Source organism: Podarcis muralis, chromosome 18, assembly GCF_964188315.1.
Source record: "Podarcis muralis chromosome 18, rPodMur119.hap1.1, whole genome shotgun sequence".
NCBI classification, from domain to species: domain Eukaryota; kingdom Metazoa; phylum Chordata; class Lepidosauria; order Squamata; family Lacertidae; genus Podarcis; species Podarcis muralis.
Window position 1 is genome coordinate 4,419,334 of NC_135672.1, and position 104,887 is coordinate 4,524,220.

Sequence of the window (104,887 nt, forward strand, 5' to 3'; positions counted from 1 at the left end):
CCACTGATGGCTACTAGCTGTAAGGCTACATGGTTGGGGCAGTTGCTGGCATCTGTCTGTCTTGAGAAACAATGGAGTGCACCTCAGGGGGTGCAGAATCACAGCTCCCACTGTGGTTGCAGAAATGTATCCCTCTCTCTGGGTGCTCTGTCTCCTCCTCAATTCATATATGGATGTTCTTTATACTTAACGTTATAAAAATATGAGATAAAAGCCACCTAGCAGATGAAAAACCTCAAGAATCAGGAAGGTGGTAAAGCCACTCTGTGACATCACAGCAGCTCAACAAACGAGGAGAGGACTGCTTGGTGTCTAGCCAATCATAACACGTAAAATTTCCAGGTGGGTAGACTCATATTTCACCTCAAGAGGGTGCTGTTTTCTAATCCTGAAACAAAGATGAAACTCCTTAAGAGATTTAAGGAGGAATCCTGAATAAAAATAAAAATACAGTTTTTGCTGCCTTTTTGAAAATGCAGGTGTGAAGATTGCAAGACTTGCAAGGGGAAGATTTTGTCCTGCTCATTGCAGTGACAGAACAAAAGCAAGGATCAAGACCATAATTCTGAGGGTTTTTTTCATTCTAGTAGGATGCAGCGTCAGGAAAAGGGAATAAGAACCTGTTTATTTAGGCAAAGCTTTCAAATTTCCTTCTGCTGCCTTTGAGAAAACACCTTCACAGAAACCCACGTGAGATTTGAAACACCAGGGAAATCCATTTGCAAACCTCCCAGTGTCCCTATTTTCCAGGGACAGGCCTGGGTCTACAGAATCTGTCCTGGTTTCTGATTTGATCCCAAAATGTCCTGCTTTTCCTTAGGATGTTCCTATTTTCATCGGAGAAATGTTGGAGGGTGTGGAGTTATGCAACCCCCAAGCCCAGGAGATAAGTAATTAAACAACCTTTAGAAGACATCTGGAGGCAGACCTGGATAGGGAAGTTTTAAGATGTTTAATATATTGTTATGCTGGAAGTGAAATAAAAAAATTAAGGTCATATATATATATATATATTGCTCATAAATGTACCAAGCAAGCGCATACATAGATGTGTGGACCACATGTCTGGAGCAGCACAGGAGGACCGCCCTGAAACCCTTTTCACTCCCAAACTGACCAAATGTTTTCTCTGCAAGGTCAAAGGAAAATGGAAAAGCCTCCCCAGTGTATTTTCCTTCACAAATCCTGTCTTAAGGGCACATTTAGATATGAATAGGGTGTGAGCCTGTGACCTGGCTCAGGAACTAAGTACTGTATTTATCATTACAAAAGACTGGCCAGGCTCCCCAGGGTATCCAATCAAGTGAGCATTAACAGTTAACCTGCCAGACAAGAGGTAAACCACGCACTCAGATTTCTGTTGTAGACCGCCTTTTCTGTGATGTAGGTATGATGTATCTTGGGGTAGTCTTGGACTCCAGGGCAGGCAATTTAAAATGTCTATAAAAGGGTGGACACACCTTGGTTCAGGGTCCTCCTCCTTTCCTGTGTGTGAAGGGGAGCACCCTGTTGCAACAGATCAGTAAAGATCAGGCTTAAGAGCTGCTTTGCTTCTCAATATTCTCTGGTTGGCCTCTGTTATTTTCTCCTACCAATAGGGAACCTATGTAAGGACTCTGTATGGGCTCTTGTGTCCCCCATAAGGAAAGAAGGGCAGATTTGTTTATTACAGAAGCCTCCCAGAGTGGCTGGGGCAACCCAGTCAGATCGGCAGGGTAATTATTGTTATTGTTGTTGTTGAATAGGACGTCCCTATTTTCATAGGGAGAAATGTTGGAGGGTATGCATTTGTCTCGGTCATGCCAGGTGACTAGGCTGGCAGGGAGAAAGGAGCCCCGAGTCCGTGGGCAGGATCCGGCTTCCTCATCCACACATGAACACGCACAGCCTGTCCAGCAATGAAGTTCAAACTCTGTAGTCACTGGATTCTTTGAGGGTGGGGGGCTGCAGGGCAAGGGGGGAGTTAACAGCTGGGGAGGGAAAGGTGGTGCCAACTTGAATGAAAAGTGATGCCAACTTGAACAAAATAATGGGAGTGTGCCAAGTAAGCCCTGCGCTGCATAATCGATCGCATGGCACAGTGCACTCACACCATTTGAATGGCAATTCCCGTCAACTTGGGGGGGGGGTGTTGTGTCCTCCTCAAGACCCCTTGTCCCCTAGGAGTTGGCTCTTATGATGGTGAATACCCCCTCCTGCCACCCCCTCCAGAAAACCTCTCACACCGATGCAGCAATGAAGACTTGACAGCTAATCAATCAATCAATCTTTATTGGCAGAAAAAGAAAACAGGCACATGTTGGTCAAAACCATCTGTTTGCAAAACAATACGTGCGTCGGTGTGTGTATACCTCACTTCTGTCCTGGGTCCCACTCTCAGCCTTCCCAAGGAATGTTCCTATTTTTGACAGCCGTGTGCTATTTTGGGGGGAGATGGGCTGCTGGACGCAGGCCCCAGAGTCTTGTTACGGGACTATCCGAGCGGCTGACCCCTTGGTGTGGGTTACCTTGACCTGGGTGACAGGAGAGAAAGCCCCCACCCACACCCTCTGTCCCCATCTCTACGTGGGGCTTATTCCCATGTAAGGGCTCTGACCCGGGTTACTGGCACCGTTTCATGTGAACTCCGCGCCGTGTTTCGCCCTGGGACCGGGCTTCCTAGAACCAGGGGGGCAGGCCTCCCTTCTCGGAAGAAACAGGAGCCTTGCATGTGCGGTTTGTTGTCGTTGGCCGGACCAGTGGCTTGGCACTTGGACAGAGGCCTTGCAAGTGGCTTGTTATGTCTGGTGGCTTCACTCTTGAGACGAAGGAGACAGTGGTCAAATGCAGGGATTCAGATTCAGACTGCAGTTAAGAGCAGATCTGGCTGACTTGCGGGACGCAGGTGGCGCTGTGGGTTAAACCACAGAGCCTAGGACTTGCCAATCAGAAGGTCGGTGGTTCGAATCCCCGTGATTACGGGGTGAGCTCCCGTCGCTCGGACCCAGCTCCTGCCAACCTAGCAGTTTGAAGGCACGTCAAAGTGCAAGTAGATAAATAGGTACCGCTCCGGCGGGAAGGTAAATGGTGTTTCCGTGCGCTGCTCTGGTTTCACCAGAAGCGGCTTAGTCCTGCTGGCCACATGACCCGGAAGCTGTATGCCGGCTCCCTTGGCCAATAAAGCGAGATGAGTGCCGCAACCCTAGGGTCAGACACGACTGGACCTAATGGTCAGGGGTCTCTTTACCTTTTTAGCTGACTTGCACATTCCCATAGCTGACTTGCACATTGGGGTGTGTGGGGTCTTACAGGAGGGTGTAATAAATGAAAATCTGCCCTTCTTCCCTTATAGGAAACACAAGAGCCCTTGTAGAGTCCTTTGCAGGTTCTCCATCGGTTGGAGAAAAGAACAGAGGCCAACCAGAGAATATTGAGAAGCAAAGCAGCCAGTAAGCCTGATCTTTATTGATCTGTTGCAAGAGGGTGCCCACTTCACACGCAGGAAAGGAGGAGGACCCCGAACCAAGGTGTGCCCGCCCTTATATAGACATTTTAAATTGCCTGCCCTGGAGTCCAAGACCACCCCCAGAAACCTCATACTTACATCACAGAAAGGGTGGTCTACAACAGAAATCTGAGTGCGTTGTTTACCTCCTGTCTGGCAGGTTACCTGTTAATGCTCACTTGATTGGATACCCTGGGGAGCCTGGCCAGTCTTTTGTAATGATAAATACTTTGTTCCTGAGCCAGGTCACAGGCTCACCCTATTCATACACAGACATACCCTTAAGACAGGATTTGTGAAGGAAAAGACAATGGGAAGATTTTTCCATTTTCCTTGACCTTGCAGAGAAATCATTTGGTCAGTTTGGGAGTCAAAATGGTTCCAGGGCTGTTTTCCTGTGCTGCTTCAGACATGTGGTTTATATATTTATGTACGTGTTTGCTTGGTACATTTATGAACATTTATTATATATATATATATATATATATATATATATATATATAAGACCTTAATTTTTTTTTCAAAGGGGAGGACCCTTGGTGGGGAACATGGTGCTCTTGGGAATCAAAGAATCACAATTCCACATATTTCGAATTCCTTGTTTTAGCTGGGCTTTCCAGCGTTTCTGAGTACTCCCAATTGTGCCCATTTTCCAGGTTTACAGAACCCCAGATTTACAGAAGCTGTCCCGGTTTCTGATTTGATCCCTGAATGTCCTGCTTTTCCTTAGGACGTCCCTATTTTCACTGGAGAAATGTTGGAGGGTATGTCCATTCCTCCTTTGTTGGGATTTCTGGTGTTTTCCATTTTTGTGAGTACAAAAACCATTTCAACAACTTTTTTGGAGACGTCTTTTTCAATCTCTATAAGAACGCAACGCAGCCAAATTTCAAACGTGTTTTGACTTACGAGCAACGGGGGGGGGGGGGGGGGACAGAGGAGATTGCAATATAGGTTTTAGGTAAACAGATAAGGTTAAGGGATTGGACAGGCCGCAGGGAGGAGAAAGAATTAGACCATCACGGATGGTCTAACGATGGGAAGTAGCCAAGATAAATAAATAGATTTTGGTGAAAATTGTACGTTATGTAATCTTAATGTAAATACCAGCGTAAAATAATAAACGTATTTTCAGAAAGACTCTATACAATGCTTTGAGAGAGAAATGTATGGGATTATAGGGAGAGAGCTGGGGTGAGGCTGCTATTTACTCGCTGAGTAGACATGGAATCATAGAACTGGAGAGTTGGAGGGGACCCCAGGGGTCATCTAGTCCAACCCGCTGCAAGGCAGGAATCAAGATGGGAGCTGCCCCAGGTGGGAACTGGGAAGACGTGGATCTCTGTTTGTGAATTGAAGATTACGACAGAAGGTTGATAAAATATACAAAATATACGTCATAGTTGTGGTGCCCTTGGCGCCCAGGGTGGGGGAAGTGGTCACGCCGCCCTGATCCCACCTCTCTTCTAGGAAACCCTGGAACACAGAAGGGAAGTTCTCCCTCTGCCAACTTCATGACCCAGGCAGCAGAAGATCGCCTGTGTTGCAAAACAGCAGACTTCACAATGCCGATGTCCGAATCGCGTTTGCCTGCCAGTTCGCCTGTGCTGTTCTTATTACATCAGGACCCATGAGGACTAGGAGCCTAGGAGGACCATACTACTGTGGCCGGGCACCTGCTCTGCACGCAGAAGGTGCCAGCTTTGACCCTTAATCATCTCTAGGTAGCCCTGGGGGTGTCCCCTGTCTGGAAACCCACTGCCAGTTGGCGCTTCCCAAACTTCAGACTCCAGCTGTTGTTGGACTACAACTCCCATGATCCCTAGCTAGCAGGACCCAGTGCTCAGGGATGATGGGAATTGTAGTCCATAAGCAGCTGGAAGTTTGGAAAACCCCAGTGCAGATAGTTTCTGAGCTGGCTGGGCCATCTGACTCCCTTTAAAGCTGTTTTTCATGCTCCTGTTTAAACCAGACTTCTAATCAGAAACATGAGGACTGGATCCTTGAGTTTATTTTGAAGGAAAGGAAACATAGCTCAGCTACAGGACACCTGCTCTATAAGCAGAAGGTTCCAAGTTCAATGTCTGGCGTCTCCATAAAGGCCAGGAAAGACCCCTTGCCTAAATAATGATGATGATGATAGTAGTAGTAGTAGTAGTAATAATAATAATAATAATAATAATAATGTCATTATTGGGACGCGGGTGGCGCTGTGGGTAAAAGCCTCAGCGCCTAGGGCTTGCCGATCGAAAGGTTGGCGGTTCGAATCCCCGCGGTGGGGTGCGCTCCCGTTGCTCGGTCCCAGCGCCTGCCAACCTAGCAGTTCGAAAGCACCCCCGGGTGCAAGTAGATAAATAGGGACCGCTTACCAGCGGGAAGGTAAACGGCGTTTCCGTGTGCGGCTCTGGCTCGCCAGATGAAGCTTTGTCATGCTGGCCACGTGACCCGGAAGTGTCTCCGGACAGCGCTGGCCCCCGGCCTCTTGAGTGAGATGGGCGCACAACCCCAGAGTCTGTCAAGACTGGCCCGTACGGGCAGGGGTACCTTTACCTTTACCTTTAATGTCATTATTTGTACCCTGTCCATCTGACTGGCTTGCCCCAGCTACTCTGGGAGGCTTCCAGTATATTCAAAAACATAAAACAGGAAGCTCAGTCAGTAGAGCATGGGACTCAAGGACATGGGTTTGAGCCCCACAAGTTTCCTGCATGGCGGGGGTTGGACTATAATTCTGTGATTCTATTATTCCATGTACAGGGCTGCCTTCAGATGTCTTCTAAGTGTCAGGTAGTTATTTATCTCCTTGACATCTGCTGGGAGGGCATACCACAGGGCGGGTGCCACCACCGAGAAGGCCCTCTGCCTGGTTCTCCGTAACCTCACTTCTCGCAGGGAGGGAACCGCCAGAAGGCCCTCAGCGCTGGACCTCGGTGTCTGGGCAGAACGATGGGGGTGGAGACGCTCCTTCAGGTATACTGGGCCGTTTAGGGCTTTCAAGGTCAGCACCAACACTTTGAATTGTGCTCAGAAACATACTGGGAGCCAATGTAGGTCTTTCAGGACTGGTGTTATATGGTCCTGGCGGCCACTCCCAGTCACCAGTCTAGCTGCTGCATCCTGGGTTAGTTGTAGTTTCCAGGTCACCTTCAAAGGAAGCCCCACATAGAGCACATTGCAGAAGTCCATGTGGCAGATAACCAGAGCATAGGCCACTCTGGCGAGACAGGGCACAGGCAGGCAGGGTCTCAGATGGATCTGGTAGGCAGCCTCCTTGCACGCAGAATTGACTTGCGCCTCCATGGACAGTGGTGAGCCCCAAATGGACCCTGGAGAGCCATTGCCAGCCAGTGAGACTAATACAGAGCCAGCAAGACCCGCGGCCTGGCTCGCTGGCCGGTTGCTTCCTCTTTAAGCCAGCTCTTTGGACCCCATGAGGACTAGTACCATGCAGAGCCCAGTGTTCTGACTCAGGATAAGACAGCTTCATGTGCAGGAGAGTCTCTAGCGATGCGCAAGAGCAGCCTAGGCGGAGACTACCCTGGATACGAGGATATGGGTGGCGTTAGGAGCCCTCCTCTTTTTACTCCTGTGTAAAGTATTGCACTTGGGCAAAAAAAATGAGAGGCACAAATACAAGATGGGGGACACCTGGCTTGAGAGCAGTACATGTGAAAAGGATCTAGGAGTCTTGGTTGACCACAAACTTGACATGAGCCAACAGTGTGACGCAGCAGCTAAAAAAGCCAATGCAATTCTGGGCTGCATCAATAGGAGTATAGCATCTAGATCAAGGGAAGTAATAGTGCCACTGTATTCTGCTCTGGTTAGACCTCACCTGGAGTACTGTGTCCAGTTCTGGGCACCACAGTTCAAGAAGGACACTGACAAACTGGAACGTGTCCAGAGGAGAGCAACCAAAATGGTCAAAGGCCTGGAAACGATGCCTTATGAGGAACGGCTAAGGGAGCTGGGCATGTTTAGCCTGGAGAAGAGGAGGTTAAGGGGTGATATGATAGCCATGTTCAAATATATAAAAGGATGTCACATAGAGGAGGGAGAAAGGTTGTTTTCTGCTGCTCCAGAGAAGCGGACACGGAGCAATGGATCCAAACTACAAGAAAGAAGATTCCACCTAAACATTAGGAAGAACTTCCTGACCGTAAGAGCTGTTTGACAGTGGAATTTGCTGCCAAGGTGTGTGGTGGAGTCTCCTTCTTTGGAGGTCTTTAAGCAGAGGCTTGACAACCATATGTCAGGAGTGCTCTGATGGTGTTTCCTGCTTGGCAGGGGGTTGGACTCGATGGCCCTTGTGGTCTCTTCCAACTCTATGATTCTATGATTCTACCTGCGATGTGCTGCGTCCTCCCCACTCTCACAGTGAACATCTGCCATGGAGATGACTCACCCCGTCTCCCTTTCGCCTCCCTTGTTGATGTGCCCCGTGCACCATCCTTGTCTCCTGTCCAAACCCCAGCCATGTCCGACAGCTGTCCCTTGGTCACCGGACACCAGGAACAGCGTGTGGCCGGTCAGGATTTGGCCGGAGCCTGAGCCGGGAAGGGGGGGGGAGAGGAAAGGCCAGGGAGTGCAGGAGTCCCCATTTCGCAACCCTTTCCCGGTTCTTAGAATTGTAGGGTTGGGAGGGACCCCATCAAGTCCAGCCCTGTGCAAGGCCTGAAAAGGAAAATAAAGAATTTATTTATGTACGCGACAACGGCGGCAAGAGTCTTAATAGCACAAGGATGGAAGAACGAGGAAATCCGGACAAAAGAACAGTGGCAAGAGAAACTGATGGACTATGCAGAATTGGCGAAACTGACGTACAAACTGCGAGACAAGGACAACTGGGACTTCAAAGAATCATAGAATCCTAGAGTTGGAATAGACCACAAGGGCCATTGAGTCCAACCCCCTGCCAAGCAGGAAACACCATCAGAGCACTCCTGACATATGGTTGTCAAGCCTCTGCTTAAAGACCTCCAAAGAAGGAGACTCCACCACACTCCTTGGCAGCAAATTCCACTGTCGAACAGCTCTTACTGTCAGGAAGTTCTTCCGAATGTTTAGGTGGAATCTTCTTTCTTGTAGTTTGGATCCATTGCTCCGTGTCCGCTTCTCTGGAGCAGCAGAAAACAACCTTTCTCCCTCCTCTATGTGACATCCTTTTATATATTTGAACATGGCTATCATATCACCCCTTAACCTCCTCTTCTCCAGGCTAAACATGCCCAGCTCCCTTAGCCGTTCCTCATAAGGCATCGTTTCCAGGCCTTTGACCATTTTGGTTGCCCTCCTCTGGACACGTTCCAGTTTGTCAGTGTCCTTCTTGAACTGTGGTGCCCAGAACTGGACACAGTACTCCAGGTGAGGTCTGACCAGAGCAGAATACAGTGGCACTATTACTTCCCTTGATCTAGATGCTATACTCCTATTGAATGGGAACTTTTTACAAACTACTTAAAATGAATTAAAATTAAGTTATAATGAATTAAAACAAAAACAACAAAATGAATTGGACTCCTGGGCAGGTTTTGAATGAACATACACAAATTTATTTATTGTTAACATAATAGACAGATACTTTAAGGATCTTTACAAGTTTACAATATGCAGAGAACAACATGTGTTGAAAAAACCAGAGAGAGGAGCTGAGGGAAGTCTTTGGGGGGGGTTCTTCGGGGGGGGGGAGGAAAATGGGGGGGGTGAATACGATATGTTTTGGTAATTTGTTATGTTGAAATTCTTAATAAAAATTATTTTATTTAGAAGTCCAATGCTGTGCAATTTAGGGATCCCAACTGAAGCATCCCTGCCAGGTGGCAATTAGGTTTATAACTCTTTTACAACCTCACATTCCTGTAGCTTAGTTAGATGAACTTTTGCCTAAAAGCAAAATCTTTTGCAAAAAACAAAGTCACCGCAAAAACAATAAATCAAATTTTGTCTATGTAACTGTATAACATATTACATCATGTGCATAACATGTATTATGACGCAGGAAAAATTGAGATTGCAAACTTTGCACACTTCTTATTGCTTAGAATAAATTGAGGTTGCAATTGGTCTTGGGTTTCTGCTGCAAGCACCAAAATGTTCCCGCATCACTTTGGTTGCGCGTTCTGCGCATGGAGCACATCCTGGGACCTGGAGTTCAGAGGGCTCATGCTCAGTGCTGGATTTGCGTATAAGCTAAACAAGCTATAGCTTAGGGCCCCACTCTCTTGGGGGCCCCCCAAAAAAATTAAAGGGGAAAAAACTGGATGTCCATTTCCAAAATATAAGATAAAAAGCAAATTAAATAAAACCTACATACAGCAACTGTGGCAAATGGCTTTAGATACCTATTAGGTCCATAAATTACCATGTAGCATATATTCAACACAAAAAAACAACGACAATTTGTTGTTGACAAAGGACAGCTGGACATAGAAAGGGCCCCATTACCTTCAGTAGCTTAGGGCCTTATCAAACCTAAATCCAGCCCTGCTCCTACTTCCAGATGTTAAGAGAGATTCTCCAATGCTTTTGAAAGTTCTCCTACGGCTGTAAAAGTTGTAAACAGTTCCATCAAGTTTTCAAAAATGCTCATACTTTATGTGACATATATGGTGATTCCAATTTTTCATTTCAGGGTGACCTTGTTTCACAACTGAGAAGAACCAGTCCCTGTTTGAGTGCATCTCAGCAAAAGTTTATCCCCTTAGGATACAGGAAACCAGTTTTTTGGGAAAAGGAAAAAAAGTTCTAACCCTAATCCCTACTCGTTCAACGTGGCTGTTTTATAGTTTTGTTTCTGTTTATTTTTTCGCCTGCTGTTAGGTCTTCTCTGTTTTATACATGCAACAAAATGAGTTTAAAAATCTTCACCCCCCCAAAAAAAAACCCCAAGCAAAAACAAACGTGATAATTATTCTGTTGACAAATATGCTTAACTCTGACCCTGAAGAGGAAGAAGAGAACTTCTTCTTCCTATTGGTGCAAAGCGGTGGGACGAGATGACAAATCGCTTCCCATAATTGGTGCCAGTTTGCTCCCGCCCACAATGCTTGAAAAACAAAATAATGCACCACTTTGGAGCACTGCCTTGTCTCTGGGCGTCTTTTCTCCCTGCTCCACCCCCAACCCACCCCCTTTGGCAGGCCTGCCAGGGGTGTGGGGTGGGGCGTGCGCCTCGCGCATACCAGCAAGCAAACGCCAGCAATTTCTGCTCCTCTAATCCGAGTGACTTTCGCCCTGCTGAAATTCCCACAAAGGTCACCGCGAAGTCAGGGGACTTTTTTCCCCTCGCATGGCGCATGGCTGCGCATGTCGGCGCATGGTGCGCGTGTGGAAAAAGCACAGAGGAGGCCTGGGGGGCGGCCTAGGGAGCTTAGCGTCCCTCTCCTCCTCCCCTCGCAAGCTGTGGTGTTTCCCTCCAGGACGTTCTGTTTTCCTCCTCGGATCATGTGCTCAGAGCTGCCAGGTTCTTCGCGATTGATGGCTTGTTTGGCCTGGTTCTGGGAGCCGGGCCAAGTCTTGAGGACAGGATCCCTCCCGCGTCTTTGAAAGCTCTGGCTCTCCAACAGTGTGACCTTGGCATGGGAGCCTGGGGGCCTGGCCAAAGACGCAGAAGGCCCCCGCCTCACCCCACCTGCGCACCTGGCCAGTGGTTGTGTGGCTGTCCCCTCAGATTTCCTCTGTCTTTTCCCTCTCTTTTTTACTTATGGGGTAGGTCAGAGCGCTTCTCTTCCACCGCCAAGCGGTGCCCTCAGGCCGGCAGCTGCCCCTTTCGGTTCTGCTCAGTTTCTCATTCCCTCACGCCCCCCCCCATCTTAAAAGTGCAGTTTGCCCATTTCCGCACCAGATTGCAATGGTTTTTAATTGCAAGAAGCATCTCCCGCCACATTTCTGCCATTATCTCGCCTATAGAAACACAAACGTAATGCTGTCGTCACGCAGCTCCCATAGGAGGATTTGTAGGGCCTCATCACAGTTCTGAATGGGGGGGGGGCAAGTCCTGGGGTTAGTGAGAAGAGGTGAAGACTCTAGGATGTGTGCATGTGTCTATGAGCTGTGTGTGTTTGCTTATAAAGAGTAAGGGGTTCTTTTCTTGTGATTCCTGTATTGTGGGGGGGGGTTAGATTAGATGACCTTTGGAGTTCCTTCCAACTTTATGCTTTCATGACTCATCTCTCTCTCTCTCTCTTTCTCTCCTGCACTTAAATCTTGCATTTTAAAATGTGTATACAACATATACATCTGGATTTGAATTAATTTTATAATGAATGATTTTAGAGGTGTTGTGTTGTGTTGTACTGTTGTACTGTTTTATTGTTGTTAGCCGCCCTGAGCCCGGCTTCGGCTGGGGAGGGCAGGATATAAATAAATTTTATTATTATTATTATTATTATTATAGCTAATGCAATACATAATCACATTATATACACATTTTTAAAAGGGCAGTTCCTATGTAAAACACACACATTTTTTAGAAGACACTTTCCCAAAATAGGATGCATTATAAAAAACAACAACAAGCAGTCTTGTATGTTCCTTTCATTAACTATGCATTTCTGTTCACTTTTCGGGGGGTTGGGGTTGGAGACCTCCTTTGCAAAATTCAGCAGCAGCACGGATTTTGAAGGCTAGCCTGTGTGTTTCAGTTCTCACGCTATTTGGGGAAATTGGGAACAAGGTCAGTTTGTTTCTAAACGCAAACTGCGCCCAAATTTATCCGCCTTCCCTGGAACCCCACACAGCTGACCCAAAGGGGAATTCTGCGCCTCCACGGTGGAAAAGCTTGTGTCAAAATTGCCCGACAACGGCAGAAAACCTTAGAAACAAAACTTGGGGTTTTCTTCGTGGCTAGTAGTCGTCAAAAGCCTTTTGCTCCTCCGTGTGTTTGTCCGATCCGTTTTTGAAGCTGTCCAAGTTGATGGCCCTGACTGCCTGCAGTGGGAGGGAGTTCCACAGTTTAACTCTGTTGAGAAGAAGTGAATCTCTCAATGTTCAGCTTCACTGCATGCCTACGGTTTAGCTTTATGAGAGAGGGTGGGTGGGAATCTTTTAGGAACGCTGGAAGAATTATTGGGTTAACTCCAGGGGAATAGGCACACACGCACACACAGAGAGAGAAACGTGGTTTGCAACACATATTTGTTTACCCTGAGAGGCCAGTACAGCTGCAGATAAGCAGGGTGGAGCCAGTGTGGATATATGCAGATAATCCAGCCTTGCAATTTGCCCGCTCGCCTCGGGTGAACCGAGGAGGCTGCAGGCCAGGGCTGGAGTCCCAAAAACTTCCCTCCAGGGTTTTCCTGTTTGGGGACGCTGGGACCTTTTTGCATGCAAAAACAGACACACTCCAGCACAGACCGGCAGCTGCCCTCCCCTTAAAGCCAGATTCTAGTCCTCAACAGTTCAAAAGCGGTTTAAATAAGAGCAAAGGATGGGTTGTGGGTTCGAGCCCCACGTGGGGCAAAAGAGTGCTGCCTTGCAGGGGGGTGGACGAGATGACCTCAGGGTCCCTTCCAGCTCCTACAATTCTAGGCTCCTACAGAGACACAGAAGGCAGATTTCTTTGGCATTCTCTTGAAGGCCAGCCTGCCTAGCTAGCTAGCAAGCGAGGGTCTCATTTTTTCAGGCGATCTTCCAGCGGTTTTTAAGAAGGTCAGACCCATTCCAGGCCTCCAGAGTTTTCTCGGAAACCTGGGACGGTCTCCCGGCCTGCGTAGCAGACAGATTCCGGAGGAAAACATGTTTTGCTGGGCTGGAAGGGGATTGTCCAGTGGGCTGGGAGGGGAGGGAACCAATGAGGGAGAGAGGGAGGGAGGCGTCAGCAATTTGCTTGGGCTCATAAACGCTGGGGGTCCCTCCCCTGGAAACTCACCCCTGGGAGAGGACATTTGGAGGAGAAACCTCTCCAGATTTGCATCCTGCTCCATTTCTGGATATTGCACAACCGGCGTCTTGTGCAACCAGGCCTGCAAGTGTGCGTAGTTGCCAACTGCTTCTCCCTGGCAGGGCTCTTCTGCCTTTAAGAGCCCCAGGCGAGACTTTCCGCCAGGTGCCTTTCCTTGCCTCTGATCCAGTCCGCGACCGGCTGGATCCCGAAGCTGTTATGGGTGCAGCAACCATAATATTGGGTGGGTGCAGAATTTGTGCATTCTGTTTGCAGGCCCTGCCAGTATCCCTATTTTCCTGGGTTGTCAGAAGCCCGGTCCCGGTTTCTGATTTGATCCCAGAATGTTGCACTTTTTGTTAAGGTAAAGGTAAAAGGACCCCTGACCATGAGGTCCAGTCGTGGCCGACTCTGGGGTTGTGGCACTCATCTTGCTTTATTGGCCAAGGGAGCCGGCATACAGCTTCCGGGTCATGTGGCCAGCATGACTAAGCCGCTTCTGGCGAACCAGAGCAGCGCATGGAAACGCCGTTTACCTTCCCGCCAGAGTGGTACCTATTTATCTACTTGAACTTTGAGGTGCTTTCGAACTGCTAGGTTGGCAGGAGCAGGGACCGAGCAACGGGAGCTCACCCGGTCGTGGGGATTCAAACCACCAACCTTCTGATCGGCAAGCCCTAGGCTCTGTGGTTTAACCCACAGTGCCACCCGCGTCCCTATTTCCACCGGAGAAATATTGGAGGGCATGTGTTTGGAGGCTGGAGACACTCTGCGCCTGCCTCGTGATGGGCTTTTGAGCTGGTTCCTATTTTTAAAAAATGGATAGGGTCTCACAAGAAGCAGAAAATTTGCAAGTGAAACTGCCTCTCCCCTCTTTGAAGGAACAAAGGAGATTTGCAAGGCAGACCTGGACTGCAAGAAAACAACAGCCGCCTGCCCCTTGGGGAGCAACAGAGCCCATTGCAACCAAGAGTGCACCTGCCCATGTGCAGAAAGCCTAGGGCTACACGTAAGGGGTCTATCTTGGCCCTAACTGGAGGTCTTGGGGATTGGCCCCAGAGCCTCCTGCCTCCAAAGCAGCTGCTCTACTGTTGAGTTACGGTATATTATCGTTTCCCTAAAGGCGACGCAAGGTTGTAGTCCTCATGACTGCGAACAAAGCTCTGATTTCCTTAGGAACCTACGAAGCTGAGACCTTATCTGCACCGTCGAGGGCATTTTGGGAGATGATATATGAGGAGATAAAAAATACATTTAAGATTACTATACCAAAAAAACAACAATCCCTGGAGCTTTGCTTTTAGGGATTATAGGGACAGAAATTACCCCAAAAAGACAATTAAGACAATTAAGTTGTTTACAACTGCAGCTAAGATTCTCTACACACAAAAAAATGGGAAGAAGCAGAAATGCTCACCATTTCTGGATAAGGAAGGTGGTGGATTATGCCAAATGGGCAAATTTAGCAGCTAAAATAAGGTTTTTGTGGAAGAGGGGAAACCCTTTTTCGAATTATTTAAAGAAATATTATTACATGACAAACAGGAGCAGGATTCGAACCCTGAGCAACAGGTGGGTTTAAAGATTACAGTCGTTTTGTCAAGGTTTGAGAGACAGAAAATAGGGAGCAGCGGAACGAGAGAAACAGGAACTTCGTGGGAAAGGAGGTGGGAAGTTGATTAAAAAGAGCTTTTATTGTGTATTGAAATGTATGTGTGATTTTATCATATGTGGTGGGAATGTAAGAAAACAAAGAACTTCTGGGAAATGATATATAATGAGATGAAAAGCTGTTGAAATATACATTCTTAAAAAAACCAGAGGCATTTCTACTTGGTATTATAGGTTAGGATATTAATAGGCAAGATGTTAAATTGTTTTTATATGCAACAACAGTGGCAAGAGTATTGTTAGCCCAGAAATGGAAGCAAGAAGAAATTCCGACGAAAGAAGAATGGCAGACGAAATTAATGGACTACGCAGAATTGGACAAAATGACAGGAAGGATTCGAAACTTGCGGGAACAGAGATTTACAGAAGATTGGAAGAAGTATATGAATTATTTGAAGAGCAACTGTAATCAACAAATTACGCTAGTAGGACTACAATAAGTTTTGTAGGTGGAAATATATGAAGTGCTACAAAGTAGAAAAAGAATAGAGATATTGGTTATGAGTTTGAAATTTAACAGGGAAAATAAAAAATGTATACTAAGAGATTAGATTGGAAAATTTTAAGACTGGACTGATGGAAGTCAAAATATTGAATAAGATGTGAAAATGTGTTCAATTACTGTTGAAAATGGTATGTTAAAAAAAACCTAATAAAAATTTATATATACCTATAAGAAATGTACGTGTGAAATTTCGGGAAACTTAATAGAAGAAACTTGGGGGGGGAGGGGGAGGGCTGCCTGCATTGATTGACAAGAGGCTCTTGTCAATCAATCAAGGAGCCAGCTCCTTCTGCAAGCCAAGCAGCTGTTCTGCTTATCGGGGTTATTAGGGAGTCAGGCACACCTCGTCTCGTGGTAACCTTGCGGTTATGTAATCCCTGGCAGGAGCTCTGCAACTGTTTTTCTGTGCTGATATAACGCCCTTCCCCTTCGCTCCGCAGAGTCCAGGGACCTGCCTTACCCTTCAGGGGAGGAGGAGCGACCTGCTCTGGCGGCAGCAAAGGGGGACTCCGGTTTCTAGTCCTCTCTGTTTCTCGCTTTCTCGCCCGGCTGCCTCTTTAAACTGCAGCTTAATGCAGGAAAGTAGGGTCCCTAATGCACTAGGGAGTGGCTGTGGGGTTAGGGTCCAGGGTTCGGCACCCGGGGAAAGACTGGCTGTCCAAAACCCCACAAAGCTGCTGCCGGCCTGTGCACGCAAAACTATTACTACTACTATTACTACTACTAATAATAATAATAATTTATTGTTTATACCATGTCCATCTGGCTGGGCTTCCCCAGCCACTCTGGGCGGCTTCCCACAAAATATTAAAATACAGTAATGCATCAAACATTAAAAGCTTCCCTAAACAGGGCTGCCTTCAGATGTCGTCTAAAAGTCTGGTTCAGTGGTACCTCTGGATGCGAACGGGATCCGTTCCCGAGCCCTGTTCGTATCCTGAGTAGAACGTAGCACATGACTGCACATCTGTGCATGCCGCGTTTCACCGCTTCCGCGCATCCACATGACATCATTTTGAGCATTGCGCATGCGGCGAAACCTGGAAGTAACACGTTTCGTTACTTCCGGGTCGCCGTGGAACGTAACCTGAAAATGCTCAACCTGAAGCATACTTAACCCGAGTTATGACTGTAGTTGTTCTCTTTTACATCTGGTGGGAGGGTGTTGTACAGGGCGGGTGCCACCACCGAGAAGGCCCTCTGCCTGGTTCCCTGTAACTTGGCTTCTCGCAGTGAGGGAATGGCCAGAAGGCCCTCGGAGCTGGACCTCAGTGTCCAGGCAGAACGCTGGGGGTGGAGATGCTCCTTCAGGTATACTGGACCAAGGCAGTTTAGGGCTTTAAAGGTCAGCACCAACACTTTGAATTGTGCTCGGAAGCGTACTGGGAGCCAATGCCAGTCTTTCAAGACTGGTGTTATGTGGCCTTGGTGGCCGCCCCCAGTAGAAGTATGAATGGTCTCCCTTGGGAGGCAGCGGACTCTCCTCCTTGGAGGTTTTGAAGCAGAGGTTGGGTGGCATTATCTGTCCCAGATGCTTTAGCTGAAATTCCTGCCTTGCAGGGGGTTGGGCTGGATGACCTTTGAGGGTCCCTTCCAATGCTACGATTCTGTTATTGTATGAAAAATTATATCTATCTATATGTAATAAAGATAAGGTCTGCAAGAACACCTGGGAATGTTATTTAGGTCACTCTGCCAAGCAGAGGGCAATTTAGGCAGCAATAAAACTCAAGAGAGCTACGGGGAGTCAGCCTGCTCTGCCACACCTCAGCCTGGGTGCTGCTGCCAAGGCGGCCCCGTTCACCTCCGTTCTGCAACCGCACTCTACATTAACAATCGCCGAACCTTGGAGCAAGAGAAGGAGGCAGGGAGCAGGGCAGCCAATTAGAGAGGAGCTGGGGCTGGGGCAGCGAAAGAAGAGGCCTCCCGTTGCTTCCCTGCACGATGCCCAGTTCTGGGCGCTCAGCAAGATGATGCTGAGAGAGACAGCCTACTCAGCCCTTTGCAGCCTCATCTTCTTACTTAGGTTTGCATCCCCATCATGGAATGATGCCTAACTATTTTTATAATTTAAAATTTAAATTATAATTAAATATATAATTTAATTATAATTTAAAATTTAAAATTTAAAAATATTTGGAATGAGTTTCTACAAAATTTAGTAGGTTATTAATATTTACATACATATTAGGATAATAATAGGGATGTGGGTGGCGCTGTGGGTTAAACCACAGAGCCTAGGGCTTGCCATTCAGAAGGTCGGCGGTTCGAATCCCCGCGATGGGGTGAGCTCCCATCGCTTGGTCCCTGCTCCTGCCAACCTAGCAGTTTGAAAGCATGTCAAGTGCAAGTAGATAAATAGGTACGGCTCCGGTGGGAAGGTAAACGGCGTTTCCATGCGCTGCTCTGGTTCGCCAGAAGTGGCTTAGTCATGCTGGCCACATACCCGGAAGCTGCACGCCGGCTCCCTTGGCCAGTAAAGCGAGATGAGCGCCACAACCCCAGAGTCGGTCACAACTGGACCTAATGGTCAGGGGTCCCTTTACCTTTACCTAAATTAAAATATATCTAATTGCTGTAGACTTCTCTTTGCTGTATATAAATACAACACAATTAGAAATTTTATATTAAAAATTTTATATTATAAATAATATTATAAATTCCCCTATACTCCCCACTCCCCTTCACCCATATATGATATCAGTTTTTTGTTTAACTTCTTCCGTCTTGTTGTGTTTTTCTCGCAGGTAAACTTCTTAAGGGGTTCATATACTAATAGGAACACTGCAAACTTGACCCGGTAGCAAATCGGCAACTGATTACGGCTCCTGAAGGCGAGGTGAAATTCCTTACCAAAACCCCGCTTTTAACAAAGCTCCCTGTCTGCGGAATTATACGACGGTGGTGCCGTTCAGAGTCCGTGCTTCTGAACGGACTTGGGGACCCAGGGGTCATCTAGTCCAACCCGCTGCAAGGCAGGAATTTCAACTAAAGCATCTGTGACAGATGGCCGTCCAACTTCTGCTTAGAAACCTCCCAGGAAGGAGCGTCCACCACCTTCCATCCCACGATCAAATAGCTCTCACTGTCAGAAAGTTTTTCTTGACGTTGAGTCGGAATCTCCTTTCTCGTTGCTTGAAGCCTTGGGTTCGAGTCCTACCCTCCAGAGGAGGAGAAAGCAAGCTTCTCTCTTTACTTTCTTTTTCTTTCTCTATCCCCCTCCCCTTTTTTTGTTCTTTTAAAGTCTTTGTTTGGTTAAAAACGCGGGAGAAAGATATAAGAGCTTTGTATTTTCCCTTATAAACCTCAAGGATATTTATTTATTTTTAAACCAAGCGTGTCTCTTTAAGAATCTCTTTGGGGTGAGGGGGTGGCCTTTAAGAACAGAAACCTTTCTGGTCTTACAAAGCCAAGCCCTGCTCTCCCCAGGAAAGGATTTGGAGAGTCACCTGATGGCAGAAGGGACAGACAATGATTTGCCACACGAGACACAGGAATGAGTCTGTACGTGATTACAGACAGGGAGCGAAATTTCACTGGAGGGGAGGCAAATTGCTTGCACAATCTTAGCAGGCCTTGCAGCAGGTCGGAGCTGCTTGGAACTGCTTCGGGTGTCCATGACGCGCTGTTTGTCGCTTTCCAAGCTTTTGCTTGTGTGTTGAAACTGGAAGGAGTTGCACGAAGAACAGGGACTCGAGCAGGGGGGCAACAGGGAGGCATCTCCCTGGGGATACGACTTAGCTCCCTGTTGGGACCGGCTGACTCAATCCAAATATGTAGTCTGGTGGGCAAACTATTGTGTGTGCATGTGTGCTGAATCATATAATGGCAGAGTTGGAAGGAACCCTCAGGGTCATCCAGTCCAGCCCCTGCGATGCAGGAAGTGGGGGGGGGGGAGTTTAATGAAGTTATAAGCCCCACCTTCCAATCTCCCTGCCCAGTGACCCCACTCCACCTAGCCTGCTAAAGTTGCTTGCTAAGAGAGTTACCCCAAAAATAAGCAAGAGAGTTACCCCCAAGTTTAGGCAAGACCAGAGCAGTGACTCACGCAGAGAGAGAACGGGCTGCCTCATCCGTCCTGCACATCTCTGCATTTGGAGCAGTTTGGAACATTCAATTGCGCCCGGTGCAAAAGCGTGGCCAAACCGGTTCTCCCACTCCGACGAATGATTCCAAGGATGCACACGAGCGCATCGTGCAGAGAAGCAACAGGCAAATTCACTTTCCAGAGACAGAGAAGCGCATGTGAAGACGCTTTGCATACCTATAGGGAGAAGAATGGGACGCGGGTGGCGCTGTGGGTTAAACCACAGAGCCTAGGACTTGCCGATCAGAAGGTCGGCGGTTCGAATCCCCGCGACGGGGTGAGCTCCTATTGCTCGGTCCTTGCTCCTGACCACCTAGCAGTTTGAAAGCATGAAGTGCAAGTAGATAAATAGGTACCACTCTGGTGGGAAGGTAAACGGCGTTTCCGTGCGCTGCTCTGGTTCGCCAGAAGCGACTAAGTCCTGCTGGCCACATGACCCAGAAGCTGTACGCCGGCTCCCTCGGCCAATAAAGCGAGATGAGTGCCGCAACCCCAGAGTCGGTCATGACTGGACCTCATGGTCAGGGGTCCTTTTACCTTTACCTTAACAAAAAGTGCAACATTCTGGGGTCAAATCAAATGGTCAGGGGTCCCTTTACCTTTACCTAGGGAGAAGAATCAGGCTATGGATGCACAAGCAGCTTTTGAGTCCAGCCCCTCATTATCGACCCTTGGACTGCTAACTTTCATTTTGTTACCAGCAGTGGGCTTAACCTCTGAGAATACACAGAGCTCCATACCCTCCAACATTTCTCTGATGATAATAGGGATGTCCTGTTTATTATTATTATTATTATTATTATTATTATTATTATTATTATTATTATTAATGTTCCAGCCACTCTGACAAGCAAAACATAACATAACATTACTTCCCTATGCAGGGCTGCCTTCTGAGGACATCTTCTAAATGGGTGTATATTCCTCCAATGAAAATAGGATCGTCCTAAGGAAAATCAGAAACTGGGACGGCTTCTGAAAACCCGGGACTGTCCCTGGAAAATAGGGACACTTTGCGGGCCTGTCAACCCCTTCTTGATAGGTGTCGGCCTTTTAAAATGACAACAATGTGAAGTTTAAGGGGAAATAATAGTCTCTGAGCATGCACAGAGTGATGCCCATTTGCAGAAAGACACTGGTTTTTAGAAGCTGTCTTTACTGATCACGGAGGAACGGCTGGTGGGGCTTGACAGAGCCTTTTCTGTGGTGGCTCCCATATTGCGGATTCCCTCTCCGGAGAGGTTAAACTGGCTCCTTCTTCGTTCTCCTTCCAGCGACAGGCCAAGACCTTGCTTGGAGAGGCCTTTGGACAATGGCGATTACTGGGCTGCCTGGCAGGGCAAACGGGATTTTAATTTCTGGTTTCAGATGCGCTGCGATGCGCTTTAATTATTGTTTTTCATTAACCTGCCCTTGTCACTTTGCATTTCCGAACGTTGCTTTTCAAACGCTGCAAGCCTCCTCGAATCCCAAGGTGGGAGAGAGAGGGAGGCGTTACAGATCCCGGGAAGGGGCCCCAGGGGTCATCTAGACCAACCCGCCACAATTCAGGAATGCCGTGGGATAAGGATTGGAGTCGCATCTGTCTTTGGCGAATGTGGTAGACGAATTGTGGCGTATTTCGCACCCTCTACACTCCTGGGTTGTTTTGGAGGCTGGATTGGGTGGTCTGGTCATGCAATAAATTATTATTATTATTATTATTATTATTATTATTATTATTATTATTATTATTAACAATGGGCATGTGAAATTGCACATACGCATTTGTCTGCTTGCATGCCCACTGTCACAACTGGCAGTGTGGAAAAGTGAAGGAAGCCAGGATGGGGTTGGGCAGGGGGACGGATCCTGCAACGTGGGCTCTGGTCTCCAGGAGGAAAAAAAGGGGTTAGGCTTTGCAGAGGTCACCCATAAAAGAAGGAGGTTTGCAGGTTGTGGATTTGTGCATGTTTAGAAATACCCACTGAAAAGATGGTCAAAGTTGGGGGTGGGGAAGGCAGCAGGGAGTCGGTCGCAGGAGGTGAGGGAGTAATCCAGGCACTCCCTTCCTGGAGGAGACGGCAGGAGCAGAAAACACTCTGCACATGTTTAGAAGTGCACTCTGCCCTCTCTCTCCTGCCGCAGAGGCACTCTGCACATGCCCAGAGGCACTCCCTTCCTAGGGGAGACGACAGGAGCAGAAAACACTCTGCACATGCTTTCAGGTACTCTTTACCCTCTCTTGCCACAGAGGCACTCTGCCCATGCCTAGAGGCGACAGCAGGGGCAGAAAACACTCTGCACATGTTTAGAGGCACACTCTGCCTTCTCTCTCCTGCCGCAGAGGCACTCTGTCCATGCCCAGAGGCACTCCCTAGGTGAGATGGCAGGAGCAGAAAACACTCTGCACATGCTTTCAGGTCTCTTTACCCTCTTTCTCCTGCTGCAGAAGCACTCTGCCCGTGCCTAGAGGCGACAGCAGGGGCAGAAAACTCTTTGCCCATGTTGAGAGGCACGTACTGTCTTCTCTCTCCTGCCACAGAGGCACTCTGTCCATGCCCAGAGGCACTCCCTTCCTGGAGGAGATGGCAGGAGCAGAAAACACTCTGTACATGTTTTCAGGTACTCTTTATCCTCTCTCCTGCCACAGAGGCGCTCTGCACATCCCTAGAGACACCGCTTTCCCAGAGTAGACGGCAGGAGCAGAAAACACTCTGCATATGTTTAGAGGCACGCACTGTCTTCTCTCTCCTGCCGCAGAGGCACTCTGCACATGCCCAGAGGTACTCCCTTCCTAGGGGAGACGGCAGGAGCAGAAAACACTCTGCACATGTTTAGAGGTGCACTCTGCCTTGTCTCTCCTGCCGCAGAGGCACTCTGCACATGCCTAGAGACACCCCTTTCCCAGAGGAGACGGCAGGAGCAGAAAACTCTCTGCCCATGTCGAGAGGCGCGCACTGTCTTCTCTCTCCTGTCGCAGAGGCACTCTGCCCATGCCCAGAGGCAGCAGGAGGAGAAAACTCTCTGCCCATGCGCAGAGGCATGCATTGCCTTCTCTCTCCTGTCACAGGGGCACTCTGCCCATGCCCAGAGGCAGCAGGAGCAGAAAACTCTCTGCACATGCTTTCAGGTACCCTTTACCCTCTCTCTCCTGCCGCAGAGGCACTCTGCACATGCCCAGAGGCACCCCTTTCTTAGAGGAGACGGCAGCAGCAGAAAACACTCTGCACATGTTTTCAGGTACTCTTTACCCTCTCTCTCTTGCCGCAGAGGCACTCTGCCCATGCCCAGAGGCAGCAGGAGCAGCAAACTCTCTGCCCATGTGCAGAGGCCCTCTCTGCCTCTCCCCGCTGGCCTCTGCCGGCTGCTGCTGCCCTCCCCTTCCCGGCCCGGCAGGCGGAGGCGGAGGCCGGGGCGGGCCGGTGGTGCTCAGCTGATGCAAGCGGGGGCCGCCGCCGCCTATATAAGTCTCCGCGCGGCGCCTGCTCGCAACCTCCCTTCCCGAGCCCGGCTGTGCCTTTTCCATCTACAGTGGCGCCAGCACTGCGGAGCCCGAGCCTCGGTAAGGGGGACCGGCCGCGGGCCGCGGGGAGGGCTGCCGAGGGCCGGGTCAGATCCCCGGGCGCTTTTGCAAAGCCGCGTCCCTTGCATTTGCAAAAGGCGATTTGCAAAAACCAGAGGCGACCGGATCTCCGTAGTTCTGCAATGGAAATGGGGGGGGGGGGGGAGAGAGAGAATGGTTGGGAAGAAGACTTAAGATGGGGGTGTTTGAATGCCCCCCCCCAGCAAATAAATAAAGCAGGCCGGGAGTATTGCATTTCCCCCCCCCCTTGTTTGCAAACTCATTGCATGGCGCGCGCAGCTGAATCTGTCTTGTGTGTGTGTGTTTTTAAGGGGGGGGAGGGGTTTTGCAGTGGGGAAGGAAGGGGGAGGGGCTGGGGAGGCAGCCCTTCACTCTCCCCCCCCCCCAATATTCCCCTTTCTCTCCCCCTTTTACCCTGTCTTGGTGCCCCCACTTATTTTTTTGCAAATGGGGGGAGGGTGCAATTCTATGTTTTGCCTTTTGCAAACCTGGTAGCATTGAAAAGGGCCGGATTGTGGTGTTGTTGTTGCTGTTGTGTTGCAAGCCTGGGGAGGTGTGTTTGCGGGGGGGGGGAGGAAGCTTTGCGGGGGCGTATCCGTTTCACGCCCCCCCCCAAAAATAGTGAACGATTCTTTTTCTCCTCCCCCATTTTACCTTCTTCCTCAATGCAATAATAGAAAATGAACTCACGCGAATGATCACGCCCCCCTCCCTTGCTATGCAGGATGTAGGGTTTTTTTCTTGGGGGGGGGGTGACTTAGGAAATAGTCCACCCCTCCTGGAAAAAAGGGGTGTGTATTTTTGCTGTGTTATTCCACCCCCCCCCCCATTGCAGATTTTCAGAATAAAGTCCAGAGAGCGTTGGGTTTATTATGATTTTACTGCAAATCTGCGAGTTTCCTAGATCAGCTGCAAAATAATATATATGGTTTTTGTGGGTCGACAGGGTGGGGGAGGAAATATTAAAATTTTGTGTTGTTGGGGGGATATAACATTCCTCTCCTGCCAGTTCTCAGCTGCATCTAACTGCAACCACTGTTTAAATCTATGGGCAATGACCACTGATTTCAGTGGGTCTACTTGTGAGTAGGGCTTGAGTTGGCTGCACAATCCCTGCTTTGCAAAAGGCCTGTGTGTGTGTGTGTGTGTGTGTGTGTGTGTGTGTGTGTGGTTCCCCACCCCCTTTGTACACACCCCCTTTCCCCTTCCTTCCCCGGGGCCTGTACTTCCAACATCTGCCTTCGCTCCAAGAATTTTGTTCCCCCCCTCCCTTTGAAAAATAAAATAAAATAAAGCAAAACCTCTTTCAAATAATGAACAAGGAATGTTCTTCCTAAGCTTTGCATTGCATCACAAAGGGACGAAAATCTGGTGCAACACAGAGAGAGAGAGAGGGAGATGGAGATATTTTTGTAAGAAAGGCCTTGTGTCGGAGAGGTTGGGTGCTGAATCTTAAATGCACAAACTATTATTACTGTGATTGCGACGATGATTATGATTATTAAATACGAGCATTTCTGTGCAAAAGGGCCTCTGTTGTCAGAGAAAAATACTTGCTCCCCCCCCCCGAAGCCCCCACTTCTTTTTGTGTTTGCAAATCTCTGCTTGCTATTTTCTATATTTCGGGACGCACTCTGTTCCTGTGTTGTGTTGTGTGTCATTTTGCAAACTCCCTTCTCATTTCTCTCTCCTTTTTCCAGGAGCCTGGAGCTTTGCTTTTAAATTTCCTTTGTCAAAAATGAGACCCCCCCCCCCTGAAAAAACCCCAACAGCTATTTTATGGTTATGCACCCAGTGGCTGAGTCTTGAACTTTTTTAAAAATAAAAATAAAACCTTTCTCTTCTTTTCTCTCTTTTTACAGGGTCTCCCTCGGCAGACCCGGACTAGCTTCACCCCAATTTTTTTCCTTCTCCGCCCCCCTTTTCTTTTCTTTACTCCCCCCTCTTCATTTGCATCTTCAAAACCTCCAAAATGGTGCAGAAAAAAACAGAACTCAAAGGTTTCCACCGCTCCTTTAAGGTAAGAAAGATTAAAACTATTATTATTTAGCGGAAGTCGGATTGCGGAGTTAATGTGTCTGGGTTTTTTTAATGCCTTCTGAAAGTTGCTTCCGTTTTTCTGTTTTCCCCTTAAAAAAAAAAGTTGTGTTTTTGCAATGCAGTCCCAGGCATATGTAGGTATAAAGAAGCCCCATTGAATTCAATAGGGCTTACTCCCAGGTAAGTGGGCTTGCAATGCCTTTGTTGCTCATTGGTAAAAAGAATTGTAGAGAGACTTACGTTGGGAATCAAAATATGTGCTGTGAAACTGTTTGCACTGAAACTTTTGCAGCACGTATATCCATTATAAAAAGGCTTAATTTTTATTTTAAGCTGCATGCAAACTTCTGAGCTGCACAGGACTCCTAGTCAGGAGAGCTGACATGGGATCCTGTGTGGCACAGGTGGTCTTCCTCAGAGTAGTGGAAAATACTTCCTTAGTAGGTCTAACCCCGAAACTTTTGCTGCTGCAGATATAATAGTAGCATATATAAAAATATAATATAATATAATTATAATATAATAATAATCCTACTCACCACTACTTAGAGATGCTGAGGATTGGACCACCTTCTCCCTTCCCTTCGCCCCACCAAAAAGCGAGTTTTTGACCTTGTCCATCAAATTATAGAGCAGTATCAAGACTTGAGGGTCTCTGCCCCGAGGAGATTACAATCGAAGGGGGGAAATCCGCCTGGGGACGTAGCAGGTGGTTGGAGCCAGAGAGGAATAATAATACCTTTATTGTCAACGTACAACCTGAAACCAACCGACATAATAATGTTTAAAAGGAACCCGACATAATATCGATTAAAAACAATAATTAATAATGATTTACAACACCTTAAGTTGTAGGGTTTTGTCTTGGTGGGTGTGCGTTGTCAGAAGCAATGCTTTAGCAACAAGTTGTGTTGCAGTTTCGGGCGTCTGCATGGATGGAGCGCCGTACATTTTTACTTTTCTGAGTTGTGTGTGAGATTAATTTCTGCTTCCTAAGAGGAATTAATTTGCTGCTGGGTCGGCCTCTTAGAGGAGAAGGCCTTTGGGGCTTGCAAGCTCTTTGGAAAGAGCGAGCCGGGTGCTTGCATTTAATGAAGGCTTGCTTGCCGTTTCGCTGGCGCCCTGACATGCAATGGTGCTGGGGTTTTTGTGTCTGTTTTGCTGAATGAGCAAAAAGAGGCTTGTGTCTGTTCCTTTGGCCGGAACGTGTGTTTAGGGAGACGGCCAGGGCCCGACTTCTGTGTTGTGCAAGTGCGTCAGGGAATCCTGTCCTTCCAAACTGGTTGCCTGAAATGTTTGGGGAGTGATGCAAGTCGTGTGTAGGCGCCGCCTCAATTTCCGTGATTTATGAGCCGATGGCAGTTCCCCAAAACCCTTGGGCAGGCTGGCTTGGTGGCGATGTGACCTCTCTGCGTCTCTCTGCTCTCCATAGGCAGGTTTCTAGTCCCCATGGAGGCAGCGATATCGCCTGCAAGCTTTCTGCAATTCCTGTTGATCCTCAGGTTTCTAGCCCTCATGGAGGCCCAGATGTTGTTGCTACAGGTGTGTGCGTTTGTGTAGCAGTGGTTGCTTGTGCCTTCCTCCTCTGAGTAGAACCTGGTTGGACGCCTCCCAGGTTGAATAAATGAGGCCAAATTGGATAGTGCCGTACAAGTGTTTTGTTTTTGTAATTTGCACAAAACAGGATCATGGCTGGTGTGAGTCAGGATCCCGCAATGTGGCTCCGATTGTCTGAACTGCTGAGTGGCAGGTGACCTTTAGCTTGTGAGATGACGGGTTCCTGCCACTCCAAAGGTTCAACACGGGACCCTGCATTGGTTAGAGCCTGGTGCTGATATTGCCAAGGTTGTGGGTTCAGTCCCCGTCAGGGACAGCTGCACTCAATTTCAAGCAAAACACCCGGAAAACACTCCCAATATTTTTGCCTTTCTTGAACAGGCAAAAGGAGGGAGGAGTCCTGGGGCCAGACAGGCTTCCACGCCTGTCTCTACTGTCCTGTACCCATTTCACAGGCGGGATAGCCGAGTCCTGGTTGGTTGTTTGGCCCTGCAGATTAATTCCTCCCTGCAGGGCTGCCAACGCTGCGCTCAGAGTCATGGGGTTTGTCCCGTGATGTGCCGCCTCCCTCCCTCCCTGTCTGGTTGCCGAGGGCTCTCCCTAATTATGGGATGCCGGCGTCCTGGTTGGCAGAGGCTGGGAGCCACGCGGGAGGGCTGGTCCTCTGCGGCTCGGAGCCAGACCGGTTGGGCAAGTCGGAAGAGAAGCTGGGAACAGAATCATAAGAGTTGGAAGGGGGTCCCCGAGGGTCATCCAGTCCAACCCTCTGCAATGCAGGAATATTTTGCCCAGCGTGGACCTCGAACCCGCAACCCTGGGGTGTCACTGCAGTTCAGGCCTGGGCTGGATTTGCCAGGAGAACATTGGGAAGACTGCAGGATGAGACCTGGCCTAGCAGCGTCCTGTTCTCCCAGTGGCCAAATTACCCCCAAGAACCTAGGGATCCAGATAGACTGCTGCTGGACAGGGAGGTTCCATAGGAACATAAGAAGAGCTTGGCTGCAGGATCAGGCCAAGTGACCCACCTAGCCCAGCTTCGGCTCACCGGATGCCCCCATGGATCTGAGCAAAAGAGCAACTCTCCTGCAGAACGGTCTCCTTTTGGAGGTTGTCGACTCTCCTTCCTTGGAGGTCTTCAAGCCGAGGTCGGGTGGCCATCTGTCCTGGGCGCTTGAGCTGAGATCCCTGCTTTGCAGCGGGTTGGGCTGGATGACCTTGAGGGTTCCCTTCCAACTCTGCGATTCCATGCTTTCCAGCAACTGGTCTTCAGAAGCACTTCTAGCCTTCCTGGCTAGTAGCCCTGCCTGCCGTGAAGTTGCCTCATCCTGTTTTTTTAACCCTTCTGGGTTGGTGGGCATGGCTGTTTCCTGCAGCAAGGAGTTCCATAGTTTTAACGGTGCACAAGAAGGGCTTTCCTCTGTCCGTCCCAGACCTCCCGACTGTCCAGCTTTGTTGGGACGTCCGCAAGCGTTTGTGAGAGAGGGAGAAAAGCTTTTCGCTCTTTTTTCCATGGCGGACGTAATCCTCTTGCTTGCTTCCCTCTTCTCCAAATTAAAAGGTTGCACAGTTTTTTGCAGCTGGAATAATCCTGCAAACATTGCAGACGAGTAGCTGTGTGGGTCAAGACAACACAGCCATGGCGGGTCCTCTGGTTCTCCGGTCATCTTGGCTGGGCTCCAGCTCCCGGTCGCCACCATAGCCCAATGGTCAGGGATGATGGGATATGTAGTTCTGCAAAACCCAGCGGTTCCCTTGGCCTAGAGCTGTTTCTGTGTTGGGATGGCGAGGCTCCCTATTATTTACTTCGTTTGTAGCCCACCTTCTTTGCCCACTGAGCTCAAGGTGGCGCCGTTCCTGGTTCTGTTCAATTAATCACCCCAGCTACCTTGCAGGGTAGGCCAGAGCGGCGATTCCGACGAGAAAATTGACCTTCCCAAAGGATTTGCTTTGTCCTTTCTCTTGCAAGAGGCCTGCCTCCTTCAGTCCTCTGCAGGTTTCAGAGTCGGGAGAGTTGAGTTTGTGGCTTGATGGGGATTCGAACTCTGGTCTCGCCTGCTCCAGCTGTGAGATGCCGGTTTTGAAACGGTGCTCAGACTTCCAGAGTGAATCTGTGTGGCGTCAAGGTCGGGCACCGAGGAGTCTGCGACTCCAAACCCTCACTGGCTGATCTCTGGAATATCTCTCGCTCAACTTCAGCCTGCTTCGCAAGGTTGTTGTGAAGATTAAACAGGAAGCTTCCTTGCTGGTCCATGTAGCTCAGTATTAACGGCAACCAACTGGCAGCGCCTATCTGGGGCTTCCTAGTCAGAGATGCTGAGGATCAGACCTAGGCTTTCTGCGTGCAAATCTTCCCTGTATCGCAGCGGGTTGGGATAGATGACCCCCTGGTGTCCCTCAAAAATCTACGCTTCTAGGATAACTATGGGGTTGAGAGAGGGAACCTTTTTGTAGGCTGCCTCCATCCATGCCTCCAAATCCCCTATGTTCTTAACCCCATTCCCTGCCCTACAGCCAACCTCATGGGGTTTTCCGCCTGCAGATAACAGCTGCTCTTAGAAATAATCTTATTTTCGTTTCCCTCTCCAGCGCATGCTGAGATCCCGTACTCCATTCCTCCTTATGTAATGCAAAACCTTTTCCTTTTCCTTTTTTTTTTTTTGCAACTTAGAATGCGGGTGTGTGCCTCAAACGCCCAATTTTGCACGGGGCTCGACATGCCCCCCCCCCCCCGTTGCGTTTCCTGCCGGTATTTTTCCAAGAGATTTCTTGCAAGACGCCTTTCGGGTTGGCGATGGTCGAAGCCTCCCGGCCGCCCTGTGACTTTGCTGCCTAATCTCAAATTAATGCCCTTGCGCTTATTTTTAAACACGCACACACACACACACACACACACACACACACACACACACGCCCGCACAATAGATTCCCTTGCATTTATTGCTTGTCGTGAAAAGCCTGGGTCCTTAAGTCGATTGCTGCGCAACTCTCCAGTTTTGAAAGAGAGCAATGCAGGGACAGTGTGCAGCCTCAGACCTGGGTTTGTGTGCGCGCACAAGTGTGTGTTGCAGTTCCCCCCCCTTCTTGCACTCTCCGTTTTGCAAAACTCGCTTGCGGCCGGGTGATGTAACTTCTCCCCGGCTGGGAGGCCCCATGGAGGGATATTTGGCGCAGCGCGGGCATGGGTTATGTAAGCGCATCTTGGGCTACGCAGTCTGTGCGTTTGGTGCGCAGAGGCGCAAGGGAGTCGCATACGGGGAATTTGCAGACCCGGGTTTTGCAAAATCCACAGTGGCAGGAGCAGAGAGGTTGAAAGGGGTCTGTGGGTTTTCGTGTTGTTTTTTTGCATTTTTTGAGGGATGGGTGGAAATTAAGCAGGCAGAAAGGGGATCTGGGGTTGGCGCAAGCAGAGCGGAAAATAGTAAGTAATAATAATAATAATAATTTATACTCCCCCACTCCAGTCTGGCTGGGTTTCCCCAGCCACACTGGGTGGCTCCCGACACTTAGAAAAACACAATAAAATGTCAAACATTAATAGCCGCAATCTTTTTTTAAAAAATGTTTTTATTAACAATTTCAACATATCAAAACATATCACATTCATTATTTTCTCTCCTTTCCCCCCTCCTCTCTCCCAGAGATTTCTGAGCAAATATTATTCTCCGCATGTTGTAAAATTATAGGAATCCTTACACTATCTTTCTACCATGTTATCAATCAGTAAATTTTTGTATGTTTATTCAGAACCTGCCAACTCATTTTTTAAAGTAATTTGTAAAAAGTTCCCATTCTTCTTTAAAGTCACAGTTGTCTCGCAGTTTGTATGTCAGTTTAGCCAATTCTGCGTAGTTCGTCAATTTCTCTTGCCGCTGTTCTTTATTAATAGCCGCAATCTAATACTAAAATGTCACAATGTGCCCAGCCTTGTGCATTGAGAATGGATTAAAGGGGTGTGGGAGAAGATTGGCTTTCAGAAGAGGGCCTGGAGGTGAAGGCTGCGGATAGAATCATCGAATCGTGAGCTGGAAGGGGAACCCCAGGGGTCATCCATCCCAACCCGCTGCAATGCAGGAATCTCAGGCCGAGCATCCATGACAGGTGGCCGTCACACCTTTGCTTCAAAGACCTGCAAGGAAGGAGAGTCTGCAACCTGTCGAACAGTGCTTACTGTCAGAAAATCCTTCCTGAGGTTGAGTTGGAATCTCGTTTCTGGTCACTTGAAGCCACGGGTTCGAGTCTTACCCAGGAGGAAACTAGCTTGTTCTCTGCTAGGGACCAGTGCAACAGAGGGGTGTGTTTGTCTTCAGAGAGCTTGAACAAAATACTTCTCTCTACTGTGGGAAGCGCCTGCCTCCATCACCTGAGTAGATTTCATAACAGCCTGTCTATCCAGGCTGCGGGTTCAAAAGGCGCCGCTTGTGGCAAGGCTGCCGCTCCCTCCCTTTTTTTTGGCCTGGAATGAGATGGGGGTAGATTTGGTTTGCGGTCAGGGGGTGCTAATAATGGGGTTTGGAAGGGGGGGCTTAATCCTTGGAGGCTAGTTTCCCCCAAGGGAAGAGTTGCTTGAGCATGTGCAGAGAGCATTCAAGGAGCAGGCTTGGAAACTCAGATATGGAAGCCAGGCGCCAAATCTTGAACTAGGGTTTCCTTTTGGGTGAAAGGAATTCCAGGTCGCCTTGTTGGGGCCAGAGGACTCGGGAAATTGCGCCAGACTCGGAATTTCAAACACTGGTTTTGCTACTGGCGCTGGTCCGGCTGCGACAACGTGGAGATATCTGTGCACCATTTGGAAACCTCTGCTTTAAGAATCTTAAGAGATTCTTAGAAGACTGGAGTACTTGAACTATTTGAAAAGCAATTGGTAATAAACAGATTACGCTAGTAGGACTGCAAGAAGTTCTGTAAGGAGGGTTATGTGAAATATTGCAAGTTAATGATAATTAAAAGTAGTAGAGAAATTAAGAAATGCAGAATAATAATAATTTATTATTTATACCTCGCCCATCTGGCTGAGTTTCCCCAAGTGATAAAGAACGGAAAATCTTCAGAGGTTGTTGACGGAAGTCTAAAATATTGTGTAAGATAAGAATTCATGTTAAATGACTGTTGGAAATGATATGTTAAAAAATTAATAAAAATGTATATAAAAGGAAAGAAAACCTCTGCTTTAGTCCACACTCAATGCCGTCTTCATTTCCGCTGTGCGTGTTTCTCTCCTTACGAGAGAAGCTGCGGGCAAGCAATGTAGCTGAGATCGTTGAATTGTCGCGTCGGAAGGGACCCAGCGGTCATCTAGTCCAACCCCCCCCCCCGGCAAATAGACATTCTGTTGCGGTGACCACAACCTAGGTTTAAGGTGCCCAGCTTAGATAGCTGAGTTTCTAACACGTGGGGGGGGGGGGCTCCTGCAAAGAGATGTTAAGGATTGAGGGGTGACTAGATGACTCTTGGGGTCCCTTCGAGCAGTTCCCCGATTCTGCGACAGTCGCTGCTCCCTGAGCTGCTCCTCTTCTACCTTCAAGGTACTGAATATAGAATGTGGACTTGAGGAGCCTGGGTGAGAGCTCTGTTGGTTAGCACGTGGTGCTTGATAATAATGCCAAGGTTGCGGGTTCGATCACCGTCTGGGACAGCATTGTAGCGGGTCAGACTAGATGATTCTCAGGGTGACTCCCAACACTTAATATTCTACGATTATATTCCTTAATATAAATGCTGGGGGTGTATTCAAAGTCCATTCGCCAGCCCCACAACACCCCTGTGGCGCAGCCCAGAAAAGAATCTGCCACATGCTTTTTAATAATAATAATAATAATAATAATAATAATAATAATTAATAATTAATAATTAATAATTAATTAATTTATACCCCGCCCATCTGGCTGGGTTTCCCCTGCCACTCTGGGCGGCTTCCAACAAAGTATTAAAATTCAGAGGTTTAAATATTAAAAGCTTTCCTAAACAGGGCTGCCTTCAGATGCCTTCTAAAAGTCTGGTAGTTGTTGTTCTCTTTGCCATCTGGTGGGAGGGAGTTCCACAGTGCAGGTGCCACCACTGAGAAGGCCCTCTGCCTGGTTCCCTGTAACTTGGCTTCTCGCAGGGAGGGAACCACCAGAAGGCCCTTGGCACTGGACCTCAGTGTCCGGGCAGAACGATGGGGGTGGAGACGCTCCTTCCGATATATAAATGCGCAGCTCAGGTCCAGGAGAGGCCTAGTGCGCAGCTCAGGTCTAGCAGACGCCTCCTGTGTTTTCTGCTTCGGAGCACCTGGTGTCTCTGCAAGCTTCTTGCCTCGCCCTGCCCTGCCGTTCCCAAACAAGCTGTCTCCTCCCTGCTCATTATGGGCTGGATCCCCAGCCACAGCCGGTGGGGCAGCGTTCCGGCCAGGTCTGGTTAGGCTACCCTGCGGTTCTCCTCCCCATTGGCCTCCTTTTGCGGCCTCCACCAGTCACACCTGTCCACGGAGACTGTGTACTGGGGAAGAGTCAGTTTTCTGGTTTTGTTCTCCCTCGCCAGGCTGTGCGCAGCAGGGAAGGAACCGGTTTGAGCACTTTCAAGGGAGTCGTCTCCCGCAAAGCTGCAATTGCAGGTTGCTAAGTTTCTAGTCCACAAGAAAAGTTCAAATTACTTTTTATTTTTTGAATCGACCGGTTCCGTCCGGGTTGAACGACACACAGAAGCTGCCTCTGGAAAAGCAAAACCAGCCCCAAAGTGGCAAAGTGTTTTTTCAAAATGTGCAAAATTTGGGCTGGCTGCACCCATTAAATATCGTTGACCTAAAGGGAGCAGGCAAGAGAGCATCTCTGAAGGTTTTCTGCCCTTGGGTGGCTGGCCAGACAAAAGGTGGCGGCGGTGGCGGCTTTTAAGAAGCTGGCAGCTCAGGTCTAGCTGAGGCCAAATGTGCCACTCATGTCTAGCACTGCTTTTTGCTGAACGTGTAGCTCAGGTCTAGGAGAAATTGAATGTGCAGCTCAGGTCTAGCAAATGCTTTTTACTGAATATGCACCTCAGGTCTAGGAGAGGCTAAATGTGTAGCTCAGGTCTAGCAGACCCCTAGAATCCCCCGGAAACTTCTTACCAGCAATTCCCCCCTTTAATTCTGGCTTGGATGTGACTTTCTCTCCCTTGCCCTTTCCTTCTCTACTCCCAGGGCCAGAACCCGTTTGACATCGAATTCTCCCAGTCCACTCACCTGGATTCTGTCTTCAACTTCGAATGCCCCTCTCGGCCCGGTGAGCACTGCCGTTTTATTTCTGTTTTGCTTTCCGAAAGGGGGTCAGGAGGAAGAAAAGCAGTTCCTGAACTGGGAATTGTCCTAGGTTTACGCCTCTTGAGGTTCAGACAATTTGATGGGAGGGTACCTCTATTCCGGGTGGCGCTGTGGGTTAAACCACAGAGCCTAGGACTTGCTGATCAGAAGGTCGGCAGTTCGAATCCCCGCGACGGGGTGAGCTCCTGTTGCTCGGTCCCTGCTCCTGCCCACCTAGCAGTTCAAAAGCACACCAGTGCAAGTAGATAAATAGGTACCATTCTGGCGGGAAGGTAAACGGCGTTTCCGTGCGCTGCTCTGGTTCGCCAGAAGCGGCTTAGTCATGCTGGCCACATGACCCGGAAGCTGTACACCGGCTCCCTCGGCCAGTAAAGCGAGATGAGTGCCGCAACCCCAGAGTCGGCCACGACTGGACCTAATGGTCAGGGGTCCCTGTACCTTTTTACCTCTATTCCAGGGATTGTGTACTGCAGGGAAGAGGAGTGCGGCCCCCGAGACCTCTCCTTCTGGCCCTCATAGCTCTCCCATTTATTGGGTTCAGAATGCCACCTTTTTCCTCTAAGCTGGCATTCATCCTGTGAGGTGGGTTCAGTTAAGAAGCGGTGGCTGGTTTTGTGAACAGGTGTCAGGATTTGAACCCTGGTCTTGACCCAGGGTTTCCCAAACTTGCGTCTCTAGCTGTTTTTGGACTACAGCGCCCATCATGTCTAGCTAGCAGGACCAGTGGTCAGGGGAATTGTAGTCTCAAAACAGCTGGAGATCCAAGTTTGGGAAACTGCTCTAACCGCTGCACAGCACTGCCCTACTGCACAAAGGTGAAGCTTCTATTAATAGCCCCGCCCACATTTGCCCCTTAGCCCCGCCCACAGCTGTCATGTGGCACAGCCTCCCCACCCTGGTCTTAATTGCTGTAATGGAGCCTCCCTTTTCAAAGAGAGTCTACCTTGAAATATAAGCCGCTGGCTGTTACATGCAAAATGCAAAGTTTAAGGGCGACCTCAGAACCCAGCATGCCTCTGGCTTTTGGGATTGTTGCTTGCCTGGTCCTGGGTTCAAATGCTGCTTTTAACTGTGATTCTCCCCCCCCCCCTCAAATCTCGTGGAACAGACATGCCTTCGAGTCAGCCCATCGACATCCCCAACGCGAAGAAACGGAACAAAAAGAAAAAACGCTGTCGGGCCACGGATAGCTTTTCCGGAAGGTTTGAAGGTGAGCCGCTCAAGTTGCTAGTCCTGAGCGTTTATTCTCGAAATCCTTCCCTTTGCAGCAAAACGTTTTCCGCTCAGTCCTTGTGGCCTCGTGAGAGGGGCTGTGTCCGCAGAAACCTGCAGCAAAAGAGTTGCAGGAAAGATGTGTGTTTATTTATCCAAATTTGCAAACTTTGAAAAAGAAAATAAAAGCCCACCCTGCAATCTGAACAGACCAGGAAACGATACAAATGCACAAAATCTGCTCCAAAGGCTGGGAAAGGAAGTGGTGCTTTTTCAAAGGCTTACTGGAGATGGATTAGACCAGGGTTTTCCAAACTTGGTTTTCAAGCAGTTGTTGGACTACAACTCCCATCCTCTCAAACTAGCAGGACTGGCAGTCAGGCATTATGGGAACTGTAGTCCAAAAACAGCTGGAGACCCAAGTTTGGGAAACCCTGGATTAGACCCTTGCATTTAGGGAAAGGTTGGTGTAGACTGCACTGGGCTGGATGAGACCCAAAGGTGGGACGCTGTTTGAAGGAGAGCTTCCTTTTTAAACCAGCCTGTTGGTTCAGAATCATGAGGTCTAGCACCTTGTTTTATTTTTGCAGGAACGGTGAGAGGCAATGAGGGCTAGAACTTTAAACCGGCAGGGACTGCAGCTACTGGCTATTTTACTATTAGGCGGTCTGTCAGTATGCTTTTTGTTGTCGTTGATGTTCTGTAATGTGTTTTGAATGTTAAGGGGTGGCATGTAAGTTGAAATAATAACAGCAACAACAACAAGGATGATGATGATCTGTAATTGGAGGCGCAGCAGGGAGAGGCGTCTGCAAAATTCAGGCAAAGATGGACGATGTCAAATCAACAAAGCCATCAGTTAAAATAAGATTATTCTGGTGCTTGGGGTTTGTTTTTTTGAAGAATGGAAGCCTTTTCCGGATCGTTTGGAGAAATACGGCAGCACGAAGAATCCCTGAGCAGGATTCGAACTCTGAGCAGCAGAAAGAACGAAAGATTATTTTGCTACGACTGTGTTAAAAAAGAGGGGAGACAGGCAAAGGGAGCAGGGAGATCAGAAAAACGTCACGGAAAATGAGATGGGAAGTTGGCGATACAAAAAGAACATTTTTAAAATATATATATCGGACTTTTATGTGGAATTTTTGGAATATAAACACAGTTTTTGGAATAAAGTTCAGGCAACGAGGCAGGGAATAGCACTTTGATTCCCCCCATAATTCTCTCGTTTCCTTGTCTTTCTGTCTCTCTCCTGTCCCCCTCAAACCTTCAGACGTTTACCAGCTCCAGGAAGAGGTTCTTGGGGAAGGCGCTCATGCAAAAGTCCAGGCCTGTGTTAACCTCATTACCAACAAAGAGTATGCAGTGAAGGTAAGGGAGCTTGGGGACTTTGGAGTTTGAGCCCCGGGTCGGGCAAGAGATTTCTGCATGGCAGCGGGTTGGGATGGATGACCCTCGGGGTCCCTCACAGCTCCACATAACTGTGATTCTTACAAAGGCCGGCCGGATGCCCCAGGGAGAAGCCTGCAAGCGGGATTCTCTCCCCTCCCGCAACTGCATTGCGGTTTGGGTGTGAGATGGTTGTGTTGCGCTTTTACTGTTGCGGAGGCAGAGCGTAGCCATTTGTGGCTGCCGGCCATTGATGATCCAATCCTCCAAACCCTCTTTCAATGGTGGCCCTGGCCGTCTCCTGTGGCAGGGAGTTCCACAGGCCCTGCGTGAAGGTCTTCCCTGGGCCAAAATCGGGGGGGGGGGGTCAGGAATTTCCAGCATAAAATGTCTTCAGTAGTGTTTTCCCGGTTGGTGTGGTTAGCTGGGATTTGGAGGGGAGAGAGAGAATTAAAGAAATTCTTCACAGGTAGGTCTTTGTGCTGTTGGAATAGGAGCAAGGACAATTGGGGTTTAGGTGCTTTCCTCCACATGTGGTGGGAGTGTCCCAAAATCCAACTATTCTGGACAGCAACCATACGAGAAATATGTAAAATAATCAAGCAAATATTGGAAATCACCCCAGAATTGGTCTTACTAAACATCTTCCAAGACAACAATGCCCATTTACACCGCAAAGAACTCACAACCCACCTACTTTCAGCAGCCAGAAATGCCATAGCCAGACACTGGAGAGACCTGTCAGGAGTAAGCTTGGACCCAAATAGTATGGGAATCAGCCCTACTAGAAAAATTAACCAATAAACTGAAACTGACACGGGGACAAACAGAAGAAGACGCCTTCACCCCTGTATGGCTCTCCTTTATCACACACACAGCCCAACAAGACAATGACAATAATCCACCAACAGCATACAAATCAGTATGGCTAACCTGATCCAAAACACCCACCCGCCCCACTCACACACGAAAACAAAGACCCCCACAGCCAACCACAAAGGAACAGCCACACCCTAGACCCAGGCACCCCAAAACTTGGCCCCCCAGATGTTTTGGGGACTACAATTCCCATCATCCCTGACCACTGGTCCTGTTAGCTAGGGATGATGGGAGTTGTAGTCCCAAAACATCTGGAGGGCCGAGTTTGGGGGGTGCGTGCCCTTAGGCCAACCCCAACCTCTCTCGCCACCAAAGGAACACAAGCGAACAGCAGAGAACCTGCACAAGCGACACTGACACCAAACCCTACAATATATTAAGTAAAATAGAAACATCGCCCCCCGACCTCACCTCTTTCCCCCTTTTCTTCCTAACGTCTCAACAAATGAAACTGATTTGTAAAAATGTTACATGGAGAGAGAAAAATACGAGAGAGAGGCATTGCACACACTTTTGTAAATCAAGAAAATCTTTAATAAAAATACATTTTTAAAAAACTCGGGCGTTTTCCCAGCTTTTAGCATTCGGCTTTAAGGAACGCCCACGGATTTGAGTCTCGTGTGAGAGGAAGGCAAGTTTTTCTCTTATCGGCTGGCACCGTGTCTGCCACCCTGTTGCAATCGCTTCCTTATTTTCCTCTGCGGACCCCTGCCTCTTTTTTCACCACCCACCCCAAAGAAGAAATTCCTCTCTGCAGTCTTGCAGGAGGCTGGTTTTTTCCAGCGCTTGGGAGATGCAGAGCGAGGGAAGGAGGGCGGTGGTGGCAAAACTGGCGTTGTTTTGTGGCGGCAGAAGTTGGGGAGGGCCGAGGTTGTGACCTGCCTGGGCCGGAGGGGAGGAGAACAGCTGCTGGTCTGGCGCTGGCATCCCGCCCCCCCCCCCGCCCCCTTCCCTTTCATGCGCAGGAGGGAGAGGAACAAGTAGGCCTTTTCATCGGGCTTTGACTGCAAAGCGGCATCTCGGGGCGAGGAGAAAAGTTTAGAGCTCCGTAAATAATCCGATTCTCGCTCCTTATGACTGGGGGGTTTGGGGCTGCAGCAGTGATGGCAGCTCCCAAAAGGAACCCCCTCGCCCCTTTCTGGAGCCAGATTTTGGGTGCAGATGGTGATATAATAATAATAAGAATAATAATAATTAATTAATTCAATTTGATTCCCTCCCCCTCTTTCTTTTTTCCCCTTTCTCCTCCTGTGATGAGGCTGTATTTTAATGTTTTAATGTTGTATTTTAATCTTGTTTTTAAGTTGTATTCATTCAACTTGTTTTTATTATTGGTTGTTAGCTGCCCTGAGCCCGGCCTTGGCTGGGGAGGGATTATTATTATTAATATTATTATTATTATTATTAATGTATTACAGTAGTACCTCGTTGTGAGTCTGCCCTGTTTAGCGTCCATTTCGTAGAACGTCCGCGGCAAACCCAGAAGTACCGGAGGTTTGCCGCTCGCACACGCGTGCTAAATCATGCTTCATGTATTTTCAGAAGCGCGAAACCGCTCACACGCGTGCGCAAAGCTTTTGTAGCGACAGATGAAAATTAAAAGATGGGAAACTAAATGCCTCGCCCCCCCCCAAAAGGCATGTAGAACAAGTACCTACAGGTGAAATAACAAAGCCCAGTTCATGAAAGAAAGAAAGAAATACCGAGAATAAAAGTCTTTGCATTAAGAGAGAATATTGGTGTTTCAACCGCTGTTTCCTGTTTGCCAGGCTTGTCTCAAAAATGATGGCTTCTCTGTACATATGTAATGAAGAAATTTCAAATTATATGTAAAATGTCTGGAAGTTCTAGTCCTCGTTAAAATCTCAAAAGATGCTCAATTTTCTCCATTTATCACTGTATTCCAGAGTGGTGGGACCGAGTGCCCGGTGCAAGATTTTGGGCTGTTTCCCATGGAGTTTCAATTCCTATTTGAGCTGCTTAGATTTTAAGGACATTTTCTTGATCTGCGATTGTAGGCATGAAAAGCAAAATAGGGGGGTTTTTTTTGAGGCTGGAGCAAAACAAGGAAGTCCCTGGATGAGCCCAAGAATGTCTTCGTAAAATGCTTTTTTGAAAAGGAAACAGCTGCAAAAGGAACAGCTGTGTTTTGCAAAAAATAAAAAAATTAAGGAAGTGGTGATTGGGGGCTGGTGTGTTTATGGTGCCTAACTGGGAGCAATTCCTTTGCTGCGGGAAATTTTCTGTTGCTTCGTGGTATGACCTTAGCTTGAGAGAGGCTGAACTTGCACAGAAATCCCTGCACGTAAAAATAAAGCCTCTCAGGGTCTACATTTCTTCTTGATATTCTTGCTTTCTAGTTGTGGAGAAACTTGCATTTTTGGGTGGGTGGGTGAGCATTTGCGTGCAAGCAGATGAATCATGATGACATTTTTAAAAAGCTGTTCTCCAGCAAGATGCTTGGGAGAACTCACGCGCGAGAACGGTCTTCTGTGCCAAACGGCACCCTTGCAGCTAGAGAGCTAGCCTTTCAAGGTGGGCGGGGAGTTGCGACAGGACATGGGTGGCCGTGAATGGTGCCTGCTATGCACACAGACTCCCGCAGAGACGAGGGAACATGAGTTCATGTTAAAAGGGCGCGAAACTCTTTGATTGCACCCAACTCGCCGCTTTCAAATCCCTGACGCGACTCTGCGCTGATGTTCGCTCCTTTGTGTGTGTTTCTCTTTAAAGATTATCGAAAAGCGTCTCGGACACATCCGGAGCAGGGTCTTCCGGGAAGTTGAGATGCTGTATCAGTGCCAAGGACATAGGTATTTTTAATTTTATTTTTTGGTGGCTTAAGCTGTAGGGTTTTTTAAGGGGTAACTCGGACTGGCAGTGCCCATGATAGTGGCTCAGATAAACCTGATGTTCTGCCAGCACCTGGTTCGCCCCCGTGAAACCCCCATGCTCAAGAGCAGTCTATCTGCAGCCTTGCCTTTGCAGGTTTCCTGGAGACGCATCCTGTTTGGGGGAAGAAAATGTGGGGAGGCGGGGTGTGGACCTTTCTTGGACTGACCTGGCAAGGCTGTGCAGTGGGGAGGGGGGCGAGAGAGAAAGAAAGAGAGACGTCCTCATTCTAGGTGAAAACCATGCAAAGTGGAGATCTCCTCTTTCTCCCGTTTTTAAATGCCCTCCCTGTCTTGCTTGCGGCAGGAACATCTTGGAGCTGATTGAGTTCTTTGAGGAAGAAGACCGGTTCTATCTCGTGTTCGAGAAGATGCGAGGAGGCAAGTAGCGACGCTCGTGTCTGGCACGTTGCAGGTCGGGAACGTTTGGCCCGCGGGCCTAACCTGGCCAGCTTGTTTTGGCCCTTCTGGTAGTTTTGGCTGAGCTGTGCCCGCCTGTCCTGGGTGTTGGTCACCCAGGTGATCGGCTCCACCTGCCTGTCCAACTTTGCCTGCAGGTGGGTGAAGAAAGGGATCCCAACTCGCAGGCCGGATTAAATTATTGAACTTTAACCTGTGAGAAGATTTTATTCTTGGGTGAAGGGTGGCTGCTTGTCCTCTGAAAAAGCCTGGTGCCTGCGTTTCTGCAGGAGTTGTTGCTACCATCATTTATTAAATTGGTATACTGCCCTTCATCCGGAAAATTATGAGATCAAAAACACAAAATGCATAATAAAAACAAAACCAAAGGCAAACCGATAACCTACCCCTGCAAAGGGCACCAGAGGAAGGTTTTTCCAAGCGCCTAAAAGTTTATAATGAAGGCACCAGGCAGGCCTCCCTAGGGAGAGCATTCCACAAATGGGGAGCCACCACAGAAAAGGCCCTGTACTTGTGTTGCCACTCTCCGGATCTCTTGAGGGGGAGGCACACAAAGAAGGGCGTGGAGGATGATCTCCGGGTCTGGGCAGGTTCATACGGAGAGAGGCAGTCCTTAAGGGATTGTGGTCCTGAGCCGTTTAAGGTCAAAACCAGTAATATCTGTCTCTCCCGGAGTAGGCAGCCCTGCGTGGGGAGCGAATTTCCTGCAGATTTACCTGCCGTAGTTGCAAAGAATGGAGCTGCTTCTCAGATACTACTCGGCTAAATTAACGGATGGTTAATGGAGCCATTCTACTGCAGAGCAACAGCCTTCCTCCTAAAAAGTTAGGTTTCTAGTCCTCTTGGCTCCAAATCGAGAACTGATTCGAGTCAGACCATCAGGTTTGGCATTGCCTGCTGCGCTGATTGTTCCCCAGGCCTGCAAACTTTTAATTTTTTGCTGCCTGAGATTGCTAACATTGCTGTGCCCTCTTTTCTCTCTCTGCCCCGATCTTTTCCAGGTTCCATCCTGACTCACATCCATCGCCGCCGCCATTTCAACGAGCTGGAGGCCAGTATGGTTGTGAACGACATCGCCAGCGCCCTCAATTTCTTGCACAACAAAGGTCAGCAAATCCTTTGCGAGTCTGCAAATACCACGGGGCTTGTTGGGTCTTATCACTGTTATTTTGTCTGGCGATGCAAACGAGAGGAGGGAAAGTTTGGAAGAGGGCAGTCTGAACTCTCAAGGGGACTCCCCCCAGGAGGAAAGTTTGCAGCGTTTGGAGCCTTTCATTTTAGAGAAAAGGCGAGCGAGAAAAGAGTCAACACGGGAGAAGTTTTATGAAATTATGGAGGAAGCAGAAAGAGTTTTTCATAGAATCATAGAGTTGGAATAGACCCATAGGGCCATCGAGTCCAACCCCCTGCCAAGCAGGAAACACCATCAGAGCACTCCTGACATATGGTTGTCAAGCCTCTGCTTAAAGACCTCCAAAGACGGAGACTCCACCACACTCCTTGGCAGCAAATTCCACTGTCAAACAGCTCTTACTGTCAGGAAGTTCTTCCTAATGTTTAGGTGGAATCTTCTTTCTTGTAGTTTGGATCCATTGCTCCGTGTCCGCTTCTCTGGAGCAGCAGAAAACAACCTTTCTCCCTCCTCTATATGACATCCTTTTATATATTTGAACATGGCTATCATATCACCCCTTAACCTCCTCTTCTCCAGGCTAAACATGCCCAGCTCCCTTAGCCGTTCCTCATAAGGCATCGCTTCCAGGCCTTTGACCATTTTGGTTGCCCTCCTCTGGACACGTTCCAGTTTGTCAGTGTCCTTCTTGAACTGTGGTGCCCAGAACTGGACACAGTACTCCAGGTGAGGTCTGACCAGAGCAGAATACAGTGGCACTATTACTTCCCTTGATCTAGATGCTATACTCCTATTGATGCAGCCCAGAATTTTCCTTCCTCCTAACAACTGCAAATTGTGGAAGTGTGGCGAAGGTAGAAAGGCAGGGCTTCTTCAGTGTTGAAAACCGTGGAGCTCCCTCCTGCAGGAGAGAGGGATCTTAGAATGGTAGAGTTGGAAGGGACCCTGCAATAAACGAAAATCTGCCCTTGTTCCCTTATGGGGGACACAAGAGCCCTTATAGAGTCCTTTGAAGGTTCTCCATCGGTGGGAGAAAAGAACAGAGGCCAACCAGAGAATATTGAGAAGCAAAGCGGCTAGTAAGCCTGGTCTTTATTGATCTGTTGCAACAGGGTGCTCCCCTCACACGCAGGAAAGGAAGAGGACCCAGAACCAAGGTGTGCCTGCCCTTATATAGACTTTTAAATTGCCCGCCCTGGAGTCCAAGACCACCCCTCCATACATCATACATACATCACAGAAAGGGCGGTCTACAACAGAAATCTGAGTGCGTTGTTTACCTCCTGTCTGGCAGGTTACCTGTTAATGCTCACTTGATTGGATACCCTGGGGAACCTGGCCAGTCTTTTGTAATGATAAATACTTAGTCCCAGGCTCACCCTATTCATACATAGACAGTTTGGGAATCAAAATGGTTCCAGGGCTGTTTTCCTGTGCTGCTTCAGACATGTGGTTTATATATTTATGTATGTGTTTGCTTGGTACATTTATGAACATTTATTATATATATAAGTCCTTAATTTTTTTATTTCGACCCCGAGGGTCATCTAGTCCAACCCTCCCCTGCCATGCAACCCGGTGTTAGAAGCGGAGAGATTTAGGGCAGGAACCAGGTGGCTCCTTAAGCTTGAGTTGCAGCTGCCCAAACGGAAGGCCTCATGGCCATTTTTGAAGGCAACACTTCGGTCCTGAAATTCCTCTGTGCAGATAAAATATAACAAATAGGATTTTGCAGGATGGGGGATTGGTGTGTGAAAAGGTCCAGATCCGAGGATCCCCAGGCATGCACCTCCAGAGGGTGGGACGTCAGACGCCATCCTGGCTCCTGGGAATCTTCCCTTTGGTTCAAGCGGCCGATAGCCAATTGCAAAATGCTTCTGGTGCCTTTTGAACTCTGCATCTGAAGGGAGAGTGTTCCACAGGGTGGGAGCCAGTTTTCTTAGGGACTAGTGCCTTTGCTTTCTCCTTCCGTAACCTATATTTATACTCCAGCCCAGTGGCTGCTTTCATTTCCTCGCTGTGCAACAAAGGTTTCTTTGATCTTGCAAGAAGTTTCGCCTCTGCGCTTTTGTTTGCTGATGCAACCTCTCTCTTTCCTTTTCAGGAATAGCACATAGAGATTTAAAACCAGAAAATATCCTTTGTGAAAGCTCCAATCAGGTAAGGAATGGCTTCAAACACATCAGCAGGGTGCTCCCTCTTGTCTAAAGAGAAAGTTGCCATTTGGTGTGCGATCTGTGGAACTGCCATCTGCAGGGTGTTGGAATAAAGGGTTTGCAGACGAACATGCAGCTGTCCTTTGCAATTTGCTCTTCTCCAGATTTTGCGATGTGTTTCTCCAATGAAACAAAAGACTATTAATCTCAGGGTTCTGGGTTCGAGATACACACTGGGCAAAAGATTCCTGCGTTGCGGGGGGTTGGTCTAGATGACCCCCGTGGTCCCTTCCAACTTTGCCATTCTAGGATATTAGAATGGCTCTGTGAATAATGTCCAATAATAATGTCTAACAACAACTTATTATTTGTACCCTGCAACAACAACAAACAACAGCAACTTATTATTTGTACCCTGCCCATCTGGCTGGGTTTCCCCAGCCACTCTGGGCGGCTTCCAACAAAAATTAAAAATAATTAATGCTTTGAATTGGAGAAAACCCCTTGCAGAATTGTTCATATTAGTTAAAAGGGTGAGTTAAGATAAATGTATGTGAAAACGTGCAGGGATTTTTAATGTGGACATCGAAATTTTTCGCGGTGATGTGGAAAGCAAAGGTGGTGGTGTGGGGGGGGGAATGAACTGAATTTGAGCTGCTTGGGGAGGGGGAAATGAGAAACTGAAATTCACAGGTTTGTCTCATTAATTCTTTCTGGAGCTATGGATTTTTTTTATATAAAAAAACAACTGTCAACTTCTTTGCCTTTCTTTCCTGCAATGCAGGTTTCGCCCGTGAAAATCTGCGATTTCGATCTGGGAAGCGGGATCAAGCTGAACGGCGATTGCTCACCCATCTCCACTCCAGAGTTGCTCACCCCGGTAAGTTCCCCCAAGCGTGGAAAAACCCAATTTATATAAAACGCTTTAGAAGTGGTGCTTGGAAGGAGAATCTGAACTGGGGCTCAACCAACAAAAGTGGCAGCCAGCAGGTTTTGATTGAGGAGGAAGGCTTTTTTATATACATAATCGATGTAATTCAAAGGCATGAGATGTGTTGAGGTTTAGCAGGCTTTAAAAATGGAAAATCCTCCTGGAATTTCAGCGTCCGTTCACTGTGATGGCTCAGATGGAAGCCTGCATGCTGGGGTGCAGTCTACCTGTCTGCAGACAAACGCCGGCTCCCTTGGCCTGAAAGCGAGAAGAGCGCCGCAACCCCAGAGTCGGATTCCCAGAGGTGTCTGGCTGTCCACTGTTGGAATCAGAATACTGGGGATGGATGGATTTCTGCCCCGCCAATCCATATACCCTTCTCTGTGTGTTTTGCTGATGTTTTGGCATTGATGGAAAGAGGTTTTCGGCTTTGTATGGCTTGTCTGTGTGGGTGTTTGGTCATAATTTGCTGCAAGCCGGCCTTCCAAAATTCCTCTCTGTAATTTCTATAATTTTATCTTTCAAGCCGGCCTGTATTGTGAGGTTCATTCCCAGATCCAGCCCGGATGAATCGGTGCTTGGGGTGTGTGTGTGTGTGTGTGTGTGTGTGTGTGTGTGTGTTCCTTTAACTGGCTTGTCAAGAACGTGGTGGCTTATGGTGAGTCAAGGATCCCCCTAGGAGACCAGGAAGGGAGATGTTTGCAAAATGGGAGGACGTTGGTTCTTTCCAACCAGTCCCTGACCAATGCAGACCGGTTGTGTTTCTCCAAGCTTATTGGTGTGCCTTCTATATTTAGGGTGTTGCCATAGTCAGATTTGATTTCTGGATCCATCTGGCTTATTTATTAATGTTTTTATTTATTGTGTTCGTTTTTCCCAAGGATTGCTGACGTGGTTTTCCCCTGTGATGTAGATTAGGCTGGCCCCCAACATCACCCCCAGTGAGTTTCATGGTCGGGTGGGGCGATTTGTACCCTGGAAAGCTTAGTCCAGGGGTCAGCAAACTTACCGCTGTTGTCTCCAGCGCCGATTGCGCAGAGGGCCGGGGGAGTTCATGCCCATACGCGTGCGCACACACTATTTCCGGCGCACTTCCGGGTCGGAGGGGCATCGGAAATAGCTTGTGCGCATGTGCACAGGCCTCCTCCAACCTGGATGTGCGCAGGAAATAACGTTTGCGCATGCGCAAATAACGCTTGCACATGCGCACAAGGTATTTCTGGTGCTCCTCCGACCCACAAACAGCCACACAGTGCAGCGCGGGTAAGAGCGGGCAGCGGGGGTCACCACGGGCCGGATAAACGAGTCCCTTGGGCCTTATCTGGCCCGCAAGCCTTTGTTTGGGGACCCCTGGCTTAGTCAGTAGAGCACAAAACTCTTCACCCCAGAGCTGTGGGTTCAAGCAAAAGATTCCTGCATTGAGGAATGACCTGCGTGGTCAACTTCCAAATTTGACAGTCCGTTCCTGGGGCGCCAATGAGATTATTAACTTGCGGCGTAGAATTGTGTCACGAATGTGAACACCGCATCTTGTTCTGTATCTCAGCTATGCAGAGGCCTCGGCTAGTTTCCGCTTCCTGAGAGGTTGTGCGGAATCGAGAAAGGAAGGTCACATTGCGTTGGCTGTGGCTCAGTCTTTTGAATGAAAGAAACAGGCTTGGGGTGGTTTTTTTTGGGGGGGGAATGCAAATCTGCGTGTGCCGGTAGAAGCGAAGCAGCCAAGGGGCTCCCATTTTTAGTCTGCAAACAGAGTTCTGCAAAAATGAAGTGTTGCGGTGGGAGGAAGTGTGCGAAATTGGGGCAGGTCGCAAAGACACAGCCCCCCCCCCCCAATCCCAGGTTTCGGGTTCCATAGTGCTCTTTAATTTATTCCCCTTCCTTTCGAAAGCTTTTTAAAACTCTGCTGTTTTCCCACCCTAAGCAGAGAGAGGGGCCACCTGCCTCCCGTCTCTCTTGCCCCCCCCAACTCCAAACCACTGCTGAGATGCTGTAAAATTTGCCCCTAGCAACAGCTTGGCTGATTGGCTGTCAGGCTTGAGGTTTGGGGATTTCCTCTCTCTCCCCCCTCCTTCCATCTGTTTCTCTCTCTCTTCTCCTCCCCTTGCTTTGTAGAGGCTGCTCTGACCCATTTATGCGGTGGGGGGGTGGGGCAAGGAGACAGCCGACAGATTTTTTAAAAAATAAAACTCTTGGACATAGAGTTTTAGGTAAGATCAGATCCCAGCCATGTGTGTCAAAAGGGTTATAAATATCGCTACGATTAAAAACGAAAACGAAACGCCCTTTGCTTTTTTTGCAAAAAAACTTTGCCTTTTTGCAATTTTTTTTAAAACCCCCCACACCCTTTGCTATTTTTGCAGCAGCAACAAAAACAATCTTTGTTCTGCAGCCCAGGGTTGTATTCGGCGTTACTCAAGAGTTAAGACTCATTGGAATTGATGGAAGTGATTCACGTTAATGCGTTCTTTTGATTATTATTATTATTATTATTATTATTATTATTATTATTCATTGAATTTGTACGCTGGCCTTCATCTGTAGATATCGGGGCGCATCTGCTCTCAGATCGTATGAACACCCTAGATCAGGGGTCTGCAACCCGCGGCTGCGGAGCCGCATGTGGCTCTTTTACACCTTTGCCGCGGCTCCGGGCCGGATACTAGCGAGGGGAGGAGGCGCATTGTGCGCCCCGACACTCCCCACTGTGGCGGGCGCTGTACTGGCTGTGACGTCACATGGGGGCGGTGCGTGCGTTAGTCACGCACCGTCCCGACGTCACCTTCCCACCCGCTGTCAGATCGGAGGGCAGCGGCGCGCATGCTTTAAATGTCGCAATGGTTTTGCGGCTCCCAGGTTTTTTTTTCCTTCGGAAACGGGTCCAAGTGGTTCTTTTTGTCTTAAAGGTTGCAGACCCCTGCCCTAGATTTAAAGCTCTGTGACGCCGCTTAGAACGGTTATGGCTTCATCCCTCACAAAGGACACCCCCCCCCCCGGGGAAGCACAAGTTGTTCAGGGTGCTGGGCGTAGTTTGGAGAATCCCTGCGCTACAGTTCCCAGAATGCTCTATCGCACCATCCCTCCTCCCAGGGAATTGTAGCTCTGGGAAAAGGGGGGGCACAACTTTCAGCACCTTTTAAAAAAAATATTTTTTATTAGGAATTTAAACAGAACATATTATCTTATAGCATATCATCCTTAATTCCCCCCCCCCATAGAACAACCCCCCCCCCCCGACTTCCCTCAGTTCCCATCTCTGGTTTCTCTGTAAATGCTATTCTCTGCGTGTTACAAAATTGTATAGATCCTTAATTTATCTAACTGAATATTATCAATAAAAAGTTTGCGAGTGTTTATTCAAAACCTGCCAAGGAGTCCAGTTCACTTTGTTGCGTCTTCAGATACTTTGCAAAAGGTTCCCATTCATCTTTAAAGTCACAGTTATCCTTGTCCCGTAGTTTATGTGTCAGTTTTGCCAATTCTGCATAGTCCATCAGTTTCTCTTGCCATAATTCTTTAGTTGGGGTTTCTTCGAACTCTCAGCACCTTTAAAGCTCCCAGAATTCTCTGCAGGGAGCGCCGGCTGTTTTAAAGTATGGTATCCTAGTGATTCGAACTCAGAACTGGTTCTCCGTGCTTTCAGACAGGCAGTCTTTTCCCCACCCTTACCTGGAGACACACCTGAGGCCTTCTGCATGCCAGGCAGGTGCCCTGCCAATGAACTCCCCCAAAAGCCATTGAAACGGTTCCTGCATTAGCTGGGGTTCCTGTGCCGCAGCGGGTTGGACTGGATGACCTCGTGGGTTCCCTCTGTGATCCCTAAGCGTGCATCCTTCCCCCGCCCTCTTTACGTGCCCCCGAGGCAGATCGGCTCCAGAGCCGCTCTTCCCTCCTCCCTTTTCGTAAACCGGCCGGTTGGGCGAGTTACCCGGACTCTGCACCCTGCCCCTTTCTGGAGGATTTGCCCGAGTCCGGATAATGTGGATTTGCGTATGTATTAATTCGAGGAAGGGCAGAGTTAGGCAGCTGACGCGGCGCCGCCGGGCGGATTGCGCCTCGGCTGGTTTGATCCGGTCTCGTTCGGGGAAGGGAGGATGTGGTGAAAAGGAAGAGCGAACTCTGTTTGCCTCGGTTGGTTGGCGACAGCGAAGGGTTTTGGTGCCGTGTGGTTTTTCGCTGGTCTCGTTTTGCAGCTGCAGTCAAGGGTTCCTCTGAGCATGTGCAGAGTGCGCTTTCCAGCACAGAACCCTTTCCTCCTCCTCCTCCTTCCTTTGCTGCGTATCTGGGATTAAGGGACAGGGTTTAGCAGGCAGTAAGCAGGGGTTCGCTGCTTCCCTAATTGATTTTTAAAGATTTCTGTATGTATACAGAAGAGTTCAAGGCAGGTGCGTTCTATTTGAACCAGTTTCACTTTCCACTTCTCTGTGCTGCGCAGACGAACCAAGCACACTGTCGTCCCCCCTCTTCTTTTTAAATCTGCAAATGACAGATTGATAATCCCGAAGCGTATAAACTGACCGTCGTTTTGGAATTAAAATTAATTTAGCGTGGAATAACTTCAAGCTCAAGGGACACGGGTGGCGCTGTGGGTTAAAGCCTCAGTGCCTAGGACTTGCCGATCGAAAGGTCGGCGGTTCGAATCCCCGCAGCGGGGTGCGCTCCCGTCGTTCGGTCCCAGCGCCCGCCAACCTAGCAGTTCAAAAGCACCCCCGGGTGCAAGTAGATAAATAGGAACCGCTTACTGGCGGGAAGGTAAACGGTGTTTCCGTGTGCTGCGCTGGCTCGCCAGATGCAGCTTTGTCACGCTGGCCACGTGACCCGGAACTGTCTCCAAACAGCGCTGGCCCCCGGCCTCTTGAGTGAGATGGGCGCACAACCCCAGAGTCTGGCAAGACTGGCCCGTACGGGCAGGGGTACCTTTACCTTTAACTTCAAGCTCAGGTTTTTCCCTCTCTCGATAACGCACCTGTGTTTTTTTTTTAAGAGCCAAGAAGGGTGTCTTTAAGTTTGCTGAGGATACTAAAATAGAAACACAAAAAGCTGGTATAGTCAATGTCGCCAACTGGCTCCTATCAGGCCCATCAGCATTTTAAATCTCCCTCCCCATGTGTTTTATTGTATTTTGACTATTACTTTTAGCTGATTTGTTTCAATTGATTGGTATTTTAAAATGGATCTTTTTTAAAAACGTTGTAAGCTGCCAGCTTGGGAGAAGTGGCTGGGGCAACGCAGTCCGGTGGGTGGGGTACAAATAATAAAATTTGACTATTACTATAAATACATCAAATGAATGTCAGCTTGGATAGCTCTATTGGCCCTCCAGCTGTTTTGGGACTACAATTCCCATCATCCCTGACCACTGGGCCTGTTAGCTAGGGATGATGGGAGTTGTAGTCCCAAAACAGCTGGAGGGCCGAGTTTGGCCATGACTGGGTTAGATCGTGGTCTGATAATGCCAAGGTTGCAAGTTCAGGACAGCTGCGTATTCCTACATTGCCTGGGGTTGGACTGGATGACCCTCACGGTCCCTTCCAACTCTACAATGCTGTGATTTTTTTTTTATGAATGAACTTCGAGGCGCCAATCTCCAAATCTGCCCCCGCCATTTTTGTTTTCTCCAGGCGCTACTAACTAGATGGATTTATTTTCTTCTTCCATGCAAGAACTGCCCCAGCGGATTGTTTCAAAGGTCTGGGGGGGGGGGGTGTTGCCCCAAAATTACAGCTCTCTTCCCAAGCCCTTAACCGAACCCCCAATCTTATTCCAGAAAAACTCATCTCTCGTGGGGGATAAATTCTGGGGATACAGCATGAAGCCAAAATTGTGTAGAGTCAAAACATGTTGGGTGAGATTCCCACTGGAAGTTTCCCCCCATTCTTAATTATTCTTAATTATTATTTTTTAATTGCCAGGCGTATATTAAGCAGAAATGTGCATAAGTCAAATGCACAAAAGTTCCTCTTTAACCAGGCCTGGTGCTGATTGACACCCACCGCCCTTTGAAAATCTGGGGGGGTGTTGTTGGTTTGTTTTTATTTTTATTATGTGTTTTGATGGGTTTTTTAATTGTGATTTTATCTTGTGAAGTGCCCTGAGACCTGTGGGCATAGGTCAGTATACAAATTTAATAAATAAAAATAATAATGATATCTGTGCCGATATCCAAAGTCTGGGAAACACCAGCATTGGAGCAGTGTGTTCTCCCCAAGAACCTGAGGTCTAGCAGCTTGGTTTGCACTTTTCAAAACAACGGACTTCCACATTTTCAAACCCTTGAGCCTTTTTGTTGTGAGGCATTTCTGTGCTCCAGAAATTTTTGCTTTATTTTTTAGCTAGTGGGAGAAAAATGCATTTGCTCACAAAGGACTTTGGGACAAATATTTGCACATACAGTATATTTGCACCAAGTTCCTTTGCAAGTGCAATTGGATTCATTTATTTTTAAAAGGGGTGGGGAGAACAGAATTCCTGCAGTTTGTGTATTCGGGGAGATCCCAGCTCCCTTCCCCTTCTTCATCGGACAGAACTATTCTGGCAGGTTTATAGCGGAGCCCTGAACATTGCAAACCCTTTTTCCAGGAAACGCTGCCTGGCTTTTTATAGACCTTGGATGGTCTCCCTCTTGGCCCTGAGGGCTTCTGGGAAAGAATGTCCCGGGGTTTTTTTGGGGGGGCCTTTATTTATGAGGGGTGAAATGTGGGGCGGAGGCATGGTGATCACGTGCCCCCCAGCTGAAGCAAAACTCAGCTGGCGCCGTCCAGAGAGCATAGCTACTTGGCAAAAGAGAAAATGATTCCTGGTCTGATGGGGACCCCCAGAGGCCATCTAGACCAACCCGCTGCAGTGCAGGCGTCTCAACTGTAGCATCCAGGACAGATCACCTTCCTACCTCTGCTTAAAAACCTCCAAGGAAGGATGCCCCCCCCCCCCGAACAGGGTTAGAAATTCAAAATATACAAGCTGATCGCCAAATGGCACCTTAAACCTCGGTTGCGGTCACCATGATGGAATGTCCAGGCGCCATTTTTTCCTTGGTGAATTTTATTATTATTCATTTCCACGCCTCTTTATGTTTTAAAGAAGAAGAAAATCTATCTTTCTAATAATCTATCCAATAACATTTTATCCTTTACTCCACATAGAATGTTACATTTGCTACTCAACAGCTATATTCCAATTTGACCAAACTACGATTGCGTTTTAAGGTTCCAGTCCTCAGTGTCTTATCCAATTTCATCCTTTCTAACATGATTTGTAATACGTTCTGCTGTCTTCTTACACTCCAAACCCCACTGGGGTCGTCCCGTATGGGGAAAATACTTTTTTATAAATAGAATAGGAGTGGGTCCCAGCCTTCTTTAAAAGACTCTAACTTTGTGTCTCTTATCAGTGCTGTCCGTTTTGCCATCTCCGCGTATTCAAGGTTTTTCATCTGCCATTCTTCCTTTTTGGCTGTTCCCTCCTCCTTCCATTTCTGAGCGTAGGGAAACCATAAAGACCGTTGAGGCTCCCCCCCCCCCCCCCCGCCTTGGCAATCCAGATCTGTTGCTAAATAATTTCATTGTGGGAGCCAGAGATCTTAGACAGTAAAACAACTTTCCATTTGTGTAAAATGTGTGTGTTTCTGAAAGAGCAAAATTGGAGTTTCTTTCCTGCAAAGTTAGTGGTTTCAAATCACATGCCATTTCTTCTGCATGTGAAATCCGGAACCTTTTCGTTTGCGGTGGGGGAATTTTGAAAAGCAAAAGTGTGACCCTGCCGCTTTTAACCCTTTCTCTGCCCGATTCCTATTTATTTTTTTAAATTCGTCTTTATTGATTTAAAATAGCATCGTACATATATATTACAAATAGTTACACCAAAATTAAACACAAAAATAGAATAGAAAGAAGATAAAGAAAATAAAAATAAAAAGCAAAAAAGAGTTAACAATAAGAAATGAATATTGGTTATAACATCCTGTCTTTTCTAACAAAGTCTTCTGAAATAAACTTCCAATCGTTCTCCTTGTACTTTTTCTATTGTAATTTTATCGCACAGTTTGTTTTATAACTTTTCCTGTATATTCATCAAGTATATTTGTTCCATTTGTTTATTATATACAAGTATCATTCACTTCTGCTAGGATAACATCATTATTACAATATAATCTTAGATATCCTCTGAATAGTCTCCGTTCTCTGAATTTTTTTTGATTCGGGGCTCCTCTGCCTTTTCCGCTCAGCTTTGCTAATTGAAAGTACTCTAGCATGAGTGATTGCTGATCTATTATTGTAGGTGTTGTTTAACATTTCCAACTTCTGTTCTTCACCCGATTCCAGTGCGGCTCGGCTGAATACATGGCCCCGGAGGTTGTGGAAGCCTTCAACGAGGAAGCCTCAATCTATGACAAGCGCTGCGACTTGTGGAGTTTGGGGGTCATTCTCTACATTATGCTGAGCGGCTACCCGCCTTTTGTGGGCCACTGCGGGACCGACTGCGGCTGGGACCGCGGCGAATCGTGTCCCGCTTGCCAGGTGAGCAGGCCTCGGGCTCCTTCCTCTTCTTTTGTTCCTTGCACAAAGGTCAGGTTCTGCACTTGGGCAAGAAGAACCAGCTGCACCAATACATAGCTGTCAAGCTTCCCTTATTTGGCGGGACAGTCCCTTATCCCAGCGCCATTTCCAGCTGCTGTCCCTTATTGATGATGTCCCTTAAATTTCCCGGGTTTCAAAGGAAGCAGCTCCTCTCCCTCCCTCCCTGCCAGCCAGGGAGGAGGGAGGCTCCAACTGTGTTGCTTGGCTGCGTTGCTCACCCAATAAAGAGGCTAAGAACGACTGGGGGGTGGAGCTTGCATGCCTTGTGCCCATCAACTCGGCCGCGTTGCCTGGGGACTCGTCTTTGCTCAGCGCTTCCCAGCGGAGAGGTGACGGTGGTTTTCCTTGCTGCATCCCCTTTGCCGGATTGCTGCGCTGTGGGAACCACCGCTTGAGGCTTCGTTTGGCTGCTGGCTGGGCTTTTCTGCCTTTGGCTTGGAGGGGCTCAGAAGTCGAACATACCTGTGCTCTGAAAATCCCTTATTTTGGCTGCTGATCCCTTATTTTTGAGGCTGCTAGTCCCTTATTTTCAAATCTGTAAGTTGACAGCTATGCACCAATATAAGATTTTTTTGGTGGGGGGGGGGGCACAAATAGTACAGTGGTTCCTCTGGATGCAAACAGGATCCATTCCGGAGCCCTGTTTGCATCCTAAAGCGAATGCAACCCGTGTCTGCACGGGTCGCGATTCGCCGCTTCCGCGCATGACGTAATTTTGAGCGTCTGCGTGAGCGGTGAAACCTGGAAGTAACGCGCCCCGTTACTTCCAGGTTACTGCGGAGTGCAACCCAAAAAGGCTTAACCTGAAGCGACTTCAACCCGAGGTATAACTGTATATGTGGAAAGGATCTAGGGGTCCTAGCAGAGCACATGAGTGAACAGTGTAAAAGGTAAAGGGACCCCTGACCAATTAGGTCCAGTTGTGGACGACTCTGGGGTTGCGGCGCTCATCTCGCTTTATTGGCCGAGGGAGCCGGCGTACAGCTTCCGGGTCATGTGGCCAGCATGACTAAGCCGCTTCTGGCGAACCAGAGCAGTGCACGGAAACGCCGTTTACCTTCCCGCCGGAGCGGTACCTATTTATCTACTTGCACTTTGACGTGCTTTCGAACTGCTAGGTTGGCAGGAGCAGGGACAGAGCAACGGCAGCTCACCCTGTCGCGGGGATTCAAACTGCCGACTTTCTGATCGGCAGCTCTGTGGTTTAACCCACAGCGCCACCCGCGTCCCTTTTGTGAACAGTGTAATGCAGCAGTAAAACAGAAAAGGTGATTTTGTATGGTTCTGTGACCCTTCCTTCCTTCCTTCCTTCCAGAACATGTTATTTGAAAGCATCCAGGAGGGGAAGTATGAATTCCCCGACAAGGATTGGGCTCACATCTCTTTCGGAGCCAAAGACCTCATTTCCAAGCTGCTGGTCAGGGATGCCAAGAAGCGCCTCAGCGCAGCCGAAGTTCTCAAGCACTCGTGGGTGCAAGGGGTGAGCACAGTGGGGGGGTTCCTTGGTTTGGGGTTAGGGTGTTTTTCTGTTTTTTTTGCAGCCCCCAATAAACCTGTCCCGCTTTCTCTCTGCATGAAATGAGACAACCCTTTGGTTCATCTAGTTCAGTATTGCGTGCACTGACTGGCAGCATCTCCACAGAGATTCAGGCAGGCCCCCTCTGGAGAGGGACTTAACCCAGGACTTTCCCCTGTAAAGATTCCCTTGGCTACTAAGCAAGCCTGCACTTAACCAAGATTGCAGTTGGAGCAGAGGTCCTTTGCCGTCTCTGTGGGCAATCGGGAACTATGCATAAAGAGCCTAGTTCTCAACAGTTCTGCGTTTAACAAGTTAGCGTCACTGAGAAAACCATCACAATGAGGATGCATAATAATAATAATAATAATAATTTTTATATTTATTTATACCCCACCCATCTATCTGGGTTTCCCCAGCCACTCTGGGCAGCTTCCAACAAAATATTAAAATACCATAATATATCAAACATATTAAAAGCTTCCCTAAACAGGTCTGCTAATCAGAAGCAAAACAGAGGATATCGTGTCTGATCAGGATTCACAGTGTGGGTTTGAAATCCCTGGTGCTCTAGGTGGCGCTGCGGAGCTATCCTCTGAAGGTTCCTCAAACCCTGCCTTTTTAAAAATAATAATAATAATAATTTTTATTAATTTTCCATTTAAACCTATATAATCACATCATTAATCACATCACTATATAATCACATGTTCTCGAAGCTACAAACATGAGCCTGACCAAACTACGGGAGGCGGTGGAAGACAGGAGTGCCTGGTGTGCTCTGGTCCATGGGGTCACGAAGAGTCGGACACGACTAAACGACTAAACAACAACAAATCACATCATTATTATCCAATTTCCCTCTTTGGCTCTTTAGAGCAGTGTTTCCCAACCTTTTTTGGGCAAAGGCACACTTGTTTCATGAAAAAAATCTCGAGGCACACCACCATTACAGCCCCGTGACGTCAGCGCGCAGCGTCACGCCGGGAGGGACGCACGAAAGTGTAAGTTTCAATTTTTTCCCCTCCCCCTTGCCTTCCTTCTGTGCTAACCGCCAAAAAGCCAAGAAAAAAGCCAAGACTTTAGGGCAGCAGGTCGACACGGAAGAAGCTCCTACCTAAGGACAGGTGCGACGGCCGTGTCCTCTTCTGCCACACTTGGCAGCCCTGCCTCACGGTCGTGACTCCCACCCTGATTTCTCCCCGCAGGTCGAGCGGCACAGGCAGCCCAATGTGTCCAGCCCAGACACAAGCCCCGCTTCCCCACTCTAGATCCTGAATGCGACCAAGTGCTCTGGACTCCCGAGCAGGGTGGGAAAGAGGACTCGCATCTGGTAGCCTCCGGGCTCCTCGCCTGCTCGAGGGATGGCATTGCAGGCAAGCTGCCGGCCGTCGCCATCGCCGCCCCCTCATGCGAGTGGACCTGCCCGGAGTGGTGGGCCGGGGGAGGCTCGCTCTCTGTGGGGATGTGGCCCGCACGCGCGGCCCCGCTTCCTCCTGCCCAGGGCTGAGCTCCTTACCCGCGATCTCGGTCTCGCGCACGCGGATCCCACTTATTCCGAAGCTCGCGCCACTAGCCGGGGCTCTCACACCGTGCCAGGGCGAGGCGGCGCGGCCCACTGACGTCATCGCGGCTCGCCGCCGCCCTCGACTTCCCTGTTCCCTCCCCTCCCTCGGGTCGCCGTGGTTACCGAGGACTGCAAGCTGCTCGGGCGAGCGTGGGGCATTAAGTGGGAGAAGGAAAATTAAAATTAAAACTCGCCTGAAGGCCGCCTCTCCGGATATCTTTCAAATTTTTTAATTTTTCCCGCGGCACACCAGGCAACGTCTCGCGGCACACTAGTGTGCCGCGGAACACCGGTTGGGAAACACTGCTTTAGAGCCTATCAACTTCCTTCCCTCCCACCTCTTGGCTTTCAAAGTTAACCTTTATATCATAGCATTGTATATATTTTCCAATTTTAAAAAGACTCATCACAAAATACCTCAAAGTTTAAATGAATATAGAAAGGTTTAAAAAAATCCTCATTACAGATCTTCAGATAACCCTACTAGTGGTGTTAATTGCATACAGTGAGCTTTCAGATGTTGTATAAATTGACTCCAGTCTTTTTGGAATACTTGATTGTGCTAGTTTCTGATTTTGCCAGTTCCACAAAGTCCATCATTTTCATCTGCCATTCTTCTTTCGTTGGTACTTCTTCTTGTTTCCATTTTTGGGCTAAAAGGGTTCTTTCCGCTGTTGTTGCATACATGAAGTCTTTTATCTTTTCTTGGTATCTCTTCATCTACTATACCCAGTAAAAAGGCTTCTGCGAAAGACTACAAAAGACTTTGGATATAATATTCACTTAGAATCATGAGAAAGGCTGTGGAATGAAGGTATTAAATTTACTGCACGCAGTGCACTTAAAGAAAATGTGATGAAAATGATGTATAGATGGTATTTAACACCATCAAAACTTGCTAAAATGTATAGGACAAGATCTAACGAGTGTTGGAAAGGTAAAGACAAGGAAGGTATCTTTCGCCATTTGTGGTGGACTTGTAAAAAAGGTGAAGGCTTTCTGGGAAATGATATATAATGAGTTAAAGAAAATGTTTAAAAACACTTTTGATAAAAAACCCTGCCTTTCAGATAAAATTTAGCAGTGTGAGAAAGTTGTACCTTAGTAAATTTGCATGTTCCCCCTCCCTGCTTTTGGGTGTGGGAAGTCGTAGACCAGAGTTCCCCAAACTTGGGTCTTCAGCTGTTTTTGCACTACAACTCCCATGATCCCTAGCTAGCAGGACCAGCGGTCAGGGATGGTGGGAATTGTAGTCCGAAAACAGCTGGAGGCACAAGTTTGGGAAACGGTGTTGTAGACAGAAAATAATATTATATAATATTAGCTCTCACACTCTCTCTCGTTCCTTTTTTCCTTTTCAGTGTGCTCCGGATAACACTCTCCCAACCCCAATCATTCTTCAAAGGTAAGAGGAAACCCCTGAACCTCCACCCCATAATTTTGAGCCGCTGTGGGGAAAATCAGGGCCCCTTCCAAGTCTATAAGACTGTTCTGCCTCCACAGTAGGGATGGGCAATACCTGGTTTTCAACATCGCGATATATCGCCAGCTAAATGTCATGACGCAGGTGGGGCTGTGGGTTAAACCACAGAGGCTAGGACTTGCCAATCAGAAGGTCGGTGGTTCGAATCCCTGCAGCGGAGTGAGCTCCCATTGCTTGGTCCCTGCTCCTGCCCACCTAGCAGTTCGAAAGCACGTCAAAGTGCAAGTAGATAAATAGGTACCGCTCTGGCGGGAAGGTAAACGGCGTTTCCGTGCGCTGCTCTGGTTCGCCAGAAGTGGCTTAGCCATGCTGGCCACATGACCTGGAAGCTGCACGCCGGCTCCCTCGGCCAGTAAAGCGAGATGAGCGCCGCAACCCCAGAGTTCTCTGTGACCGACCTAATGGTCAGGGGTCCCTTTACCTTTACATGTCATGATATACCGATACAGCGGCATGTCTGAAATAAGGATGGAGCTATGTAGAAGCCTTGGCTAGCTTCAGAGTTTCCCCCATGTTGTGATTTTTGCATAGCACACACATGCGCCCATGATAAAGAAGACATTGCCAGGTCAAAAATTATGAAACCAATATCACGATATGGGCTTGAAACTGGTTTTGGACGATATATTGCCCATCCCTACTTCGCAGTCGGAGGCAGCAGTGTTTCTGAAACCCAGGTGCTGGAATGGAAGCCGGGGGAGCTGCTCTTGTGTTCGAATCCTGCTTGCGGGCTTTGCATCTGGTTGGGCCCATGAGAATAGAATAGAATAGAATAGAATAGAATTTATTATTTATACCCCTCCCATCTGGCTGGGTTTCTCCAGCCACTCTGGGCGGCTTCCAACTAAGTATTAAAATATAATGGTCTTTTAAACATTAAAAGCTTCCCTAAAGAGGGCTGCCTTCAGATGTCTTCTAAAAGTCTGGTAGTTGTTTTTCTCTTTGACATCTGGTGGGAGGGTGCCACCACTGAGAAGGCCCTCTGCCTGGTTCCCTGTAACCTTGCTTATCACAGCGAGGGAACCACCAGAAAGCCCTCGGCGCTGGACCTCTCTGAACAATGGAGGTGGAGACGCTCCTTCAGGTATACTGGACCGAGGCCGTTTAGGGCTTTCAAGGTCAGCACCAACACTTTGAATTGTGCTCGGAAACGTACTGGGAGAAGATGCTAGGCTTCGCGGGAGCTGCTGGCCCGATCCGGCAGGTCTCTTCTTCTTTTCCTAAACCCGCCACCCCTGCTCTCCGCAGGAACAGCTGTGCCAAAGAGCTGACGTCCTTTGCGGCCGAAGCCATCGCCGTCAACCGCCAGCTGATGCGGGACGAGGAGGAGGACGAGGCTGCCGTGGAGTCGCACTCCCCCATCATCATCAAAGCTACCTCACGCTCCATGCAGCTCTCCCCGCCGTCCGAGTCCAAGCTGGCCAAGCGGCGGCAGAAGACCAGCATGGCAAAATTGGACGCCAGCCAGCATCTGGTTACCCCCTTGGTCCTGGTGGGGGATCACATGTGAACGCTTTCCCCCCCGGCTGCGTGTACATCCCCCCTCCCCAATTTCGGACAATATATCTATATATGTATACTGTTTTTGATAGCTGGGGGGGGGGGGGGAGAAAAACAAGGTCAGACCCCCCTCTCTTTCAAGTTGGCTGGATTCCAAGGATCTATTTTCTTCTTTTTTCTTTTCGTTTTGTATTGTTTCCTGGTCTTGTTTGAACACTGGGCTCCTCTCGACTCCCCCCCCCCCCAACACTTCTCCCCCTTTTTTCCCCTTTATAAATCTCTCTTAAAGGAAAAAAGGAAAAACCAACTTCCATATTAACTCGCCTATAGTGTTTTTTTTTATTAAACTCCCCCCCCCCACAAATGTTGCATTTTGACACACATGTAATATATTTTCGTTTTTTTTAATACAAAAAAAATAAATGGATTTCCCCGCCCCCCAACTCCCTCCTGCTTCTTTGGAAATAACAGGTTGACACCGCCCCCCCCCCCCCCCCGGAAAAGCTTAAAAACCCCCCACCAGGCTACTGTTAACTCTGTTTTCTGTTGCCTCTTTTTATACTGTGAAAATATTGGGGGGTTGGTGGGGAGGCGCACCCCTAAAAGTCCTCAACTTTTTAAAGGTAGCATTTTAAGTATTTGGGTGTATTATTCCTTTTTTCTCTCCCCGTTTCCTTTTTTTTTTATGTGGCTTTGCCGTTTCTTTTCCTCCCTCCCTATTTCTAAAAAATGTTTTGTTTCGGAATTCTAGAACTGAAAACAGCAGCTGCGCTTTGAGGGGGGGGGTGTTGTGTAGATTTAGGTTTTGCCCCAGAAGGCATTGTGGGCGCTTATGGGGGGGGGTCGGGTGATCGTGGGCAGAGTCCCCCCCCCAATACACCCCCCTGCCGATTCTGTAAGATTTGGGGTGGGAGTGTTTTGGGCTCTCCTGTGATTGTCCCGAGAGAGCCGGCCCAGAGCATCAATGGGGCCGTTCTTGTCCACCCCCCACCCCTGCCCCCCCAAATAACACATCCCATTTTGTTTCAAGCCCAGGTTCCCCCTATTTCTGTGGGGAGGAAAGAGATTGGCTTGACCAAGATGGTTTTGTCGCTGCCACCCCCATCCCAAAATGGGTTTGTTTTGTTTAATGGAAAAGTCACTGCAAAAAAAAACAAAACAGCCCCGAAACTTGCACAACCGCGTGCTCCCACCCCCGGCGTCGCTGGACTCCAGCTCCTGTCCGTGCTCAGCTGGCGGTCAGGAGGTCAGGAGGAAGCTGGCCGTTGTGTATCTGGAGCAACAACTTCTAGAGCCACGTTTCCCAAACTCCAGCTGTTCTTGGACAACGACTCCCATGATCCTGTCTAGCAGGACTATTGGTCAGGGATGATGGGAACTGTAGTCCCAAAAACAGCCAGAGACCCAAGTTTGGGGCACATTGTTCTAGAGGGTCTCTTTCGGGAGGTTCTGGGTGGGGGCTGTCTCTTGCTGCAGCTGTTTCCCGTCCGTTTTGCGGCTGTCCCTCCCTGAGCGAAAAGTTGGGTCTGGTTCAGAGGGGGGTCTTTGCTTGGGGTGGGTGGTCTTGCCTGTCGTTCATCCGAGGGGGTCTGCGGGGAGACCCTCTTTCCAGCGTTGCTTGCAAGGTGATGGCATAGCTGTGCCCAAACCGCAGGCCCTTTAAGTGGGGCTGGGGGGGGTTTCCACCCCCTTCCCTCCTTGCTGGGTGGGTGACGGGTGACGGGACTCTCTGCATCACCCTCTTTGCATTGTGCAAAGCGACGTTCCCCTGTCCTGCGATGGGACGAGGCAAAGCTCCATCTCAAGGACTCTCTTCAATAGTTTTCAAACTATTTCTAGACCCCTTTGGAGGTTGTAGCCACAGACGAGCGGTTTCAGATAAAATTTAAAGAATTGCCCAGTAGGCCCATGAATGACAAACCAGCACTGGCGGATTCTCCCTGGTTTGTTGTTTTAAGTTTGCTTTATTTCAATGTGGCAGCTCCCCCCCCCCCCCCGCCGGCTGTTAAACTTGCTTAAAACTCCTGTCCAGATGTGCATATCTGGAATTTTGATAGGATTGTGTTTTCAGAGTGATAATTTCTTCTCTTATTCTCTCCCCCCCACTGACTTAAGAAATACTATGCAATAGTTGTCTAAGTAGAGATAGATGATAGCAAAAAAATCTATTTTTTTTTTATTTTTAATTCTTCAGGTAACCCTAGCTTCCAGCTGTGGGTGAGAAGGCGTAATTGGGTTGTGAAATAGTTTGGCTTGACTGGTCTACTCCTCCCCTCCCACTTTGGCTCCCCGCCCCCAAAGAAAACCACCAAGAGTGAATATGGTATCTGGGGTTGTGTCCAAAGTCATTCATACTTAACAGTTAGAGCGATTGGCATTGATTGACCTATGTAAGTGCTGTCCATCAATTTTAGTGGTTCTGCTCAGAGTGTGAATCCACTCCCACCGCCTCCGGCTGTGAAATTTATTGTCGCTTTCTTTTCACGAACATTCAGCATCTAGCAAATGTCCTTTCAAGGGGGATGGGGGGGGGGTCAGATTGGGATGTGAGGTTCACTGTGTAAAGTTAGCGAGAGGTTTTCTTTCTTTTTTAAGGGGTGGGGAACCCCTTTATCTTTCTTTTTAAACTTTGTTTTACATCACATTTTGTTATTTGGTTGTAGAGCTTCATCTTAGGGTAAGAAATACTTGAACATCGGACGGCTGTTGCACCAATGCCTTCTTTTGGTCAGGAAAGCTGTCTCAAGGCTGCAGGTGATGGCTGGGAAATTGTTTTCGTGTGTTTCACCTTTCCAGGGCAAGAAGCGAAGGCAACTCTTTGCATCTGGGACTGAGAGTGGCGGTTTCTACGCTGCTTTTGCTTGCAAGAGCATTCGCAAAAGATCTTGCAAGGTTAGCTTCAGTTCCTTGGGTGGAAAGAGGGGAGATTCTCTCCCCATTTCTCAGCTATTATCTAAGCAGATTTTCTGATCTGTTTGGGAACCGCTTCCCTCTCTAGGCTTATTTTACCTGTCCTAAAAAATTCTGGGAATTGCCGACTTCTGAGGGCATAGAGTCCTCTTGAATGTCCCTGAGATCCTGCACAGTTGTACAGTTCCCAGCAATTGGGAGCCAAAGTAGATGTGCAGTTCCCAGGATGCCCAGCATTGGGACCCACAATGGTTCAGAAACGGGTTTTAACGTTTGCAGTGGCAACGTTAAAATGATAGCTGATTTCTCCCTGGGGTGGGTTGTTGTTTTTTTGCGGCAGGGGCAGGGTGCCGGGCGTACCTTTGAAAAACAGCATACCCTTGTTTTTAAAAGCAGATCTTTTGAGCACAGGAACGCTACCTGTGACTTTTTGGGGGTTTTGTCTAATCCCACTTATTCAGTACTACACCAGTACTACGCATGTAATATCTCAGAAACACATAGTGGTTTCTGCAGTAGAAGTTGCAGATAGGTAAGTTGGTCTGCAGCCGTGTCGGTTCCTCCAGGAACAGCGTGGTCCTCGTATTCCACTGACCCTGTTCAGGCGGCGGCGGCCGTAAGGTCCGCGAGTGATCCTCGTTGCCTCTGCGAGGGCCAGATAATTTGTATGGGATCATGTTCTTCTTCTGCGTTAGTGATCCTGTTTTGGGGAAGGTGGGTGGACGAGCGCAACCACCCACCCCACCCGGTTCATTACTGAAGGGCCAAAATTCAGGAGTGCTGGAAACTCCCTCAACAACAAGCCCATGTTGAGTTGTCGACTCGCAGGGTTGTGGTTAAGCTTGTGTGGTTTGGCTTTCGAACCAAAGTTCTTTGGCGAGAACCACTCCCGTCTCTTTCTCTCTTCCTCTCTTCAAATAAAGGGGACTTCTCAGGATAATTTCAGCGTGTGAAGGACTGCTCAAAGGTTTCCTTTCCCAACTTCAGTCTTTTTGACTTTTGCCCGACGTTTAATGAAAACAAAACGCCAGAGCGTGTGCTTCATTGCGCACTGTTGCAGAATAAAATGATTTGGAGCGCTTTAGCGTGGCTGTTGCGGTTCTTCGCTCCCCCTTTGTGCTTATATACCTTCATATGCATACCCTCTCTGGGCAACGCTGTGCATTATTTTGTGTGTGCAAGCGGGCAATGTGCTAGCACAAAGTACCTGGATTTGGTAGCATTAGAAATCATTCAGCGTAATGGAATCAAATCCTATAATGGAAGTTTAATCAAGTCCACCTCTTCTCTCCTGAGTGGTGAATGACTTGAATCTTTGTGTTTGGGTTTGAGCGTCGCTGAAAGTCGACTCTTCCCGCTCCCCCAATTTCTGATCGGATGATTGTTTTGTGGCTTTAAAACGCCAGGCGATTGTGATGGTTTGGCACGTGGTCATTTTCGTTTCTTTAAAGAACGGCTGTTGTGAAGACACAGTCTTGCCTTCCCTTTCTTGCATTGCCAAGTCAGACCAGGAACCCAGCCTTGCTGGGTTGGGGTTGGCTTTTGCCAACATAGTGATGAGCTCCCCCCCCCCACTCCCCAGCTTGCTTAAATTGGGGAGGTAAGAAGTCCGCTTGAGTCCTAGCGGGGACACACAATAAATTGCATTGAAAACAAGAGTTACGGCTAACTTGTCTAGTTCCCATTTCAATGGGGTGAGTCACGATTAGCAAGTGAGCTGGATTTTCTCCCCATGCCCCCCCCTTAAATATATTTAGGCTTTTCATATGTGTGTGTTGAAATTTTGTTTGTTTAATGGTTATTCTCAGGACGTGAGCAAAATCCTGATCCTTCTTCCTTACTCCCGCGATCGTGCACCTTTTCGTTTGTGTGACCAAAACTGGTGGTGCTTTGATTTCTTTTTTTCCACCGCTCAATTCAGAGATAAAACGTGTGTTTTCTTCCTCTTCTTTTTAAGGCTCCCTCCCTTACTGCAATAAGTCTTCCTACCACGTCTCACACACTACAATACACACCAAAGCTCAGATCTTTTAACGTGCAAGGAATTCTGGACTTTGGAAACGGGGTCAGGCGAACCTGTGTCCTTCCACAGCCACAGGTTCCCCTCACCCTTGGCTTTAAGAATACCCTTTATTGGATCGCCTTGAAGTAGTCGCCCACAACCCCCCCTGGTTTGGAAGCTGGAAGAGTTTAAACTGAGTTCAAAGTTACTTGCCCCCCCATAGAGATATGAGGGACCTCTTGTCTCTATGATGGGGACTTAATCCAGTGTACCCTTTTGACATCCTCTTAACCAGCCTTCTCAAGGTTGCTTTCCAGGTATATTATCTTTGGTTTGTGTTATCCCCCCAATCCCCCAGGTCTTTAAACTGTGCGTGGATTTTTAACCCTTATCTTGCCAAAGTTCTGAGTTTAAACTTCTCTTTCTTCCACCAGTCCTCCCCACCAAAATGTTTTTCTTTGTGAAATTCTTCTATTGGAAAGCATTTTTTTTTCCTGTACCTCCTTATTATGAGTTGTATTAACTGCAAATTTGAGGTGGTGGTGGGAATGTCATCGCTTTAAATGACGTCTCCTTCCTCTAGATTTTACGTTTCCTTAGATGTTGGGTAGCAACATTTTACTGTGAAAATCTGTTTCTTTTCACGTCCCTTTTTTTTTTTGCGGGGGTGGCACTCAGTCCAGGAGAAATGTTTTCCTCTGGTTATCAGAAAGACTGCCAAAGGTTTTGTGGAGCTTTTAAATTTAAGTTTATTTTATGTTTTTTTGGACATGCAGTCACCTTAACGTACCGTTGGGGACTCTTATGAGCAGCAAGTCCTTCAGAAAGGGACTGGTTTAAAAAAAAAAAAGGAGAAATTTAAAAAAAAAATAAAAAAAAGAGAAAAAACCATAAAAATATATATAAAAAAATAAAAACTTATAAGACAACAGCAACCAAGCACTTTATTAACTGATACAGCTTGATGGAATTTTTTTCCTTCGTAACACCTTGTTGATGCCAGAATTTTTTGTATTCTGTTTTGTAAGAATTTAATAAATGCATTGAAACACATAAACGAATTGAATGTTTTTGGAGTTGGGGGTCTGTTTGTTTTTCAAAATAGAAATTTTTAAAATGGTACTTAAGGTCTCCCACACTTCCCAAGATCCTCTTAGAAATGACGGAACAAGAAATGGCATATCATAATGTCTGCAAAAAGGATGGAACTATACAAGTGCATGAAGGGGACGCGGGTGGCGCTGTGGGTTAAACAGAGCCTAGGATTTGCCGATCAGAAGGTCAGCAGTTCGAATCCCCTCGACGGGGTGAGCTCCTGTTGCTCGGTCCCAGCTCCTGCCAACCTAGCAGTTTGTAAGCACGTCAATGTGTAAATAGATAAATAGGTACCACTCTGGCGGGAAGGTAAACGGCGTTTCTGTGTGCTGCTCTGGTTCGCCAGAAGCGGCTTAGTCCTGCTGGCCACATGACCCGGAAGCTGTACGCCGGCTCCCTCGGCCAATAAAGCGAGATGAGCGCCGCAACCCCAGAGTCGGTCACGACTGGACCTAATGTAATAAACGATGCCTTATGAGGAACTAAGGGAGCTGGGCATGTTTAGCCTGGAGAAGAGGAGGTTAAGGGGTGATATGATAGCCATGTTCAAATATATAAAAGGATGTCATCTAGAGGAGGGAGAAAGGTTGTTTTCTGCTGCTCCAGAGAAGCGGACACGGAGCAATGGATCCAAACTACAAGAAAGAAGATTCTACCTAAACATTAGGAAGAACTTCCTGACAGTAAGAGCTGTTCGACAGTGGAATTTGCTGCCAAGGAGTGTGGTGGAGTCTCCTTCTTTGGAGGTCTTTAAGCAGAGGCTTGACAACCATATGTCAGGAGTGCTCTGATGGTGTTTCCTGCTTGGCAGGGGGTTGGACTCGATGGCCCTTGTGGTCTATTCCAACTCTATGATTCTATGATTCTAATGGAGCTAATGGTTACCTATACAAGGGCATTGGCTAGCTTCACGGTCTTCCCCACATCGTGATTTTTGCAAAGCACACAGACACATCATGATTAGCAATACATTGGCAGGTGAAAAAATTATGAAACCGATCTCACAATATAGACTTCAAACAGGTATTGGACGATATATCACCCAGTTGTACGGGCAACCAGCGCAGTTTTTTTAAAAATTGGGGCTGATATATAAATGGAACCCCAGACAGTAATCTGGCTGTTGCATTTTGGACCAAAGCGAAGTTTCTGAGTTGCCTCCAAGGGCAGCCCCACGGACAGTGTGTTGCAGTAGTCCAGTCTGGAAGTTGCCATGGAGTCCAGTCACCAAATCATCTCTCTAGCAACCAGGTCACCATCATTAAAGAGAAGGGTCAGCAAGCATCTGGGACTGGAAGCCCTGTTCATAATAATAATAATAATAATAATAATAATAATAATAATAATAATAATAATAATAATTTATTTATACCCCACCCATCTGGCTGGGATTCCCCAGCCACTCTGGGCGGCTTCCCAAAAAATATTAAAATACTGTAATACATCAAACATTAAAAGCTTCCCTAAACAGGACTGCCTTCAGATGTCTTCTAAAAGTCTGGTGGTAGTTGTTCTTTTTGACATCTGGTGGGAGGGCGTTCCACAGGGTGGGTGCCACTACCGAGAAGGCCCTCTGCCTGGTTCCCTGTAACTTGGCTTCTCGCAGTGAGGGAACTGGCAGAAGGCCCTCGGTGCTGGACCTCGGTGTCCGGGTAAAACGATGGGGGTGGAGACGCTCCTTCAGATATACTGGACCAAGGCCGTTTAGGGCTTTAAAGGTCAGCACCAACACTTTGAATTGTGCTCAGAAAGTTCAGGGAAGTTTTTTATGTCTGACCTGACGCTTTATTATTTTTAATATTTTGCTGGAAGCCACCCAGAGTGGCTGGGAAAACCCTGCCAGACGGGCGGGGTATAAACAATAAAATGATGGTGATGACAACGACCATATGAGTCGAGAGTGGATGCAGCGGCACATCACGGGTGTGGTGGTGTGGTTGTTACACAGATCCTCCCCATGTGATGCCAAGCCAAATCATCGCTTAGCCTCGGGTAGCGTGGCAAAAGCAGGACCGGAGACAGGAGCAGTGTGGCTGCAGTCTTTTCCCCAAGGGCATATCTGTTGTTCATGCGAAGCCCGGCGGGTGGGGAACTTCAAGCCTTGGGAGTGGGATGCAGTTCTTCATGGAACTTTGGAGTGTCAGGCATAGCCCTACTGGCTTTAGCCCAAACGTAGCAGAGTTTTCCTGCACAGCGAAGAAGCTAGTTGCGGCAGTAATGACAAGTCAGCTAGACTCAGAATAACTATTTACAGGATTTATTAAAAAAGGAGAAATAAAACCAGCAGAGTTTCTGCATACAAGTAAAAGTAAAATAAACCCTCTCTTTCTCTCTCTCAAAACCATACACAGCACTTCTACTCCTAACAACACCTCACTTCAAACTGAGCTAGCAATCCCTTGATAACAGAGCAGAGTGCTGGTCGTTAACCAATCAGAGTGAGTAGTTTCTAGGTCAAGCAGACCTGGGCTTTCTGCCAAGAGTAAATTGACACCACCTTGAGTTAATTGTGCGAAGCTAGAATCTGCAAGTTTCCCACGAGAACCAATTAACAGAAACTGAACACCCCCTCACAGATTCTGCTGAACAATTAACATCAAATACACCTATGTAGGAGATTATTTTTCCAGCAAACCTAAACCCTTGCACATTCGCTTGTTCTTTATCTTTGCCAATGGTTTAGTTAACACATCTGCTACATTTTCTTCACTTGATACATAAGTACAGGTGATTACATTGTCTTGTACACAGCAACGTACATTTTGGTATTTTACAGAGATATGTTTGGAACGCGATTTGAAACCCTCTGTTTTACTTAAGGTTATACAAGCTTGATTATCAATGTAAACTTGTACTGGTTCTCCACAATTTACATTTAAATCTGTTAACAAATGCTTGAAATAAATCACCTCGTTGCACAATTCACTCAATGCGGCGTACTCTGATTCCGTTGATGACACACTTACAACGTCTTGCTTGCGTGACCGCCAGCTGATTAAAGCTCCACCGACCATTATGACTAGTCCTGTGACAGATTTTCTATCCGGCAAATTTCCCCAGTCACTATCACAGTAGCAACTCAACATTTCATCCTCTGAAGAATTTAATTGTAACATATAGCCAATTGTCTGTTTGAGATACCTCAGAACTTGTTTTACCCCTTTCCAGGCATTTAGTGTGGGTTTTGAGACCAATCTACTTAATATGCCTACTGCATAGCTAATATCAGGTCTGGACCACTGTGCTAGATACAATAAACTTCCAATTACAGAGTGATATACATCAGGATGTTCAAATTCAGGACTCTCATCTATATGAAGTGTTTTTATGAAACCTGGATCCATAGGCACCACTGCCCCTTTGCAATCCTGCATTCTGTATGTAGTCAGTAGTTGTTTGACTTTGTTCTGCTGACTAATTAGGCAGCTGCCATCTTGGGCCCAGCACACTTCCAACCCTAGATATGTCCTAACCGGGCCTCTGAGAGTATCCTTGAGCCACTAAACGAGCTTTGTATTTGTACTCTCCTGTCACCAGAGGTTTAAGTTTGTACACCCACCTGCAGCCTACAATCTTTGCCCCCTCAGGCGCTGCTACTGGTGTAAAAACCTTGTGCTCATTCAGAGAGGACATCTCTTCCTCCATTGCCTGTTTCCAGAGCTCTGCCTCCTCTTTTGGTAACTTTAACACCTCCTGAAAACTCTTGGGTTCTGCAATCACACTAAACACATTTGCAGTATCTGGAGAAAAACGCACCGGAGGCACTCCTTTGTTTTGTCTTTTAGATCTTCTGGGAGAAAATTTTTCTTCTGACCCACTTTCCTCCTCAGAACTACGACCTCTCTTTTGTTGCTTAGCAACTGGTCTTTGGCTAACTCCACTTTCTTGAGAGCTCTTATCTGAACTTTCCTCCCCCTCAGACTCTGATTCTCTGTGTCTACTTTCAGAGTCATGAAGCTCCTGGGAAGGTTCAAACCAAACCTCAGTATTGGCATGTAGTCTCTCCCAGCCACTATGTTCACAAAAACTGGCATTCCTGGAGATCACAATGCCATTTGTCCCTTCAGCAAAGCGGAAACCTTTTCCCAGCTCCTGGTAACCCACAAACACTAACTGTTTGGTCTTAGGATCTCCCTTCTTCCTCATTTGTTTCGGAATCAATACCCAGGCTTTTGATCCAAACACATGCAAATGGTCAATTTTGGGTTTTTTCTGAAACAATTTAAAGTATGGGGTTGTACCTATTGTTTGGTGAAAGAGCCTGTTTTGGAGATAACACGCGGTGAGCATGCTCTCCCCCCAATAAGACATGGGCAAATCAGCATCGTCAAGCATGGCAAACATCATATCTTGTAAAGATCTGTTTTTCCGCTCTGCAACGCCATTCTCCTCTGGGGAAAAAACGTTCGTTTTTCTATGCCCAATGCCACGCTTTTGTAACCAATCTTTAAAGGCATTTGACATAAATTCGCCACCTCTGTCCGTCTGAATCCTTTTAAGTTTAATGGACAGAAATCTTTCCACAGATGCCACCCAGCCTTTAAACTTAGTGAACACGTCACCCTTATTCTTCATGGGAAAAACCCAGGAGTAATGCGTGGCGTCATCCACAATTGTTAGTGAAAAGCGCGATCCACCCCTGCTTACAGCAAATGGGCCAATTACGTCCATGTGAACCAGCTGTAGCGGTGACTCACTAACTCTGTCACTTCTGGGGTAAGAGACTCTGTGGGTTTTAACCTTTTTACAAACGTTACAATCAAGGTACTTGTTACAACTCTTTAAATTACCCCCATCAGCCAATTCAGACATTTTTAGTACACTTTTCCAGCAAGCATGCCCCATTTTCCTATGCAATAAGTGCACACAGTTGTCATGTATAGCTTTGTTATTCACTGCAGGCTGAGATTTACTGACTACTGCTGCAACTTGAGATCCTGCTTTAAGCCAAAACAAGCCTCCCTCTGACTTAGCAGTGCCTAAAATCTCACCAGCCTTCTTAATAATGCAACTGTCTCCTTCAAAATGCACTTTAAACCCAGCTTTTAGCAAACAATCTACAGACATCAGATTGCTCCTTAATGAAGGCACACACAGTACATTTTGCAGACATTCACGAAGACAAGGAACAAAAACTGCACCCCCCGAAATCACTTCGGAAGTACTTCCGTCTGCTAGAGCCACCTGGCTGCGCTGTGCTGAGTTCTTGGAAACAAACAATTCATCTGAATTCACGATGTGGCGAGATGCTCCCGAATCGACCACCCAGACCGCTTGTTTCTCATCAGCAATCTTGACCTCGCCGGTCACCAGCTGAGCCGACTGTTTTCGTTTGAAGAATTTCTTTTTACGCTGCTGCTGCTGATCTCGTCTCTGCTCCTGCACCGGCAACTGAGACTTGACCAACTCCGGACATTGTCGTTTTAGATGCGCTGAAGACCCACATCGGAAACAACGCCTAACAGCAAACGCTGACTCCTCACCGGTACGCTGCTTTTGTTTCACCTCTGGCACGGCATGAGAACTCCTTCCAAACCGCCCACCTGTAGAAGCCTCTGCAGCAAACGACCTTTCTTGCCTCTTCTGCCATTCTTCAATCAAACGCCCAGTAACGTAACTGACGGATAAATCACGCTCCTGGATGCCTTCTAGAGACAAAACTAAATTATCCCAGCTTTCCGGGAGAGAACTCAAAATAATAGCCACCTTCTCCTGCTGGTCTAATGCACAGTCTCTTTCCTGTAGCGCAACAAACTTTAACTGTAAACTGTGTAGGTGTTCCTGCATTGTAACCCCAGGCTGTAACATTGCCTTGTACAATGCCTTGCGAATGAACAGCTTGGAAACCGCTGTCTCACGCACATGGAGTTCTTTAAGTGCTTGCCACACACCTCTAGCTGTCTTGATTCCCCTCACATACGGCAACTGGGAATCTTCCAGCCCCAAGACAATTGTGGCCCTTGCTCTTTGGTCTTTATCGAGGTCTTCATCATCAGGCTTCGCAGGAAACTTACTCACCACTTGCCAGAGACGATCCCTCTGCAGCACTGCCTGCATGCGTTCCGACCACAGCAAGTAATTGGAGTCATTCAGACGCTCAAAAGCCATCTGAACTGGTTGTGAGGTCATCTTGAGAGCGATGTCCCTGGAACCCGGAACCAGCTACTCACGACCACCGAGAGAGAAAACAGGAACCACAGCACCCAGCACTCACACGCTGCAGCTGTTGTCCTTGTGTCCGCTGCGTCACCAGCTCACCACAGTCAGGAACCAGCCAGAGTCCATCTGCTGCACCAGCAGGAACAACAACTTCTGGAACTACTGGAACCAACGCCGTTGATGCTGACACCACCGCAACTCAGGCTGGCAGCACAATGCCCATAACCTCATGGAACTTTGGAGTGTCAGGCATAGCCCTACTGGCTTTAGCCCAAACGTAGCAGAGTTTTCCTGCACAGCGAAGAAGCTAGTTGCGGCAGTAATGACAAGTCAGCTAGACTCAGAATAACTATTTACAGGATTTATTAAAAAAGGAGAAATAAAACCAGCAGAGTTTCTGCATACAAGTAAAAGTAAAATAAACCCTCTCTTTCTCTCTCTCAAAACCATACACAGCACTTCTACTCCTAACACCTCACTTCAAACTGAGCTAGCAATCCCTTGATAACAGAGCAGAGTGCTGGTCGTTAACCAATCAGAGTGAGTAGTTTCTAGGTCAAGCAGACCTGGGCTTTCTGCCAAGAGTAAATTGACACCAGCCTGAGTTAATTGTGCGAAGCTAGAATCTGCAAGTTTCCCACGAGAACCAATTAACAGAAACTGAACAGTTCTGGGGGTGAAAAACCGCTGCGTTAGCCATCACTGAATTTTATACACCGCCCATCTTGACTGGGTTGCCCCTGCCACTCTGGGTGGCTTCATTCCCGGGATTGTGGCCGCTATCACCTACTGGCAGCTTCTAGGAGCCACAGCTGAGAGCTCAGTGCTGGTGGGGACCAACGGTGGACAAACTGCCCCAGAAGGAGCAGGACGTGTCTCCTCCCACCAGAGGTAAATTACACGTTGTTTAATTGTGTCTGACTCTTTGTGACCCCCTGGACCAGAGCACGCCAGGCACTCCTGTCTTCCACTGCCTCCCACAGTTTGGTCAAACTCAGGTTAGTAGCTTCGAGAACACTGTCCAACCATCTGGTCCTCTGTCGTCCCCTTCTCCTTGTGCCCTCCATCTTTCCTAACGTCAGGGTCTTTTCCAAGGAGTCTTCTCATGAGGTGGCCAAAGTTTTGGAGTCTCAGCTTCAGGATCTGTCCTTCCAGTGAGCACTCAGGGCTGATTTCCTTCAGAATGCAGAGGTTTGGTCTTCTTGCAGTCCATGGGACTCCTCCAGCACCAGAATTCAAAAGCATCCATTCTTCGGCGATCAGCCTTCTTGATGGTCCAGCTCTCACTTCCATACATCACTCCATACACCCTGGTTAAATCATCTCAGGGCCATGAATGAATGTCAAGGTAACCTTGGGACAGTTGCTACCTCTTGGCGCAACCTACCCCACAGGGTTGTTGTAGGGGGTAAAATGAATTGTGTTGGTGGTGGCAGCTTTGTACAGCTTGCTGGATAAAGGGTGGTGCAGACAAGCCCTGTAGCAGGATCAGACCAGAGACTCATCTGCTCCAACATCATCGTGGATACAGCAGTTGTCTATATGCTTCTGGGAAACTCAACAGCGGGGCATGATCACCTTGGCAACCTCCCTGTTCCTCCTCCCCAGCGACCGTGATTCTCCAGAGTATCCCGCTATCGTGCCTAGCATCCTTGGATAGTCAAAGCTTCCATACAGGTGAGCAAGAGGCCCGGGTTATAAATAAGGCGAATGCAGCTATTTCAGGCACATTTCGAAAAGAGTTTTTGCTTTCTGGTTTTTTCTCTGTGACTCACCTCTTTTAAGTCTGACCTTTTGATGTTTGCGCTATAAGTATCTTTTAGGACCCACCCTATTCTTGCGACTAGTATTTTTTTATATTGAATTGTTGAATATATGCAAGCTACCCTGGGACGTTAGAGTGACGTGTGGGTAAGAAACCAAATAAATAAAACAATTATGTGCAATATTAATTCCCCCACCCCAATGTTTTCACAATGACCTTCAAGTCAGATAATTGCATTGTTTCACGAGCTGACTTTCCACCCTCATCCGCAGTGTTTTTACTCAAACCTTTTTTACTGCATTATATCTTTATTATTTATTTAACTTATATGCAGAATTCATCATGCGAAAGGCTGGGCTGGATGAATCCCAAGCCGGAATTAAGATTGCCGGAAGAAATATCAACAACCTCAGATATGCAGATGACACAACATTGATGACAGAAAGTGAGGAGGAATTAAAGAACCTTTTAATGAGGGTGAAAGAGGAGAGCGCAAAATATGGTCTGAAGCTCAACATCAAAAAAACGAAGATCATGGCCACTGGTCCCATCACCTCCTGGCAAATAGAAGGGGAAGAAATGGAGGCAGTGAGAGATTTTACTTTCTTGGGCTCCATGATCACTGCAGATGGTGACAGCAGCCACGAAATTAAAAGACGCCTGCTCCTTGGGAGAAAGGCGATGGCAAACCTAGACAGCATCTTAAAAAGCAGAGACATCACCTTGCCAACAAAGGTCCATATAGTTAAAGCCATGGTTTTCCCAGTAGTGATGTATGGAAGTGAGATGGTTGGACAGTGTTCTCGAAGCTACAAACATGAGTCTGACCAAACTGCGGGAGACAATGGAGGACAGAAGTGCCTGGCGTGCTCTGGTCCATGGGGTCACGAAGAGTCGGACACGACTAAACAACTAAACAACAACAACAACATCTTTATTCCAAAAAAAATCCTCTGTTACAATCACTTTGCCATTTTTCTTCCATTGCTTTTCTCGAACCCTGCCCACGATTTCATTTGTCTGCAATGCTTTTCCAAAGTCCATGAAAGGCCTCTATTCTTCTACGAAAAGTTCATCGTTTTGATATTGTAATTTCGCTGTCAGCTTTCTGCTTAGTAATAAAACCATTTACCTTATTTTTCTCTCTGCCTTCAAGAGAGATGGGGGGGGGTGTCTTTAGTACATTTGGAGGGGTTTTTGTTTTGTTTGTTTTGTTCGTTACCAGCAAACTTGTGCTCACCAGAGGGTGAATCACAAAGTTTAAAAAGAAACTGTCCAAAGGCACGCTGAGTTGGGCAGAAAGATTAGATGTCACGATGGGTGTTTTACACTTCTCCAAACGGCAAGGAGAGCCTCTGGGACATAGAAGAACTGTTTACAAATCCGCTGAAAATAACCCTCCGTAATCACATAGAAATCTGCATCTTTGTAGGGCTGGCTGCCTTCCTTAACCCTTAAGTCTGATCTATTCCTTCGGGTGCTGGCTTGTTCCATCCCTGGGCTCAGGAGAGGAACACTGCAGAACTGGGAGAAGATTCCCAGCGTTATATTGGAATGATTCACTGTTCCTAAGTCTTGCCACTTCTTCCACTGTGCCTCCGATGGAAGGGGGCACTTCCTTAAAACGCCCCTTTGCTCCTAGGGTGGCAACCACTCTGGAGGTGGTAGTTCCAGAGCCGACACAGAAGGACAGGTAATCTTATTTATTTCATAATGCTTGGAAAGCGCTCTCGGCGATGCACGCAAACAAAACGGGGGGGCAAAGCACCTCCCTTTGGGAGGAGGAAGAACAATGGATGTCAAAATAAGGGGGAGCAGCTACACAAAAACACCGCGCGCTGTCTAAAATGCCATAAGAAGCTTTGCTGAGTTGTGGCTGTGAGATTTTGTACATCAAGTAACAGGGAAGTTAACAAGGCTTGCTTCCAAGTGAAATGTATGCATAGGGATTGCAACGTAATAGTCCCTCTGTGTTTGGGGGGGGGGGGACGGGACGGGACTCGGCAGGTCCAGATTTATTTTTAGTTATGTTTTTAATCTGCAGGCAGAAGCTAGCTCTCCTTTACCACGTCTGTTCATCCTTTGGTCTGCAGCAACCTCTACTGTTCATTTGGTGTGTTTCTTTAATGATGCTCCCATTACATTTCCTTTCCACTGTGGAAATTTCAATGCACTATGCACTGAAAGCTGTATCAAACTATTTAAAGTGGTTGTGGCTTTAAAGAATTCTGGTAACTGTAGTTTTGATGATGGAACAGCCTCCTTGCATGGTGGACTCTCCTTCAATGGAAGTTATTAAGCAGAGGTTGACCGGCCACCTGTCAGCATAAGAGCCAACTCCTAGGGATTGAGGTCCCTTTGGTCCCCCCAATATTTGAGGGCAGTGGCGTAGCGTGGGGGGTGCACGGGGGCCGGCCGCACCGGGCGCAACATCTGGGGTTAGGGCAAATCCACAGGTTAGGGGGCGCAAATCCACGGGTTAGGGGGCGCAAATCCACGGGTTAGGGGGCGCAAATTACTTGCCCCGGGTGCTGACAACCCACGCTACGCCACTGTTTGAGGGATCTGCCCCCCCCCCAAAAAAGTTGAGGTGAGTTTCCATTCAAAGTGTGTGTGTGTGTGTGTGTGTGTGTGTGTGTGATGTTATGTGATTATGTGGGGTGGAGCTCATCTCCCCTCCCCAAAAGGACAATATTTTATTCAAGTTGGCACCCCTGCCTATCAGAGGCTCTCTAGCTGAGATCGCTGCTTCGCAGAGGGTTGGACTAGATGATGCTTGGGTGTCCCTTCCAACTCTAAAGACCAGGAAGAACTTTCTGACAGTCCAAGCCGTTCAACAGCGGATCGTTCTCCCTTGGGAGGTGGTGGATTCTCCTTCCTTTAAATCGGAACCAGTGAAGGTCCAAATGTCTGGAGGCAGTTGGAGGATGGATGGCGGCTAACGGATTGAGGTTGAATCCTGACAAGACAAATGATATTTTGGGGGAACAAGGGGCGGGTGGGTGGCTGGGACCTCCTGGTCCTGAATGGGGTAACTGTGACCCGAAAGGACCAGGTACGCAGCCTGGGGTTTATTTTGGACTCACAGCTGTCCATGGAGGCGCAGGTCAATTCTGCATCCAGGGTGGGTGTCTGCCAGCTCCATCTGAAACCCTCCCGGCCTGCTCTGTGTCTCACCAGAATGGTCCATGCTCTGCTTTTCTCCCGCTTGGACTACTGCCATGTGCTCTCTGTGGGGCTACCGTGGAAGGTGACTCAGAAATGACAACTAATCCAGAATGCAGCAGCTAGACTGGTGACTGCAAGAGGCTACTGGGACCATATACCGTATTGGCCTGAATATAAGCCTCACTTTTCCCCCAAATTCTGACTGTGAAAAGTTAAAGTGTGGGTTATATTCATGACCCTATGGGATGCAGCCAGGAGCGCGCAGAAAAGTGGTGCCTGCCCTGTGCATAGTCTCCTGCCCTCTCCCTCAAAGCCGGGTGGGGAGAGCGAGGATGGGGAAAGCCCTGCAGCGGCTTATATTCAGGTGTTTTTTTCTTTTTTCTCCACCCCCCCTCCAATTTTAAAGGTGTGTCTTATATTCGGGCCAATATGGTACCATGGGTCCTAAAGGATCTTCATTGGCTCCCAGTATGTTCCATACGTGGCCTTTAGAGCCCTAAATAACCTCGGTCCAGTATACCTGAAGGAGCGTCTCCACCCCCATCGTCCATCCTGGACACTGAGATCCAGGTCCGAGGGCCTTCTGGTGGTTCCCTCCCTGCGAGAAGTGAGGTTACAGGGAACCAGGCAGAGGGCCTTCTCGGTGGTGGCGCCCGCCCTGTGGAACGCCCTCCCATCAGAAGTCAAGGAGATAAATAACTATATTTCAGAAGACATCTGAAGACAGCCCTGTATCGGGAAGCTTTTTAATGTTTGATGTTTTATTGTGTTTTAATATTCTGTTGGAAGCAGCCCAGAATGGCTGGGACAACCTAGCCCAGGGGTCTGCAACCTTTAAGACAAAAAGAGCCACTTGGACCCATTTCCGAAGAAAAAAACACCTGGGAGCCGCAAAACCATTGCGACATTTAAAGCATGCACGTCGCTGCCCTCTGATCTGACAGCGGGCGGGAAGGTGACGTCGGGACGGTGCGTGACTAATGCACGCACCGCCCCCATGCGACGTCACAGCCAGTACAGCGCCCGCCACAGTGGGGAGTTTCGGGGCGCACAATGCACCTCCTCCCCTCGCTAGTATCCGCCCCGGAGCCGCGGCAAAGGTGTAAAAGAGCCACATGCGGCTCCGGAGCCGCGGGTTGCAGACCCCTGACCTAGCCCATGGATAGGCAAACTAAGGCCCGGGGGCCGGATTCAGCCCAATCGCCTTCTAAATCTGGCCCGCGGACAGTCCGGGAATCAGCGTGTTTTTACATGAGTAGAATGTGTGCTTTTATTTAGATGCATCTCTGGGTTATTTGAGGGGCCTGCCTGGTGTTTTTACATAAGTACATAGCTGTCAACCTTCCCTTTTTTTGCGGGAAATTCCCTTATTCCGGTGCTGTTTCCCGCTGCTTCCCGCTGCTATCCCGGATTGTTAGATATCCTGTAGTCTGTCCCCGGGACAGGTGAGGCTGCTGATCCCTTATTTTCAAATCTGAAAGTTGACAGCTATGCATGAGTAGAATGTGTGCTTTTATTTAAAATGCATCTCTGGGTTATTTGTGGGGCATAGGAATTCTTTCATACAGTCCGGCCCCCCACAAGGTCTGAGGGACAGTGGACCGGCCCCCTGCTGAAAAAGTTTGCCGACCCCTGACCTAGCCAGACAGGCAAGGTACAGGGGTACCTCGGGTTAAGTACTTAATTAATTCCAGAGGTCCGTTCTTAACCTGAAACCGTTCTTAACCTGAGCTACCACTTTAGCTAATGGGGTCTCCCCCCACCACCGCACAATTTCTGTTCTCATCCTGAAGCAAAGTTCTTAACCTGAAGCACTATTTCTGGGTTAGCAGAGTCTGTAACCTGAAGCGCATGTAACCTGAAGCATATGTAACCCGAGGTACCACTGTATCAAGAATAATAATAATAATAATAATAATAATAATTTATTATTTATACCCCGCCCATCTGGCTGAGTTTCCTCAGCCACTCTGGGCGGCTCCCAATCAGTGTTAAAAACAGTACAGCGTTACATATTAAAAACTTAATAATAATAATTTAATAAAGAATAAAGTTGTCATCGTTATCATCCCCATCATTCTTCCCTGGCGGTTTCTAAGCAGAGGTCGGGGATGCTTCAGCTGCATTGGGGGGGTCAGACTGGATGACCTTGGGGGGGTCCCCCTTCCAACTCATTCGACGATTCCTGGGGGCGGGGCAGCCTTTTAAGCGGGGCCTCCGTCGCTGAGACGGCCCCTTCCCAACCCCTTGCGCATTTCGCCGGGGTCAGGCTGGATGACCTTGGGGGTTCCCCCTTCCAACTCATTCGTCGATTCCTGGGGGCGAGGTGCCCTTTTAGGCAGGCCTCCGTCGCTGAGACCGCTCCCCCCCACCCGCTTGCGCATTTCGCCGGGGGTCAGACTGGATGACCTTGGGGGTGCCCCCTTCCAACTCATTCGCCGATTCCTGGGGGCGGGGCGGCCTTTTAGGCAGGCCTCGGTCGCTGAGACCGCTCCCCCACCCCACCCGCTTGTGCATTTCGCCGGGGTCAGACTGGATGACCTTGGGGGGACCCCCTTCCAACTCATTCATGGGGGGCGGGGCGGCCTTTTAAGCGGGGCCTCCGTCGCTGGGACCGCTCCCCCCGCCACCCCCTTGCGCATTTCGCCGGGGGGTCAGACTGGATGACCCTGGGGGGACCCCTTTCCAACTCATTCGACGATTCCTGGGGGGCGGGGTGCCCTTTTAAGCGGGGCCTCCGTCGCTGAGACCGCTCCCCCCCACCCCACCCCTTTGCGCATGTCGCCGGGGGGTCAGACTGGATGACCTTGGGGGTGCCCCCCCCCGCGCTGGCGCGTGTCTTCGGCGACCCCCCTCCCGGCGTCGCGTCTGAACGTTCCCCGCCTCCCTCCTCGCCCTCCTCCTCCTCTTTCCCCGCCTCCTCTTCGCCCTTCTTCCCTCCTCCTCCTCCTCCGCCGGCCGCCGCCCCTCGCAAAATGGCGGCCGGCGCCGGGCCCGTGGCGGGCGGAGGCCTCCCGCCGTCTTTTACCTCAGCCGCGGCGGCGGCGTCGCCTCAGCAGCACCAGCCGCCGCCTCCGCCTCCTCCTCCTCCGCCTCAGGCCGCGGCGGCCTCCTCCTCTTCTCCCCTCACGCACAACCACCGCGTCGGGAACCCTCTGCCGGCGGCCTCCTCGTCGTCGTCTTGTCCGGCGGCGGCGGCCCCGGCGGCGTCTCCCGCTTCGCCGGCCTCTCCGCCTTCCCCTCCGGCTCTTCCTCTTCCTCCTCCTCCTCCGCCGCCGGCCTCGTCGTGCTCGCTGGGCCCCCGCGAGCCGGCCTACAACTGGCAGGCCACCAAGCCGACGGTGCAGGAGCGCTTCGCCTTCCTCTTCAACAACGAGGTGCTGAGCGACGTCCACTTCTTGGTGGGGAAGGGCCGAGCGGGGGCCCAGCGCCTCCCCGCCCACAGGTAGGAGGAAGGCCAGACCCCCCCCCCATGTTGGAGGGCCGGCACCCCCCCCCCGGGCCCAGCGCCTCCCCGCCCACAGGTAGGAGGAAGGCCAGACCCCCCCCCCCATGTTGGAGGGCAGGCACCCCCCCGGGCCCAGCGCCTCCCCGCCCACAGGTAGGAGGAAGGCCAGACCCCCCCCCCCATGTTGGAGGGCCGGCACCCCCCCGGGCCCAGCGCCTCCCCGCCCACAGGTAGGAGGAAGGCCAGACCCCCCCCCCCCAGGTTGGAGGGCAGGCACCCCCCGGGCCCAGCGCCTCCCCGCCCACAGGTAGGAGGAAGGCCAGACCCCCCCCCCCATGTTGGAGGGCCGACACCCCCCCCGGGCCCAGCGCCTCCCCGCCCACAGGTAGGAGGAAGGCCAGACCCCCCCCCCCATGTTGGAGGGCAGGCACCCCCCCCCCGGGCCCAGCGCCTCCCCGCCCACAGGTAGGAGGAAGGCCAGACCCCCCCTCCAAACGCCCCCCCCCATGTTGGAGGGCCGACACCCCCCCCCCCGCCCAGCGCCTCCCCGCCCACAGGTAGGAGGAAGGCCAGACCCCCAGGCACCCCCCATGTTGGAGGGCCGACACCCCCCCCCCGGGCCCAGCGCCTCCCCGCCCACAGGTAGGAGGAAGGCCAGACCCCCAGGCACCCCCCATGTTGGAGGGCCGACACCCCCCCCCCGGGCCCAGCGCCTCCCCGCCCACAGGTAGGAGGAAGGCCAGACCCCCAGACACCCCCCCCATGTTGGAGGGCCGACACCCCCCCCCCCCGGGCCCAGCGCCTCCCCGCCCACAGGTAGGAGGAAGGCCAGACCCCCCCTCCAAACGCCCCCCCCCCATGTTGGAGGGCCGACACCCCCCCCCCCCGCCCAGCGCCTCCCCGCCCACAGGTAGGAGGAAGGCCAGACCCCCAGGCACCCCCCATGTTGGAGGGCCGACACCCCCCCCCCCGGGCCCAGCGCCTCCCCGCCCACAGGTAGGAGGAAGGCCAGACCCCCAGGCACCCCCCATGTTGGAGGGCCGACACCCCCCCCCCCGGGCCCAGCGCCTCCCCGCCCACAGGTAGGAGGAAGGCCAGACCCCCAGGCACCCCCCATGTTGGAGGACCGACACCCCCCCCCCGCCCAGCGCCTCCCCGCCCACAGGTAGGAGGAAGGCCAGACCCCCAGGCACCCCCCATGTTGGAGGACCGACACCCCCCCCCCCGCCCAGCGCCTCCCCGCCCACAGGTAGGAGGAAGGCCAGACCCCCAGGCACCCCCCATGTTGGAGGACCGACACCCCCCGCCGCCCAGCGCCTCCCCGCCCACAGGTAGGAGGAAGGCCAGACCCCCAGGCACCCCCCATGTTGGAGGGCCGACACCCCCCCCCGCCCAGCGCCTCCCCGCCCACAGGTAGGAGGAAGGCCAGACCCCCAGGCACCCCCCATGTTGGAGGACCGACACCCCCCGCCGCCCAGCGCCTCCCCGCCCACAGGTAGGAGGAAGGCCAGACCCCCAGGCACCCCCCATGTTGGAGGGCCGACACCCCCCCACCTCAAAAAGGGTCATTCGAAAGCACGGCCCCCTGGATTTGAGCCACGTCGATCATGCAGAAACAACACCCCCCACCCCAGATTTTATTCACGTCGGAGCCCCCCTGGTTGGGGGCAGAGGAGCAACGCCCCCCCCCATGTTGGAGGGCCTCAAAAAGGGTCTTTCGGCGTATGGGGGGGGGGTCGGCCCCCTGGATTTGAGCCACGTCGATCATGCAGAAGCAAACCCCCCACCCCCAGATTTTATTCACGTCGGAGCCCCCCTGGTTGGGGGCAGAGGAGCAACGCCCCCCCATGTTGGAGGGCCGCCACCCCCCACCTCAAAAAGGGTCATTCGGCGTATGGGGGGGGTCAGCCCCCTGGATTTGAGCCACGTCGATCATGCAGAAGCAACACCCCCCACCCCCCAGATTTTATTCACGTCGGAGCCCCCCTGGTTGGGGGCAGAGGAGCAACACCCCCCCCATGTTGGAGGGCCGCCACCCCCCACCTCAAAAAGGGTCATTCGGCGTATGGGGGGGTCGGCCCCCTGGATTTGAGCCACGTCGATCATGCAGAAGCAACACCCCCCCCCCCATTTTATTCACGTCGGAGCCCCCCCTGGTTGGGGGCAGAGGAGCAACGCCCCCCCCCCCATGTTGGAGGGCCTCAAAAAGGGTCTTTCGGCGTATGGGGGGGTCGGCCCCCTGGATTTCAGCCACGTCGATCATGCAGAGGCAACCCCCCCCCCAAGATTTTATTCACGTCGGAGCCCCCCTGGTTGGGGGGCAGAGGAGCGTGGGCGCAGCCAAGCCCCCCCTCCACCGAATCAATAGAAATCTATAGAAATGCATAACTGCATAAGAACCTACCTATGGGCTCTTGGGTACCCCATAAAGGAAAAAGGGTTTTGTTTACAACGCCCCCCCCAATAACAAATCCTGGCTAGGAGCCCCCCCCCATATCCCATGCCTTTTTGAAATGGGGAGCAGGATTGTTGTTGTTGTTTATGTATTTGGGGGCAACCCTTTTCGGATGGGTGGGGCGCAAATGAATGATCACAGCATTGACGTTTTTATGTTGTGGTTTTGTGTTGCAACTGCCCTGAGAGATGCGGGAGTAGGCGGTGTGCAAATTTTATGAATGAATGAATGAATGGATAATATATTTGAGGGGGGGGGTCGTGCACCCACCCACCCCCAAGTCAATGGGCATTGCCATTCAGATAGTGTGAGCGCACTAGTCTTGTGATCAATTATACGGGGCAGGGCTTATCTGCCTCCGCCCCCCATATTTTATTCAAATTAGTATCCCTGGTTGGGGGGCAACAAGGGAGGAACAACCCCCCCCCCGCCGCTGACTACTTAAAAGGGCGTGGAAAGAGGGGAATGGCCATGGGGAGTAGGGGCCTGTTACAGAGCCATGGGTTAAATTTGGTGGGCTCTTAAGGGCAAGTTATTATTGGGAGGGGGCAGGTTACAGTGGGGTTTTGAGTATGATTGGGGGGTGGAGAGAACTGTGCTGTGCACATACCCCCCCCCCCAGGCCGTCATTCTTTGGATGTGATGGACTTGGCTGTTCTTTATACCAGTTGTTGTTTGTTATGAAAATATGGATAAAGTTATGGGGCAGGAAGCTGGGGAGAGGGGGGCAGTTGTGGGTCCGAGAGAGAGGGGTATGTGTGTGACTGGCGTGGGGCGGCTGCTGGAGGCTTTTGCTGCTAAGAAGGGCTGTGGGGTGGAAGGAGGCTCCATAGGGACAAATGGCTGTGCAACCCGCAAGGGAGCATCTGTGGGATGGGGTTTAAAGAGGATGCTGAAAGTCCTGGGTTCAATTCCTGGCATCTCCAGGTAGGGCTGTGAATATTCCCTGCCTGGAATCCTAAAGAGCCGCTGCAAGCCAGTGTAGGCCCTACTGAGCTATAAGGCTGATTCTTAGGTTCCCATGAGGTCGCAAATGCATCCTTGCTGGACTGTGTTGTTGTCTTACGCTATTGATTTTTTAAAAATGAATTATGGATCTCACTAGGATTTATCAGATTGCATTATGCTGTGGGATTATATTTAATGGGAAGCAGACTAGAAACAAAATGAGTTTGCTTATTCGCAGCTGGCTTTCCTGACGCACCTGCAGGCAGAGTTGTAAGCTAGCAAGGAGTGAGCTCCAATTCTGGCATGTTGGAGGCTCCGAGTTGTGGCTGGTTACCCACTTATTACCCAAAAGTAGGGGGAAACTTGCCCTGAAAATATGCCACCATAATTCTAAGTTACCTAGGTCCACTGATAGCTTTATAGGAGGGCACCATAGTGTTCGCTTCGCATGCAGAAAGGCCCCAGGAAAGATGCAGCCAGTCTGCGTTCGGCTTGCTTGCTTTTGTTACAGAACTATTTGCTATTGGGAAGATAAATTGGTTGATTTCGAACCACAAGGATGTTCATTCCGAACGTCTGGTTGTTCCTGGCTTTGTGGCAAGAAGAATGATCCAGCCTTCAGGTGGAATGGATTAATTTCTACAAGCGTTTTACGTCATGCGTTCTCTGGGCAAGCATGTCTCCTAATTGGTTGCTGAAGCAGTTAAAAGCATATCTGTTTGCAAATAGAGCTTTTGTAGTACCCAGGAGCGTAATCAAAAAATCCCGTCTGATCTTGCAAGCTCCTGTGCCCTTTTACACTAGGGAACTGATACCTGCTTAGTGTCAGGGCAGCAATTGTGGTCTGAAAGGTTCTCTCTCCCTCTCCCTGCACGTGTTAAGGACACTAAGCAAGACCATTGCCTTGAAGGTGGAGGGTCCAGAACTTTGCAGAAGCAAAGGCTGGTAGCTGCACATGGCAGATGGATGTTGCTCCCGTGTTTAGATGAAGTAAAAGCCTGTTGGGTTTTACTTAAGTTATTAATGCAATCTAAATATTCATAACTTGCACTGTAAAACAAACAAACAATTTATTCTGCCATTAATTACAATGCCTGAATTTGGAAGTCATGTTTTTATTCGTGCTTCGTTCTTTTATGTTGAAAAACACCTTTTGACAGCCGGTTTGAAGGGCTAAAGAGCGTAGTTTTCAATACATTTGTGTAACATCCAGGTATCACATGGTTGTTAGGGTGCCTGATAAGTTGATAACAACCACAATGTAAAGAAACCTGATCTAAGTCTGTTCCTTTTTTTTAAGCATTGTTTTTATGGCTCTGTTGTGTGAGCTGTGCACCAGAGGTTCTGAGGAGGAAGAGTAACTTCAGGGCAGCGCACTGTGCAATACGGTTATAGCAAAATCTTAATTTGTGGCTCTTGTTGTGGGGAATGGACGAGATTCAGAGTGCAATCCAGTCAATGCCGGAACCTTCTTGTTTCTTCTTTCCCAATGTCAGGTTTGTGCTGGCCGTGGGCAGTGCGGTCTTTGATGCCATGTTCAATGGCGGGATGGCTACAACGTCCTCCGAGATAGAACTACCCGACGTGGAGCCGGCTGCCTTCCTTGCTTTGCTGAAGTAAGCCCCCGCTTCCTCGGGAGGAACACAGTTCTCCAAAGAAACACCAGGCAATCGCTCTCCAGGGGCTGGATTCTAACAGCGGAGCGCTTGCTTCCCTTCTGCTTTTTTAAAAAATTATTTTTTAAAGGCACTAGCTCTCATGGTTATATAGAAATTTTGGGGGAGGATTCTCCAGACGCCAAGCCTTCAGGTTCTGTGCAACACCTTAAAGTGGCCTCCTGCCCCACGGCCGGCCTTTGCTTTTCTGTTGAAGTTCTCTTTTCCATCTCCCTCCTTCCTGTAAGTCCTTGAGCAGATTAAACCCTTTTCTCTTACGAGGCAGCAGGGCTGTGCTTCTGAGACCAGGGCAGCCTTAAGAGACCGGGAGATTTGTCTTTAAGGTTGTCCCTTTACCCCTGGGCCTGCCTTCGCCAACATGGTGCCCTCCAGGCATTGGTTGGGGCTGATGGGAGTTGTAGGGACCCCAAAGGGTCTTCCATTCTGACCCCCTGCAGTGCAGGAATCTCAACTAAAGCATCCAGGACACATGGCCATCCAGCCACCACCTCCCTAGGGAGACCGTTCCACTGTGGAGCACCTCTTAACCTCAGAAAGTTTCTCCTGATGTTGAGTCGGAATCTCCTTTCTTGATTTGGGTCCTCCCCTCCAGAGCAGGAGAAAACAAGCTTGCTCCCTCCTCCTCCTGAAATATTGGAAGATGGCTCTCCTATCTCCTCTCAGTCTCCTCTTTCCCAGGCTAAACATCCCCAGCTCCCTCAACCGTTCCTGATAAGAGAAGCTCCCTGATTCACCCCATGGCATCTGCAGCCAGGGGGGTGAGGAAAAGACCCCGAGTCTGAAATCCTGGAGAGCTTCCAGTCAGTGTAGACAATGCTAAGTTAGACAGAACCAGCCTTCTGACTTGGTATGAGGTACAGTGGTACCTCACAAGACGGAAAACCCGCTAGACGAAAGGGTTTTCCGTTTTTGAGTTGCTTCGCAAGACGATTTTCCCTATGGGCTTGCTTCGCAAGACGAAAACGTCTTGCAAGTCTTGCAAATTTTTTCCGCTCCCCCCCCTTTTCCTAAGCCGCTAATAGCCTTTTAGCAGCTAAGCCGCTAATTCTTTAATAGCCGCTAAACCACTAATAGCGCTAATCCGCTAAGCCGCTAATAGGGTTGCTTCGCAAGACGAAGAAACCGCTAGACGAAGAGAATCGTGGAACGGATTCTTTTCGTCTTGCGAGGCACCACTGTATCTTCCTGCTTTACTAGAACGGGGATTTTTGTGGGCGAGAGAGTTTTAATGAACATTTCAGCTCCTATGTTTTTGGCTGCAGTCCACAAGGAGTTTGTTTTATTTCATTTATTGTTTATTTCTGCAGCCTGTCGGTCCTCCTTTGTCATGTCGACCTGACCCCCTAGGGCAGTTTCCAACAGCTCACTAAGTACAATAAACACCTAAAAATGTAACAGTTGTTAAAAGCAATCCAGCTAATAAAACAAGCGTAGACATACAGCATAAAAGCAAATAAGAAGAGTAAGTTACTCCCAGGGGGTGGATTGTGTGTGTGTGTTTGTGTAGCTCGTGGAAACCGAGCTTTTAAGTAACCCATGGAAAGCCAGACTGAATCAAGTGAATATACTTTTAAAAGACAAACAAAAATTGAAGGTCCAGGTTTGTTTGAGATGCAGTATGGTGTAGTGGTTAGAGTCCCGAACTCGGTCTGAGGATAGCCAGGTACAAATTGCATCACACCCTTTTAGTCACAAAGCTTATCAGGTTCAGTTTGAGCAAGTCACTACCTCTCAAGCTAACATTATCCTCATACCCAACCTTGAGAGTTGAAATGGAGGAGGAGTACAGTATTATGCTCTTTGGAAGCAGCCATTATTATTATTATTATTATTATTATTATTATTATTATTATTATTATTATTACCCCGCCCCTATGGCTGGGTCTCCCTAGGCAGCTTCCAGCACATACAAAAACATAACAAAACAAGCTATAAATGTTATTTAGCAAGTACGCATACCTGCCCAGCCCAGCCTAGCATGTTCTCCACTCAGAGAGGTCCATCTTTAATTTTTAAAAAGAGGTTTCTAGTCCTCCTTGTGCCTGAAAATTGCAAGAAAGAGGAGGCAGACACCTCCAGGCTTCTGGTGGTGTGCTATGACTGGGCTGCTGCTGAGTCAGGTGCAAAATGGAGGACCCCCCCCCCAATCTCCCATTTATGGGCACGGAGAACCCTTCATACCTAACAGCTAACTTATTCCATGCTAGTGCTGTATCTTAAGTCAAAATCCTTGTTTTTAATTGCAGCAGTGCTTTCTTCCTGCCCTCCCTGCTCTCGCTCCCAGGTTTCTCTATTCGGATGAGGTTCAGATAGGGCCGGAGACCGTGATGACGACCCTTTACACCGCTAAGAAGTACGCCGTCCCCGCGCTCGAAGCCCACTGTGTGGAGTTCCTCAAGAAGAACCTCAGGGCAGATAACGCCTTCATGCTCTTAACGCAGGTATGCTTGCACAGGAGGTTGTGTGCTGGCAGAGGCTGTCGCGAGTGGTGGTCCCAACTGATCTGGAGGGCGCCAGGTTGGAAAAGGTGGTGTAGGCCATGCCGGCTGACCTCAGCTGACCCCCAGTTCTTTGCTGAGACAATGCCTTTCAAACTCTATGGGGAAAGGTTGCACCATTGGGAACTTCTTAGTTCAGAGAAGATAATGTCAATTATTATTATTTTATTATTTATACCCTGCTCATCCAGCTAGGTTGCCCCAGCCACTCTCGGCGGCTTCAGACACATATGAAAACATAGTGAAACATCAAACATTAAAAACTTCCCAATACAGGGCTGCCTTCAGGTGTCTTTTAAAAATTGTGTAGTTCTTTTTCTCCTTGACATCTGATGGGAGGGGCTGTTCCACAGGGTGGGTGCCACCACTGAGAAGGCCCTCTGCCTGGGTTTCCTGTCACTTCACTTCTCGCAGTGTCTGGGCTGAGTGATGGGGGTAGAGACTCTCTTTCAGGTATACAGTGGTGCCCCGCAAGACGAATGCCTCGCAAGACGAAAAACCCGCTAGACGAAAGGGTTTTCTGTTTTTCAATGCGCTTCGCAAGACGATTTTCCCTATGGGCTTGCTTCGCAAGACGGAAACGTCTTGCGATTTTTTTCGCTCCCCCCCCCTTTTTCTAAGCCGCTAAGCCTTTAATAGCCGCTAAGCCGCTAATAGCCTTTTAGCCGCTAAGCTGCTAAGCCTTTAATAGCTGCTAAGCCGCTAATAGCCTTTTAGCCGCTAAGCCTTTAATAGCCGCTAAGCCGCTAATAGCCTTTTAGCCGCTAAGCCGCTAAGCCTTTAATAGCCGCTAAGCTGCTAAGCCTTTAATAGCCGCTAAGCCGCTAATAGCCTGTTAGCCGCTAATAGCCGCTAAGCTGCTAATAGCGCTAATCTGCTAATAGGGTTGCTTCGCAAGACAAAAAAACCGCTAGACGAAGAGACTCACGGAACGGATTATTTTCGTCTTGCGAGGCACTACTGTACTGGGCCGAGGCTATTTAGGGCTTTAAAGGTCTACACCAACACTTTGAATTGTGCTTGGAAACGGACTAGGAGGCATTGAAGATCCTTTAGGACCAGAGTTATATGGTCCGGGCGGCCGCTCCCAGTCACCAGTCTGTCTGCCGCATTCTGGCTGCTGCCCTCCATAGAGTTACCCCACACACACATTTTAATTAACCTTTTATATTTTTATTTCATTTGCTGGCTGATGGCTGTCTTTCAGGCCAGACTCTTCGATGAGCCCCAGCTGGCAAGCCTTTGCCTGGAAAACATAGATAAGAACACATCTGACGCCATCAACGCAGAAGGCTTCACAGATATTGACCTTGGTGAGTCGTCTACTTTGCAGGCTCAGTGGGGATCGCAGCGTTGGTCGGTTGCTTGGATAATTCTCTGTACTGCTCGGGTTCTGGCTTCCTGAAGGGCTGGAATTGAGCCTGTGTAATAAAGGAAAAGGCAGGGGACGCTGTACTATTCACAGAACCCTCCTTGAGCATTTTCAAATTCATGATAAGTTGCTAGTCCCCATGGCTGCAAAGTATGCTGCCAAACAGTTCATGCAACACCCAGCAGGGAGAAGTAGCAGAATCAGACTTCCAGCAAAGGGGAGGGAGTTCTTGCTATGCCCCTGGGCAGGTGTGCATAATTACCAATCTGATTCCTGCAGATTGGCACAGCAGTTCATGGTTGTTGTGTTGTTTGCTGGTGTGTGTGCATTTGCTGTTTTGGATACAAGCCTTTGAGGGTCCCAAGTTGATCCCAGAAACAACCGATTGAGGCTGTGCCAATTTGCGTCTGAGCTGAAGCGCCCCTTTGGGCTGCCGGTGGGGAAACTCAGCATGATTGAATGCTCCACCGTACAATATCTTGTTTTAAGATATTCCTGCACATAGAAAGCTTGTGCATCAAGGGTTTTGGCCTTGCCATATCCCTATACCCTACTTTTCGTCTTGTTTATTCTTTATTCCTATACCCTACTGTGCGTCTTGTTTATTCTTTATTTTAAATGCATGCAGGAGCATTTAAGCATGCAAGTTTGAAGCAAAACGACACGTAAGCCAGAAGACAAGCCTCATTGGTCGGTATTTTGTGTCCCAGCTAAGTCGGTCTCTGCGTCAGGCGGCAGAGAGGACATTCTGTCCTTCCGTCTTCCACCAGCCGAGTGCCACAATGCCCATTGTCTGGCACACACAGGATGCTTGCCAACAGAGGTCTCGTTTGTGCTGCTACATTCCTCCCAAGCCTCGCAGGAGGAAAAGGGCGAGTGGGAACAGGGCAGGGCAGCCAACAGTAGCAGCGGGGGCTGGCTTGCCCCACGTGCGGCCTTCCTCCTTCCGTCACGGCGTACCTCTGCATACGTGCAGAGACTGAGCAGTGCAGATTTGAGCCCTGGTTCTTCATCTGTGGCAGCGATCGTCAGGCTGCTATGGGGGAAAGTTCTGGTCTTCTTGGCAAGGGGATCAGATTGAGAGAGCCAAGCTCCCCGCTAGAACAGCCAGCCTTTGCTGTGTCAGGAGTGTTGCTGTTGCAACTCTCTGAGCTTCCTGTCCCACTGACCTGGTGATACTTCAGCTTCACCCAACAAGGTGCTTAACATGTTAGCTCAGGTGTCCCTGGGTGTTGCTGAACTACAACTCCCATTGTCCATAGCCAGCTCAGGGATGGCAGGAATTTTACCCCCGGTGGGGTTTTGGGACTGGTCAGGAGAGTACGCGTTCAGGTCTGAGCACTGAGGTTGACAGGACCTGGCCTTTGCCATTATGCGAGAGCTGCATTTGCCCCAGAATTCTCTGCGACTCAGAGCAGTTGGCTCAGTTTGTGAAACTTTTCTCAAAGCTGTCTTTCAAAAACCAGTGAACTTCCCAGGTTCCTTCCTTTCCTGGATGAAATGGCAATAAAAACAGCTCCACGCAGTCCCCGTTTGCCCTGATGTGTGGATAGGGGAGCCTGTGACCCTTCAGGGGGTGCCAGCTCCCAGAAGCCCCAGCGTTGTCAGTGGTCGGGATGGTGGGAGTTGGAGTCCCGTCAGCATCTTAGATGCTGCAAGAAAGATATAGCATTCCTTCTGTGTGCAAGAAATGGGAGCATGCCTCTTCTCAGATCAGGGATGAGGAACAACCGTGAGCTGGCAGCTGGTGTGGCTGATGGAAATGGCTGCCCAGCAACGTTGTGGAGAGCTGTGGCTGCCCCTCTTCCCTGCCCTCAAGCCCTGTATCGCCGGGGCCAGCAGCTGACGCCCCACTCTCCTTGCCCGACAGATACACTGGTGGCTGTCCTGGAGAGGGACACCCTTGGCATCCGCGAGGTGCGCCTCTTCAACGCGGTGGTCCGATGGTCCGAGGCCGAGTGCCAGCGGCAGCAGCTGCAGGTGGTCCCAGAAAACAAGCGGAAAACCCTAGGCAAAGCCCTCTCCCTCATCCGCTTCCCCTTGATGACCATCGAGGAGTTCGCAGCGGGTAAGCGGGGAGCCCTCCCTTGAAATCCAGGGGGTCTGGAGACTTAGCAGCTGAATGTCACAGGACCCTAAGCGGCCGTGTATCCCAAGTCCAGGGTGTCCGCCCTGGAGCCCTTTCAAGCCCTGCCCAGGATTGAACCCAGGACTTTCTGTTGCTGAAGAGCCGAGTCCCCTTTTGGACCACTCCAGGGAGTATCATAGCTGAATGAAGTCGCAAGCAGGATTCAAAATGTAAGCACCAGAAGGGAAAGACACTGATTGCAAGAGAGGAAATAACTGTGGGGTGTAAATGTGTCACGTAATGCAGCAGAAAGAAAGGGTGGGAACAAAAACATCATGGGGTTAAGGAAAATAAGTATTAAAGTTGGAAGTTTTTTTTAAACAAAATTCTGAAATTTAATAAAAAAGTAATATGAAAAAGAGCCTGGGACCTTCTGGAAAGCAGGTGCTCTACTGCCAAACTTTAGGGTCCTTCCCCAAATGTAAATTAAGATTCTAGTCCTCATGGGGGGGGGATTGTCTTACGCCAAATCAGACCTTTGGCCCATCTAGCTCAATATTGTCCACACTGACTGACAGTGGCTCTCCAGGGATTTGGGCAGGAAGTCCTTCTCAGGCCTACCTGAGGGTGCCTTCGGGGACTGAACCTTCTGCATGCAAACAGGGTGCTTGCTCTCTTTCACAGAGCAATGGCTAGTCCTGAGCCGCCCTGTGGATTATTTCACTGGAAGCTTTTTCGGCCTGCTCCCCTTCTCTCCAAGGCTGCTTGCGGAGAAATAAAAGCCATTAAAATAAATGTGCAGAGTTACGTGTGCTGCCAGCTCGCGCAGCCCCACAAATGTCTCCTGGGAACAAAGAGGCACTTTTGCCGCTTGCTGTGGATGGCAAATATCGAGGGGGGAGCCAGGCAGTGATGCGGAGCAGGAAATATTCCTCTGCTGCCGCCGTTTTTTCCCCCATGGGAAAATTCAGTTTCTGAAAAAACTGATTAGTAACACAATGGGAACTACAGTAGTCAAACCTGGTTAATTTCCATGTTACAATGAACGGCATCTTTTAAAGATCTCTTGCGGGCTTCTCATGAACACCTGGTTGGCCCAGCGTGAGGGCAGGATGCGGAATCAGGTCCCAGCTGATTTTGAGGCAGCATCGGGAAGTTTTCCAATCCCCCCCCCCTTGAAAACCCACATCAGTGGGGCTGGCTCTGGAGGGCAACTTGAGGTGCTGTGACAGAAGGGCTTGGGATGCTTACAAGAACCAGAGGGTTCAGCGGATTGGGCGTAGCGCCCCCTTTCTCTCTCCCCCCCCCCCCATCCCTGGTTGTTGATACAAGTTCATTGACTGGTTCATCACAAAAGTGAAGGGGTTTGTGGCTGGAACATGTAGGAATGTGTAGGACAGTTGGTGTTGATAACTCCCAACGTTGCAGTTTTGATCCCCCTCGTGCTCCCTTCCAGCTCTGCAATTCTGTTGTTTTATTTATTGCATTTACATCCCACATTTTCTCCCAAGAAGCACATGCTTCTCCTTCCTAATCCCACAGGGGATTAACTGCAAGGGAGGTTAGGCTGAGAAGCAGTTACTGGCCGCAAGGTTGCTCTGTGAGCTTCATGGCCAAGCGGGAATTCGAACCCTGGTCTCCCAGATCGTATGCCACTAGACCACAGTGGCTGCTGCGAGGAAACTCTTAGCAAACCACAGTTCCCAGGATTACCTGGGGGAAATTGTGATGGTTCAAAGTGGTATAGGTAAAAGGTAAAGGGACCCCTGACCATTAGGTCCAGTCGTGGCCGACTCTGGGGTTGCGGCGCTCATCTCGCTTTACTGGCCAAGGGAGCCGGCATGCAGCTTCTGGGTCATGTGGCCAGCATGACTAAGCCGCTTCTGGCGAACCAGAGCAGCGCACGGAAACGCCGTTTACTTTCCCGCCGGAGTGGTACCTATTTATCTACTTGCACTTTGAGGTGCTTTCGAACTGCTAGGTTGGCAGGAGCAGGGACTGAGCAACGGGAGCTCATCCCGTCGTGGGGATTTGAACCGCCGACCTTCTGATCGGCAAGTCCTAGGCTCTGTGGTTTAACCCACAGCGCCACCCCGTCCCCAAAGTGGTATAAGAGTGCTGTAAATGTATATTGTGGATGCAGCACCCACTGACTTGGCTCTGACCGGGTATTTTGCCAGCACGTGATGAGGCGTCCTCAGCAGCCATTCTCCAGCCAAACATTCACACACACTACCTGGGGGCGGAGAATCCGGCCTCTGCAGTCACAGTCTTTCTGAACAGACTAGCAGCTGTGCTGCCGCCACACCTCTTTCCCTCCAGAGCAAATATTTGCTGAAGGGCTTTGCGGCCAGGAACTGTTGGCAGCAGGCAAAAGCTGTGAAGCAACTGCCCCCCCCCCAGGCGGCGGATTTTGGATAAAGTGTGAGAGTGTATGATGTGGGCAGGAGGACACTGTCCATCATCGAATCACAGAATGGTAGAGCCGGAAGGGACCCCCAAAGGTCATCCAGCCCAGCCCCCTGCAATGCAGGAATCTCAGCTAAAGCTTCCGGGACAGAGGGCCATTCCACCTCTGTGTAAAGAAGGTAGAGCGTTGAGGGGGGAGGGCCATTGCTCAGCGACAGAGCATCTCCAGGTGGGATGGGAATGCCCTCTGTCTGAAGCAAAGTTGGAAGGACATCTAATTCAGGGATGAATAAGGCCAAGGGCCACATGACCTGAGGCACATGACAGTGGTGGGCGGGGCCAGAGGCTAGTACCTGTGCATACTACTACTACTACTATGTTTGTATGCCACCCATCTGACTGGCTTACCCCAGCCATTCTGGGCAGTTTCCAGCAAATTAAAAACACAGTGAAACATCACACATTTAAAACTTTTCCTATACAGAGCTGCCTTCAGATGTCTTCTAAAAGTCAGATAGTTGTTTATTTCTTTGACGTCTGCTGGGAGGGAATTCCACAGGAGGTGCCACCACCGAGAAGGCCCTCTGCCTGCTTCCCTTTAATCTCACTTTTCACAGTGAGGGAACCGCCAGAAGACATTCAAGGCGGACTTCAGTGTCTGGGCTGGACAATGAGGGTGGAGATGCTCCTTTAGGGATACAGGGCCGTTTAGGGCTTTTAAAGCTCAACACTTTCAGTTTCATTAGATGACCCCGATTTCTAGCATTGCGGGAAAAGGAGAGGGTCATTTCTCCAGTGTGGTGTAATGGTTAAGAGTGGTAGTCTCGTAATCTGGTGAACCAGGTTTGCTTCCCGCTCCTCCACATGCAGCTGCTGGGTGACCTTGGGCCAGTCACACTTCTCTGAAGTCTCTCAGCCCCACTCACCTCACAGAGTGTTTGTTGTGGGGGAGGAAGGGAAAGGAGAATGTTAGCCGCTTTGAGACTCCTTAGGGCAGTGATAAAGCGGGATATCAAATCCAAATCCAAACTCCTGTCCTTATCTTCTTCATGTTGTGTGTCAGCTTTGTAAGCAATTTCCTAGAAACAGGGATTTGTAGTTTTGGAGTGGAGAGATATTATTATTATTATTACTATTAATTGTATATTGCCGCATGCCCGCAGGTCTCAGGGCAGTTACGACTATACTTGGGTTTAGCTCCCCATAGCAATCTCCTCCGTGACCCTGAACAGTTGCCCAGATGTGTTCTCCCTCTTCCTCTCTCGGGTAAGAACATCCTAAAGAGTCCTGCAGCTGGATCAGGGTGACAAGGGGCCCGCCTCGTCCAGCCTCCTGTTCCCACATTGGCCAACCAGGTGCCTCAAGGGGAGCCCTCAAGCAGGGCCCGGGCGCAAGAGCAACTCTCCTCTTTCGTGATTCTCAGACCCTGGTATTCGGAGGCATTTACTTCCTCCGACAGTTGGGAGAGAGTATGGATGCAGGAGCTCCTAGCCATGAATCGCCTTCTCCTCTGTGAATATGTCTAATCCTCGTTTGAAGTCACCCGGGTTGGTGGCCATCCCTGCGCCTGGCAGGAACAAATCCCATAGTTTAAACTGCACAATTAAACTACAAAATTCCCTTCCGGAGTAACCTTGGCCGGGTGTGACTTGGTTGTGACAATTCAATATTTTTACAGGTTATTTTTAAAAATGTAGTGCTTGATGTCTTGCAATTCGCTGTCATCTTAATCGCTTATAGTCTAGTAATGATTTGTTGTAATCATTGAAGGTGATTATTTGGTGAGAGTTTGAGATTTTTGCTGCGTAATGTTATATTCCAAATGGATTATCAAACATTACGTTATTCAGTAGAAGCTGTTTGTTTTTCATTACGACCTGCTTGCATCGGACGGGGTTGCTATAAGCCGCGTGAGCCTCGTTGTGCATTTTGTTGTTTCTTCAGCTTGTAAATAGCCTCGTGCAATATGGAAAGGCAGCGTGCAAATGAAAAGCGAAATGAAATTAGAAGAACAAGGGAGGGACCAAGTAAAAAGCCAGTAAACGTGGCATTGAATCTCACGCTGTCCTTCTTGACGTTTCCTGCTGCCTTTCCCCAGGGCCAGCTCAGTCGGGCATCTTGACCGACCGCGAAGTGGTCAGCCTGTTCCTGCACTTCACCGTCAACCCCAAGCCGCGGGTGGAGTTCATCGACCGCCCCCGCTGCTGCCTGCGGGGGAAGGAGTGCAGCATCAACCGCTTCCAGCAGGTGGAGAGCCGCTGGGGGTACAGTGGGACCAGCGACCGGATCAGGTGGGATCTTGGACCCTGATGCCAGCAGAGAGCCTTCTCCCGCGGCTTGTCCAGCTGGGTTGGGAGGGAGGCTTCTGAGAGAGCAGGCACCGAGGTTCCCCAGATCCTCGCGCCTTCCAGGCATTGCCAGACTACGACTCCCAACAGTCGTGACGGGAGGCAGGAGTCCCAACGTCTGGAGCGTCTGAGGTTCTCCACCCCGGATTTAAAAAGCAGCATTTCCCTTAAGGTCCATAAATAGCAACACCCTAGTGGTCCCAGGCCCTAAGAAAGTCAGATTAGCCTCAACCAGAGCCAGGGCCTTCTCAACACTGGCCCCAGCCTGGTGGAACACTCTGTCTCATGTGACCAGGGACCTGCAGGGTCGGATTTCTTTCCGCAGGGCCTGTAAGACAGAGTTGTTCCGCCTGGCCTTCGGCTTGGAATCAACTTGATCCCCTTCCCCTCTTCCTTTTTCCGTTCTCCTTCTGTGATGGGACTCCTATTGGGAACTTCCCTGGCTTTTTTCTGGCCCACGTAGGACCAGTCTGGATATTTGGCCTTGGTGAAGACTTGATGTTTTCATCCCCGAAAAAGTTTTTGATTTGAATTCTTCCTGTAATGAGGCTGCATTTTAATGTTGTATTTTAATCTCGTTTCTAAGTTGTATTTCAATCAATTGTTTTTATACCGGTGATAGCCACCCTCGCTGGGGAGGGCGGGGCATAAATAAAAGTTAATAAATAATAATAATAATAATAATAATAATAATAATAATAATAATAATAATAATAATAATACTGCAGGCAAGAGGTGAAAGAGCACCTCTCCTGAGAACAGGGAATGCATCTTAGACCAGGGGAGGGGAAACCTATCACCCTCAAGGCAGTGTTCGAAATTTGTGAGGTGCCCGGCACACTTTGTACCTGGATATCAGCCATTTGGAACCAAGTGACGATGCCTGGGCACTAGGATGGCTCCTGACATCTCCACCATCCGGGATCCTTGGATCAGGACCTGTTTTCACACACTAAGGCTCCATCCTGTAGAATTCTATCGGTTCTATTTTATCCGCCCAATTGGAATGAATTTCAGCAACCAAAATGCAATTTTCTGTGCATCCTGAGCAGGAGCGGTGAACAACGTTATAGCAAATTGTTGTCGCTTGTCTTTGCTTCCCGCCCCCTGCCCTGCTCACAGTTGTGAATAATATCCCCACGTCCATGTCACCATTAGGAAAAAGAGGTCGGAATAGGCCAATATATATGTGGACTGTCCCTGGGTCAAGGGACTTTTCTTCTTTCAGTTCTCAAAGTTTTTAAGATAGCTCCGAACCAGCCAGATGTTTAACTGAGAAACCACAGTCAGTCCCTCATTTTAAAAACAAGACCTTATAGCTGTCTTGCTCAAAAATGGCAACTAGACTTTCCATTTTGGCGACTGTAACCTTGATTTAAGGAGCCTTTTGGCACCTGGCTTATATAGGTGAGTTTCTAACACTGCCTCCATGAGTTGCTGGGTTCCTCCTTGCGTTGGCCCCCGGCCACCTTGGCTGCCGTGTCAGGGATGCTGCGAGCAGGAGTCTGGTATCATCTGCGAGACCCCCAAGCCCACCCACCCCAACCTTCGCTTGCCTGTATCCAGCAGGATTCTTCTGTGCTTGATCTTCTGTACTTTCCCTCTCCAACCCTCCAGGTTCTCTGTCAACAAAAGGATATTTATCGTCGGATTCGGGTTGTACGGATCCATCCACGGCCCAACAGATTATCAAGTAAATATACAGGTAGAGAACTCTCCAGGTTTTGACTTGGGGCAGGGGCGGGCGAGGTGGGGCAAGGACGAAGATCCGCGAAAGGGGCCAGGCAGGAAGGGAGAGGGGCGTAACTGGCTCCCATCTGCTTTTCCGTCCCTCCAGCAACCGATGGTTGTTGTGGAAATGTGGTACCCAAGGATGGGAGGCAGTGGAGGGAAGTTTTCCCACTAATACTTTTTAGGTGCTTGTCTTTGAAGAAAAGTGGGGCACCCAGTGGCTGTGTACCTTGGAAGATCCCTGTGTTAACCCCGCCCCGCCCCCTGTTGCAGCTGAAAAGGGACTTTGGCCCTTTGAGGGAGGGGAAAGCCTCTTCTCCAAGCCTGAGACTGTGGAGCAGTAGTTGGGGGGTGGACAGCAGAGAGCTCAGCAGACCCCACAGCACAGCTGTGGCCCGAAGGCAGCTGTACCCGGAGCCTCCATAGCAGGGGTGTCAAATTCAAATTCATCGGGGGCCGCATCAGCAGTTTGGTCACCCTCAAAGGGCCGGTTCGAGTTCGAGTGTCTTCAAAGCCCATGACACCTTTAACAGCTGGATTAAGTAATGCAGAGCTTCTGGCTCATGGAACACTACACCTTGATTTCATTTGAATACATATATGAATATAAAAATTGTTTCCTGTTTGGCTTGGTGTTTAAGTTACACAAGATGTGCAGGTTTTAATTTTTCTCATTCCCCAAATTTTAATCGAGCATTTGTTTGCATTTTCCCCCTTTTGCTACCTACCCTAAACCTTTGAGGAGGGCGGGAACTGATGGCCGGACCCTGTAATAACATTGAGGAAAAAATTGCATGAAATAAACCAATTCCTTATCAGCTTTTTTCCCATATATAAACCAATATAAACCAATTCCTTATCAGCTTTTTCCCCATATATAAATTTTTGCAACACACACCCTGCGGAAGCCGCGCCTGACGTTATTTACGTATCAAATTTGCTTTTGAATCGCGAATCCCCAGAGGCAGAGGATGCTGTTCATTGGGCAGTGCGGAAACGTGCCTAAAGAAATAAATAAACAAAAGCAAACCTAAAGTACGCTGCCCTGAGTATTCACAGGGCGCGCTCCTGAAACACAAGCACGCTCTCAGTATCCCTCTCTCCAACACGCGCGAAGCCGGCTCTGCCCTTCTCCGCGTTCCACCTCGCGCCGGCGTGCTGCGCTCCCGCCGGGACTTATTTCACCCCGGCGAGCCCGAAAAGAAGTTGAGAGCAGCGGCAGCAGCCTCCCATATCCAACCCCGTCCTCGCCGTGTCAAATAAGTCTCGGCTAGGTAGCTGGAGGAGGGGGAGGTCTGCGCCTGCGCAGAAGGGACCCGAGGCGCCCTGTGCACGCGCCGCAGCCCAAGCTTCCCTCACAGATATATATAGACCAGACTACACGGGCCACATGACGAGGTCTCGCAGGCCGGATTCGGCCCGCGGGCCTTGTATCTGACACCCGTGCTCCATAGCAAAGGAAAAACCACAGAAAATTCAGGGTGGCTTGACTTTTATTTTTAAAAGTATTTCATGTTGTTAAAAACAACTGTGTGTGTCTGAGCGCAATACTGCAGAGCAGGACAGCATTGGCGAGATCAGTGTTTCCAAAAGCTGTGGGTCTCCATCTGCTTTTGGACTAAAACTCCCGTCCTCCCTAGCTAACAGGATCCGTGGTCAGGGATGATGGGAATCGTAGTCCCAAAACAGCTGGAGGGCCAAGTTTGGGAAGCCCAGGGCTAGGTGGACTCGGAGTTCTGGTTCGGTAGGCCAGGGAGAGGAGTTTACATCTTCATTTGCAGAGGTGTCGTGAGTTTAAAAGGTTTCCCTTTTGTCAGGGAACTGACATCGGAGCAAGAAGCGGAGAGGAGGCTCCCAGATGATGCTGGCGAAGGACCCAGCAGCAGAGGGAGAAACGGCTCAGTAGAGGGGGAAGCAAATCAGCGCAACACCAGGGATAAAGGGGGGCAGATGGGGGAAGCGGAGAGAGGGCTCCAGGACTCTTCACTGGACACCAGCGGGGAGAGCACAGGTCCTCCGTTACCCACGCCCTCCCTGCGCAGTGAGAGGAGGAGGAGACTGGGGGTCAAACAGCTTTTATGTTGGAAGAGGTTTAAGAAATGCCCACTGACGGATTCTGCTAGCGACTGAGGCAGCCATGATGAGAAGGGGCTGTGCAGTCAGAAAGGTTTAACCAGGCAAATTAGCCTAGAGAGGCACCAGTTTACGCACGAGTAACTCATACCCCATTACACCTTTCTTTCTCTTTTTCTCTTCGTCCACTGCCTGCCCCCAGATTATTCACACCGACAGCAACACAATCCTGGGCCAGAATGACACCGGCTTCAGCTGCGATGGGTCTTCCAACACTTTCCGGGTCATGTTTAAAGAGCCCGTTGAGATCTTGCCCACTGTCAGCTACACAGCCTGTGCCACCTTGAAGGTAACTCTGCACGGGGGGCTGGGGGGGGAGATTTTTCTGCCCTTCAGGGAGAGTGTGCAAACATTCCCGGTCCTTTTATGTTTGGTTTTGAAGACGTACTTTGTCCTCGCTGGGGAAGGTGAGGAGGAGGGGGACCGCCACAGTCCACCAAGGCTGGTCTTGCGGCTCACTAGATGCCTGTTCCTATCATTATTTTATTTTAAAATTCCATTTATTATTCCATTTATATCCCCATCTTTTGTACAAGCTTCTTGCTCCTCTCCATTTTATTCTCACAACAAACCTGCAAGGTGGGTTTGGCTGAGAGACGGTGACCAGCCCCAAATCACCCATTTCTGTGGTTTTGTTCTTGTTTTCGTAGTCTTGGGCGAGTAGAATGGCAAGTGGGCTCCTAACGGTGTTAGAAACTCGAATATATAAGCCAATCGCCAAAGGGTACCTTAAACTGAGGTATGTCTAGGTGCCTATCCCCCTCCCCCCGATGGTGTTTGTATAGTGGTAATAGTTGTTTTCATTTCTATACCGCTTTATGTTGTAAAGTAAAAATCCCAAAGCGGTTGACAACACATTAAAGCATCAAATAAAATATTCCAGAATAAAACAAATTCAAATTTCAAGGAAAATCTTTCAGATCCTTCTGTAAGTGACATTTTGCTTTCCGTCTATTTATTTATTTACCTACTTAATTATAGAGCTTCCCCCTAGCAGAAGGGCTCTAGGAAGGCAGGGTGGCATAGCGGTTAGAGTGTCACACCTGGGAGATCAGGGTTCAAATCCCCACTCAGTCCTGAAGCTCACTGGCCGACCCTGGAGTCAGTCCCAGCCTCTTAGCCCACCTCACAGGGTTATCGTAAGGATTAACATGGGGGGGGGGGGTTAAAGCATGCAATCCTTGGAGGAAAAGGTGGGAGATAAATGCAACCAATAAGCTCTTCTGCTGACCTGCTGAAGGAAGCTGGAGGGGGGGCAGCCAGGTGGAGATGTCAGTAGCCCACCTGGTGCCCAGAGATCTCCATAGGGTCGCAGCTGGACTTGCGCCAGTCACAAAACGTGCCTGGTCCCTGGGTAATTTCTAACAGTGGTTCCTAAATGTCCCCCCCTCCAACATGGGCCACCCTTTACAGCTAGTGGACTGTTCAGCTCCAACATCAGCTGCAAGTCTCTCTTGTGTGTGGGGTCGCCAGCCTTGTAATTGCTCAGGTCAAAATCGCAGCTGTGGAGCTCACTAACCTAAACAGCCTCGGTCCAGTATACCTGAAGGAGTGTCTCCACCTCCATCGCCCTGCCCGGACACTGAGGTCCAGCACCGAGGGCCTTCTGGCGGTTCCCTCGCTGCAAGAAGCCAAGTTACAGGGAACCGGGCAGAGGGCCTTCTTGGTGGTGGCGCCCGCCCTGTGCAACGCCCTCCCACCAGATGTCAAAGAGAAAAAAACTACCAAACTTTTAGAAGACATCTAAAGGCAGCCCTTTAAAGGGATGCGGGTGGCGGTGTGGGTCAAAGCCTCAGCGCCTAGGACTTGCCTAGGACCTAGGGGTGCGCTCCTGTTGCTCGGTCCCAGCGCCTGCCAACCTAGCAGTTCGAAAGCACCCCCGGGTGCAAGTAGATAAATAGCAGGAAGCGTGTGCTGCGCTGGCTCACCAGATGCAGCTTGTCGCGCTGGCCACGTGACCCAGAAGTGTCTCCGGACAGCGCTGGCTCCCGGCCTCTAGAGTGAGATGAGCGCACAACCCTAGAGTCTGTCAAGACTGGCCCGTACGGGCAGGGGTACCTTTACCTTTACCTTTAAAGGCAGCCCTGTTTAGGGAAGCTTTTAATGTTTAATAGGTTATTGTATTTTAGTGTTTTGTTGGAAGCCGCCCAGAGTGGCTGGGAAAACCCAGACAGATGGGCGGGGTATAGATAATAAATTCTATTCTATTCTATTCTCATGGGCCCAACCAGATGCAAGGCCCGCAAGCAGGATTCAAACACAAGAGCAGCTCTCTCCCCCCTCCTGTGGGCGGGGTATAAATAATATATTATTATTATAACCTCAGCTTTGGGGGGCTTTAAAAAGAGGATTGGACAGATTTGTGGCAAAGAAATCTATCGATGACCTCGGAAAATGCCTCCAAAAACCCCAGGAGGGGAGAATTGCTCTTGTGCTTTGAGTCCTGTGTGAGGGTTTACCCCGGGGGCCTCTGGTCGGCCGCTGAGAGCAGGATGCTGGCCTGGGGCCTGACTGCAAGATTGCTTACATGCTCTCTCCCTTCTCTCTCCCAGGGCCCCGATTCCCACTACGGCACCAAAGGGCTCCGCAAAGTGATCCACGAGTCGCCGACGACGGGCGCCAAGACCTGCTTCACCTTCTGCTACGCCGCCGGCAACAACAACGGCACGTCCGTGGAGGACGGACAGATCCCCGAGATCATCTTCTACACATAGGGGCCGCCGCGGGGGGATAGCTCGCTGCCGGGCGGACGGCCATGTGCTGCCCCCCTCCTCCCGCCTCATCTCTCCCCCTTCATGCCACCCCTTGCGTGTCCTTCCCAGCTGAAACCGCAGGCTGTCCTCTGCCATGCTGGCAGGAGGGCTGCTAGCCGGGGCGGGGGCCCAGCGGGGCCGACACCGGGATCCCACTGACGGGACGATTCGCTGGCCTGAGTCGGGCCGGGGCGGCGGCTAGCAGTTCCTTCTGCCCAGGCCGGCAGCTCGGCTCTACCATTGCATCGTGAACGTAGCCGCTTCTACATCCAGCTGTTGCAGTGGGGAGGCGGGGGCAGACTCGCTCTTGCGGATGGACAATCCCTGCCAAAGGAAGCCCCCCTCTGTGCCAGGATCAGGCCGGACAGGGGGATGCGGCAGGGCAAGGAGGAAATGTGTTTCTGACGGCTTCTCACCTGGCAAGGCTTGACCCAGAACGCCCTTTCTGCAGGACCCTGGCCAGCCCAGGCGGCTCCTGCCCTCGCCGGACAACTACCTTATCGTGTCACGGGACAGATTTTTTGGGGAGGGACTCGTCCGGAACGCGAGGCAGTGAGGGTGATTCGCAGCCACAAAAAAAACTTGCCTTGTTTGAAGAGTGGCTGAAGTCCCTGGACTCTGATCGTCAATATGTTGCTTGCTGCTAATAATAATAATAATAATAATAATAATATAGTGCAACTCAACAATGCATTTTACTCTTCTACGGTCTCCTTTTGAGTCTGGTTCCCATTCACAAGCTGGTGCCGTGACTGATTTGCTCGTTTGGGGGTTGCTTTTCGAGCTGGGAGACGTCTCGCTAGGGCTTCGATGAGCTACGTTTCCCGAAAACCCAGCAGCCAAACAGAGGTTTAAGAATCCCCACCCCTAGAAAACCCTGGGCGTCTTGGTGACCTGACAGAAACGCATCAAACCTAGGCGGCTTTTGTGCTAAAGGTGGGATCCCCACCAGCACTGATTGGACAGCTCATTTGCCCACCCCACCCCGTGAAATCTCCTGCCTGTGGAAACCTGCAAGCAATTTGCCTTGGGTACGCAGCTGTCGTCACCTGAACCCTAGCTGTGCTCGAAAGCTGGCGCTGCTGGGCTTCTTAAAAATAAATGCAAAAAGTTTATTTGTGGTAGAGCACCCAGTGCAAGTCCCCATGTTCGTTACCTGCACTTGTGAGCCTCAATATGGCCAGTATGGATAATGGAGCCATTCCTCAGCTACAAGCTTCTCATCGGTGCAAAAGCCTTTGTGTGTCTCTGGCTTCTTCCGAAGAGTGCGCTAGTGCATGTTGCTGCAGCAGTGGCGCATCAATTTTGGAGGGGCTTTCGACTGCCTCTCCTCTTCATTTGCTCTCCACCCCCACCCCCCTTCTTGAGCTGTGTACATAGACGCCCCCCCCCCCCAGTCTGTATATAGAGATCACTGAATAGGTTCCAAACACAGCTACTGACTTTTTGCGTGGCTGAGTAGCTTAAATTTAACTGCAGTTGCAGCCCTCTCCCCCAATTGGAATCTCACTAATGCACCCTTCTTGGTTATAGGATATGCTGGGGATGGTGGTGTTTGTTCACACCAGGCGAAGGCAGAATCCTATCCAGTCGATGGTTCTTGGGCCCTGGTGCGAATCCTGCCCTTCACAAACTCGCTTGCCCACCACGCCTAGCCCCCAACCTCTTGGAAGGTCCGACGCGCCTGGAAATTTGCTCATGTTAAATAAGACAGAAATATAATGAATGTATCAGATGTGCTATATATACATATTATATATATAATTTTCAGTGTTCACCCTGGTCTCTCTGATTTGTAAATAGGAAATCCAATAAAAGGCAGGTTGTCTTTCAGCAAGGGATTCTTTGTGATTTGAAAGGAGAAAGGGGGCTGTATGCAAAAGCGGGAAAATTTTAAAACGCAGAGGGTGATTCTTTCGCAGACCAGGCCTGCTCCTTTGCGTATCAAGAATCCTGACAAGACAGAAGTACTGTTTTTGGGGGACAGGAGGCGGGCAGGTGTGGAGGATTCCCTGGTCCTGAATGGGGTAACTGTGCCCCTGAAGGACCAGGTGCGCAGCCTGGGAGTCATTTTGGACTCACAGCTGTCCATGGAGGCACAGGTCAAATCTGTGTCCAGGGCAGCTGTTTACCAGCTCCATCTGGTACGTAGGCTGAGACCCTATCTGCCTGCAGACTGTCTCACCAGAGTGGTACATGCTCTGGTTATCTCCCGCTTGGACTACTGCAATGCGCTCTACG

General features: G+C 49.3%; 2 protein-coding genes and 1 long non-coding RNA gene across 9 annotated transcripts; 2 read left to right on the forward strand and 1 right to left on the reverse strand.

Annotated features, from left to right (window-relative positions):
* The first annotated feature begins 23,054 nt into the window (after positions 1-23,054).
* Positions 23,055-65,690, forward strand: MKNK2 (MAPK interacting serine/threonine kinase 2). 2 transcript variants are annotated; one of them, XM_028714107.2, is made up of 14 exons: positions 23,055-23,171; positions 25,055-25,212; positions 33,940-34,021; positions 35,168-35,269; positions 36,545-36,642; positions 40,273-40,352; positions 40,738-40,811; positions 41,852-41,956; positions 44,087-44,142; positions 44,923-45,018; positions 53,388-53,582; positions 54,958-55,122; positions 58,087-58,130; positions 59,457-65,690. In XM_028714107.2, exons 2-14 carry the CDS (start codon positions 25,165-25,167, stop codon positions 59,716-59,718), a joined length of 1,407 nt encoding a protein of 468 aa, XP_028569940.2. In that variant the 5' UTR covers positions 23,055-23,171; positions 25,055-25,164; the 3' UTR covers positions 59,719-65,690. The 2 variants fall into 2 exon arrangements, with proteins under 2 accessions (XP_028569940.2, XP_077778104.1); XM_077921978.1 differs by lacking the exons at positions 58,087-58,130; positions 59,457-65,690 and adding an exon at positions 57,459-57,539.
* LOC144326085 (uncharacterized) lies at positions 65,373-79,966 on the reverse strand. The gene is made up of 2 exons (XR_013391234.1): positions 79,836-79,966; positions 65,373-67,015 (listed from the first exon to the last, which is right to left on the reverse strand). It is a non-coding gene; the product is annotated as an uncharacterized LOC144326085 (long non-coding RNA).
* Positions 75,138-104,479, forward strand: BTBD2 (BTB domain containing 2). Of its 6 annotated transcripts, XM_028713402.2 has the most exons (10): positions 79,755-80,252; positions 85,155-85,274; positions 87,619-87,775; positions 89,040-89,145; positions 91,075-91,272; positions 95,780-95,972; positions 97,647-97,734; positions 100,036-100,182; positions 100,544-100,632; positions 102,446-104,479. In XM_028713402.2, exons 1-10 carry the CDS (start codon positions 79,783-79,785, stop codon positions 102,486-102,488), a joined length of 1,611 nt encoding a protein of 536 aa, XP_028569235.2. In that variant the 5' UTR covers positions 79,755-79,782; the 3' UTR covers positions 102,489-104,479. The 6 variants fall into 6 exon arrangements, with proteins under 6 accessions (XP_028569238.2, XP_028569235.2, XP_028569234.2 ...); XM_028713405.2 differs by lacking the exons at positions 79,755-80,252; positions 100,544-100,632 and adding an exon at positions 75,138-75,332; XM_028713401.2 differs by lacking the exon at positions 100,544-100,632 and having other exon boundaries at positions 79,756-80,252; positions 97,647-97,722.
* The last annotated feature ends 408 nt before the right edge of the window (positions 104,480-104,887 follow it).

Coding starts and splice junctions, on each gene's coding strand:
- MKNK2 (XM_028714107.2), top strand. CDS start 25,165: ATGGTGCAGAAAAAAACAGAACTCAAAGGTTTCCACCGCTCCTTTAAG. Junction 34,022..35,167: donor CGAATGCCCCTCTCGGCCCG/GTGAGCACTGCC, acceptor CTCGTGGAACAG/ACATGCCTTCGAGTCAGCCC. Junction 58,131..59,456: donor ACCCCAATCATTCTTCAAAG/GTAAGAGGAAAC, acceptor TGCTCTCCGCAG/GAACAGCTGTGCCAAAGAGC.
- BTBD2 (XM_028713400.2), top strand. CDS start 79,783: ATGGCGGCCGGCGCCGGGCCCGTGGCGGGCGGAGGCCTCCCGCCGTCT. Junction 87,776..89,039: donor CCTTCATGCTCTTAACGCAG/GTATGCTTGCAC, acceptor GCTGTCTTTCAG/GCCAGACTCTTCGATGAGCC. Junction 91,273..95,779: donor CATCGAGGAGTTCGCAGCGG/GTAAGCGGGGAG, acceptor GCCTTTCCCCAG/GGCCAGCTCAGTCGGGCATC.